This window comes from Rhipicephalus microplus, chromosome 2 (genome assembly GCF_043290135.1).
Source record: "Rhipicephalus microplus isolate Deutch F79 chromosome 2, USDA_Rmic, whole genome shotgun sequence".
NCBI classification, from domain to species: domain Eukaryota; kingdom Metazoa; phylum Arthropoda; class Arachnida; order Ixodida; family Ixodidae; genus Rhipicephalus; species Rhipicephalus microplus.
The window spans coordinates 94,851,383-94,995,561 of record NC_134701.1 but is presented as its reverse complement, the minus strand read 5'-3'; the positions used below and the strand labels follow the sequence as shown (position 1 = coordinate 94,995,561).

General features: G+C 46.7%; 2 protein-coding genes across 5 annotated transcripts; both read right to left on the bottom strand.

Annotated features, from left to right (window-relative positions):
- Positions 1-31,577: 31,577 nt before the first annotated feature.
- On the bottom strand, positions 31,578-35,857 carry LOC142785279 (uncharacterized). The gene is made up of 2 exons (XM_075883734.1): positions 35,624-35,857; positions 31,578-32,962 (listed from the first exon to the last, which is right to left on the bottom strand). The coding sequence occupies exons 1-2, from the start codon at positions 35,742-35,744 to the stop codon at positions 31,749-31,751; spliced, it is 1,335 nt and encodes a 444-aa protein (XP_075739849.1). The 5' UTR covers positions 35,745-35,857; the 3' UTR covers positions 31,578-31,748.
- Positions 35,858-70,218: 34,361 nt separating this feature from the next.
- LOC119170787 (L-lactate oxidase-like) lies at positions 70,219-129,973 on the bottom strand. Of its 4 annotated transcripts, none has more exons than XM_037422043.2 (9): positions 129,788-129,973; positions 95,248-95,448; positions 91,207-91,358; positions 89,157-89,418; positions 83,744-83,865; positions 82,965-83,056; positions 77,241-77,399; positions 73,040-73,109; positions 70,219-70,368 (listed from the first exon to the last, which is right to left on the bottom strand). In XM_037422043.2, the coding sequence occupies exons 2-9, from the start codon at positions 95,427-95,429 to the stop codon at positions 70,256-70,258; spliced, it is 1,152 nt and encodes a 383-aa protein (XP_037277940.2). In that variant the 5' UTR covers positions 95,430-95,448; positions 129,788-129,973; the 3' UTR covers positions 70,219-70,255. The 4 variants fall into 4 exon arrangements, with proteins under 4 accessions (XP_037277940.2, XP_075742785.1, XP_075742784.1 ...); XM_075886670.1 differs by having other exon boundaries at positions 129,814-129,969; XM_075886669.1 differs by lacking the exon at positions 129,788-129,973 and adding an exon at positions 101,725-101,985.
- Between the last annotated feature and the right edge of the window lie 14,206 nt (positions 129,974-144,179).

Sequence of the window (144,179 nt, the reverse complement as noted above, 5' to 3'; positions counted from 1 at the left end):
AAGATGACTTACGTAATCCCCATTTTTTTATCCGAAAGTAATGCAAGCAGCATTTTCAAACTGGACACGTTTTAAGGATATAATATGTTCATAAGGTGCATTAATTATTGATGCCGTAGGGCAGATGTAAATTTTTATATATTGCCTCAAAGTTCTAATATTGGCAAAAGTGTACTCCACTGAAATTTCAATAAGAAAATCCCATCTTCCACAATGCGAATGCAAAACTGAACTATAGTATGTTAAAATGAATTTCACAATGTCTTTGTCGATAAAATTACGGGAGACGTAATCTTTGTCCCTACTTTGAACCATATGATCTAAAGCATTGCCTCCGAGATGCGGTGCACAGCAATTCATCTGTAGAGCAGACGATGGATGACAACTTGCCTTAAAGCGTGTTATTCAGTCTAATGCGGCAGTCTTCGTGCCCCAAATGATAAAAATTTGTTATGAATCGTTTACGAACTCATTCAACATTCAATGCTTTTACCCAACATGTTGCAAACACATGGCCGTCACAGCAGCTCCATTTGTGTGTCAGTAATGGAGAGGCACCACATATTAGAAGTCTCAGTGCTCTACGAATAAGAGTGAATTCAGATACTGTAGAATATTGTGTTCAAAATAGTTACTCCTATCTGCTAAAACAGCCTTTCTTCACCAAATGCAGTCACGTTTACTCACGTTTGAAGCTTATTGCCGCTTGTCTGTTCCGATTTCTAGATTTCTCAACTTATCAGCGCATTCTCGAAAAGCTCTGATTTGTACCATGAATATTGTCGCTGAAAACAAAATAATGCAACATGTTTTTCTATATTACTGTAAGATGGCCTTCGGATGTCTATTTACGAGATTTTAAAAAAAATTGAAGTTGGGTTTTTTTATTATTCAAATTTCAGTGGATACACTTTTGCTAATATGAGAATTTTGAGGCAATATATAAAAAGGTACAATTGCTCTAAGGCAGCAAGAATAATGTACCTAATGAACACACTATATCCTTCAAACGTGTCAAGTTTGAAAACGCTGCTTGCATTACTTCTGGAGAAAAAAATGGGACTACGTAACTTATTTTAAACTGTCGCAAAATTAGACATTTTTAAATGCTATTTTCTTAAAATCTACAAACTTAAAATTGTATGAATTCGTTCTTCATTAGACATGAATTTCAGGTAAAAAATATCCTCCTTGAAACAAAAATATTTGTCTTTTTATAGCATCTGCAATTTTTGAAAATGAAAGGTGACGAAATTGGTGCCTCCGTGTTGGTGAAGTTTGATATTTTTTTTCTCGTAAGTGATGCCGTTAATCGTAAAACGAAGTTAACTTTCGGGCTACCTGGTGAGAGGTGCACGAAATATAGCATACTCAATGAAATCTAAAACATCTCAACTTTTGGACCCGCGTCGATCTCTCGTGGAATCACCCATAATAAAATACAAGTAATTCAAAAAGCCCTACAGAGAGAGATAGAGAGAGAGAACGAAGTGAACAAAAAAGTGAAATTCTCAGATTTTGAGATGACCGGAACCATTCAGAATATTTGTGTTAAAACACCTTCTGATGTTACAGAATTGTTCTTATTAGGGTGGATATTTACGATGGCATACGCTAGATAGCCTGAATAATAACGCAGACCACATTGAATGCGTCCCTGTGGCTATGTCTCAAAACAGAGGCACCAAAGTTCATCACAGTTTCCACCGACAACCTGACACCTATCTTTAAAAAGCGAACAATTATAAGCCTTCTTTTAAGCAAAAAGTATCGGCGACGTGATAAAAGGTAATGTTCAATTGATTATATTTGTTCGCAGAACGCACAGAGGCATGATATAACCTGACCAGCTCTGTGCAAATAGAGGGCAACACGACATCCAAATCTAATAATGATAACTTCCAGCTTTCTAGACTGACTCCGCTGAGATGGCCCTGGAAACTTTATGTGATTATATTGTTACGTTTGAAAGATACCAGTAGAGGTTAAAAGGGCCGTTTATTAGGTCGTGAGGGGCAGCTCAGAAGCGACTGAAAGGTTATAGATCCTCCTGGTCCTCCTCTTCCTTTCCAACTCCAGGCGACAAGTGCGTTCACCATATATGCTTCCTTGTCTTCGTGCATGCGCGCAACATTCCTCTCCGCACAGACGAAGGCCACCAGACTAGGCAGTCGAGTTGTCGTGGCATGTACAGTTTCAGGCGGGCAACATGAACCAGTTGCGTTTTGGCAGCTCGTCGACCACTCGCCGTGAGATGAGCTATTACCTAATTGACCTCTGAAAGTCTGTCGACAATAATAAAAGGTCCACCGTAAGTGGCCAAAAACTTGTGGCATAACCCGCGCTTGCGCATCGGAGTCCTCAACCACATCACATCACCACAGCAATAAGTCACTTGTCTATGGTGAATGTCACAGCGTGCTTTCACTTTGTCTTGCTATGCCAATGTGCGTAGTCGAGCTATGCGACGTGCCTTTTCGGCGAGGCAGAGAGTCTCGGTGACAGTGACGTTGTCGTGAAGACAGAAAGGTAAGATTGGGTCGATTGTGTGCCGGGGCGAACGTGCATAAAGCAAAAAGATAGGGCTATAACCTGTGATCTTATGCTTCGCAGTGTTGAATGTGTAAGTGATGAACGGGAGTACGTCATCCCAGTTCTTGTGGTCGCATGAAACATACATAGACAACATGTTGATAATGGTGTGGTTTGTACGCTCCGTCAGCCTATTAGTTTGGGGGTCGTATGGTGCCGAGTGACGCAGGCGGGATTCACACAAACGGACTAGCTCCTCCACGACATCCGCTGTGAATTGTCGTCCACGATCGCTGATAATCAGGCGAGGTGGGCCGTGTCGGCGGATGACGTACTATAGCGGAAACGAGGAGACTTCACTGGCAGTTGCGAAGGGGACGGCTACCGTCTCGCAGTAGCGTGTGTGGTAGTCGACGCAAACAATTATCCATCGGTTGCCCTTAGCCGATTTTGGAAAGGGGCCCAGAAAGTCAATCCCCACTTGTTCGAAAGGTGCGCTTGAAGTTGGCATCGGCTGTAGAAGGCCAGCTGGACCAGATGATCGACGTTTGTGACGCTGACATTGCATGCAGCTTGCCACTCAACTCCCAATGAACTTTTGCATACCAGGCCAATAAACGCGCTCTTTAGTCCGGTGCAGCGTCCGCGCCAAACCTAAATGTCCAGACGTAGGGTCGGGTCGTCGTGCATGACCCTCATATTAGAGAGTTTCAGTACAGCGTACGCTGCGTACGTGGCGGCGTTGCGTACGTAAGGACGCCACGTTCTGCGTAGTGCGCATGCGCAGACCGCAACGCGCACGTATCGTGTTACGTACGCAGCCGCTACGTACGCACGCATGAGATGCGTGCGTGCTTACGTATGAGCTGATCGCGCCGCTCTCGAACAAGTTCGCGACAGCGCGAGACTTCGTTTTGCAAAATGGCGGCATCGAAGGCAAGCACTGACCAGCTCTGTGGCTTAAAATATGGCCATAATCTGGCTATAACACTTGGATTGGCTCACATTGGCTGTCAACAACACGTGCTTCTATTTTGATCTACCAGATGGCGCAACACGCTTCACGCTCGTTACGCACGCGGGTACTACGGCGTACTAAAAGCCAATTAGTGGCAAACGATGCCACGTAACGCAAGGCGCTTGCGTGATGCGTACGTAGCACCATTCCGCAGCACTAAAACTATCTAATGACTGTTCGCAGGCTCTCCGGGACCACTAGAAGGAAACGTGCGCCACTGCTGGAGAGGTTCTTTTGAACAACAGTCCATCACGCATACAGAAACGGCGTGCAATAGTGGAAGCGGATGCAGCGGCGAATAGTGGTGCGAGTTTAGCTTCCTGCCGCTGTTCTGCTCTGAAACTGGGGTATTCAGGAAATGCAGGCGACGCAGACGCTACAAGCTGGTCAAGGTCATCGGATTCGCCGTTCGTTGTGCTAAGTGGCATACGTAAAATACAGTCCACGGCAGCATGTCGACAACCCCTTTTGTAAGCGACGGTAAAACTGTATCCTTGTAGCCGGAGTGCCCAGCCCGCAAGGCGGCCGCAAGGGTCACGAAGGTTGACAAGCCAACACAACGAATGGTAGTCGGTTACGACTGTGAATGGGCGTACGTACAGGTAAGACCTAAACCACTGAATTGAAAATATTACCGCCAGGCATTCTTGTTCTGTGACAGTGTAATTTCGCTTCGCCCTGCTTAGGGAACGGCTTGCGTATGCGATGATGTGTTCGTGGTGACCGTAACGTTGTACTAGGACGGCTCCAATACCTATGCCACTAGCATTCGTATGAAGCTCTGTCGGAGCCGAAGGGCTGAAGTGCTGAAGGACGGGTCGTGACGTCAGCAAAAACTTCAATTGACTGAATGAAGAATCGCACTCCGGAGTCCACTCAAAGGAATTGACCTTTCGTAAGAGGCATGTGAGAGAATACGCAATGTCGGAAAACTTCGGAATAAAGCGGCGGAAGTACGAACAAAGCCCCAGGAAACTACGAAGCTCCTTGACGGAACGCGGTTCATTGAACGCGTCAACTGCTGCTGTCTTTTGGGGGTCAGGGTGGATGCCATCCTTGTCAACGAGATGCCTGAGCACAGGAGTCTGGTGGTCTCCGAAGTGGCATTTCTTCGGGTTTAAAACTAGACCAGCGTTTCGGATGCAGTTCAAAACAGTATCCAAACGAGAGTTGTGTTCACTGAACGTGTGGCCAAATATGACGACGTTGTCGAGATAGCACATGCAGATGTTCCACTTCAAGCCACGCAGAATGGTGTCCATAAACCTCTCGAACGTTGCCGGTGCATTTCATAGTCCAAATGGCATCCCGTTGAATTCAAAGAGCCTATCAGGGGTTACAAAGGGAGTCTTTTTCTTGCCCTCTGGGTGCATTGGACTTTGCCATTAGCCGGATCGTAAGTCTACGGAGGACAAATAAGAGGCCGAATGTAAGTAGTCTATTGCGTGCTCCGTACGGGGCAGCGGGTATACGTCCTTTTTAGTCACGGAATTCAGTCGGCGAAAGTCAACCCGAAATCTCCAAGATCCATCTTTCTTCTTAGCCAGGATTACCGGTGCTGCCCACGGACTGGCTGATTCTTGTACCACTCTCTTTTGCATCATTGCCCGCACTTGGTCGTTCATAATTTCTCTTTCTGACGGGGAAACACGATATGGTTTTTGGTGACTCGGACTTGCCACGCCAGTGTTGATGGTATGGCGCGTTCGAGACAGCGGGATAGGCATTACCTTGTCCTTCTGCGCAAACTCAAATACCGAAACGTGCTTCAACAGCACATTCATTAAGGTTCGGCGCTCGTTTGAGCTAAGCGACCTATTTATCGTTGCCTTAAACGCCCCATCCAAATTGTGACAACCAGTTCCGGCACGTTCTTCCGGCACGTCTGTGAGCTCGACCAGTGATAAGGTCGTGTGTTCTTTGCTGACCGAAGGTAATTACAAACCACTGGTAGTGTCATGGGCCAAGAAGAATAGTTTACAGTCCATAGGCCAGTTCGTCCACCATCGATCGACACCACACAATGGGTAACCAACACATTCTTCTTCACGCAGTTTGTGTGCGTTGGTTGTACGCTCGCATCGAAGCTGTCAGAATTCGCGCCGCGACAAACAACAGGAACACGTACGGTAGACAACGCAGGTATGAACGTATCGCCACAAACACACAGCGTAGTTTGCTCATCCGCTCTAGTTTCCAGAATTTCTACGGCATCTGGCCGCTCACAAAGACTTTCCCCGTGCGACAGTCTACAGTGGCACCACATTTTCGCAAGAAGTCCATGCCGAGAATGACATCATGTGTCGACCGAGGAATAATTGAAAACTCTGTCGTTATGATAAGGCCTCCCAAAATACTTCAGCACTACACACACCCATAGGGTGCAACGGCTTTCCACTCACTCCACAGAACGTCGAAGTTTCATCCCAGGTAAAAACAACTTTCCGCCCTAACACGTCTTTAGAGGAAGCACTCATCACGGAAATCGTTGCACCTGTGTCCACCAAGTCCATAACAGGCACATAATCCACCAAAACGCGCATTTTGTTTTTAAACATGCACAAAGGAGGTATTTCTGTCAGTAGCAGGTTTACAGCTACCTCACCCCCATCGGCCGCGCTGGCTAGTTTTCCGGTGGCGAAGAAGGCGCTTTGCGACACAGCGGTGAAAGAGAACGATGAGCACGAGGTCGTGGTGGGGGCGTTAAACTCCTGTCAGATGCCGGGGAGTGATTGTGGAAGTTGCTCGGCCAATAGTTGTCATCAGGTGGTATGTGGGCCGTCCGCCGGGCACCGTGAGACAGTTTGAAGGGTGAAAAGTAGGATGATTGGTGATACCGAGGAGTCACCCAATGGTTGCAAACCGTGATATGTGGCCTGGCACACCGCAGGAATAGTCCACCGGCCGAGGTCGAAACATTGGTCACTCGTCGATGAATCAAGCGCCATCATTTGTTCTTGTGTAAGGGATGTATAGTCAGGTACGTCGTAACGAGACATAGGGTGTCGAGGAGACATGCGCTGAGGCCGTCGGTCATACCGCGACGCGGGAAATCGGGTTGTCATCCTTCACTGTGGGGCTGGACTATACTCCAGAGTTGCCGCACTCATTGTCGGTTGCCATGGCGTCAAAGGAGGCACACCCATAGCCTCACGTGGCAGACACAACTCGGGATGGTCAGCTGTCGAACACAACATTTCTCGGTGGGACAGTTCCTCGCGAACAATCTGTCGAATAGTAGAAAAGAGGTCGAGGCCAGGATTCGTGTCCACACTGGCAACAGTTGTAACGTTAGCCAGCCAACCAAACTTGGGCACAATTTGATGCATCTCGAACGTTTCAAACGTTCGGCAACGCTGAATGACGTCGGACACAGAACTGAGGCTTTCTTTTCCAATTAGAAAATTATACACGTCCTCATCAATTCCTTTGAGCAGATGACCAACTTTGTCCTCTTTCGACATGGTAGCACAGACCACCTTGCGTAGCCTTAACACTTCTTCTATGTAAGTGGTGCATGTCTCACCTGGTAGCTGTGCCTGTTGCGACAGTGCGCATGTTTCCTCGCCCACATCTTTCTAGCAACCCAGTTGCTGAAACACGCCCTGAGCTCTTCAACGAAAGGTCCCAAGTCGTGAGTGCGTCCTCGTGGTTCTCGTACCATACCAGTGCGGTGTCGGTCAGAGAGAACACTACGTTGGCTAGCATAGCGGCTGCATCCCAACCGTTGGACTTGCCCACACGTTTGTACTTGGGGAGCCAGGCGTCGACATCTTCTCTGGCTTTCCCTTCGAAGGGTGGTGGAACTCGGTAGTACGGAAGTGGACCAGATAGTGGTGTCCTGGGAACGCCTGCTTCTTCGGGCATGTCGAAGTCACTCACGGCAGATGGTGGGAGACCGGCAAATCGACGGCTTCGTCGAAGCTGTGGCAGTGATCGTTCCGTAGTTGAAGCGCTTACCCAGCTCCTTCACCACTCTGTTACGTATGAAAGTGACCGGTAGAGGTTGAAAGGGGCCGTTCATTAGGTCGTGAGGGGCAGCTCAGAAGCGGCCGACTGTTGTTGTTGTTGTTGTTGTTGTTGTTGTTGTTGTTGTTGTTGTTGTTGTTGTTGTTGTTGTTGTTGTTGTTGTTGTTGTTGTTGTTGTTGTTGTTGTTGTTGTTGTCGTTGTTGTTGTTGTCGTCGTCGTCGTCGTCGTCTGCAAATGGCTCGTACCCAAAGAAGGGGATTGGCCGATTATAAGGTGAATTTGCCCGATACTTTCAGCATTGCGTCACTCCAAAAAACTTTTGTTATTTAAATCTGATTTGAAGTACCAATTGCAAATTTGCAGAAAAAAAATAAAGAAAAAATTTTGAGACCGTAATTTAGCAAGAAAATCGTTTAGTCACAGTAATGCATTCCTGAACGGTGAATAAAACATCCCTGTGGCTGAAACCCAGTGTAGAGGCTCCAAGTGAAAGATCAGGTTGTGATAATTGCAAGCCTAGTTCTTAAAGAGGTGGTGCTAGTATGCTTTGCCTGAATAAATTGAAATGGTCAGAGATCCTCCTGATCCTCTTCTTCCTTTCTCACTCCGGGCGACAAGTGCGCTCACCGTATACGCTTCGTTGTCTTCGTGCACTGTGTGCGCAACAATATTATGTCTACGTAGTAATTGTTTCTCTCATACTTGTGCACGTTGCTGCAGTGATCAGGGCGTGTTCTTATTTCTTTTGGAGCCTCTACACCGAAGTACAGCCACAAAGATGCTTTGTTTGCTTACCAGGACTGTGACTAAACTATTTTTTTGCTAAATTTTGCATGCAATACTACATAAACTCAAACTGCCAATTAGCATTTAAAACTACAATTAACTAACTAGTGCTACTAAAAATGACGTATTGCTGAAAGTATAAACACAATCCATCTTTTACTCGGCGACTTCCCTCCATTGGGTGTGTGCCATGTCCAGAAAAAAAAAGAACAACAAACTGGCTTCTTTGTTTGTGGCCTGTCAAGTCTGGCACGTACCCGCTGTGGAGGATTGGCCAAGGAAACTTACTGAAGTCTATGTATGATAACTACACAATTATGATTCCTACTACTAAAATGTACAAAGAAAGAAGAAACCAGCATGCGCTCTCTTCGTTCTCATCTCCATCGTCCTCGTCGTCTTCATCCACAGCTCCACTCCCACAACAAGTGCGTCGTGGTCTACGGTTCGCGAGACAACGACATTGATATATGAGACAACGAGCAAAGAGAAAGAGAGAGGAAAAAGTGAAAATGATAAACAAAGATATTCACTGGGAAGAACTTCTTTGCGATGAGAGATCCGAACCAGCAATCCCAAGGTTAGTGTTTTAGTCACTCAGCCAACAAGGCCCGCTAGCAGAGCGTTGCATAACCTTCAGTAGTACAGTGCAGGAAGAAGGAGTGGGTGAGGAAGAGAAGTGAGGGTGACGATAAGGCAAAGGAAGGCGGGAGAGGGCAAACCATAGCGTAGAAAAAATGTTTTGCAAAAGGACTGCAAGCGGAACCAGTTAGTAATGGTACTTGAACATGTTTTAACACTTGCGTCCGCGTAGTCGTGCGCTAGGTTAAAATGTGTTCATATTGTGTAGAAAGAGAAAATAAGCAGAGAGAGAGAGAAAGTGCAAGCGAAAAATAGAGAGAGACGAGGAAATAATGGGAAGAGAAAGAAGGAGATAGAAACAAATACTGAAAGAGAGATAGGCGAAAAACAAGTAAGTAGAAACACCAGACAACAAAAAAGTACAAAAACGTAGAAAAGGGAAAGAATATTTGAAGCGAATTAACGAGAGAGCAACATCTAATACTACCTAGGTACTCATCAGCTCCGCACTGAGCCTTGTTTGCAAGCTACAGAATTTTACGGGAGTACACTCTAGGAGAACAGAATAAGTAGATCAACATTAGATAAAGAAAACTTTCTAGCATTTTCATTGAGTTTTTTTATGGCCAAGCTCTTTCGGCACTAAAACGTGCGTCTGCCTTAGTAGTAGTCGTAGCAGTAGTAGTAGGTAGCCGCCTGTCGTTTAGTCCTTGGAATGTCCGCTGGATGGCGGTACTTCCATATGATGAATAAGAAGCCTTCATGTACTTGCGTCTACGTTTTTTAGGTGGTGTCAGCCTTTGACCCACCACTTTCCGCCGCCTGCTAAAACACAATATTGCCAGCCTATGTTTTTGGGGCAACAAGCGCCATGTTTGCTCTCACAGCCAAGCGTTCCTGCTCCGCCGCACTGCACCAGCTGCATGTTGGCATGGCTGTGCAAGCTGCGGTATGATCTGCGTTTGACTACACTGTAGACGTAGCTTCCACAACCACGCCATCCTCGCGCTAACCACAGCTACAAGAACTTTGGAGTGTACATGCCAGGGTGCTGCGTGCCGCAATGCAAAGCCATCTGTAGACTGCTCCACTTCCCGACTTGCTCCGGCTGACGTAAATGCTGTCTGAACGGACAGGCAGACAGACAGACGTATGGATGGACAGACGCAAAAACGAACACACGAATGAACGGACGGACGGATGGATGGACGAATGGATGGATGGACGGATGGACAGACAGACAGACAGACAGACAGACAGACAGACAGACAGACAGACAGACAGACAGACAGACAGACAGACAGACAGACAGACAGAAGGAGAGACACAAGGGTGGAAGCATGGACGGACATACAGACAGACGGTTGCATTGACGGACGTATGCATGGACTGATGGACGCTTCACCCCACTCATGATCCTTCACTCCGTAGATATGTGGTGATTTTTTCCTGTTGTACAAAACGGTGGCTAACTCCAGGAAAAAATCCTCCAGCTTTCAGAGCTTGCTATATAATAAAACACCCCCTTTTCGTTTTAACCCACGCTACCTTCAATGCAAATGAGTAACCGCTGAGAACCAACATGGCGGCCCATCAAGCATGGCGACCGTTTCAGCCTGTTGTAAGCAACCATGATTGAACTTGCCATCACTCTAAAAACGGAGACGCACGCACATGGAGGCTCCCTAATGATGAATATATGATGAAAAGATGCGAGATGGCAGAACTTGGAGTTTTCACTAGATGGACGGATGGACGAACGGACAGACACACGGATAGATGGACAGATGCACGGATAGATGGACGGTCACACAGACGGACGCACGGGTTACCACCAGATAGATGCACGGACGAGGGGACGGACGGTCGCATGGACGCACGCACGGAAGGTTCCATAGACGGACGCACGGTCAGACACACTGATGGTCACAAGGACGGATGCACGGACGAACGCACGGACGGTCGCATGGACGGACGGAAACAAGAATAAGTGGACGGACTTACGGACGCTTCGCCCCGCTCATGATCATTGAGTCCCTGGATAGGCTGTGATTTTTTCATGTTATTGTTTTGCTCAGGACTAAGCAGTAGTTGGTAGCGCTCTATAGACGCCAGCATCTACTGCTTTTTAATGAGAAGCAAAAATAAATAACAGCATAATACAATGACGCAAAACTTGGCAATTACGGAAGTTCAACTATATCACTAGTACCCTAAAAAAGGTATAGCTAGACAGCTGAGGCGCCGGAATATTGCCACCTGCACTTTTTTTTTCTTTTTAAGCATTCGTTCTGTTGCACGTCTGACCGCTGCCTTTCGACGAACATACCCAGCTGTCTTGGAACCTTCCAGAAGATTCTGGAACCGAGTGGGTCTCTAACGAAATGCTATATTCTTCGATGTCATGGGTACAAAAAACTGGCGCGCTTTACTGCTCATCAGCATTCTCGACAGCTGACTACTTTTTTCGGTACTCTCAGTGTACAGTATCAATTGCTGCTAGAATCACTTCACATTTGTAGGGCACAAGTTCACACGATAAAGGAGTTACGTATCTTGAGGTGTTGCTGATGTGGGAAAGTGCAAAATTATTTTCTTCCTAAAATAAAAAATGTAATGTTAAGTCTTGGTTTATAAAAAAAGTTTGCAGATCCCACGTACAGTGGGAATTGATGATATGCGAAGCACGAATGAGAAATGTTGATATGTCACTTTAAAACCAGCCAACGTTATGAGGTGGAGGTAAAGAATGCCGTACTTGACTTCCGTGTCATGATTATTGTGTTTGGATGTGTCGTTTACCTTCATCATCTATTCCCGTCACGTGATACCCAATTTAGTACATGTGGAGCTAGCAAAATGGCCGCGAGCACGCTATGAGCGTGGTATGTTGTCAGGTTCCTACATGACACGCGTGTCAGAATTATCATGTTTGCATCAGTCATATATTTCATCATCCATGGACGTCACGTAACACCAAATTTGGTATATGTGGAGCTGGCAAACCGGCCACAAGCGCACCATGAAGGGCCCATTATACTCCAATGTAGCATTGACGCGCGCGCACGCTGGGTACAGCGACGCGCGCGCGTCAATGTAGCAATGTAACATTGTAGCAATGTTAGCGAAATGCGAGCACTTATAGTCTGACGCCAGGCGCGACCGGCGTCCGTCGGTGTGGCCCGACGGCAACCAGCGAGAAATTCAACATGTTGCACTTCGCGCCAATGCCTTACCAGACAACACAGCGTCTCCCTCTTTTCATGACAGAGGGACGCTGGACGCGCTGAAACACGCATGCATCAAAGCAACGCAGCGTGGCGCGCACCTGCGAGTATATGGCAGGACCGGCGCCTGGCACGGCAAAGTCAGCGTGACGCGACGAAATGAACACTGGTGAGCGCGCACACCGCGTCACGTCGAAATGTATTGCGTATCGACAGCGGCATGTAGTCATGTTTTCGCATGTCTCACATATTATGATTATTGTGTTTGTACCAGTCACATACCTTCGACATCGTTTCGCGGTGCGTAATACCAAGTTTTGGTACATGTGAAGCTCGCCAAACGGCTGCGATTGCATCACGAGCATAGCATGTAGTCATGTTGTTACATGACGCGCATGTCATGATTATAATGTTTGCACCGGTCAAGTACGTTCATCATCTCTTCAGTAACCGTAAGACCAAATTTGGTACATGTGACGCTAGCAAAACAGCCACGAGTGCATCAGGAGCGTGGAATGTAGCCATGTTGTTACCTGACACCCATGCCATGATTTTCATGTCATGTGTTCGCCATGCAATCATGACATACCAAACCACTTTTGGAACATGCCATGTGAACGAAATTACCACAAGAGCTGCAGGACCATGAAATTTAAATCATGACATTCTTGAAGTACAAGTCATGATTTTCATATTATGACTAGTCAAGTATGTTCGTCATACAGTCGTGTTATGCCATACCCAGTTTGGTATCGATGCCATTATTGAAACGGCCAGGAGAGCTAAAAGTCGTAGGCGGCTAGATAGATAGATAGATAGATAGATAGATAGATAGATAGATAGATAGATAGATAGATACATAGATAGATAGATAGATAGATAGATAGATTGATTGATTGATTGATTGATTGATTTATTTATTTATTTATTTATTTATTTATTTATTTATTGATTGATTGATTGATTGATTGATTGATTGATTGATTGATTGATTGATTGATAGTATGATAGATAGATAGATAGATAGATAGATAGATAGATATATAGATAGATAGATAGATAGATAGATAGATAGATAGATAGATAGATAGATAGATAGATAGATAGATAGATAGATAGATAGATAGATAGATAGATAGATAGATAGATGGATGGATGGATGGATGGATGGATGGATGGATGGATGGATGGGTGGATGGATGGATGGATGGATGGATGGAATTCCACTGCCAAATAATTAAGTTCCTTTTTCTGGGCTTCCCTATTTTCAGTTGGCTATCGAAGAGGGAGGAGGGTGAAAGTAGGCAGGCCTTATGAAATTAGTTGATATAGCCACTGATGTGGTGCCCTGAGATAAGTGTGAATTTCCTTCAGTGCTTATCGGATGGTTGGTAGCTGGAAGTACCGGAGGTGTCCTAGGGTTGAGATTGGCTACGTTAGCTTCGAGTTTATCTAGTCTATTTATGATCATGGATATTGCAAGCGAGAGGTTGTTGGTTGCCTCTGCCTGTTCCTTAACTGCTTTCTGTATTTCGAACAATGTTTGATTAATGTTCGAGGTTTGCGCCGTAGTTTGTCAATAGACGCCTGAGCTTTCCTTTTAAGAGGTGGCGGGGTACTGTCCTCGTCCATACAGTTATCTGGCATTTCTTCGAGGCGCTCTTGGGCCGCGGAACGCATTTGACTAGAAGTTCTATTTGCGCAGTTTTTAAGACTTTGAATTTCCCGAGTAAGTTGTGATATCAATTCTCTAAGCTTAGCGTTTTCTTTTTTCAGCTCCGCTATATCACTGACATTATGCGCAGTCTCCTCCGAAGGCTCAGGGCACGTCCCTTTAGCCACGTCTGACCAGCTCACCGTAGATGCCGGGTTCCCTTGATGGCCATTGCCACCCTTTGGCTTAGACCGGGATCTGGAACGGGATGTAGTGCGCCTTCTCGATCCCGGAGACTGGGAGGTGTGGCCGCGGGGCGTTGCGCAGGACCAGGACCTTGATCTGGACCCAGGCGTCGCCCTCGTCCGGAATTTGGACCTCCCGCGTTCGGTTGGCTTGGTGGTAGGGGGGTAGTTCTCCTCGAGCGTCTCTTGAAGTTGTCGGAACCACTGGCGTTGTTTTACGATGTAGGGTGTCTTGAACTTGGCCTTGCAGAGTTTGTCAGCCGTGGGATGATCCTTGCCGCACAGCTGACATCGTGGCTGACAGTGGTGGGCCTCGCTCGGATCAGGCGTTCCACAACCCGCACATAGCTTGTCATTTGGCCTCTAACACACGTCACTCCTGTACCCAAGTCTGTTGCATTGTTTGCAAAAGTCAACACTTTTCCTGTATAGTGAACAGCGTGTGAGCACTCCTCTGTACATAACGTGCGTCGGGACTCTGCTGCCGTCAAAAAGGACTATTACTGTCGTGGTATTGCCAAGACGTTTGGCTGCGATCGCTGTAGGATTTCGGGCTGTAATAACAGCTGCGGTGATGTCCCGTGGGGTTTCGTTCAAAGGAACTCCTTTGATTACACCGTTGGCAGTGAGTTCCGGGGCCGTCTCGTATGCTCCCACCTCATAAAACTTGTCGTTGGCTTTGATGTGCTTGATGCCTTGGTACTTGTCTGCATGGTCTTGGTTTGGGGATCTAACAACCAAGATGTTCTGAAAATTATTCGGACAAATCGTGTCCGTCTCTCTTTTTTCATAAGGGATCTTGGCCGCTTCATACACAGCTTTGTCTAGCTCCGTTAAGCTGAGCTTGGATAGCTGCAGTCCTCCTTTTGGCCTTCTAACTATCTTGAAGTCGCCTATCGTCAGTCTTGGCATTTTTCTGGCTCTGGTTATCCAGGATATCAGATTTTCACCGCGCGTTCTAGGTGTTCGGGTAGGGCTAGGGCTACCACGGCGTTCCTGGCTACCTTTCTTCGCACGTTTTCTGTTTCGAACTTCTGTCCACCCGTTGCCTGTGTCATCTTCCTGTTGGGTGACGTCTTCGTCTTCCCGTTGGGTGGCGTCTTCATTCTGCGGCGATACCTCCATTATTGATGATTACGGCCTGTATGGCGCGAACGCTGAGGCCTGGCTATCGCGAGGCCGCCCCAGTCGACGCGGAGCGCCGGTCGTAGGAATAGTAGAGGCTGCTTGGAGGGGGCTGGTTTTCGGTCCTAAAATCTTGAAAAAGGATCACCCACCTTAGAATATGGACTCTTCGTATTCTCGGTGACGAGAAGAATCAGATGGTATATAAATCCGAGCGGTGCCTGGCTGTATTCGCTGCAAAATCATTCTATGAGAACGGAGCCGACGTGAAGAGCGTCCATTCACCTCGGTGACCGCAGCGCCCACCATGTGAGACGCCGCTATACTAATCTAGAAAAAGAAAATAAAGAAATTCTTTTTCACTACAGACGCCACAAGGACGCCGCCGCTGATAAACTATGCCTTGATCCGCAATCAAAAAAAAACATGCGTCTATGCACCTTAATTTAGTAGTGTCCGTCGCCGTGACAGTGTGTAATCGGAGTTCTCCGGTTTGCTAACTCGGATATTTTACATGGCTCTCCAAGAAGCTGTAGTAAAACTCACCTCGCGTGTGTCCTTCCGGGCAGGTGCTCTTGAAGCTAGTCGAAGCGAAGGGCACGTCCGTTCGCCGTACTAAATGCATGTTGGTCACCCGCAGCAACTCTGCACACGTAGCCTGCAGGCCATCCTACAGGCAGGCTGCGTCCGCAGAGCTGTAGTAGACGCTCAACTAAATTGGTCTTCTACAGACGCAATGAAATGCTCACGAGTGCATGCAGCAACAGTAAGCAACAGCGATGAGAGCAACGAAGTCACTAGGGAAGGATTCAGTTGTGCCACATGAATTTTTCTGCGCCAAATGGCACGCCCGAACCATCCCGTTCGTACCACTAGGATGTTGGTTCTAGTTCACTATACACCAAGCCCTTGCCCTGCATGGCTACGAGTACCTTCAAGGACAGCGCCCTGGTCAAGCATGTTCTTCGGCTACGTTCGGCTCGACCCACAGCGCCGTTCCTCATACGCCTCGCTCTTTATCTTATTGTTTTCCTCTCGTGCAACCAGCGCGCGTGACACCTTCTATTTGACCGGTATATGGAGCCAGTACTTGTAAACATTCTTACATAATCACAATGTTAAGAACTTGCCTGAATGTGAGCTGCTGTCTTTGTACGTGGACGAAAAACTCCCTCAAGCTACTCGATTTGATTTTCCCTTGGCCTCCGATCATATTGTGTTGTGATAAAAACTAGCAATCGGTAACTGCAGTGCACTTCAACCTGATCGGGTTGTCAATCCAGTGAAGAGTGTGTGCATTGTGATTATCACTGACCTCGAAACACCGATCACACGAAGGCCTTCGTCGCGTTAATTGTTAGTTGAATCTTGTGTCATCTCTCTGCGGACGCGCAGTGGTGGTAAAGAGGGCTGCGTGACACGCGGCACCGCATTCTTCCCCTTTGAACTCACAAACAAGCCACGGATGTTGTCCGAACATGAAAACGACGTTCGTACCACTCACGAAGGTCTAAAAGTACTGCTGCCCAATCTGGAAGCTCACCACAATGTCGTAACTCAATGTACCACCTGACGTCTGTTCCTCCATAGCTACCAGCACTACCTCCGCCACCAGCACCACCAACGAACGCCCTACGCAGCAAAGCCGAAAATACATGTAAAAAAGTATGGTAAACAAATGCAACGAAAAGCAAGAAAAACTGATAACCATGGATTATACTGTCGAAAAAAATTGGCAGGTCTCACGTACACAGGGAATCGATCATATGCGAAGCACGAATGAGAAATGTTTATATGTCACTCTAAAATCAAAACAACGTTACGAGGTGACCTTAAACAATTACGTACATTACTTCTGTATCATGAGCATCATGTTTAATGTGTCGTTTACCTTCCTAATCTATTCACGCCACGTGATACCAAATTTTGTATATGTGGAGCTAGCGAAACGGCTGCGAGCGCATAATCAGTGTGGCATGTAACCATGTTGTTACAAGACACGCATGTCGTGATTATCATGTTTGGATGCGTCATTTACCTAAGTCGTCCGTTCGCGTCATGTAATACCAAGTTTGGTACATGTGAAGCTACCGAAACGGCCGCAAGCGCATCATGAGCGTAGCATCTAGTCATGTTGTTACATGACATGCATCTCATGTTTATCATATTTGCACCAGTATCATACCTTTGTCGTCCATTCACATCCGGTAATACCAAATTTGGTATAAGGGAAGCTACCGGAATGGCCGCCAGCGCATCATGAGCGTGGCATGTAGTCATGTTGTTACATGACACGCATTTCATGATTACCATGTTAAGATCTGTCACTTCTGTTTGTCATGTAATCATGCCATACCATACCCGTTTTGCAACGTGCCATGTGAACGAAACCACCGCAAGAGCTGAAGGACCATTAGATGCAAATCTTGGCATTCATAACATACATGTCATGATTTTCATATTATGACTAGTCAAACATGTTCTTCATACAGCCATGTTATGCCATAGCAAGTTTGGTATTGATAGCATTATCGAAACGGCCAGTAAAGCTAAATGTCGTAGGCGGTTAGATAGATAGATAGATAGATAGATAGATAGATAGATAGATAGATAGATAGATAGATAGATAGATAGATAGATAGATAGATAGATAGATAGATAGATAGATAGATAGATAGATAGATAGATAGATAGATAGATAGATAGATAGATAGATAGATAGATAGATAGATAGATAGATAGATAGATAGATAGATAGATAGATAGATAGATAGATAGATAGATAGATAGATAGATAGATAGATAGATAGATAGATAGATAGATAGATAGATAGATAGATAGATAGATAGATAGATAGATAGATAGATAGATAGATAGATAGATAGATAGATAGATAGATAGATAGATAGATAGATAGATAGATAGATAGATAGATAGATAGATAGATAGATAGATAGATAGATAGATAGATAGATAGATAGATAGATAGATAGATAGATAGATAGATAGATAGATAGATAGATAGATAGATAGATAGATAGATAGATAGATAGATAGATAGATAGATAGATAGATACGCTCAAAGTCGCCGAGGTTCGCTAAGAAATGCTTGCATTTAAAACTGATTTCTGTCTGCGACAACGCCACTGAAGGAGTGCTGATGCAAGTCAGACTTCTGAGTGGGTGCTGTAAGTGTCGACTGCTTGTCTTCTAGTTTGTGCTACATTAAATAATAAGGAACCATACCAACTAGCCGAGCTGTCGACATTGCTCAAAATGGGCTGTTATCACTTTTAAGCTGCCGTCAACGGCGTGAGCGCAACATCTCTGAGGTGCATTTATCGACAAGAGCTTGGTTATACCTGTAACAAGATGATAAAAAAGTTAGAGCACACACTTGTTGGCCAGAACGAAACCAAAACTCTGATGAGCGCAACTAGAAGACAACCAGCATGATGTCACTGTTCACGATGGTGATTTCAGCTGTCATAATTATTCAGCTTTTGACAGAATACAAGCGTCATGAGGGTGCTAGTCAGTACATAAAACAATCCGCATAACCAAGAAGCGAAGTGAATCGTTGGTTGGTGCAACGACCCTCACTGATTTTAGGCGCCTCCCAAGAGTATGGCAGCCGCGGTCTTGCAAATATTGCTTTTGGTTTCATCTGCGAAATATGTCAGATTTCATTCCTCGCTAATAAGTTATAGTGGCTGTCATTGTGAAATCTTAGGATCGACAAGAGCCTCCTCGCGAAATGAAAACAGAGCTCATGGAGGAGTGGTATCACAGTTGAAGGAATCACAAGCACTTGTTCGAGTAAAGTAAAAAAATGAACATGAATGCCGGTTCCTAATCAAAATAGGCAGTAGACGCAATGCATTCACTTACTTATAATTATTATACTCAAACGCACTCATGTACATAGAGCGAATCATAATCAGTAGTATTCAAAATGCATAATTCAATCGAAATTTATTTGTCGATTGTGAATCAGCTGAACTTTCAGCGACATTTCGAATTTTTTGTACATAGTATCGTTTAATATTCTTCGTGTAGTATAACGTACATATTATCCCTATAGAGTTATAAACATTAGAAAATGAACAAAAAAATACTCCAAGCGTATTAGCCTCGATTAGGATAAACTTGAAAATTTCCGCCTTTTTTGTTAGTTCCATTGTACAGACTGAGAAACGGCTTTTCAAAAAAGAAAACACTCGGAATAATTACGTGAAGACAAATTGAAGGCAATTATGGATTTCAGAATTTTCCAAGGAATAATAATTTTCCCTTTAATCCCCCGAAGTTGGTAGGCATGATATGGCAAGAATAATTGAAAGGAAGCAATTAATTTTTGGCCAATCCGCAACAAGGGGTATGAGCCACCAGAAGAGGGGAAGAACAACAAGAACAATCTTTGCGGTTTTGATTTATATAGTTATATATTTATTTTTATGTAGCTCCTTTAGCTTTCCTATAAATTTTATACCTGCATTTTTTCTCATGGAGCCCACGACACCTAACATACATATTTTTCAGTATTAGAAGGTCTCCCTGTCAGTTCCTGAAACTATGGGACTTCCGAATGTAATACTACAATAAATATGTTATGTTTCATCCAAAGAATCTGAATGAAAATGATTTATTTGTTGATTGATTGATTCATTCATTCATTATATCTATATGAAATTTCTTCTAATTATTTGCTTCACACGCAGAGTGGGTGTGAGCCACACATTTATGCCACCACCACCATCATCATCAATCCTTCTTCAACGAGTGTGTGCCACAGATTTCAGACTGTTCTTCTTCAGTTAAGCTCGAGGCAGCTCTTCGGCCGCCTTCTGCTTGCACTCGGCTGCAGACTGTGCCTGAGAGCGACCCGTCCGGCCCCTCGGATGTTACGCGGCTGTCCCACATGGTCCTGCTGGTCCAGTCGGGTGCTGATGACCGCTATATTATTGACGCCGGCATCGTGCAGTTAGGACTATCAAGGGCACTGCCGGTGGCCGCTGACGCGACGCCTTTCCGCGTTCGCGTCATGGACGCATTGAACACCTTCGAAGTCGCGCTACCCACGAGTGAAAGCGGCTGGAAGGCTATGTATGTCATCAAGCCATACGATCTTAACTAGCTCGACTACGACACGCTCAACTGGTACATGTCGACTCACGCCGACAGCTTGATGCCTCACCTTCTCTTGGTAGAATGGCGATTGCCCCACGGAGACGGCTTTTGGCTGTGGCTTATTAACTACCAGTTCGTGCGTTGGTCGCCGACAGGTGCTGTCGCTGAGAAAAGGATGACGAAAGACGAGAACGATACTCTCGCCATCCTGCGAGATGAGTTGTTGTTGTGTCCCTGTGCAAATGGCTCGTACCCAAAGGAGGAGATTAGCCGATTATAAGGTGAATTTGCCGGATACTTTAAGCATTGCGTCATTCCTAAAAAACTTTTGTGATTTAATTCTGATTTGAAATGCCCATTGCAAATTTGCAGAAAAAAATGGTGAAACGGTAATTTAGCAAGAAAATCGTTTAGTCGCAGTGATGTATTCCTGAACGGCGAATAAAACATCTCTGTGGCTGAAACCCAGTGTAGAGGCTCCAAATGAAAGAAGATCAGATTGTGTTAATTGCGAGCCCAGTTTTTGAAAAGGTGGTGCTAGTATGCTTTGCCTGAATAAATCGAAACAGCGACAGTGTAATAAAAAAATTGACTGATCGCTTCGTCTTCATTACAGTAAATGCACAGAGGCGAATTCAATATACTTGATCTATGCAAGTAAAAATTAAGGGAGGTAACGCGGCAACGAAATTTTGCGATTACAACTTCCATCATCCTTGAATGCCATGAAAATGCCAGGGAATTCCAGGGAAATGCCACGGAATGCCAGGTTTACTATGCCCAGGAAATAAGTAATTGCACTACGGAGAAGCCGTCAGTGCAGGGTCTGATAAGTTTTGCCTGATTTTAAGTGTGCGAAATCGCGCCACCGTAATGTGTACTGTATTAGGGACAATAGGAATGATGGGTGTCGAAAGCGATGCCTTCGCAAGAGAATCGGCTATTTCGTTTGACAACAAACCTTTGTGCCCTGGTGCCCAGGGTAAACGAATGCTTCGGAGATGACAGGGAGCCAATGATTTAAAAAAGTTTCAGTATGGGCGAGCAACCGGATGCGGACAGAGAAGAGCACACTGATAATGAATCAGTTATGACTGATACGACTGGAATGTAAGTATTTACTTTTCGCAAAGCTAATATTATTGCCATAAATTCAGCCAGAAAGACAGGAAGAAAATCTGTTAGGCGAAGTGAAATTGACCAATGAATTTCGGGGCAATATATTCCAGCGCCAGATTTTTCATCTGAGTTCGGGATGAGTGTGAGTGAAGTGGATGACGAGGCGCCACTGCGCATTTGCTTGCGAAAGCTCCTCGAGAGCTTCAGGCAGGGAGAGAACCTCTTCATCGAAAAATTGGCATGGCTCGACGGTTGTCTGTAGCGTTATTGCACTGCAAATTGAAACATACGGGAAGATCAAATATCACTTTACTTTGAGATAATATTACATGTATTATTCATTGAATGCACGTTACGCCAATGTGTCTGTCACCTCTTTTATATCGGCGCAGTGCCCGGCGTCTTCAAAATGGCTGATGTTCAAGCTGGCAATACATTTTGCACGATGACTGCCATTGCTACGAAAAGTTTGCCCGTCAAAACGGTGCTAAATTTTGCTATATTCAAGCTCACTCCTGCCGAGAATACACAATAATAGGTACATAAAAAGTGCTGATAGGGCGCAAATTTTCTCATATTCGTTAGTGGTTTCCTAAATGAAGATGGGTTTTAAAAGAGGGAACATTTGTGCCTGTTTGTTCATTGTTTATCGTAGAACAGAGGTGGCCGTAATGTCCTACACTCACAAACTGTCCCACAATTCAAAGAAGGTCAGGCAGCGTTCTGGAGTGAAGCTTGTGTTTTCAGAACTTAACAAGCTTTTAAGCTTGTGTAAGTTGATCCGTTCGACAAGGAAGCAGACACCTATTTGCTCCAGCAGACACAGAAATGCAGGGCACTGTTTTCTGTACAAGAGTCGTGGTGTGTAGAATTCCTCTTTTATGTGGCAGGTAATATTTATTTATTTATTTATTTATTTACCTATTTATTTATTTATGTTCCTTTTTTGCTTGAACAGAAAATGAAGCGAAGGATAAAGGCTAGAAGCCTGACAAAGGGCATTTGCTGCAAATGCAGTGAGGCACGGAAGTAGTCATAACCACTTAGTAAGATACAATTAATAGTTATGAGGACGGAGATGCGAAAATATTCACATGCAAAATATTGTAACTCATACAGCAGCAATAAAGCACTGTTGATTGTAAGAATATATATACAAGAGAATTGTAGTGTGAAACGTGCTAGGGCAGCATTAGCTGTAATGCGTACACAAAAAAGCTTGGGAAAAAAACAACAGATACAGTTAATAAATAGTCACGCGGTGGAATATTTACAGCAAATAAAATGTAAATAGATCATAGGTAAGCAGAAACAAACTAACGCTCAAGTAAATTGAATGTTGTTATGTAGGAGTGCCTTCTTGATCATTTGCCTAAAGATTGTACTATTTGTATCGAGAAGGCGGTCGATTTTTTTAAGGTGGTTAGCTGAAACGCTGTGTGCTGCCGTCCATAAATCGTTCGAATCCTTGAAGACCTTTTAGCGTAAGTACGAAAATCATACAATGCACCACGAGGATATTGCGAACTATATAGTCTATGGCGTTGTATATGCTGATATAAATACAAATAATAAACCTTACTGGCTTCAAACAGAAGGTATTTCGAAAATAGCGGTTCTGTCCGCAAGTCACGTATGGGGCCATGGAAATCCTCAAAAACTTGTAGGACTCTTTTTTTGCAAAATAAGCAGTTTAGCATAGTTTGTGCTGTAGTTTCCAGCACAAGCATGCAGTAAGACAGTCGTGAGTAGAAGAGAGTGTAATGAAGTGTGTTGCTCAGCCACAGTGGTATGAAAGAATTTAACTTGCATAGAGAGTTATTGGATGCGACACTGCCTCTGCGCAAAGCTTGCATAGACATTCGATACTTTTACTTAACTCTGGTACTAACTTGGCTGCGTGTTCATTCCAAAATAAGTATTCTTGAAACCACACACCTAAAGAATGGCAGGTCCCACGTATAGTGGGAATCACTAATATGCGAAGCACGAATGAGGAAGGTTGATATGTCACTTTAAAATCCGCACAATATTACAAGGCGGAGGTAAATTACGCCGTACATGACTTTCATATCTTGATTATCACGTTTGGACGCATCATTAACTTTAATCATCTATTCACGTCACTTGATACCAAGTTTGGTATATGTGCAGCTAGCGAAACGGCCGTGAGCACGCTATCAGCGTAGCATGTAGTCACGTTTTACGACACGAATATCATGATTATCATGTTTGGACTTCTCACATACCTTCGTCGTCCATTCGCGTCCCGTAATACCAAACTTGGTATGCGTGTAGCTAGCGAAACGGAGGTGAGCGCACTTAACGTGGACGCGTGCGCACGCCGGGCGCATCGACGCAACGCTAGGAAAACGCGAGCACTTTACCTGGCGCTAGGCGCGACCACCGTCTGTCGGTGAGCACCCGCGGCAACCATCGTGAAATGCGGCACGCTGCATTTTGCGCCGACGACGTTACCTAGACAGCACCGAGTCTGCTTAGCTTCATGAGGGAAGGACACCGGGCGCGCTCAAACGCGCATGCGTCAGACCAACGCAGCGAGGCGTGCGCCTGCGAGTATATGCCGAGCAGATCGGCGCCTGGCGTCGCAACGCCGGCGTGACGCGACGAAACGAACACCGGTGCGCACGCGCGCCTGGTCACGTCGAAGTGTATAGGCGCCTTCAGTGTGGCATGTAGTCATGTTGTTAAATAACATGCGTCTCATGATTATCATGTTTGCACCCTTCACATTTTTTCGCCATCCATTCACGTGACGTATTACCAAATTTGGCATATGTGAAACTAGCGAAACGGCCGAGAGCGCATCATGAGTGTGACATGTAGTCATGTTGTTACATGACACGCGTCTCATCATTATCATGTTGGCACCAGTCACATACCGTCGTCCTCTATTAACGTCACGTAACACCATATTTGGCATATGTGAAGCTAGTGAAACGACTGCGAGCATACCATGAGCGTGGCGCGTTGTTATGACTCATGACTCATGACTGACATGACATGCCTGTCATGATTTCTACGTTAGGGTTTGTCGCTTGTGTTCGGCATGCAGTCGTGTAATACTATGCCAATTTTGCAACATGTCATGTGAACGAAACCACCGCTAGAGCAGCATGACCATAAAATGTAAATCATCACATTCATGACATACATGTCATGATAGTCATGATATGACTAATCAAATATCTTCGCATACGCTCATGTTATGTCATACCAAATTTGGCATTGATACCATTAATGAAACGGCCAGGACAGCTAAAAGTCGTAGGCGGCTAGATAGATAGATAGATAGATAGATAGATAGATAGATAGATAGATAGATAGATAGATAGATAGATAGATAGATAGATAGATAGATAGATAGATAGATAGATAGATAGATAGATAGATAGATAGATAGATAGATAGATAGATAGATAGATAGATAGATAGATAGATAGATAGATAGATAGATAGATAGATAGATAGATAGATAGATAGATAGATAGATAGATAGATAGATAGATAGATACGCTCAAAGTCGCCGAAGCTCGCTAAGAAATGCTTCGTATTTAAAACTTTATTATTATTTAGCACTATTATTAACATTCCGTCACTGTGAAGTTCCGCCATTATTGGCGGAACATTGTCAATGCCGGTCCAACATCGATCGCCATTCTATTCGGCTGACACAGCCAGTATTGGCTGCACGTTGTCAATCATGGGCCGCGTTCTTGGGTCACGTACGGCCAATCTATCGCCAACATCGACCCAACCTTCAGCACTTTCCATGAATATCGGCTGTCCCAGCAAATTTTAACGGCCGCATTGGGCCGCGTTATACATGAAGTAGCCAATACAGGCAGAGTCATGCAATTAAGCCAGCATAAATGTCCCGTCGTTCGAACCTCATTGCCGACATGGGCTAAAGAGCCAGCTTCGTTGGCTCAACATTGGACCGGTATAAGCCCATTTCTGAGTCCGCTGCTTCTGACGTCGTTCTGGTCCCACTTCACGCACCGACTTTTCAAGTTTCAGAGAGTAATTTGCCGGTCACAACATGAAAAGTACATTTTGGTCATTCAATCATGCACAGCCCGTAGATATGCACGATCGTTGGTTGAAGTTGCACAAGGTAGACCATTTAACTCAGAAGCTTTTGCCGACTTTGTCGCCTGTCAGACGTCCTCTGCGGTACTTCTTAACGATTAAGCAAGCGCGAATACCGCTACCATACGCAATGCAACCGTAACGGCGCGTTGAACGTCAGATATCGGACGTGAATCGTATCGTATCGTGTATCCTTATACGCTATCGCTGTGACCAATCCGGTTCGTTCGCGTTCATAGCGCAGTACCAAATAACGGCACGCAGGTGATTGACGTGTGGGAAGTGGAGGTTGTCAGTTACTTTACGGTGATTGAATCGCACAAGACACGCAGTTGCGGAAACCTGACACACGTGCACATACCGACGCACGCACCCTGCATATTGAAGCAACAACCACATTAATTGTCTTCAACATCACAGCGAACGGTTGGTAAACTGTAGGGGAGTGCGTGGGCATCAGCGACCTTCTTCTTCGCGCCTGGTCGTCGCGAGTTTTTATTTCATTGTGAAACGTTTTTCTGTAATTATTTTTATAAGTAAATTGCCCTTCTACCCAAAACACCAGCCTACGCACCACGTCGCAAAATAAAAAAAAACGTTTCCGTGAGTTTATGTGCTGATGCATAAAACACAACGCGTAGGCCAAATCGCTATTAGCTAAACAATAACCACGCATCCTGACAAGTAGAAACTTTTATTTCACATCCGCTATTCTGTATTATTTTTTTTTCGTTTCGTGGGCGGCTAAGGCCAGCTGGCTGTCTTTCGAGAAATCAGTTCACGTATGTTATATACAATTCAAAGGATTTGTCAGAATTCACGGCAGTCTACCGAAAAGGAGGAGGAACATTTGTCAACTGGTATCTGGACTGGTCATCAAAACTGAAAGGCAATATTTATTTATGATTACGTCTTGACAGATATGTGAGGTTTTAACGTACCAAAACTATCATATGAATATGGGAGACGCCGCAGTGGAAATCTCTGGAAATTTTGACCACCTAGGGTTCTTTACCTTCCGTGCACCCTAATCTAAGCACGTGGGCCTACAGCAATTTTGTTTCCATTGAAAATGCAGCCTCCGCAGAGGGGATTCGATTTCGCCATCTGCGGGTCAGCTGCCGAGAACCTTAGCCACTTGACCTTTACGGCGGACATAATTAAATTTAAAAACCAACACTTTGAAGTGAGTGACTGCATGTAGTACTCAAGACTATTCCATGTGCTGTCAGAAGCCGTGCATTTGGACATGTGTGCAGTCTAAATTTCTTGCTCACAGTGTTGCTCAATCTACTTTAGTGGCATATTTCTAGTCTCTTTTCTGGAGACAGTGTAGAAGATCAAACATGATTGTTGTCGTCAGTATATAACGATAGAATCATACGCCGAATTTCGAAAAGAAGGCTTAGCAAGAATGACTCATAATAAAGACAGTAGATACCTGATGTCTTGTCCCCAGCTTGAGATGACACGAAGCGGCAGCTGATTTCACCATTTATGTAGTGCTGCCATGACAGCGGGCGAGCTGCAAGAGTGAGCTTGGATGTAAGCAGGGGCTTGCGTCGGCACGGTTGCTTCGTTGTTGGCTTCTAAACCCAGCTACCGGCGATTACGGCCGTGGCCGCTTCGCTTGCCCAATGCGTTCGCTTGGGCAACTGGCGGCGAGAAGGACAGTCTATGGTCACGTGATCAAACATGGCGGCACGCGGAAGCCGCTGCGGAAAATCTATACATTTCCCTGTGTTACCACTCTGGCGAAGCAGGCCACGTGTATCGCAACTGCCAGTACCACAAACTCGGTCTTCGCGGTTTTCACCTGGTTGTTCGATGCCCACGCTATGGTGGGCACCCCCACGAAACTAGGGCCTATCTCACCTGCCAGCGAATGCCTTCGACTGAGCAGCACCCCCAGTCGAGGTCACCATCGCCTTGCAGGTCCACGTCACCCAGCATGCCCTCATCATATTCCGCTCCTTTCTGGGGCCGTTAACCGATGCACCGAAGGGAAAACTAGGAACCACGGCTTCGGGAAATGAAGCCGCTGTCTGACTAACCTTCAAAGAGCCCCCCTCAATTCCACGATCCAACGAGGAGCATTACGGTTCTTCACTATTCTCCGACAGTAAAATGGCTGGCTTCTACATTTCTCCTAGATTAAGAAGATTTCATTTCTACAAAAAGAAACCTTCTACATTCACCTAATTCGAGGTGAAGCTCTTTCTCTCCATTAGTCACTCATCCTGTTGCGGACGAAGTGCATTCGGCAACAATCAGTACAGACGCATACGGCGGTATGGGCATGTTTGGTAGATGTATCAAGCTTTCCCACAAAAAAAGAAACATAGGAACCTTCTATCCCATGGGTGCCACACATCAATATTCCTTAGTATTGTTCCAGTGATTAACGGCGCAACGGAAGGAGCACGTGTGCCGACATCCATTTGGGTAGTGGAAGGCACTATGCTGCGAGTGCAGATTTGTAGAGTACGTCACAAGGCTTCTGTGTAGCTCAGTTGCACGCACTGACACTGTCGTGGTGTCTCGTAGTGTTGGCGAACTAATCAATACACGGAACCATGACGCTTCCATTACAGCAGATTCCTTTAGGCTTCCTATATTTTGATACAAAAATGTGTTATGTCGGGGTCAACCACGGCTCCGCTGGCCTATTTCCATCCTAGATATGACATTGTAAAATATAAACTAACAGAGTGCAAAGAAAAAAGAGAAGGAAACGTTTCGTGGCCGGTAGACGAACCTTCGCCCTCTCGCTACGCAGTGCGTGGTGCAAAACGGTCACAGAGCATACATTGACTTGGTAACGGTGAGTCATTTTGTAATAGCAATTTTATGAACACTCGTTTGATTTTTGCTGTCTCCGCAATGTCCCGGATGTATAATTCCAAGGTCCGATACCGCGTACTCGAACCATGCAGTGACACTTCGCTCCTCAGCACGCTGCAGTGTTAACCGGCGAGGCCACGCCACTCATGCAATCTTTCTGATTATGCAACACGTGACGCACATCGTGCAGGTGCACCGAATAGAGGCGTATTACCTGCAAAAAACGCCCGAAGGCGTGATTTGGGGGCTGGTAAAGATTGGGTACCGGGTTAGGTGCGTCGTCAGCAACAACAACTCTGTGAAAAGAAAAGCGATGTCACGTTTCGAATCACCTACACGTAACGGAATTGTGTAACAACATCCATCAGACCCTTCAAGGCCGCTAGATTATGCGCATATCCTAAAATGCACACGAAACAACTGGATCATTCAGAAGAATGGCCGAAATTGGTTTCTATTTTCTGGAGATTCAGGAAGACACGCCAGAATCAGAGCGAATACAAACAGCATCATTTGTGACAATCAGGGACCTTCACGGCAAAAAGTGTGACCAGCTGTTGAAATACGGCTGCGGGCTGTCAAGAAGAGCCCTCGACATTTCAAATCTTCAAAGGCAATACGTGAAGCTTGCTTTAGAAATCTTCAAAGATTACTTGCTAGAGGCATTACATGTTCTTGGAGCAAAGCACAGCCTATCTCTTTCGAGGCCACTGCTACAATCGTCGAGATCATGCTCAAGTGTTGGAAAAATGTAAACGTCAAAACTCCATGTAAGGGGGAAAAGCTGAGAGATCACTTCCAACAACCAGTGCTTTCCATTGATAACGATTCGAAATTGACTTCTTGCACATGCTTCTGAAGTGGCTGGATGAGTGGAAAAACAAAGCTATCGACAAGGGTACTCTGACAGAGGATGAATACTTCCGCTGCTCTCGAACACACCTATGTGCTTGTTGAGCTCGCTCAACAAGTACATAGGTACATAGGTGGTGTGTTCGACAACAATATGGCAAGTATAAGCGCTATATGTCAATTTAATATCAGCACAGCGTTACGAGGTGGACGTAAATTATGCCGCGCATGATTTCCATATCATGATTATCATGTTTGCCCCTGGAATTTGTGTTCGTCGGCCATTCATGTCATAAGCCCCGCCTCGATGTTCTAGTGGCTAAGCTACTCGGCTGCTTACCCGCAAGTCGCGGGTTCAAATCCTAGTTGCGGCGGCTGCATTTTCAAAGAAGGCGAAAGTGCTGTAGGCGCATGTGCTCAGATATGGATGCACATTAAAAACCCCAGGTGGTTAAAATTTCTGGGGCCCTCCACTACGGCGTCTCTTATAATCATATAGTGATTTTGGGACTTTAAACCCCACATAACGATCAATCAATCAATCACGTCACGTAATACCAAATTTGGTATGTGAATCTAGCGACGAAACGGCCGTGAGCACGCTATGAGCGTTGCATGTAGTCATGTTTTACATAAAACTCATATCATGATTACCATGTTCGCACGGATCACTTACCTTTTCCTTTCATTCAAGTCACGTAGTACCAAATTCGGTACATGTGAAGCTAGCGAAACGGCCGCGAGTGCGTCATGAGCGTGGTAGGTAGACATGTTCGCTTATAGGACACGCAATTCACATTGAATGATGCCTAGTTGTTTCCTTGCTGCTCTAAAACGCTTTAATACTCATATTAAAGCGATTCCTTTTCCGACATCAAGCCTGCCTAAGGCCAGTTCGCAACAGAGTTCTAAGCAGCAACGTGGCTCTGTGATGAATTACTCGGCTGGCACACAGGGGTCCCGCGTTCGAATCTTGTATTCTTGGTGTTTTGTTTTTATTTACTCTGTTCTTTTCACTTATTTTGTGCGATAGTGCTTACGGACACCGGCAGTTGTGGATAACTATGGCACAAGCGACCTTTGTTGCGATTTCATAACACCTTTCTTTGTAGAAATTCGGCAGGACCCACGAACGATGGCAGTCGATGTTATTCAAAGCATGCGGAAAGAACGTGTTACGGCCACTTCACAACGGTTGTTGGTATCAACTGGAGATCTTCAGGAAGCATATCCACGAATTCTACAACGTCCCTTCACTCAAAGCATCACCCTGACCTGAGAGAGCCGATGTAAGCGCCGCCTCTAAGCAGAGCAAGTCACTTTTACGTGACTGAAACTTTGCAGCGATTCTTGAGAAGTTCAGCGTCATCAGCCGAGAAGTGGCACAGTGCCCAACTGTGCCACTTCACTTCAAGTGTCAAGTGAAGGACAATATTCGAGCAGAGAAGCGTTTGTCAATACGAAAGATTGTGCCCTCCTGAATAACAAACATGGAACCACGAACAAAATAGTACATTTCGCACTCGAAGTGGTTTTGTATGTAATGTAAATATGCATTTAGTGCGACTTATTGTACGTGAAGCTTTTTCGTGGCTATGTTGGGCATGCAATAAATGACGGCATGAGACAATGCGCTGCTGTTGTAGGCAAATTATAAGAATACTTGCACTGGCAACTACACTTGTCATTCACTACATAAATATGTTTGTCTGTATAGTTACATTACTTCCAGTGCCTTAGAACTGACAGTAGGCAAGGCTCACTAAGCTCCTTAAGTGAGCAGATTTTCAGCCGTATTGCATAATAAACATCCCTAGAAAATCTCATGGACTGCTGTTCTTCTTAGTCGTACCACAGAATACGCCGTAAATATTTGTTAAAGTAAATCGAAACTTGAAAACCAGGACACACAGCTAAATTTATGGACAGGAATACTTTATACTCATACTAAGCACCAGTATTTGTGCTAAACATGCTCCGTATACCGGAGAACTTACATGTTTCATTTCAGCAACTATAATGAGCTAGAAGTCTATCAACTTTTTAGCAATACTGTCATATCACAAAAGCTAATTTTACCTTATCAAGGAACTGCTTACATAATAGCCGCCTAGTGATATTTCGCTATATAAACAAAACGATGATCTATCCGAAGTCACCTATTCATGCGTGCCGACGTCCAAAGTAAATTTTCTCGCAGCCAGAACGCTGCTCCTGAACCAGTACTTGCTGCTTCAGGTGACATGCAATTATTACATTATTGCCCAACCCACGTCTAAGAGCATCCTCCTAGCTGACATTTATGCATATAATAAGAGAGCACTCAGCGCGGATTTGCGGGGGATACGGCAAGGAAGCGTGAAGGGGGGGGGGGGGGGGCTTTTTTTATCTTGCGAATGTTCTGAGTTTGTAAGGGTTCTAATTTCTCTGTGCTCACAACGTAGCAAAATATTTTGGTAGCCATGTGTGGCTCCTATGGACTGATTTACACAGAGGCACACTACCGTACTTTATGGCGCACCATGACCGAATCGTCTGCTACTTCAAAATTCAACCTGAAGAACGTTCTTTCCTAGAAGCGTCTTTTTCGGTGAGTACTCCTGAACTCCCAGAATTTACGGTATCACCTGCTGAGGGAGCGTTCATCACCTGCGATTTCGGTGCTTCAAATCTGTGCCTCGCTGCTAATGGACCGTCGTATTCCGCTTGAACAGTCATCGGGTTTACACCGTCATGAGCAGACCGGCGACCGTTGACGGCAACGTTGAGTAAAGCATACAATCCCACGAAGGCCAGGAAGCCAGCGCACCCGAGGCCCAGTGCGAGCCAAGCGTTGTCCCTGACCTTTTTCGACCCGCCTGCGTCGTTTGACACCTCGCTGGAGCTTGTGGTGCTACTGGAGCTGCTCGTTTTTGTGTGAGTCTTAGCGCGCGCTTTTTCCTGCCACCGGCGGCTCCCATCGTTAGCTCGAGACACGTAATGGCGCAGAATGCCCGGTGGCATTCTGTCGTTCGGATAAGCACTCTGGCCCTGAGAAGGAAACGGGCTGTAGCCTGGCTCCAAGCGCTCCCTGTTCACCTGGTATCCGCCCATTGGGTCATACGAAAGCGTTGGTGCTGGTTGTAGAAGACCAGTCGTGTACTGCATCTGTGGCAGAGTACTTCCGTGCGTGAGAATGGGTGGGGGTAGCGGTTGCCCAGGAGTAGGCGAGAAATGTGTGTATTGGTGGTCGGGAACCTGGGGTGGCGGAACCGAGTCGAGGCCCCATGGTACTTCAGAAATTTTTGGAAACGCCTCGCAATTCTGATCGTGGCACGGGACATACATGGTACTCGGCAAGTGTGACTGCTGCTCCTGCTGAGGTAGAAGAGGAGGACCGATGAGTGGGGCCGTCATCTCGCTCGGAAGGAGCCAAGGAGGAGACGCCACGTTAAGTGGCGTAACTACAGGAGGCAATTCCGGCAGAATGTGGCGAGCAGGTGACGAGGCACCAGTTGTTCTACGCTTCCGGCTCTTTGGCGAACCGGTCTCGTCGGCTTTGCGAGCGAGAGCCCTCGGGGACTTCGCTGACTGCGAGATGCTCATTTTCTGTGATGTCCCTCCGTGATTGGGACCTTTCTCAAGCTTGGACGCGGCGCCACGCGTGGGTGACCGCGACGGAGAGACGCGCCGCCTCGAAGTGCGCGGCGACTTTGAGCCCCGACGCAGCGCTGCGTTCAACCCTCTCCGCTTGTCCCGTCGAGATTTCTCCTCCTTCGTTGTTCCTGTAAAAAAGGATGTGGAGATATGGAGGCGTCATCTTCTCTCACAGGTGGACATAAAAACGTGGAGCAGTGATAATGAAAGCATTTGGTTCGTCAAGTGTCTGCTTCCCTCCTTAGCAATACCGTTGAGGCACGTTCACCGTGAATTTAGTTCACCGTGAATTTTTCTATGCGACGTTTACAGGCGAAATTTTATTGAGCTTTTATTGAGCGAAAAATTATTGAGCTGTTCAAATACGGGTTATTGTAGTGTAATGTTTTCTCAAGACACTTTTGAATATAATGTGCACAAGAGTGCACATTATATTCAAAATTATGCGCATTGTAGTCCACTGCAACCTTCGAAAGTTCTGCAATGTCCTGGGGCACGCCCCAGGACATAAAGTTAATGTTTGATATGTGCAGTTTTTTTTTCTAAATTTGCAGGCTAGTGTCATATATTTTTATTCTGCAGACTAGCTCAAATTCTTGCCATTTTTGAATGATAGTATGTCTCTGATTTTATGATTGTTTACTCACCGGATACTCACTCGAAAGTATCTAACGGTACAATATACGTAGATTCTGCAAAGCAAAATGCCCGAACTGTGATCGAAGTCTCAAATGTGATCAAAGTTATTGAAAATATCTCTCTTAGATTAAAATTAAATTCCGATTGCTAGCTTCGGCGTAGCTCAATTATAGTGCTTTAGAAGACATCACACTGTTAACGTACAATAGCTTGTGGTGTTCATTTTGTTGTTTGTTTCCTTACATAATTTGTATCTTTAAAGAACCCAGGCGCACACCATCTCGCTTCACTTGGGCATTCACGCGGAACTTCACCGTAGATTTGAGCACTGCGCCGCGCCCGAACTGATGAGTTCGACCCATCACCGTAAAAGAACGTCGAGCCAGCACTCACAGCGAGGTGGACCTTAGGCGACACTGTCCAATCGGTCATTTGTGTATGGGCTTTTGATACAATCAGAACTGATTTAATGGGAACTAGATGTCAGCAATATAGGTACAAGTGAAGCTGTGAATAAGAGAGAGGCCGTGGCTCGTAGCCACTGATTTATTCTAATTCACGTGCAGTATTTCGGCGTGGGCTGCACTAGTCATGGCTTCATGCATCGCATATACAGTACAGGAGTTGCTAGCTCATATAACCAACAAAATATATAGATTATAGACCCCAAATCTTCTAGTAACGTTGCCACAAATAGCACACATGAAGGAGCAAAGGACATAATTTGGAGCACCGCTTCTCTTTTGTGCTAGAGCTTCCGTGATGGCGCATGGCTGAGAGGCATCGAAGAACATATAACAAGAAATTGCTGCCAGCCGGAGAAGCCAAGACGCATATGCACTCTTCTATGTTCTTAAGCGGTCACGTCAAACCAGATCTCGTATACACCAGCTTCACGGGTGAGTGCGAGCAAGGCCAATGTACCGCCAAAGTCAGACCAATGGGACACCCTGTTATATATTGCAGGATCTGAGCGACACCAAAGTGATGGTAAGTCTCGACAACCTGACAACTGGACGCGGTGGACGCGAGGATATCCCGAGAAAAAATGACATCGTGGTGCGGGCACCACGATTCCCACAAGCCAAGTATGGCCTTGCGCAATGCACGAGCGCCGAAATCGTTCCTCCATAAGCCACGAACGCCCATTCCTACGAAGTAAATCGACAATGTAACGAAGAAAGTGCCAATATGGTAAGGGTTGATAATTATCAAGGGCTGAATGTGGGTGCTAAGGCCGAAGCCAATGTATGCAGGGCATTTCTGTAATGCAAAACACAGACAATAATCACTGATTGTTTGATGTAATTGCTGGGGCAGCGATCGTGAACTAGTCATACCTGGGTCTCCTACCCCTATTTCGTATTGTCATGCGTGTTGATTTGGTTGTGTTCGTATTGCACCCACAACCAGTGCTAGCAACTTTCGGCTCCGGCTGACAAGCTTCGCAGTGAGACAGAGAACCTTCGTCCACCTGAAGGCCTTGTGACTACGTTAGTTTATCTTGGTAGAGTGAGCCCATTCTACTGAGCAACTTTATAAAAATTTCCGGCTGAGTAGCTAATGCAATTTCCTGGATGATTATAGGCTACCATCCCTAGTGTAAAAACACGTAACTTGCGGACAACTAACGCATGCAGCCAACAGTGTGTCTCCAATGGGCAAGCGCCGCTAGTTATATTACCTCAAGAATTCGACTCGTTACTCCTATGACCATAACCATGGGTGGAAGATGACCTCTTCGAAATATCTTTGTTGTTTTGCGCGTAAACTAAACTCTACATACAGCTTTCAGCATTCACCCCGTTTTAAACAGCAATAAACAATTAATTAAGGTCAACGATTCAAAACGAAATAAGCGTTGATTTGATCCGAAGTGAAGCTGTTATCACGTGGTTTTAAAGTAGGAACAGTTCACATTTTTTAGCTGGTGTAAGTTCCGCATCCAGAGTTCTCTCGCCCAGAAAGATAGGTATCCCTCAAGTATACTTATATTGCGCTTCATCGAAGAATGAGGCGCCACAAGCGAATTGTTCCCGTTCCATCATTCATCCTCTGTCACCCTTCTTTCCCCTAGTTTCTTTTATAAACAAGTTCTACTTCATCGCAGTATGATGAGACGTCAGGTGACGGGTACGTAAGAAACTCACCTGAAGGAGCTTCCATTGTCTTCATCGCGGTTGGCCGTGGTTGATCATAATGCAACATCGCCGGATATGAAGTGGCGTTATTGTTACAGCCTGCTGGCTCAATGAACCGAGGCTGGTACATAGCTGGCGGCGCGGCTCAGCGAAGGCTCGCGCCTCCATGCGTTGGAAGCCGAAGGCCTTGCAGCGTCACAGGTGTGCCGTACGAAGTGGACTGGTTGGCAGCGTTGATGATGATACGTGGGTACCTCAAAGAATGGCACGTACCCACAAACCAGATGTTCCAAAATCACGTTTCCTTAAATTTAAGGTAATAAAAACAAAGGCAGAAATGATAGACTTGCTCCACATGGAGCAGTAGAAAATATTGCCGGAAGTGCTCCGAATGTGCCAATGAATGACACCACAAGTGTACGAGCGTCAGCCATAGGACAAAATTTTCACCACCTGTGCTTCGCGGATTGCGAAGAAAGAACGAAGCTAGGGGTGTTCTCTTCACCAGGCTGACGCATTTTTATTCATAGCTGGTAGATGCAAACTTGCCCAGTTTTCGAATCTGCTCCGCCTTTCTGTGTTTTGCAAGACTTTCATAAGCGTTGGGTTTCTGCTATGCATTATACTCTTTGTTCAGCTTTCAGGAGGTAGTATATGCTTCCAAAGAAGCCCTTCGCTTAACCATTAACACATTTTGTTAATTTTTGTGTTGGTAGTGTAGCCACCAGCATTTATAGGAAGAAAATATTATGTTACAGTGGTGAGACCATGATGACGCGCAGGCCATTTTTGGGGGCACACTCTTGCCTTATTACAGATTTGTGGCACCAGTGGCGAGTAATGGGATTTCTTCAATTTCTGTGGCACATACGCGCTATGATGATTATGGTTCTCATATAAACCACACAGATTTTTGTGCTACATAATAAATTTGAGGGCTAATTGCTGCCTACATTTCAAGTGGACGAGCACTGCCTAAAGGGGATTTACCCAATGACTGGCAAATCTCCATTTATAATGTGCACAACAAACCAGTGAGTCGATGGATGAACATTATTTGGTCCTTCGGAACACGCTTTATCACGTTGCAGACCACTCTTACGTTGCAACAGAAAGACCAAGTCTCTCTGCTGCGCCGCACGCTCGTTGGACTGTCATAACTGTTGTTCGAGTCCGGAGCTTGTAATAGCATCCTCCCATTTGCACGGTGTGATGGCATCCCCAGAGAGTAACGCGGGGCACCGCCAGAGCATATGTTCCAAGTTACCTATATCATCGCATATGAAACATGTATTAGATGGCTGTATTTTGAGATAAATTTTGTCCAATATCGTGGGTACGCTCCAACCTCAAGAAGCCTGAGTGCCAGAAGCCAAAATTATTTTTTTTACTGATGTGAGAGCACACCTGTTGAAGGTTTTGAAAAATTCGTATTTTTGCTTTTTCATACTCGGTAAAACACCTCCTGTACCAGAATTTCGCGCAAGCGGGAGGGAAAGGTGCTGCATGGGCATATCTCTTCCCTGGCTGCGGGCCAGCTCACAAGCGTTAAAGCTGTACTGAGATGAGTTGAAGACATCAAGAAAGGGACATTTTGGTTTCCTTGGTATGCATTGTCGACAATCTGCACACACCGGAGTCAGTCAACACGTATATTATTTTGATATTAAAGATTTCATCGCGGGGCGAGCTCCACTGCACTGGGCATCATCCTGAAGAATGAAGACGGTTCGTCAATTATTGAGCTATGCGTCTTGGGTGCAGCCAAACTCGCAATAATCACTCTCATGGTCACTGGATGGCAATTCACTCATCGTTGTGTCGGCGCACCAAGAGCAGATGACAGATTTGCCGCTAATACGTCACCAGCTGATGTCTCCCCGTGACGTGAGGCTGCTCTGACACGTCACTGAAAATCCACGGCCGTGATATCGAAACCCAACAAGAATTTTTAAGCTCGCACTAATAAAAATGTATTCGATGCATTCCCAAACATCATACCACTCGTTTTTTGGTTTCTCGACGTGAGTACTTTTATGTGAAGCAACATTCCAAAAGTGTTTAACATTCATGTCACTACTACCTTAAAGGGGCCCTAAAACACTTTTTCAAGAAACGATGGAATGAATTCACTGGAAGAGCTTACTGCCTCACAAATTCAACGCCGCAAGAATTTTAAGAATCCATCCAGTGCGAGTGGAGTTACAAAGGTTAGTCGCGTGCTGCGATTGCATTCTCTCGTCCCGACGAAAGCGCTGGAAGCTAAGCAGGGAGGGATGACACGCGCAATCAAATTGCGTCACACGCGCCTAACGACCTTGAGCACTTTGTTGTTGTTTTTAGGGGCGAAGCTCCTTAAGGCGTGGGCTGTGCGTCCCCTGTATGTAGCCACCTCTCGTTTAGTTTCTGCAGTGTTCACTAGATGGCGGTACTTTTAGCTGATGATAAAAGATGCAAGATGTTGTAAACTAAACGGCGGTACTTGCAGTTGATGATGAAAGATGTGACATATATAAATTAAGAATGATGTCACATATGGCGCGTGTCATTGGTGTAAGGCACTCGTTCGATTTAGTGCGGCGACGTATGCTAAGGGGAGCGTTGTAATAAAATCGAGTGAGCGAAATGTACGGAGGATTCATGTTTTGCCAGGTTTACGTCCGGAGCTTTATCCACTCATCATCATTCTCTTCGTGGATATGGCGTCACTTTTTTTTTTTCTTCGAATGCGTGGCTTTTTTCGGTGGGATCGCGCGTGCACGCGTGGGCAAGTAGCGGCCTCCCACGGCAATCTCTGCAACGAGCGAGTGCGCCATGTTCAAATGAGCCAATGGCTGATAGTCGGGCTATGGTGGCTAGAAGAGGAAGGTGACGCCAAGGACCGGTCAAAAGCGATGCGCCGTTTCATGCCTGGCACACGGTGGCGCTGCTTGTCGTAGCTCGATGCCCGCTCGGCCGCTCGCTCTACGGCTGGGCGCGCGGCGAAAGCGCAAATTAGAAGTTCGCCGCACGCGCAAGTCTAATTTTACTAAGCACGCAAGTGGCCTTAAGTGGCATATACTTCGGAACTCGTACTGAGCACGTCGAAGTGTTCTGTTTCGATACGCATGACCGATGCAATCCCGAACGGCACTGATCCCTCGCTTCCGACTTCCATGCTCTACTCCACACTTCCCATTTTGCACTCGACGTTAGTTTCGATAAAATATAAGGAAGAGACCATACCCGCTGTTTGCAGGAGTACACAAAGCATAAAAAACGATTTATTTTTTCCAATCCGAACAACTGACAAGAAATCAATAACTGCACGTAAACAGAAAGCGTCTGTATCTGCGACTGCAGCACATCACTTTAACTAATAAAAGAAAGACTGTTCAGTTTTTAAGTACAGATTATTTTTTTTGCAAATTTAGAACACATTTTACTGAAAGCAGAATAAAAACATGAAGTCTGCAATTGGGGGAAAAGGTAAAAGCGCTTCACTTCATTGAAAACACGCACAAATACAATAAAAACGTTTGCATTTGAGTACGGCACCAATTCATCTTGACGACAAAAAAAACGTCAGTGATGTTCATACATTTTCAACTATGGTGATCCCTTTTGAACATATTTACACAACTCATACAAAGGTTGCATTGAAAGTAGAGTGAGGAAAAGCAACTAATCCACTCAATTCACAGCACTCTTCTTAATTTTAGCATCTTCATCTTCTTACGCTTGTCACCTTGGCTGGCATTCTGAGTTTTCACAAGAAAATGCAGCCTGGTGAGGACGTAGAATTTGATGACCTTGTTTGTGAGTTCCGTGTTGTGGTCGGGGCAGCCCACGACGGTCAACTTAGCCAACTGCAAAAATGAGATCAAGTCCAGGATACTGTCACTTTTGATCTCCTTGATGCTGAAGCAACGTGTGAATGCGTTCTCAAGCGAAGTCACCAGGTCATTCAGCTTGGCTGATGGATGCAGCAGGCCACCCCTGTTCACTGCATTGGTGAGGCATGCTGCGGCTGGCAGTGACCCATCGTTCTGTCGCAGGAGCTGTGCACAGCAGTCGGTGCACTTTGTGGTTGCGATGCTTTTCCTTGCCACACAGCCGCCATTGTAATAGTTGAGCCTTGAGTCACTGGCTTCCACTACCATGTCAGTGTGGTCAAGCCCACACCCGCTGAGGACTTCACGTGCTTCACAGAGGTTGCCTATGTCTAGCAGTTCATCGATCCTCCTATGAGACCTGGTGCCCATTGCACCCTCAGTGTCTATCAGGTTCCTTAGCACTACTGAAGACACATTGGCATGTGACGGTGACTTGGCAAGATTTTGGAAGCTCAGAGTATTAATGGAAATGAGGAACTGGCTCGGCGACGGGCGATCATTAGACCCAGACATTTGCCTAACAATTCCAAAGATCCTTTCCATCGGATCTTGGCACAACCGGCTTGTCATGAGGTACTTGTAATTCAATTTCGTTGTCACGTACTCCAGAAGGAGTAGGGTGCTTAAGAGCGTGACGCGAAGTCCTTCTGCAGTGGTTTGGCTAAGGAAGCCAGCTGACCCCTTTCTTTTCAGACTTTTTTTCACACTTTTTTTCCCACAGGTCTAAGTAAGCCAAGAAGCTTTCAATGCAGGCTTTGTGGGCATTACCGGGCCTGAGTGCACCTGAACTACACCTAGAAGTCATGGCCTCAATAAGATTTCGCATCCTTTCTACAAAGTTGACAGTGGGAGATTGGTCACCATGTTTCTCTTCAATATCTTCTCTGTAGATAAAAAGGCCACGGAGGACTTCATCACTGAACAGCAAAAATGCGTAGTTGACCCTCATAGCCTCAAAACCAGTAGGCCGAACCACGGACTTACTGACGTGTGGCATTGCCTTGAGCGTGGTGCTACGACTTTCATCAGAGTTTCGGGCACAGTTTATACCGTCCACATCAGCGTCCCCTTCTGGAAGCTCAAAGCCTGTGCGAACAAAGCTGTTCCTCACGCATTTGACGAGATGCGGGAAGTCTGATACAAAGTAAAGGAAACGCTCGGGGTCACTGGGGTGCTTTCTTCTGCACGCAGTTTTTTCCTTCGTTCCAACCACACCAAATGAATGCCACATGGCCCGATTCCATGAAGCTCCGTCACACGTTACGAAATCCACGTGGAGCCCAGCATTCTCGCACAGTATGACACACTCAAGGATTATTTTGGCTAGAGTCTCCGCTTTAACATTGCTATGCGAGGCAAATACTCCAATAATCTGATGCCACTTCCCACTGAAGGGCTGGAACATCACCACCAGTCCATGATCACATGTAAGTGGGCGCTCGGCTTCAGGTGTGAATTTCTCGAGGTCAACGAAGCCTTCAATGCTGCCATTCGAAGCAAGACTCAAGTTCTTCGATAGCTTCATTTCATCGATGAGTAAGCCGCCGTGGCACTGAAACGGGTACATCAACTATCTTTTTTCTTTTACAGCAGCAAAAACTTCGCTGCTGAGGCCAAAGCCACTTCTGAACTTCTTCAAGTAGCGCCGAAGAAACGTACGTGATGGAAGAACCATGATCTTATGCTTTCTTATGTGCTCATAGAGCCGTGGACTCTTCATGCACATGACTGCACACACAAGCACCCATTCAGAGTCATATTTCATTCATTTGGTGCTTTTGTGCTTCGCCGCTGCTAGGCATGCTCTTACCTGCTGCTGCTGTTTTGAGGGCAAGGATTTGATGGCATCCACAAACACCGAGGAATCTTCGCTTGAATTTTTCCTTTTTAGTTTCTCGATGTTCAACTTCACTCTCAGAATTTTCGATTTCGTCCTCTTCAGTTGCATGCTCCGAATCTTCAGCTTGTATGAAAGGGGCCGGGTGCAAGCATGTGCCTTCCTTCGTTTGTAGGAGGCCTGGTTGAGCAGTAGCTTCCTTAGGTATCTACACTGTGGGCAGGCTTTGCCTAGTTCCTGTGCCACTCCGGGACAAGACATGCTGAAAGTCTTCCCACCACAGGTCTTTTCTTGGCGTTTGGGATTAGCAGCGAACTCGCCCTTTTCGCCGAATCCTTTGCACGGTATCAGAGAATCCGCTTCCGCAAGCAGCTCTTGCGCCATTGCAGTGCTACTGACCTGTACGTTCTTCACTGCCGTGGCTTGAACGGAAACTTTCGCTTGAACGCTGCACTCGTTTGCAGTGAAGAGAACGACTTTTTCTAAGGCGAGGTTACCGTTATTCATGGCACAAACTGTGAATGCTTTAGCACTGTCCGCCCCAGCGATCCTGTGCTTCGCCCAATAGGCACTTGGTGGTTCACAACTCGCGATATCAAGCGCGGTTGGAGAGTTGGAAAAGCTTCCGTCTTCATGGGAGTCGGCAGCGTTGTCGTGCACAGAGTCGCTTCCTTCACACCGCGGAATCTTAGCAGGTAGGCCCCCCGTAGACGTCCTCGACGTTCTTTTCTGGGGCGGTTTCTTCGATAAATACGCAGGGACGTTCGGATAAACGGTGGGGATTGCATTATCCGTAAGCTTAGGTCGGTCACGAGGAATTCGCACTGTCTCACCGTTGACAGTGTGGGTGAAAAACCGCACGAGGTACTGTTCGTCGAAATGCAGCTCACAAAGAACTGAGGTTGCTTCCAGTGGTTTGTCCGCACGTGGCACTGCTCGCTGCCAGGCTTTGAAGCGTTCAGGGTCTTTGGGCACAGAAAACAACGACACTTGCCGACCGGACTTCCTCGCAGAGTCGTAGCCCGAAGAACAGCCGGGCGCGAAGCAGTGCGTCTGCGACGCTTTCCGTTTCACGCCAGAGCTCATTGCGCTTTAGATCACCGCACTCAGTACTGACTGGAAATAAGTTTGTGCGACATACTTGTCACACAAAAAGCGACGAACTCAGCCTGTAAGGCACAAAGAAACACGTGCGCGAAACGGTAAACAAACGACGGAAGAAACAGCGCCAACCCCCTCGCTTCGCTTTCCACAGGTGCGTCGGAGTGAGACGCTGTGCGGACGTGTTTCGCATGAGCTCCGGCCCGGTGACCGACTATCGGCGGACGCGCTTTTTTCTGGACTTGCTGTCAGTGGGCTCGTCTGCAGGAGGTTGCCCTGTACCTACGGACACCACTCGTTTAGGCAAGTTTGTCCCCGTTTTTGGAGTTTCCGAGATTTTTCTATCAACCCCGCGGTGGCAAGGCTAGGCCTATCTCCTAGGCCAAGTCTGGCCTGGGCCGCGTCGCCCGGCGTCTGACTTGCGCCCGGTGACCGTGGATCTTGTTGGGCTGAAGATGGAGTACTACGTCGAAGGGGAGACTATAACACCCGAAGATTTTGAAGCGGGAGAGTGGGCTCCAGTGCTGAAGGCACAGGACCGATTTAAGAAGACTCGGCATGGCGACAACGCCAAGAGTAAGCCTTGCGAGACGCAGGCCGGCAGCGACGGGCGCAAGACGCACGGAGCGCAGCAAGTCAAGCGTGGGAAAGCGCCGGTATGGAAGAAACGCGGACCGTTTCTCAAGTTGCCAGCCACGGATTTCAAGATTGTGTACAGGCCCCAGAACTGGGACTTGAGTGTTGTGACAGCGAGAGAACTCGGATGTGCATTGAGAGCAGCAGCGCGTCTAACGAGTGCGATTGCCGCGGAAGAAGACATTGTGCGGGTTAATGGCACAAACAATACGTTGACGGTGAGCACACCGTGCATAAATCGCAGTGGGGCATATGCGACTGTGAAGACGCTCAAGCTGGGTGATCGTGACCTGCCGGTTTCGGCGTTCGTGGCGCCGTTGGAGAACTCCGTGCGGGGAGTGATTTATAATGCTTATGATGGATGCCCAGTGGAAGAAGTTCGGGCGGGATTCCTGAAGAAGAATGAAGGCATAGACATTCTGGACGCGAGACCTCTGGGAAAGTCAAAGGCGATTCAGATTACGTTCGGGGGAAAACACATACCCCGGCAGATTACTTACTGGAACTGTCTGTACGCTGTGATCCCGTACAGAAATTTAGTCGACACCTGCTACAACTGCAGACGAGTTGGACATCGAGCGGACGTTTGCTATCGTCCGAAGAGCAACCTATGTCACCGTTGCGGGAAGGACCATCCTGCCCCGCCAGAAGGAGAGCCACCTACGTGCACGCCGGTCTGCATCGTGTGCCATGGTGCGCATCACACAGGGAGCCGTAACTGCAAGTTTCGCCTGGCTCGCAAGCCACCGACAGGCCGACAGCAGAGCATCGAAAGAGATAGCGAAGCTGGCAACGATAAGCGTTCCTCGAGGGCCACTGAGCGGTCACCGAGGGGTAAAGAAGGCAGAAGCAAAAGCAGGGACCGGTCGAGTTCCTTCCCGCCATTGCCAGGGCGCGGGGGCGGCCAAGATGGTGGACGAGCATCCAGTACCAACAGCTGCGCACGCGACACCAACAAAAAGGTGAGCTTGTCAGGCACGGCCTCCCAGAACGAAACCGCTCGAGAGAGGGAGTTAGCAGCGCTGGTTCAGCGACAGGGAGACTTGATTAAAAGAATGGAAAACAGAATTGCAGAGATGGAACGCGCACTTAGAAACGACCAACGGCAGGGGACACAGGCATCAGCAGTGCAAGGCCTACAGAAAGCGACGCAAGAGGCGTCTGCTCGCGTACAGGAGAGTGCAGCTATGGAAGTGGAGAATCGGGGGACAGTGAAGAGACCACTGCCGGGGGATGAGGTAGCTAACGCAAAACGATTAGCCGAAACGTCACCAGTAGACATGCCACAGCCTGTTTTTAAGGTCATTAGTCTTAAGTCGGATGTAACAACACTTGCGGATAAAGTAGGCAAACAAGGGAAAAGACAGGATAGGTTGGAGGCTCGAGTCGAAAAGATCGAAGCCAGATTAGACACAATAGAGGAGCGTCTCGGCATGCTCTCCACTGAATTTAAGGATTCCCAAACCCAGGTCATGGGCATGTTTCAGCAGCTTCATACTCTATTGGAGGCAAGACTGCCTCCCGTGGGTGGCCAAGTGCCATTAGTCAACCTGGTGCCTCATCATGGCGCCTCGCCAGCAAATTGAGGTTTGGCAGTGGAACTGCAGGGGCTTTCGTCAAAAGCGGGGTAACCTGCAGTTGCACGTACAAAATCTGGACAGTAAACCAGACATAATAGCCTTACAGGAGGCTAGTGGTTCAGTAAAATTACCTGGATTTAAGGCATTTACAGCGCCAGGAACTGATTCAAGGGGCGTATCACGCGTCTTCACAGCCGTGCTAGTCCATCGCAACATCACTGCCATTCAGCATTCCGTAGATAGCAGCAGGGAAGACTATGTCTTGCTTGAGATTTTGCCTAAACGAAAGTATGAGAAGAGTCTGTTTTTACTTAATGTGTATAGTTCTCCAAAAGATAAAGGATTGGGCTTGCCACAACTCCTGATTCAAACTCAACGGTTAGCAGCTCGCGCTCCGCTTATAGTGGTAGGAGATTTCAATGCGCCTCACCCGGAGTGGGGTTATATTCGAGCCAGCCCAAAGGGCAATCGGCTTTGGCAAGTTGCCCGGGATCTGCGATGGACGCTGTTAAACAATCCACAAGATCATACGAGGATAGGCAACAGCATAAGCATGGATACCTCCCCAGACCTTACGTTTTTTAGAGGCATCAGTAATACAAAGTGGATTAACACGGGACAAGCGCTAGGAAGTGATCACTATATCCTTTCCACGACGTTTAGCGCTGCGAAGCATAAAGACAAAGTGAGGGGGCATAGAATTACAGATTGGGACAGATTTAGGAAAAACAGAGCAGACACTGTAAACGGGAAAATTAATGACCTGGATGCATGGGTACAGGCGCTCAAGGAGGATGTAAGTAATACCACGGTAGAAGTGCCAGTCGAGCAGGAGGAGTTTACCGCTGACTCGAGACTATTACACATGTGGGAAGCGCACGCGAGTCTCTTGAGAAGGTGGAAGAAGCAACAACATAATGGCGTCCTTCGCAGAAGGACTGCCAAGTTAGAACGTAAAATCGAAAATTATGCAATTGAGTTGCAAGCCAAGCAGTGGGGCCAGATTTGTGATCGCATGAATGGACAGTTTGGATGCAAAAAGACATGGCAGCTGTTAAGGCATCTTTTGGATCCGGCAGCAACAAAATCGGCGCAACGGGGGCAAATGACTCGGTTAATGCATCAATATAAAGGCACAATTGGAGAGTTTATACAGGAACTCCGGAATCGGTACATAACTGATGGAGTAGACGGTTGCTTACCACACTACTCGGGGGTGGAAAACTCCGACCTAGATGAAGAGTTCACAATTGCGGAGGTGGAGTTTGCCATGGGGCAGCTGCGTACTACGTCTGCCGCAGGTCCGGATGGAGTTAATAATAAAATGCTGAGAAACCTAGATTTCAAATCAGTCGGGGCGATCACTGACTTGATAAATGAGTATTGGGTAGCCGGGGAGATCCCAGCACAATGGAAGCATGCTAGGATTATATTTATTCCGAAGACAGGCAAGAAACTCTGCTTGGAAAACCTGCGCCCCATATCGCTGACATCATGCGTGGGCAAATTGATGGAGCACGTGGTTCTCAACAGGCTTCAGAATTATGCAGAGGACAAGGCCATCTTTCCCCCAACTATGATAGGTTTCAGGGCCAATTTGTCCACACAGGATGTCATGATACAGTTAAAACATGATGTAGTCAATCCCGGGCATGGCACGGGCACCAAAGCTGTATTAGGGCTTGACCTGAATAAAGCTTTCGACAATGTTTCGCATGAGGCAATATTGAATAACCTATCGGAAATTGGCCCAGGGGTCAGGACATTTCGCTACATCAGATCATTCTTGGAGGGCCGAACCGCAGAAATTTCAATAGGAGATATCAAATCGGACTCATTCGCGTTGGGAGGCAAAGGGACGCCGCAGGGTTCAGTTTTGTCGCCGTTCCTGTTTAACATTGCCTTAATTAAAATACCGCCGAGGCTGGAGGAGATACCGGGACTCAAACACACATTTTATGCAGATGATATTACTCTATGGGTAACCAGGGGTAGTGACGCGCATCTGGAAGAAACACTGCAACAGGCAGTTAATATTGTCGAAGAGTTGGCAGGGGAGGCGGGACTTTCATGTTCTCAGCCAAAGTCCGAGCTCTTTGTGGTTCGGGACAAACCCAGAGGGCTACATGCAAGACACTATGTTCCGCCACCGCCGTTAGAGGTAAAGGTAGGGGGTAGGCCGGTAGCTGAAGCTCAAACGATTAGAATTCTTGGCCTATATCTGCAAACTAACAGGAAGAATAGGGTGGCCCTTGAAAAACTTAAGACCACGGTCAATGCTACTGTCAGGCTAATCAGAAGAATCGCTAACCGTAAAAGCGGGGTTAAAGAAAAAGAACTCTGTAAGCTGGTACAGGCGTTTGTGCTCAGCAGGATTACTTACGCGACACCTTATATGAAGTTGGATGCCGCAGAAAAAGGTAAGGTCGAGGCTATGATCCGGCAAGCTTACAAGGCAGCGCTTGGGTTGCCTAACAACGCGCCTACAGAAAGGCTGTTAAAACTAGGGGTACACAACACCCTGGATGAATTATGGGAGGCGCATCTGGTGATGCAGCACGCTAGGCTTTCGACAACCACAGCGGGCAGGATTATATTGGAAAGGATTGGCATCGGAGCAGAGGCTCCCACTGGGGACACTAAAATTCAGGTGCGGCGAGAGTTACATAAAGCCCTGTACATAAAACCTTTGCCCAAAAATATGCATCCGATTCACCATACGCAGCGCAGGCAGGCAAGAGCCAGAGCTTTACACGTTGAGTACGGCAAGTACAAAGCGGCAGTCTATACAGATGTTGCGGAATATAAGGACAAAGACGCTTTTGTGATTGTGGTGGTGGACAGGCAGGGGCGCTTGATCGCTTCTGGATCGGTCAAAACCCGCTCCTCGGAAACTGCAGAGGAAGCGGCAATAGCGCTAGCTATAACTAATTCGCAGTCAGATTTGATTTTCAGTGATTCAAAGACAGCCATCCGAAATCTGGCGAGGGGCAGAATATCGGCGACCGCTGCACGATTTCTGCATAGGGCCACGGGACGAGAAATGAGAGAAATAGAAATTGTCTGGGTACCAGCACACTCTGGGAACCCTGGGAACGAGGCGGCTCACCTGAATGCTCGAGGTTTCGTCAGCCGGGTAGGTGAGCCGCCAGTTCCGGGGAGGTCCGCGAGAGATGGGCTGGTGTCTTTTCATGACATAACGAATCATTATAAACTAGAGCGGAGGTTTTATCCGCCCCCGCACAAGCGGTTGACTAAGGCGCAGGAATGCGTCTGGAGAAAACTGCAGACGCGATCTTTTCCCAACCCTTACGTGTTGAACAAAATGTACCCGGAGGAGATTAAGCCGCAATGCAAATGGTGTCAGGCTGTGGCAACATATGATCACATACTTTGGAAATGTAGCATAGTGCCGCCGCCGGTGGATATTATGCGTGATCCCTCTCTTGAGCACTGGGAGGCCGTGTTGACCAGCTCAGACCCAGTCGTCCAGTTAAGGGTCGTGGAGTGGGCCACACAGGTCGCCGCCAACCTTGGGTTGATGGCCATCTAACACGGAATCATCCTCAGTTGCTTTCTGACGAAATAAAGTTTTTCCATCCATCCATCGCTTTCCACAGGCATCGAAGAGCTGGCCGGAGCGCCACCCCGGCTACCGCGGCCGTGTCATGAAACGACGAATCGCTTTCCCTGCGGCGGCGCATGGGCGCTGACGCCACCTCCCCTTCTAGCCACCATAGTCGGGCTAACTACGTGTGATTTTTTGGGGATATTGCGTGATTTGCCGAGAGAAGAAAAATCAATTTTAGCTGACATTGACAACTTATTGTGAATTCCAGGCTGCGTGCTGCGCTATATTATTTGGCTCGCGTGATTCGTGCCGTCGTCGTACGGGACATAAGTGCATTTTATTTCCCACTGGCGAAAAATGGTCAAAGTGCCCCACCATTTTAAAGCAGCAGTTTGTGTTAGGTTGTGCTGTCTGCAGCCATAATGATTCTGTTTATATGTTTGCTCTTCAAGTTTGCAATCCTGCAAAAAAACACGCTCGGATGCCTGTGTCGTACAAAATTGCGTGAAAGGTTTCACAACCATCTCATGAAGTAGGGGAGATATGACTCAGCTCCACTGCACGGCTATTATGTTGTGAGGTGAGGCTAATTGAATATTAGAAGAGGCTGCTGTCACAAGAAAAAAAATGGCAGCATATCCACGGAGTGAATGATGGGGAGTGGGGCGAAGCATTTGTCCGTCCATTCGTTCTTGCTTCCGTCCGTTCCTGCGTACGTCTGTGTAACCGTCCATGCGTCCATCCACCCATCCGTGCGTGCGTCTGTTCGTGCGTCCGTCCCTGCGTTCGTCCATGCATCCGCGCCTGCGTCCGTTCATGCGTTCATCCATGCATCTGTCTGTGTGTCCGTTCGTCCATCTATTCAGCACTCCAAGTACCACTATCTCGCATCTTTTCATCATATATTGGATGGATGGATGCTATGAGCGTCCCCTTTATAACGGGGTGGTGACAAGTATGCCACCAGGCTCGAAAAAAAAACCTTTTTTTCTTTTTTTATGTTGGCCTAATGCCTCTACTTCGATAAATTCTATCTTAATGGAAAAAAGGTAAATTTTCAGCTTAAGTTCTCTGCCATTTACGGCACACTGTCCATATTTTATTTTTCCAATATTTATTTTTGTCCTTTCTCTCTAATTTTCTGCCACCAATACTCTAACCGTCTCTTACTTATTTCAATCGCGGGTGTGTTCCGCTTTCCATTGCTGTCCCTAAAACCCAAGGCTTCCTGTAGGCTCGTGCCCAAACGTACACCTGGGTGGATATCTCCACATTCAATCAGAACATGCTCTGCCCTTTCCTTATCTTTCCCGCAGCATGTGCATTGTTCTTCTTCTCTACTGAATCTTGCTTTATAACTACGCGTTCTAAGGCAACCCGATCTCGCTTCAAACAGTAAAGCGCTTCCCCTTGAATTATCGTAAAATGCCTCCCTCCTTATTTCATTTTTGCCCTTTCGGTAGTTACTCAAAGCCGGTTTTTTCTCCATAGCTGCCATCCAGTACATCCTCTCCGCCTCCCTGACTTTTCCCTTAACGCTCTTTGTTGACATATGGCTTACAATACCAGCCGTATACTTACTAGTGAGTCTTCTAGTTCTTTTTCTCCACTGTGTGTCCACGCTCTTCCTATACAAATAACGGAACACCTTCTCTGCCCATCTACTCTCCTTCATATTTCTTAGCCTTTCTTCGAACCTTATTTTGCTCTGCGCTTCCCTCGCCTCAAAACCTGCCCACCCCATATCGCCCTTTACAGCCTCGTTTGTCGTCTTCCCGTGAGCACCCAACGCGAGGCGTCCCACAGTCCTTTGATTTACATCCATTCCCGATTGCACCTCTGCCCTCATGCACACCACTGAGTTCCCAAAAGTAAGCCCTGGAACCATTACACCCTTCCACAGACCTCGAAGCACCTCATACCTATTGTATCCCCACAACGCTCTGTGCTTCATTATTGCCGCATTCCTCTTTCCTTTTGCTGCCGAGGCTTTTTCCTGTACCTCCATGTATCTATCACTCTCATTTACCCATACTCCAAGGTAGTTGTATTCACTTACCCTCGGTATTTCTTGGCCTTGTATGGACACCGTCTGATCACAGGGATCATTGAATACCATCAATCCACACTTCGTTACACTGAATCCTAGTCCAAGAGCTTCACCTTCCCTTCCGCATATATTCGCCAGCTGCTGTATATCATCTCGACTGTCCGCAAATAAGACGATATCGTCCGCATAAAATAAACCTGGAAGCTTCTGCTCAATCATCATGCCGCCCTGTTTGTGTGACAGATTAAAACCAATGTTGCTACCTTCTAGCGCTTTTTCCATACTCACCATGTACAGCATGAATAACAGCGGGGACAAAGGACATCCCTGTCTCAGACCCCTGCTAACCTCAACGTTCTCTTTGCTACGCATTCCTTCCCACTCTATGCAAACTGTATTTTCTCGGTATATCTCCCTCAAAAGCTGTATACAGTCGTCGCCCATGCCCATTCCTTTCAATATATCCCACAAAATTTCCTGATTAACGTTGTCGTATGCCCCAGTGATGTCTAGAAAAGCCACGTACAAGGGCCTATTCTCTATTTTAGATATTTCTATACACTGAGTGAGAACAAACAGGTTATCGTCTAACCGCCTGTCGACTCGAAATCCGTTCTGAAGTTCTCCCAAAATATCGTTATGTTCGGCCCACGTTTCTATTTTCATTTTTACTGCTTGCATCGCCATCCTGTATAGTACCGATGTAATGGTTAGTGGTCTATACGAGCGAATCTTGTCCTTTTCTCCCTTGCCTTTATAGATTAAGTTCATTCTACTTTGTCGCCAACTGTCCGGTATTTGTCCGTCCTTTAAGCTTTTTTCTACTGCTTTTAACAATGCTTCTTTAGTGTTATGTCCTAGTTCGTTAATGAGGCTAACGGGAATCCCATCTAAACCCGCGGCAGTGCGCTTTGGAATTTTTTCTTCGGCCTTTTTCCAGTTGAAATTATCAAGTACTAGCTCTTCCTCTGTTGCTTTCTCCGCCACACTTTTACTCACCGGGGAGATCCCCTGGACGCTCTTTTGAAACGAATCGGCTGTTACCTTTTGGATGTAACCTAGCGCTTCGTACCCTTCCAATTGATTTCCTCCTTCATCTAGAATATGTTGTTGCGTTGTGACAGACTTCCTACCTAGCGCCTTTATGTGGCTCCAAAAAATCCTAGGCGCGGCCTCCTTTTTTTCGTGTATCTCTGTCATCCAGCGTTCACTTTCACCTTTAATTTTTGCCTCTACCAATTTCTGTACAAGGGATTTTTTTCTCTAAATATATTTCCCATATTTTTTTGACTTCGTCCTGCGGCCGCTTCTCCTTTTTTGCCTTTCTATGCTCCCGTGATGCTTCGCGTCGCTTCTCGATCGCCTCCCGGATTTCCTTGTTCCACCAACTTTTTGGCTTCCTTTTTCCTTTCCAGCAAACAGTTTTCTTCTCTTTCCCTATCTCCTTCGTCATTAGATGTAACAGCTCACTATACTCCCAGTCCTTGCCTGGTATTTCGCCTACTTCTTCCTCGACTCTTGCGGCTATATTTATTATTTGTTTGTCATTTAAATACGAGCTGCCAGACTTTGATTCCATGCTCATATTTTCAGTTTCGTATCCCATTTATAATGTTATTCGTTTATGATCACTACCCAAGCTGTTAATGCCTTCGTCGTCTATTCTCATTTCTGTCAGTTTGTGGTAAATTCCTTCAGTCATGAGACAATAATCAATACTTGATTGCTTGTTTCCGACTTCCCATGTGATCTGGCCGTCACATTTAGGCCCCGTGTTAACTATCTTCAGACTATGTTGCTCGCAAAGATCTAGTAATAACTTCCCATTGGTGTCTGAATATCCGTCAAGGTCATGTATGTGGGCATTCATGTCCCCTAGAAGGATGATTTCGGCCCCATTACCAAATTCCTTAATATCCGCACTCATGCAATCCACTATCTCCTGATTCTTTTCTCTGCAGTTATTCCCCATCCACAAGTAGGCTACCCCTAGCCACGTTTCCTTTCCACCTACTGTGCCCAGAACCCAGAGGTGCTCTGAACACGTCTGTTTCACTCTAACCCATTTGGCTCCGCGGTGAATTAGCATTCCTACACCCCCACCTTTCCTTTCCGATATGGTCCTGTTACACCCTTCCCAAACATAATTTTTAATATGTGGTGGCTCTTCCAAGTCTCTAAGGTGTGTTTCTGTAACCGCATACACGCCTATCTGTTCTTTGTTTAACTTCTCCTCAATCTCTAACCATTTTGCCTTCTTTCTGCCACCCTGCATGTTTATGTAACTAATTGCAACACGCGCCTTTTTCCTTTTTCTTTTACCTTTTTTCTGGTTTTTCGCAATTCTACCTGTCAAAGCGTCCTCCTGGTTGTTTTCCCTGTTACGAGCTACCCCGGACTCCGAAGGGCCCGTGAGCCCCCCAAAAAAGCTACTGCGCGTCCTGCCAGTCGCCAGCCCACCTCATGTCCAAGCCTCTTATCGAAATGAACCTTGTCTCTTTGGAATCCACCCCACCTGTGCACTTCCCTGTTTAAATCCACTACCTCGAAACCCTTCTCTCGACTAATTCGCCATATCTCTTTGTTTGCGTCGACAACCGCTCTTTGCAGGTTGACGTTGCGTACTGGTACTTCCGGTACTGTGCATACTACAATTTGCACCTGGGGGGACACGGTGCGCATGTCATCCACCCCTTTCGCCAAGGTCGTCGCTAGTCCTGACGATTCTTTTTTCAGGACGTCATTTAACCCTCCCGCAATTACAACGAGGTTACGATTGTTAGCTTTAGCTGCGAGTTGTTCACCCGCTTGACTCATTACTGTCCCCAGCGTTTGTCCTGGGAACGTCCCTATCGCAACTCTCTTGTTGCCTTTCACCCTTTCTTTGATTGCTGCTGCGCATCGGACTAAATTTGAGTCACCGGCGATGATGACCTGTTCAGACATTCCTTCTGAAACCTGCACCTGGCTGCTGACTAGGTGACTAGCGTGAGTCACGGCTGCTGGTTTGCTCCCACCCTCCCTCAAAACTACTTCCCGGTAGCTGGGCCCTGTGGCCAATGTATCTGCCTTTGTCATGCCTGTTTCCTTCATCTCTCCCGCACGGGGGGTCGTCGCCATAATGCTTCCGCCGTCACCTGCGTCTTCGTTCCCTTTCACGACCTTCGCTAGGCCCTTCTCGGCTGCCCGGAGCCTTTCTTCCATGGCTGACGTTTTCTCTCGCTCCTTCGCCAGTGCATTCTCCAGCTCTGCGATTTTCTCCATGAGCCCACTCTGGACCGCCATCATATTTTTCATTTTCTTCTCGAACTCGCACTGTCTACACTTGGCGTCATCTTCTGCTTTCTCCTCCGCACTAATTTCCACCTTCCACCCTACCCCGCACTCTGAACACTTTACGGTCTTTTTGACCATGGCTAGCTCAGTTTACCGATGCCCACGTGTTAGAAAACTGTACTATAATACACTGGTCTAAGCCAAAAAGAACCACAATAATAAATAAATACGCTACACTTCACAGCACCTGCGCATGCACGTGGTCGGTCTACGCGCAGGCTTCAGCCACGTGGTGGCTGGAGAAAAAAGACACAGTACAAAATACTAATAAAAAAAACGTACACCGTACTAGACCTAATCAAGCTTTACGCTAGCGCCTTACGTTCTCATAACGCTACATATAGAGGCAAGCTGGAAACATGCAAAAACACTTATCTGTAGCTGTCATTCCGGAGCTCTCCAAAAACACGTCCGACCTCTACCGCCGACCGCGCGCGTCCTATTCTCCATATAGAAGCACCGCCATCCAGCGGACATTTCAAGGACTAAACGGGAGGTGGCACATGCACACTTTCTTACGGCTTGCGCTTCGGGTTTACTTCCCACCTTTAACCCCCTCGAGTTCATGGTATATACTAGTTCACTGTATTCATGGCTATGCGACCCAACGTTCGCTAAACCTTTCTAAAACCAAGGAGGTTACACCCAGCTATTATGACGCAGCAACCCTTTCTTGTCAGATCTTGCTCAATGTACATGTCAATAGCTGCTATTCGACATCGCAGCGTGCGCGTTACCTAAAGGCCGAATGCTCCTGTCTCTCATTCCCCCTTAGCAGCCATTAACATGTGCATTGAGCACTATCTTTTATTGTTCAACAACGCACAGAAGAAATATCTCACCAGAACCACCTTGGAGGTCAAAATCGTAAGGACCGCTATTTCGGGTATGAGTCACTTGTGGTTACGTACAACGAGGGACGCACAAGCCACGCCATAAGGAGCTTCGCCCCTAAAACTGTACCTCTAAATAACACGTTTTTTTTTTAACGCAAGAGCGTTAAAGAGCTTTTTTCACGGAATATCCGGCACCGCCATGGGTGTTGACATGGGCTTGGTTGGGTGAAAAATCATCGTCTTGTCCGCCACCTAAAAATTCACAAGATGAAAATAAAACCAATGTTAAAACATTCTGTGTTCAAGTGAGGATCGAACCCAAACAAAGTCGTCTTCTTTCTCTTCCCACACTTCACTTTTTTTCACAAATAGTGACACTTCGTATCGTTTCTCCTCTTTTAGACGAAACCCTCTGGGAAAGTCATTTTTGTGGTTTTTGTGTAAGCGGCTTCAGATGGGCAACATACGTCACCTCTGTCTTGCATGAACGTTGGCCACTAGTGGTCATACGTGCGATTTCATAGTTTACACTACTCAGACGATGGAGGATCACGAATGGACTGGCAGAGTGTGCGAGTAGCTTTTGGCTCTAGTGACGTCTGCGTATTGAAGTCCACGCCCACACTAGATCATCGGGAACATAGGTTACATGCCAGTGTTGACTGTCGTAGCGAGTTTGGGAGGAATTTCGCGCTGCCAATGTTGGTAAGCATGCACGCCTACAGGCCTCTTCTGCACGACACCTACTAGTCTCCGGAACTGCCAAGTTGTCATGGATGACAAGAGGAAAGATACTGTCTAGCATATGTCGAGGTGAACGGGCGAAGATCAGATAGTAAAGGTTGCATCCTGTCGTTTCGTGTGTCGTATAGTTCACGGCGTACATCACGAATGGTGATACATACTTTATCACAGTTGTGGTTGGAGGCGACGTACACTGACAGCACGTTGACGAACGCTCGTTTTGTGCGCTCGATCAGGTCATTAGTTTGTGGATGATGCGCAATTGAGTGTAGAGCTAAAAATAAAGTAATGATTTCGTAGAGACACAATATTTCTGAAATTGCTGTGGAAAAAAACACTATATGAATGCCATGTGTAGGAGAAGTTTTCTTAACGCATCGTATATTGCGTGGCCAAACATGGAATCGCGCTAGGCGTGAAAAGATGTGAATTGGGCAACGATGCGAATGGGTTTTTTAAAAGCGCTCCCAATATTACGAAGCATCAGCAGCAGTAGAACCACCAACAATGTGAGCATATACGTAGGTTCACGTGTTCACCTACAGACGCAATGTGGGCCCTTCGCTAATTCGTAAAAGGAATAGTTACTGCGTAGTGGGCACTCAACAACTACACTTGTAATTTGTTCAATGATATTTTGAAAAGACACAGTCATCCGTTTCCTTACGGTATGTTTGAGGCATGAATCGAAAGCCAAATCAGGCTAGCTGTTCTGAAAGCGTTGCGCATGAGGTGCTATTACGCTACGTGATCTACTCTTGAAGTTGAATCTGAAGCGTCCTTCAATACTTTGTTGTTGTTTTGAGCACGGGTTTCGTGGACCCCCAAAAAAAGACTTAGAGGACGCCCTGACGTGCGCGGACCCCGATTCAGAACCCCTGGCGCACGTGGTGGGGCAGCTACAGAGTATAGGTTCAGTCTTAAGACCCAGCATCGCCATTGGTAACCTATAGAGCGTGAGTTATCGAACTTACCCGCATTCATAGTGTATACTATCTAGGTTACCCCTGCGTTACTACTGCTTTCGAGTCCGCCTCGGTAGGTCAGTGGAAAGGGCGCTCAACTGCTGATTCGAAGGTCACTGGTTTGATCCAGGCCGTGGCGATCGCATTTCGATGGAGGCGAAATGGAAGAGGCCAATGCATTCAGCAATTTCAGTGCACGTTAAAGAACACCAGATGATCATAATTTCCGGAGCTCTCCACTACGGCGTCTCTCAAAATGAGATCAAGTTTTCGAAACGTAAAACCCCACGTATTATTATTAACACTTATTTCGAGTATATAACAGCAATAATCTGTGCTCACAGAGAAAAAATCTGATAACGGGGCATCAAGCGAATGTACCTATGGGAGATTCACTTGGCGCCGCATAGCACGCATGCAAAAAAAATGATGATTTATTCGATGTGCTCCATTGTTTGTCGCTGTTTGTGTACTTATATTACTTAAATATCTGTTCAATGAAACGGAGTATTAGTCGACGTGCGCAGTTCAGCGAGTTTTCTGCGCTTGCTCATCGTCGACAGATCTCGCATATCCCGCGCTTAGCGCTGCCGTGATATCGTTAAAAAATTGGAACGGTGTACACACGAGAATGCATGTGATTTACAGCTACAATTTGGTTAAAAGATCGTGTAAAAGAAACGCCAGGCCTGCGCGCAACACGCAGCCCACTCGCAGCGAAAGCAGGAGGAGCAGTCTTTCTAGAGACCATTGAAAATTCTCTTTGCTAAACTAGACAGATTTAGTTTAGCGTCCACCACAGCTCTGGGGACGCAGGCATACATAGCAAATGGCTGGCAAGCTACGTACGCCGGGCTGCGGTGGTCACTAACTAAATCTGTCCACTAATACAAGTGACCAAAAAAAATGGCAGCATATCCACGGAGTGAATGATGGATAGTGGGGCGAAGCGTCCGTCCATCCATTCGTTCTTGCTTCCGTCCATCCATGCGTGCGTCTGTGTGGCCACCCGCGCGTCCATCCGCCCGTCCGTGCGTGCGTCTGTTCGTGCGTCCGCCCGTTCATCTGTGCGTCCGTCCCTGCTTTCATCCATGCATCCGCCCCTGCGTCCGTCCATGCGTCAATTCGTCCGTGCAGCCATCCGTGCGTCCGTCTATGCATCTGTCTGTGCGTCCGTTCGTCCACCTATTAAACACTCCAAGTACCACCATCTCGCATCTTTTCATTATATATTCCTCATATAGAAGCACCGCCATCCAGCGGACATACCAAGGACTGAACGAGAGGAGGCACACGCACACTTTCTGACGGCTTGCCCTTCGTGTCTACTTCCCACCTTTAATCACCTCGAGTTCAAGGTATATGCTAGTTCACTGTATTCATGGCACTGCGGCCCAACGCTCGCTAGACCTTTCTAATACCTAGGAGGTTACGCCCAGCGAGTGTAACGTAGCAACCCTTTCTTGTCTTCTGTGCGCTGTTGAACAATGAAAGAAAAATTCGCAGCATGCGCATTACCTAAAAGTTGAATGCTCCTGTCTCTCATTCCCCCTTAGCATTCATCGGCATGAGCATTGAGCACTATCTTTTATTGTTCAACAAAGCACATAAATCTCTCACTGGCACTATCTTGGAGGTCAAAATGTGATACTTGTTACACCCTACTACGACGGCCACGAGGGACGAACGGGTGCCGCTTTAAGGAGCTTCACGTCGGCTGCTGACTCCGGTTTGCAAGTGCTAAGGACGTCCCTGATCGTTCTACGTCAGGGGCGTCCGTCAGTACGAGTCATGGTGCCCGTCGCGTATTGGACGCCTTCGAAGGCGCTTGTCTTCGACGTTGTTGCCCTACGGGGACTAGTGCCGAGATCGTCGTTGATGCGACGGCCTCAATAGTCGGCCTCTCAGAGGTATACTGCGTACAGCATCAGGGAGCTCGAAACTTCCAAGTGACCGTGAAGAGCATGGCCTCCATGTCTCTAATCGTCAGTGCTGGCTGCCTGGTGATTGGCGGCGAGCGTGTTCAAGTTGGTCCCGTTGGCCCACAAGTGACCAACGTCGCCTGCCTGTTCCAGCCATCGTTCGTCTCAAACGAAGCTTTCGTCCAAGCGTTATCCCCATATGGCAAGGTGCTCACAGTCACCAGTGGTTTGATGAGCAGGCGACGCGGCTCACTCACTGGAACGCGGTATGTTCGAATGGAGATGAACGTCGCTAATCCTGTGCCGAACTACCTGCGCATCTCCGGTCACCGTGCTACGTTTGACTAACGCGGTCTCCAGCGTGTATGTCGAAGATGCGGCTCAGGGGACCATCTACGAGCCCAGTGCAGAACACCGTATTGTGGTCACTGTGGTGTGCACGGTCACGTTAGTGAAGGATGTGACCACCCGTGTCGATGCTGCTGGGACGGCCACCCAACTGTGGTTTGCCCTGTCCGCCGCTCTTACTCAGACGCTGCCGCTGGTGCCTTTCCACCTCTGACACCAGCAACGGAACCAACTACCGATTCGGGGGACGCAGAGGAGGTCACCGACGCTGTGCTGGCCTCACCCCTACAAGTTCCTTCAAACAAAGCGCACAACAAAAGTGCGATTTTCGATGCGACGCTTGGCACGTCGGCCTCCCCGATGGTGCAGGAACCGTGCGCTTCGAAAGACGCAACGCACTGCCCTGAAAACGGCGTCGGCGTCTCTTCTCTGACGCCACTTGATATTCAGCGCACAAATGACCCCAGTTCTCAGGCTGCTGCTGTTGAAGTTGACCCTACGAGCCCTGTTATTTCGGAAAACAGTGGCGAAAATACCCCAGACTCTTCTGTTGCGGCCACTCCGACCATTTCGACATCGCGTCGTACACGTAAAAAATCGCCCACACAAAGGATGCCTACGCCGGCCTGCCCAGACGTGGACAGTGCTGCCAGCATCAAGGATGTGGATCCAAGCTTGCCGGCAGCTCAGTCCCTACCTCCTCAGGACATGTCTTCGGAAGACGGCTTCAGCCTGGGATTGGATAGTAGCATCGGACTGTCTAGCCTTGCCGATTTTGACGTCGAAATAGGAGCTCCACGTGAAACAAGGCGAGGGCACACTTCCAGCTCTTGCTCCGATGAACGCAGTGATGGCCGTGGTAAATCCCAACGGTCCAAAACACCTCGACCCTCTTATGAAGGGCCGAAAAGTGCGTTGTAATTTGGTTGAGAAAGTGTCCCCTGGACACTTTTCAGGACACCGTCTAGAACTATGCGTCCAGGTTAGTTTTTACTTTTTATTATGGCTACTACACTGCATATTATTTCATTGAACGTTCAGGGTTTTCGCAGTTTGGTAAAGCAAGCTGAAGTGATTAGTGTCGCCCGCGCTGCAAATTGTGATGTTTTGTGCCTCCAGGAAACAAAGTTCTTCTCGCTATCCGACGTGCTTGCTTTTAAACGAAAGTTCAACATAGAATGTTATTTCTCTTTTGCTACATCTCGTTTTACGGGAGTAGGTATTAATTTTAATCGAGCTCTATTACGGGATCATTATGCTTTTTACGATGGCGTGGGCAGGGTTTTGGCTTTAGACTGTAGCCACTTTTCTTTCAGATTAAGGATACTGTGTGTCTATGGGCCAGCGCAAACTGGACAGTCTAATGACTTTTTTAGAGACCTGGATGTGTTTTTTTTTGATGGTCGTGATGTCATTCTGATTGGCGACTTCAACTGCGTTCTAAATACGCGAACTGATGTACAAGGTCCTGGCTGGGGCCGGTCTGCTTGGAATTCACGCGAGCTGCATCGCCTTGTCCACCCCTTTTCATTACTAGACGCGCACAATGTAGTGCACGGAAATACCTTTGTTTGGACATGGCGACGGGGACGATCCTCCAGCAGGTTCGACCGGGCTTATATCCCACGAGCGTTAGAGGCGTTTGTCTCCGATTTATGCGTTCCGTCCTTCCCACCTCCTCCTGTGTACGTATCTGATCATCGGTCTTGAAGCTCGAAGTTCCATTTTCTTTTACGGAAAAGCCATGGCGTCTTGATGTTCGCGTCCTGCAGGACGCGCGCTCAAGATCAGTTTTGTCACGCGCATTACGTGTGTCGCTCACGGCGTCTGGTCCTGAAGATTGGGATGCGCTTAAAACACAGTGGCGCCTGCGCTGCGCAGTAGAGGGGCGTTCGCTTCGTCGACACGTTTCTGAAGAGCTTGCTGATACTGCGATGAAGTTACGCATTGCTTTGCGCGCCCAGACGCCTTCTCCTCTGATGCGAGCGTGGCAGCGTGAACTGCGTGAACGCTTTCAACGCTTAACTGCTGCTTCGTCCCTGGCGGCAGCAGCATGGCGCTGTAGACACAACCCATGTGCACATCCCGAGGTGCTGCGCTACGCGAGACATTCGTTTTTTGGGCAATCAGAGCCATCTGTCTCTATGACAGCGCACATACCACCTGCGCAGCGGCTTCCTACGCGTGAGCGATCTGTTTTCTTGGCGCATTTTGAAGCAATGTCATGTTCGGCCATGCGGACTAACTGTGATGAAACACCGCCAATGCTTAGAAGTTTGCCCCGTATTCCTCAAGAAGCTGCGGATTGCCTGCACATCCCTCCGTCGGCTGAAGAGGTAAAGCCGGCACTGAAATCTATGAAACGTGGAACGGCCCCTGGGCCAGGCGGTTTTCCTGTTGAGTTTTGCTTGACATTTTGGAATGAGATTGGTGCTACCTTTACCACGGTTATCTGACGACGCTACGAGAACGGTGTCTTTCCATCCAGTTTTCGAGAGGAACGCATTGTGCTTATTCCAAAGGGCGATGCTTCCTCAGTTAATCCTGAAGATTGGAGACCTATCACGCTCCTCAACGTTGACTATAACATATTCGCGGCGTTAGCCGTTCAACGTTTGAGGGGTCTGTTGAACACCCTGGTAGGTCATCACCAGACTTCATCAGTGCTTGGACGAGAAATGCACAGCTTGTCATTTACCACATGGGATAACATAGCCTATACTCTGTCGCGATCTGCGCGTGGTATCCTTGTGTCTTTGGACCAGTAAAAAGCGTTTGACCGACTAGAGCACGCGTATATCCTTAATGTGCTCACAGCCTTCGGCTTTTCTCCTTCGTTTGTGGAAATGATTAAAAATACGTACACTGGTATGAAAAGCACACTAGTTCTAGATGGCTGGGAAAGTGACGCCTTTTCCATAACACGTGGGGTTCGTCAGGGATGTCCATTTACTCCTGTGCTATTTGTCCACAGCCTTGAGCCATACTTGCGTGCTCTTGACGCGGATTCACGTGTCCGGAGTCTTGCGCTTCCTGGTAGTGGTGTCGTGAAAGTCACAGCTTTCCCTGATTATATTACCTTGTACCTTTCAGATGAAGATAGCTTTTCACGCAGCCTGCGTGTATTTTCCCAGTATGGCGACATTTCAGGTGCAGCGTTGAACATCTCCAAATCTCGGTATTTCTTCATTGGCTCTCCAAACTCCAGGCTTAGCGCCGGTTTTCCCATTCAGCCGGCCGCGTCCCTTCGTATTTTAGGTATTTTATACAACCACTATGGATTTTTCGAATCTGTTTGGTTAAACGCTCTCAAAGAAGTAAGATTGAAAATTCAGGATGCTTGGTATTTTGGTTTCCTGCTTCTTGAGCGGAGCTACCTAGCTCAGACTGTATTTTGCGGTCGCATTTGGTACCTTTCTCACGTCGTGCAACCACCTTTTACGTATCGCGCAATCACTGCAGTCTGCTTTGTGTTCCCTTTTTTTGGTCAGGCGGCACTGAGTTGGTCTCTCGCGCGGCACTGGGACAGCAGCGTTCTCAAGGAGGCTTTGCTTTCCCTTCAGTGTCCATACGCTGTCGGCTGCTGGCACTGCGCTTTTTTTTTGCGCCTAGTGCAAGGGGAGGAATCTCCCGCACGAACGCTTGCATATTACTTTCTGGGTACTCACCTTCGGCATTTGATGCCTAATGTGCAACTTAACAGGGGGCCGCAGTCAACAACACTTCCACGTAAAGTTGTAACGCGTAAGCACCTAGGTAGCTAGTAGCTGATTCTAAAAAAAAAAGACTTGAAAACCGCAAGGAGAGGTGGTGAGAGAGAGAGAGAGAGAGAGATTAATGAAAGAGGAAGAGACAAAAAGGACGCTATTTTCTGCCTCCCGTCGCGGGGGCACGGCTCAGCGCCTTTAGGGATCGGGGAAGGGGAAGTAAAGATGATAGGAAGAAGAGAGGAAGGAAAGAAAAAGTGAATGTCATGGCAAGAGAACGTCTTGTCAGTACAGTCAGTAGTGCGAGTGAAAAGAGTCCGTCTATAAGGCGGCGAGGTCCGCGCAAGCACAGAACTCGAGGAAGGCTCGAAGGGCTTTCGTCTTCGAGCGCGCGGGAAAAAGTATGTCTTCCATTGTTTCGGCAGGTAGTCCAAGCAGACGATAGCGGCTTACCAGTGCGCAACGCTCAGTGGCCAGGTCAGGGCAGGAGCAAACAATATGCTGCAGCGTTTCGTCATCACCGCACCTTCGGCACGCTGGCGATGAAGAGCGACCCGCGGAATACATGCGTGCCGCAGGCCAGACGCTGCCAGTACGCAGGCGAAGCAACAACCGCCGCTCGCATCTGTCCAGGCCGGTCTCCGGAAGGGATGGTGGAGGTTTGCCGCTTGCCACCCGTGTGTCAGGGTGGGCCGTTGGTAAGAGCTTCCGCAGTCGCTGCCGTGAGTAATCCGACTGGGTTACCGCCTTAGTGACTGGCGTGTCGCAGTGGTGTGCTGCCTTAGCGGCGGCGTCAGCCTCCTCGTTGCCAGCTATTCCAACGTGCGAGGGAAGCCAGTGGAGGGACAGGCGCACACCACTCTCTTTGATGGCGGTCAGTTTTGCGTGCAGCAACGCCACAGTTATGCCTGCTTGGTCTGGTTGGAGCAGCGCTTGTAGGGCTGGTCGGGAGTCGCACAGAATCGCCACAGGCAACTGGGGTAACGTGGCAGCAAGGTGGTCGGCTGCCAAGTGAAGGCCGGCCAATTCAGCTGCAGTGGAGCTGGCGTGAAAGGGAAGTCGGCAGCGGATGGTTGTCCCAGTCGATGGTATGACGCAGGCAGCCGCGGCCGAATGGGGGCTGTCCCGAACGGACCCGTCCGTGAATACCAGGAGCTGCCCCTTAAGTCTTTCATGAAGTTTCGCCACGGCTGCCTGATGGAGCTCGCATGCCGGTGTGCGCCTTTTTCTGAGGTTGTCCAGAGTTAATTGTACGTCCAGAGGCTGCTGGTGTGGTGGAGGGGGTTGGATTGGACTGGGGGGATCGGGGACCAGCTCTTCATAGAGAGCGCAGATCTGTGCCATCCGTGACGCTGGTCGGCTCCGCAGTCTCCGAAGGAGGGCAGCGCCCCCGAGGGCCCTGTGAAGGCGATCCACGTGATGCAGCGCCTGTCGTAGCATCAAGAGTGACAGAGGCCAGGTCTGGGCCTCCGCCAGGGTTGCAGCTATGGGTGACTGACGGGGAAGTCCCATGAAGCGCCGAATTGCCATGCGATGTTGCCGCTCCAGTTGCTCCTTGCGGTGTGGCGCTAGCTGCACCAAGGGCAGTGCATAAGTTTGCGCTGTCGTTGCAGCCCCTTCGTAGAGTCTTAGAGCCAGCCGTGAGGTGCACCCTTGGCCCCTGCTGAGCAGTTTGCTTACGGCAGTCTCGACCCTGGTGGCCTTGAGGACGGCGAGCTTAACGGCTGGTATCCAGGTAAGGCGGTGGTCGATCCTTAGCCCCAGGTACGTCACTGCATCGCTCCACGGGATAGGTCGGTCACCTAGCACAAGCCTTCGGACGGCCCTCCGCGCAGTGGCTCTGGGGTGAACCAGCAGTGCCTCCGTCTTCGTGGGCGAAACGTTCAGTCCGATTGCCTTGAAGAAAGAGACGACGGCATCCAAGGAGCGCTGCAGGGAACGCCTTATGGCCGTGAAGTTTTGCCTAGGCCCCTTAACCCACAGTGCCACATCGTCTGCGTACAAGGAGCACTGCGTGGGGTAACGCTTGTCTGCGGGCATCGCGGTCGGCAGCCCCGCTAGCACCAGGTTGAACAGAAAGGGGCTCAGGACGGAACCTTGTGGAACGCCTGCTGTCACTGGCCGTGGATCGCTGAGCGCGCGTCGTACTCTAACCCGGAGGGTGCGTTTTGCCAGAAAGGCACTGATAAAGGTACGTAGGCAGCTCACGATGCCGAGTGTGTCCAAAGCACTCTCTATCGCTATGTGAGGCAAGCTGTCAAAAGCGCTCTGTACATCCAGCAGGACGAGGAGGGCCACTTCGCCGTTGCGCTTGGCCTCCTCCAAGGTAGAGACGACGTCCGCGATCGAGTCTGCTGTGCATCGGTGGCGTCGGAAGCCCGTCTGCTGTTCTGGTAGGAAATCCTTTGCCCCCGCAATCCAATTTAGGCGTGCCAGTGCTATGGCTTCCATGAGCTTGCAGGCAGCAGAGGTGAGAGAAACGGGTCTGTAGGACGTAATGGCGGCACAAGGGCGGCGAGGTTTCCGGATCGGCACCACAACAGCGGTCAGCCAGGCTTCAGGTAGGTTGCCGCTCTGCCATATTTCATTAAAAGTCCTCAACAGGTGTCGTCGTGAGGCCATATCCAGGTTGCGCAGCATCTGGTATGTGATGCCGTCGGCACCAGGGGAACTGCGGCGCTTGGTTCTGGCTAGAGCAACGTTCAGTTCGTGTTCGAAAATAGGGTCCTGACACAGAGATGCGATCTGGCTGGCCGTCCAGGCAGGGTGAAGACCTTGCGGTGGCTTGGGAGCAGGCGTGGCGATGAGGGCTGAAGGATTGGCTGGTGGGAGTTCTGTGAAGCGATCGGCCAGTCGCTCTGCCAGTTCTTTTTCACTAATGCCTAAGTAGATGGCCACCGCAATGACGGGTTGCCGCACCATTGGTCCAGTGACGAGGGATCGTAGAAGTCGCCATGCTTTTGCGCCACCTCTTGCCTGACTCAGGGAGAGGCAGATGCCTTGCCAGCTTTGCCGCCTGCGACGGTTGGCATGTCGCCGACATACCGCATCCACACGATTGAAGAGTGTACGTTGAGCTGGGTCATGGGATTTTAGGTACCTTCTCTCAGCCCTGCGCCTCGCAGCCCGTAAGTTCAAGTGATGGAGGTCTGGCACAGGGTGGTGCTCTGGCACCCTGGTCTGGATAGTTGCCGCCTGCGCTGCCACTGCTACCAGATTCAGGAAATCCTGATCCTCTGGGACGTCTCGAAGCTGCCTTCGAAAAGCCCGCCAATCGATCGTACTACACAGCCTCCTCCTTGGGATCTTTCCGCCCACAGGTGAGATGACGATCGGCAGGTGGTCTGAACCCCAGGAGTCAGGCTCCACTGCCCAATCGTACCGGTCCCCTTCACTGGCCAAGGTGACGTCAATGGCGGAGCATGACGGTCGTGCTGTTCTGCGGACGAAAGTGAAGGATCCGGTGTTCAAAACTTGTAGGCCCAGTTGATGGATAACGTCCACCAGATCCCTTCCTCGAGAGGAGCAGGTGTTACTCCCCCACATGGTGTGATGAGCATTCATGTCCCCACATATGAGGTAGTCTCTTCCGAATTTAGCCGTGAGCTGTAACAGCATGGAGGCGTCCCACCGCTGTCCAGGTCGCACATACACAGAGGCCACTGTCGTGTCCACACCGCGAAGCCGCACCGTCACGGCACAACACTCAAGAGCCCCTCCAGTGACATCAGCCACGTTTATGTGCACATGTGGTAGTTCTCGTCGCACGTACACTGCACAACGTGGTCGACCCTGGGGATGTGCACTCGCTATGCACGGCGCGTCCTGGCACGTGTCTAGAGTACACGACGTGATACTTTGGTAACCGATGTATCCGGGAAGTCGCAAGTCGGTCGCTGCTACGTACACTTCCTGCAAAGCAAGCACATCATACTCGCTCTGCAGGAGATGTGAGGAGAGGTCTGCATGCCGCCGCCGCAACGAGTGAGCGTTCCATTGAAGCACACACGGGCGGCGGCGGCGGTGGTTCTCTGCAGCATGCGGATGAGTGTCAGCCATGGTGGCTACTATGAGGGTGCGCGCCACCTGCCTGAAGGCAGATGGAGCGCAGCTGGTTTTCAGGAGGCAGCAGGTCCGCAACTGCTCTTAACAGGAGCCTCAGGTTTGCATTTTCCTGGTCCACACGAGGCTGGGAAGGTACCTTCGCGGGTGGACGAGTCGTGGTAGAGTCTGGGTGCTTGAGACCAGCCGAAGGGCCCCGTTGTTGTACGCCTGTCTGGCCTGGATGGGTCGAGCTGACCGTCATCTTGGATGGTGATCCCACTGCGGCAGCATAGCTCTTGCCCGTGGTCTGCTTCAGCTGAGGACTATCAGTTACACTAGGGCTTGCCCGCAAGACTGCTTGAGCCTCGCGGTGAGGCAGGTAGGTGGGAGCTGATGCCTTGATGGTGGCCAGGCGCCGCTCTCTTTGCCAGAGCTGACAGTCTGCGGAATCAGCTGAATGTGGCCTGCCGCAGTGCAGGCATCTTAATTTGTTGGTGCAGTTGGCGTCTTTCCCATGGTGGCCACCACATCGCAGGCACCGCTCTGGTCCTCGGCAAGTGACGGCGATATGCCCATAGCGTCCGCACCGCCGGCACTGAAGCGGGCGAGGTCGGGATGGCCTCACTTCGAACACCATGCGAAAAAGGCGGACCCGGGTGGGAGGCACGGGAGAGGCGAACCGCAAGACTAGTGATGTCCCTTGTCGCCTGGCTGCAATCACCGGCACATCGGACGACACGGCGGCCAGGAGGGCTTCGTCGGTATAGTCGCCATCGACGCCTTGCACCACGCCACTGCTTTGTGAACGGTCAGCAGGGAGGCGGGCAGTCACGGGTATTCCTGCGAGCTCCGATGTTGCTAGTAGGCGATTCATCCATTCTGGTGTAGATGCGTCTGCTGCCACGATGTTCTTTTTCGTGTTTACTCTCACCTCCTTGACTCCGGGCAGCGCAGAGAGAGCTTGCGCAATGGCAAGACGAGAGGTGCGGTGAAAGGAGGCGCTGGCGTTTGCTGGTCGAAAAAGAATAGTGCCCGAGTCTAGCGACGATGAAGCAGAAGCCGGCATGGTGTGTTCAGTGGCGCGTACCCCTGCAGGAGCGGTCTGAGTCGCAGTGGGCGCATTAGAAGTCCCTGGAGCAACGTGGGCAAGCATAGCCGTCGATTCAGTGGCGGGACGAGGACCAGTGTGGGCAGCGGGTCCTTGAGATGTCGAGGCTCGCTGTCGGCGCTTCTTAGACTTGGAGAGGACGGTCTGAAAATCAGACTGACTGATTTCGTCAGTTGCGTGTGTGACGGCGTCTTCGTGGGCAACCGCATCATTTGACGTTGGGGTAAGACACGCAACTGTGGCACGTTCAGGCGCTACTGCGTGCATCTTCCGCGAGCCACCCTCATCGTCGCTGCCCGACTCGCTAGGACGCGAGCGCTTACGCGTTGACGTAGTATCCATGTCTGCAATATCAGGTTCCTCGTCTAACGGCAGTGGTACGTTCTGCGGAACGGTGACGTTCACGCACAGAATTGACCCGGCATCTTCGAGTTGGGCTGTATGATGCGCCGCTACAGCGGTCGAAGATGCTGTGGTGCTAGTGGTAGGGCTGGAGGCCGCCGAGGACGTCAGGCCCCTTGCAGTTGTCTCGACGTCGGCAGCAAGCACCGGTAGGCGAAGTGATGTCGGTTTCTCGCTGACGACTCTGCACAGTTTCTGTGCCTGTTCATGATGCAACCGCACCGCTTTGGCACTGGAGATGAGGTTCCACAGCACGCGGGTGCACGCGACGCTCGCTGAGCGTCTGTGTGACGATGTGGGAACCAGGGAACGCGACGGGCGTTCCAATGGCGTAGCCGAGAATGGAGGGGACTGCTCTGCCATGGTAGTCGGGATGACAGCTGCCCCAGCGACGCGCAGGAGCAGAGGACGCTGTCACAGGGCTCAGGTCACCGAAAGCGGTGGCAGGGATCCAAGGGCATAATCTGTAAAGATTACTCTCCTTGACAAGACTCGAACGGGTATGAGAGTCCGAGGTGGTGACCTTTGAGTTACGCATGCCACTCTACTTTCACAAGTTTTGTTACCGCCCCTTCAAACGTGCAAGTGCTGCGTTGCGCAAGTCCGCCTATTGACTGAGAACCATCGAGGTAGACGTAGACCATTCAGATGCGATTACGCACACAGCAAAAACGCTACAGATTCTTCTGAAACTAGAGATAAAGCTACAATATTGGACGGCACGCGTATAAATGCCGACACGCGTCACCGCTTGTCAATTGATAAACGGCCGACGCTCTCTTCGCTGTTATCAGTGCCAGTGTGTAGCCGTAGTCTGACAGCCAGTTTGCCGGCCACAAGTTCGGTCACATAGTTTCTTTCGCACGCCAATAGTTGCCTTCGCCGGCTCACGACCACGTGACACACATATATCTTTGTAAGTCTATTATCTGGAATTCAGTTTCTTAAGTTCTAGTTTCATTAATGACCGGTGTTTAGAAACCCTTCAGATTTTTGGAGGGAAGTGTCTGGCCATGAGACATGTGACCGTGCTATTGGCCGAAGCGTCCTTCATGTTATACAATGTCATTAAACACTATCGCTATTTTCTCGAAAAGACGTCGTTTAAGCTTGTTCACCACCCATGAACTACTTACCTTTGTGCCTAACTCTGGGGGAATAAACTAAAAATAAGCCAACGAAGACCAATTAGCACATGATGAATATTAAAGTAGATTCACTTGACTGAATTGAGAGCACAAAATGTACGCCACTAACGGATGAACAGCTTGCATCGTAACAGCTCGATGGCAAGGAACAGCAGCGATTACGTACAACATCCACGGTTTTGCATTTAGATCTTGTTCCACCTGGCGATATCATAGCCATGATGAGCGACATGCCAACCGGCTCTCCAAGACCTTTTAACGTGATAGCGTTAAACAGCTCGTTTCGCAGAAATTTCGACGCTGGCGTTAATATTGTTGGTTGTGAGTGAAAAATCATCACCTTATGCGTGACCTAAAAATACAGAACGACGCAAATATTGATTTGATGGAAAATCCTGCAGCAGAGTTGGGACAGCACAAGTATTGTTTGAGCTCAAGTTGGGATCGAATCCTAATTGTTTGTGTAGCAAGCGGATGTTCTACCACAGGGCCACACCTCTCCTTCTAAGAACAGCAAACAGAACTTACTCTGCTTGGAAATGCAGTGCAACTAGCTTTCATGCACAAACACACGAGTCCTGTATACATGCTTCCCAATGCAATATGAAATATTGTAGTAATAATACCTGGTACAAGCGTCCTTTGCGAACGGGCGTCAGAATAAGTGATTACCATAATGGATTCGTGGTTGAAAGCAGGTACCCCGCTACAAAAGGCACACACGCTACTGCGCCTATTCTCTTAAGGCCACGTAGTGGATGCATAGTAAATTCGAAGAGGTTTCATGCACTAAGTGTTTAAAGTACGCACTAGGAACAAGATGTCGCTGTCGCGTTCAGCTCCTGAAGGCGAAGCTTTAGGGTACCCTAACTTTTTGTACCACACTCACCACTACAAAAGATACTTGTAGCATTTTCATTCTTTTTCCACGTCAGCATAAAAGCCACACAAAAAGTAGTCTCTGAACACTGTATGTGGGACCTGCAGTGAACTTTGACCTTTCGAATTGGGCACACCTATGTTTCGCTTATCAGCTGAGCAAAAAAATCCGGCAGATCTTATGCACAGTGGGGATCACGTTTTATGCGCAACATTCAGCCAGTAGCAGCCGATGCCGGATTTCTTGCTTTGAGCCACGCGCTGTGAAATACGTAGACGCGTTTCCGTGAATGAACATTCGCGCGCATGTCGTGGTTTTACCAGGCACGCCGAGTACACTGGCGTTTGAAGGGTACCTCGTGCGCTGATCTCACGTCGGCACTCACGTTAGAGCAAAGTCGTCAGTTTTGTCACAAGAAGCGGTCATCGGCACTTGTACTTTACACCCGCCTTAAGCATTGCGTATTGAGAGCACTAGAATAAGTACCCCTGCAAACCAAGCATGAAAACACGAGTTTCAAAACACACGTAAATGCTCCCAAGATTTTTTTTTCATAAATTAAGGCTCCTAGCAAAGTCCGTTGGTGTGACGCCGTTGTACTCGTGGATCAAAGCAGTATGGCGCCTAAGGTATCCAGGGTGTAGATTTCCCACATCTGAACACCCTGCAATGAAAATTAGGATATTAGGCCAAAGGCTTCGCAAGTGTGAGAACATCTTAGCATTGTGAGTACAACTAGGAAGTACGCAACACAAAAACAGTCAAATTAACAACCGGGCTTTTTTGGCTCGAACGCAGCAAGCTCGCCTTGTCCATTGCCTTATGAAGTAAACACAGAATATGTAGCTATAGCGTTTTGCAGCTCATTCTAATATAGGTCCTGCGCAAAGACTCCTGTTTATACTCGCTACGCCGCTTTGCACTTTCAAGAGGTTTTACAGAGTGTATAACAACCTCACATATCACATAAAAGGAAACTTGCGATTATAAAATTAACCAAGATGAAAAGATTTTTTTACTAGTCTACCCATTCTGCGCACTTCAATGTGAAAGCTACTACATTTAAGGAACATACAGTTACATCAGCATCGAGGGACAGAAGATCGCAGGTACAGACGCAACAGGTACTTGTAAGGATTATATACATAAAAACACAGCAAATTCAAACACGCCATTGGCAGACGCCTGGCGCTACACTGGGATATACCGACCAACTAGTATACACAGCACTCATATCTTAGTCTGCCTTTACGTTTTTGGCCTGCTTTTCAGAATATTCACGTTCTGCGAGATGAAACAATGAACATTGACATAATAAGCTTATATTCAGGATCGGCTTGTCAGTAGCCCAAATTCACGGAGATCTGTTCATCTAATACCAATAAATATTAACAGGTTTAGCGAATTCCAGTTATCAGATTGTAATATGAGCCCCGGTTTTTGTTTAATCATGATTGCGAAACCTAAGCGCAGCATGAAAGTTAAAACGTTACGCTGATTAAAAAGACCGCAAATTATTAGAAGGAAGGCTGAAGACGCACTACTTTTTCTTTGTGTATCTGCCTGTTGCATGGAAACAGCGCAAAAAACGAGAGACCGGGCAAAGTGAGACACATGCAAGAGAGCTGTTCTATGTGTTGTTCTTTGCGTGGTCTCTCGTGTGTCGTGCTGTTTCTCTCTAATGTGTCGTAACAACATCCCCAAGCAACGCCTCCTTTATTTCTTCCAATGCCAGTGCAAACGTGCGCTCCTCAACGGGAGCCGTCGGTCCACCTTAGTCCACTAAAGAAATATACTATATAAAGAGCGGCCACTGGGGCCTTTCCGTGGCTCATCAAGAAAGGGTATGACCAACCGTTAAATGGCGTACCCATACTCGCGTTTACTTTTTTGTTAATAAATCTAACAGCCTCCTCAGGAGGACATTGAATACCCACGTTTGACATCAATTTTTTGCAAAGAAGAAATTTCATTAACTTGTGCACTTTTTTATATATCCGCCCTACATAATGTTCCGCTTAGAACATTTAATGCCTTACAACAGAAAACAGTGAAGTATAACTAGAAAGTGTCTTTCTGCATTTGTTTTGCACAAAGAGGCACATTCATGTGGTTTAGATGTAATGTACATGTATTTCCTTTGTGGACGCATGGGTGTGTAGCCTAGTGGTAAAGACACTCTCCTTCGGAGCTCAGAGGTACGGGTTCAAATCCCAGCGTGTGGGCGAAAATAAATTATCTTATTTATGCGTAAGGCATTACATGGGAGAGGCCTTTGTCCTGCAGTGGACGTAGTCAGGCTGATAATGGTGATGAAGACATTACCAGGTCTGACCTACCGCCCATGGCGCTGAAAGCAGCGCAGTAGCTGGGCCGCAGGGCCTTAAGGGAGTGTCCGCCCTTTATGTAAGTATGTTTCTCTGTTTGTCCAAAGAGTGGTCGTGATGCGATGCTGCGTGACGGATAGCGCTGCTTGCGTCACACGTGCTTCCAAGCGCTTTCCCTCGGAGATGTGACAGACGTGTTTCCCTCTCCAATATCATAGGTCTGTCAGATTGGTCCCTTCATGCTCCTCTTTTGTGGCTCGAAGCAATGCCGCCCCCACCACACAGTGCATGCAGTGGCGTTGCAGTAACGCTTCCCCATTGGATGCCCACATAGAGCCACTATGTATATCTCAAAACACTTCAACTTCTACAGAGCAAGCGAGACCGCTAATATTTTAAAAAAGAAGAGTGTAAGACGCCACCCCGTGTATCTGTACACAACTGAACAAAAAATCGCTTCATATGACTTTCATCGTGAGGCACTGCATGCGGTGTTCTCTCCCCCATTACCGCAAAGCACACGCAACGGCTAGGCTATGAGCGAGAGCAGGAAATGAATAAAGGAGGGAGTGGTGAACAGCTGAATTGGGCGCATCTGGCTGGCATTGATAAAATAGACGAGGCCTTTGCCCAAGCAACCACTTTAGCTATATCTACCTAATCACATAGATTAAAGAGCACTACATAAAACGTTTATACGTATTGCCTGAAGTGTAATAATAATGTTAATAAAATATTACTCTCTGTGTGATGTCTTTCTGCGGAACAGGGAATTTGATAGGGAGTATGCGGGCCATGGCTGTCTTTTCAATTTGGCAAGTCAGAACATCGATGACATCGAACTATAATGCTTCATTTATTTTTACACTAATCGGCTCACCCATATTCGCATGTGATCGCAGCTAAATGTCGTACAGTTCCTCAAAATGTTGTAATATTTTCTGACCAAAACATCTGGCGTTTAATTTGCCATGAAAATGCAACAACAACAACAAAAAAAACAATCACCTAGCAATGCGAGGCAGTTGTCGAGCTCTCTGCGGATGCACTCGAGGACCTCGGTGACTCCCTCCTGGCCCTGTACAGCAAACACGTCCATGCGTTTATTATGACAGCTGTTCAAATGACACACTTCGATGGCAATCTAGGAAACACAGTTGTCGCAAGTATACTTACTCTGTCGCCTTCAAAATATCAGGGACGTATGTTCTTTGGACACTATACATAAAAACGTGACCGGCAAGCTCCTGAGTACTTCCAGAACGTGTGTAACGTTTATTTAATCACGCGATAATATATTTTACTTCGTTACCCATCTGGCCGAGAGGAAGCGCAAATTTCGGTCGATGCTAAAACCATAAATTGCACTGATCTCTTTCTAACTAGAAATGGCGGAAACAAAAGAGCCGGTACCTGGAAGGGGTTCCGCGGCACTTTTTCTTCATGGTCAGAAAAAACCGCCATCGGTAGACGAGGCACTCGAGAACACACTAACCAAGCATTTTAAAGTGACACCCCACTTATAATTTACATTTAATCCTTCAAATCCGCCAAAAATCCCTCCCTCCTCTCTCTACAAACGATGTCATATAGTCAGCTGGCCACGCCTTAAACACCCAAATTCACGGTCATTGACTGATTTGAGCCTTGCGGGCTTCATAATTAGCCCGACTGTTGCTTGAGGCCGCCACGTGCGCGGCCGCTAGCGCTCTTGATCATTTTTAGGGTAAAGCCAGCTAAGGTTCCACGGCGGGCTTGTTGGTTATTCATATTGTTCGAGGTATAGCGCATCCAGGACGGGACAGAGAAGAAGACACAGAACACATACACGGCGCTAACTTTCAACAATGCGGTTTAATCCGAGAAACAGCAATACTTATACCCAAACATGGCGCGTCACAATCACGTGCTAGAACCAGTAAATTGTGACCTACTGCAACGTATGCGACATTCAAATAACGCAATTCGATCAATGATAATGATACCGATGGCTTGCTTATACATGCGTGTCCAAACTTAGCAATGAATTTCGCCTCTGTAATGAGCCTTGTCATTTGGTTAGTGCTTCTTCCGATTATGCTGGTGCGATTAAAGAGGGGTTAGAACGTGGTTGTGACGCACCATGTTTGGGTATAAGTATTGCTGTTTCTCAGTTTAAACCGCATTGTTGAAAGTTAGCGCCGTGTATGTGTTTTGTGTCTTGTTCTCTGTCCCGTCCTGGATGCGCTATACCTTGAGTAAAGCCAGCGTTCGTAGAAAAACAAAAGGTCCTTAAGGTCATGGAGCACGCGACGTTTGTTTTCTGTAATTCCGCTCGCATTTTACGGATTCTGAAAATGTTTGTCGCATTTGATTTGTGAGGCAATGGACTCCTTTAGTGAAGTCATTTATTGACTACGTAGAAAGGTATTGCAGTATCCCTTTAATAAGAAGTTGTTGCTGTGCGATTTGATGCATGCTTGATATCTTCATTTTAGCGCAAAAAAAGGCAAGTTCATCAGAGATATTCTTAAGTAAGTCAACCTTACTATGTTCTATATAACAATATCGCTCCCACCTATTCCAGACTTAGTCATTTCTGAGAATGGCATTTTAAACTTACTGCTGAATCTGGATGTTAAAAAATCAACCGGGCCAGATGGCATTCCAAATGCCTTCTTGAAGCGCTACGCAGAATGGTGTTCTCGCTATTTGTTTATTTTGTATACCCATTCGTTGAATGAGGGCCAACTGCCAGATGACTGGAAGATCGCCAAAATTAACCCTTTACACAAAGCGGGAGACAAGTCATCTATTCCGAATTTCCGACCGATTTCCCTTATATCAACATCATGTAAAATTCTAGAACACATTATTCATAAACATATAAATACCTTCCTTAATTCTCATAAAGTATTAACAAATGTTCAACATGGGTTCAGGCGGGGCTTTTCAACGAATACTCAATTAGTGGAAATTACGCATGACTTTGCTCAAGCAATTAACGAAGGGAAGCAGACGGATGCCATATTTATGGATTTTCAAAAAGCCTTCGATAAAGTTTCGCATGATAAATTACTTCACAAATTAACTTGTATTCTACAAAACAAAAAGATCCTTGACTGGATAACAGCATATCTAACAAATAGGCGTCAATTTGTTACGGTAAAAAAATACATCTTCTAAACACACTCCTGTAAACTCAGGCGTTCCTCAAGGATCCGTCTTTGGGCCTCTTTTTTTTCTGTTATATATAAATGATATCGTCACTGACCTTTCTGTTCACATTAGGTTGTACGCCGACGACTGTGTCTTATATGAAAAGATCACCTCAGTTGACGATCAAATTAAACTAAGTCGGAACTTTCTAAAAGTAGTTTCGTGGTGTGACAAATGGCAGATGCCTGTTAATTTCGCTTAAACAGTTTATGAGAATTACCCTTAAAAAAGACCCTCTTTTGTTCCAGTACTCCACCAACAATACAATTCTGTCAGAAGTAACTCAATATAAGTACCTTGGTCTCTGGATTACAAAAAATCTATCCTGATCAAAGCACATAGATTTTGTAGTAGCTAAATCTCTCCGTAAACTTTTTTTCCTAAGGCGTTCTTTAAGATCAACCACACCAAGTATTCGTCTCCTCGCTTACAATGCCATTATCCGTCCTATACTGGAGTATGCTGTGGTCATATGGGACCCGTTCACTCAGACTGATATCCAAAAACTTGAAAGGGTGCAAAAAAAGGTTGTTAGGTTCATTTATAACTCGTACGGTCCTACTTCAATTACAAAACTTCTCTTGAAAAGCAAATTTCCAAACATTCCGGACCAAAATCGAATATGGCGCTTAAAATTTCTTTTCCAGTTAATAAAAGGTCACTATGCAGTTGACACATCACATATCGTTCACTTTTCATTGGGTTACGGAACAAGACAGAGACACAATCTTACTATCTCTCCATTGATGCAACGAACAAATTGTTTCAAATTCAAATATTCTTTTTTTCCGAGGACTATCGTGGATTGGAACAATCTACATAACGATGTTGTTACCCTAAATACATTGTCTGCATTTGAAGAGTCACTGCAGAAATGATTGTTATCTATGTTTGTACCTTGCTTTTTTGTTGATTCTCTTGTCTCGAAGAATCACTGCAGCTATCAGTTACATAAGTTTGTATTACATTTGTTTTTGATTGTTTGTTTGCCTGTTTCCACTGATGTTTATGTTTATGTTTTGTACCACCCCTGCTATGATCTTGTAAAAGATCGCAGTATCAATAAATAAAATAAATGAATAAATAAAAAATTCAGTTTGCCATTCAGCACTGTAAATGGTGGCCCTTCGGTGGAGAAGGCAAAAAAGTTTATTCAAATTTTGACACTCGCTCATCATGGTAAACGGTGGTCTTCCGTAACAGAGCGACCGTTTGTACTGCTTGCCCAGCTAGAGCACGTGTTTTCATTGTCGCCGTTGTAAATGGCTGACGGATATTTCTAATTATGTCCAAAATCTTTATTGATTATGCTGATGCCCTGTGTCTTGCACATAACATGCCCTCGAGTCAGCAATAAATGGATAGTTTACACAATTTTGTTTACATTTTCGTTTTATCAATGCAACATTAGTGGAGCAAGAGCTTTCCGCCTCGGTGCATAGTTCGGGTGCGCAGATTATGAACGCAGCACTGTCGTAACATTTTAAATGCGAAGCGTCTTGCTTGGGCCTATGTCCAACGGCGTCGACGTTGGCGTCCGCACTCACACTACTCATTCGCAACTTTTTCCGTCTCTTACGTCAATAGGTAGTGGATCTTGACCTTCAAAGTAGTGCCAGTGGGATATTTTTCCTGTGGGTTGTTGAACAATAAAAATGCGCAGGGTGCACGTTAACCAAAGGCGAAATGCGGGTTTCTGCGTCCAATCGGAGTCTTCTATCTCTCACTGCACATTAGCAGCGATTGTCGTGTTACAATAGGAAACACCAGAACATCACGGCGTGCTTTGAGCCTCTGCAGGTTTCTCTCCTGCGCAACGCCCTGATGAGCGCCAGCGTCGACGCCACCGCTAGTGTAAGCGTTAGCGCCCGCCGCTTCACATCTACACACACATTTTTTTGTGTGTGGGAGGTGCGTAATTTTAAAACATTCTATGGAATAAAAAAACGTCTTGTACATTCTACACAAGCGCACAATTTGTGGCAATGAGCAATGTGTACCGCACGCTCACCTTGTATCCCAGACCGTAGAAGACGGGCCTGCCAATGAACACTGCTTTGGCGCCAAAAGCCAGCGCCTTGACCACATCACCACCGCACCGAACGCCGCCATCCATGTAGACCTCACAGCGTCCACTCACGGCGCGCACCACCTCCGGCAGCATGTCCAGCTACAATAATACCGCCAAATATCGAACACTGGTGACGCCACGAGCACAGCTACATTGTAATATAAATCGTAATCATAAGCGTGCGCACGGTTCCTTTTCATAGGGGACACAGGTTGATCGCAATGCCCTCCCCCCCCCCCCTTTAAGTCAACGTATGGCACCGACTTAGTGACCCCTGCTGGGTGGTTGGTGCCACGCAACTGCCCCCCTCAGGTGATAATAATGCCAGTCTATATGATTAGTAAAAACATTCACGTTTCAAAAAAATATGCACGCGTTTGCAAAACGTTCGCTGCAGCTCCAAATTTTTACTTCTTTTTCTTCAGTCAATACCGCAGTCGTTGGTTAGTGGCTGGCTGACTAACAGAACAAGTAGCAATGACAGAACAACAGCAATGCAGGCTGAAAATTGTTACTTTGCAGTTTTATCACATGTACCAATAAGGCTAATTCACTAATTATTCACTAATCCACTAACATTCACTAATTGTATTCAAAAACATGGAAACAGCGAAGCGCGTTGGTGTTTTCCCACTCTACCTTTCGTTTTTCATTGTTCTCGTTGTCGAGTTCTAATGTCGGCTGGGCTTCATTATTGCTTGGATCATTAAATCGGCGCAATCAATGCTTCAAACGGAAAAAGCAAAATCGCGAATATCTCTGGAACTCTCTATCCCTGAGACGGTTCACACGCGAAAGCCGTAGTGGTGGTGAAACTGAAAACTCAAACGTCGCACCAAAATCTGACGAGACGTTCGGTCCGTCGTGCCTCGTCTCGTGCCGGCCTATCGAGCTTGCCCAGATGTTGCATATTTCGTGGTCTACCAAACAATCCACTTGGTAGACTCGGCGTCTTCCATTTGCACCGTTGCCGTGTAACTCCATAGTCGTCAGTATTATCTTTATCACTAGCTAAACGGCGCCAAGGTTGCGATTCCAAAGATTTCGCCCCGATCAGCTTTCGCCCAAGTTTTGACGCGTGCATGCATCCGACCAGTACCACCTGCACGTTGTCCTACAGGGCGTGGGTACCCGTGTAGATATCCCGTGAGTGGGGTGGTTTTACTCCCTGTACTTTCACCGCAAAGTTTGTGTTGAAGCTGCAGAGCGCATGATCACTTTGCTCACTGCAGTGGCCATGTTTTCAAAAGCAGTGAGCTGCTAGCCAGAAGAGCGAAGTTCAAATGTCACGCAAAGAACGGCAAGCACCTTGGAACTTGCAACGCACAACTGATACACAAAGAACGCAATAAAAGAACATACACAGGACAAGCGCGAACTGACAATGGTTGTGCGTAGACGACACTTCCAATGCGTTGCTCAAACGTCAAGAACTGTCACATTAGTTAGTGCGCGCTATAGCTGTGTATGCCTGTACATTTGTTTCGTGCGGTCTTCTTTGTATTGTAGCAGCGTACTGCAAGTTGCGAGCTGTCACAGTTGTCAATTCGCACTCGTTCTGTGTGTTACTTTCAGGCATTTTTCGTGCTTGAGTAGCGCTTTGGAAGTTTCGAGATACTTGCCGTTGTTCGCGTGGCATTCCAACTTGTTGCTATTGTAGTCATTGCTACGCCTTCGTAGGCAAAACAGTCCCTTATTTTTAAGCGAAGCTTTTGTGGCTTGTTCCCAACTGCCATTAGCACCGGTCGCACGACGAAGTTAATCGCAAAGCGACTGATCACAAGGAGCCGCGTTTTTCGAAAAATATTCCGCTCAATTGGTCGCTGCCCGCTTTTTTAGGCGCGCGACTGCAGTGGCAAACCTTTTAACCAATCAAATTTGCAGAAACAAAAGGTCATCTTTTTTCACGGTCAACGCAATTCAAGCAGACGAGAAATGTGTGAGACGACGGGTACAGGTTGCACACAGGCGTGAACAGAGATTGCGTAAAACCGCTTTTTGATGACCAGTCACTGATAGAAACAGAGCGGTGTTATTAGGCGTGAACGACTTGTATCATATTTCAGTAAGCCGGCGTCGTACCATAGAGAAAGAAGAAGACAAGAGAGGACACTCCGCGAAACCTGGCCTCAGGAAGTGCGTCACGATTACGTAACCAGCTAGTGCTCTCATCAAACGTCAGAGGGCGCAAGCGCAAAAAAAAACAGTTATAATCAATGAAACAAAATTGTTTTCACAAAATAATAATTATACGCCCGAATTAGGTATGTTCTTTATACATAAAAACAATTTATTCAACACACCTTACGTGATTATTTTTCTTCAGTCGTACTGTCATAAACACCATCCACCCAGCGACAAGCCCATGCATGACTGGCAGCGAGAAGCTTTCGTCGCTTTCGACAACGTCGGCTGCGTCGGTGTTTTCGTGCGTGAGATAACAGGTGAGGCACGTTTTCAAGCGAAGCTTGTTGAATGACATGTTGTTGGTCTTGTTCGGTCATTTTTTTTTTCAGAAAACGGTTACACCTGTGCGAATAAGACACCATGAAACAAACATAGAAAGATGCACACACACACGTTGCGCTTCGTGTGTGCGAGTTTGTTTCTTACGTGGCGTCTCATTCAAGCAGTTGTAACCTTTTTCTGAAGCTTGTAAGGACTGGGAGGTTCGCTAAAAAGAAAGTTTGTGGCTCTATGCGGCGGCTAGACGGGAACATTGTGCAACGTATGCAGTATAGCAAAGGCGGCACGGCGTCAAGCCGAGGCGACGCGTGCTGCGTCTGCCACGGACGCGACCGTCTGTAGGCTGAGCATAGCTGGGCAGCTAGGTCATAGGCTCGGTGGCTCGGTGCAAAATATTGAGAAGCGTTCGCTGGGCCTCGCATGCTTCACGACACGTTTCCCGAAGGCTCGCAACACGAATAATTCTTGGTGTGCCGGAGGCAAATCTGGACTAGCCAAGTGGCCATTATCTTCGTTTCTTCGCTAGCCTTGTGCCACTAGTGCAAGCTGCCCACAAATTTTTTTGACGTTTCCAATATACTTTTACCGCACAAATTTTAACTACGATTTTTCTTCCCAATGTACTGTGCCGATACTGCGTACGCACGAAGGTGTTCTAAAGTTCCCAGGCCGCGATACCATTGCATTACAAGGGATAGCGGCCTGGAAACTTCTGAAGATCTTTGTACGTGGTCTTGACGTATATCTTTGTAAGTCAGAGTTTTATGGGTCAGAGATGTATCACTGGTTTTGTATTGTGCATCGATTAGCTAATCATTCAAAGGGGTTTGTTGGTTCCGCAGGCCGCTCGCAAGATTGTTCCGACAGCACTGTCTAAGGCACCGAACAAGCTTCACAAGACCCTCCAGAAGATGTCTCCGCCAACAGCTCCACGTCTGAGTGCCCTAGGGAAAATGGTGACTATGCTTTTATTGCAGCTGTTTTTAATGTGCTATTTTATGTTTAGGACATTCTGAGGAAACTATCCTCAAAAGGACACTACGTGTGCACTTACAAAATGTAAGGGTGGGCTCTCAGTGATTTTCATTTTTTTTGTGCATTGTCAACATTGTGAATGGTTTGTTTTTAGGTAGTGGAATCGAAAACTTTGCACCACAGAAAGTTGTGCACCTTGGGTCTGAAAGAGCGAGGAAAGTGCTCGTATGGGATTAGTTGTTCTTCGCTTTTACATCCATTTTTTTGTTTATTGCAGTGCGTTCCTGTGTGCCAGCGACAATGTCTCCATCAATGAAGTACAAGCAAACCATTAAACATCTGCAAGCCAAAGTAGCAGCACAGCGGAAAACTATCAAAAGACTGCGGAGACAGCCTCACCAAACTAACCACTCATTCGTTGCATACATTGTTTTGGTTACCCGCTATGAGGAGTAGGGACACTGTGTATTCGCTCGAAGTGATTTGCATAACCTTAAAAAGAGTGTTGGGTATCCTGTCTGTATTTTTGTAGCAAATGCGGGCGAACTGTACACTTTACTGTGGGTCGCTTGGTCAATGTGTATGCTTTATCTCTCCAGCTCAAGTAATATATCGATAACAAAACCGCTTGTTGAAATGTCTTCGAGCGGGTAAGGAACACAGTATGAAGTGGGCACAGTTCACGTTATCACGCTTTTTGTATTTTAGCTTCTCCTCAACCTCCTCATCTCGCCCACCAAAATTTTCAAAAGAATACCCAAACTTGTAGCGTTTGACGGGGCTGCGGATGCTGCCATTTTATTTTTATATAGCTTGTGAGTGATAACGTACGATGTAGAGCCTTTGTGAAAAATAATGAGCCAAAGTGGTTTCCTTCTGCTGTTTATTAGCCCTGTAATACCGCTCTCGTAACAACAATTAAGGTCCACAATTCTGGATAAGTGATGACTACAATCTATTTTAGCTCGCAAGCGTCACAGCAACACCCAGACGCAAATCACTTGGGATCTTAAGTTTTTGATGATAAGAAGAGCCACAAGACCTGCCAGTGTTTAGCATAAAGTCTGTCTTTCACGTAGTGAGCAAGCTGCAAAGCCCTACCTTTCTGAGGACAAGCAGGCATCAAGTCTGCTTTTTTTTTCATTTTGGGCTAGCTGTTCTTAAGCACAGCCAGCACACTGCAGCTTTGCCTTTCTGCTATATTGTGTCGTGTGGTTTCTGTGCACTCTTTTTTTCTATGCATTATTTTGGTTAACCCCAGGCGTGATTCGCGACTTCACTGCTGTGTATATGTCACTTCTTCCTTCTTCTTCAGCATTGTGCGCTGTGTTTTTTGCCATAGATCCTTACTTACCCACGGGCCCGGTGTGTCATACTTCACCAGCTTCTCGGCTTCTGCCAACTCTAGCAATGTGTGCGTTGTCTGTGTTCTCTCTGTATTTGTTACAATATTTGTTACAATTTATTTGTAAGGCGAGATGCATTTGTTGTCTACCTTTGTCATATTGTGCTTTTTATATTCTCAGACTCTACCTTGCCTTTGAATAAAACATTGCGGATACTCTGTCTCTTTGACTGATATATACATTGATCACTTGTTCCAAAAGAACAAGTGAACAAAAGAACAAGAACAAGCGCCATGAATAAAATCGTAGTGAGTTATCACTACCTGCATCTCTCTTTTTAATAACTTAATCGAAATAAAAATAAAAAAAATAAAAATTCAAAATTTGCGCCAGTGAAACCGAAACAGGAAGTGCACGCCACTTGCTCTCACCAACCACCAGGTGTGTTAGGGTCGATTGGGCCGCTGGGGTCTACGGGAGTGTCCGCTCTTCACCTTTTATTTCTCTATGGTCGTACGCAGCAAACGTGCAGCCGTCGAAAGTGCGCCATTCAAATGCGTATTTTCGTAGGTGCTGGTTTGCAGTAATTGACGCTCCCACAATCATGAAGTTGTCATCGAAAAGTCATTTCCGACATGCAAATCTGATACTTCAGCTGGATGACCTGTAGTGTCCCGCTGCAAATTTTCCCCTGGGTAAGAAAGCATGACCATTGTTTTTGTCTGTACTGGCTGCAGCGTTGCGCCCGTAAACACGCGGATGAATGTCCCTTTACCAGCATGGAAGAAGGACGCAGTTAGAAGGAATAATTTCTCAATTCGAAAGAAATGCAGTCTTATTGGTGCGAATTCGAAGACACACTTTACAGATACCGTACCGCTGCAGGAACGCCATCCATGTAAAGGCCACCGTGGTTGGACACGACGATTGCAGAGGCACCGTGATCGACAGCTTCTATCGCGTCTTCAGCTGCAAATTGATGAAGCAATGCATTTACAGGGTCACCGGCTGCGGAAGCTGTACAGGCTTTTAAGAATCCGTATCCATTTTTCAAACCATCGTGCCACGTGATGGCAAATTAACTAGTATTTCGTAGTTAACCAATTCCTCGCACATATCCAATTTATGAATTGTTGCCGTGAGCCTGCAAGGCATATGTCAACTTGGAATAGAATTTGGGGGAAGAGCCGATTTCCTGACAAGCCCCCAAAAGGTCAAAGCTCGCGAAACACGTGAAATACGAAGCTGACGAATGCTAACGGGCCTGAAAGCGAGATTGGGTGTATACAGACCAGCTTTCCTTAGTAACTGCATTGCACAGAGTTTAACGCTTTGTGATTGTCGGAACATGAAAATTCGCCGCTGACGCATTGAAAAGCGTAGTGCAGTCAACCGTGATGATAGGGACTGGAAGGCGGCGATTCACAAGCACGCAACTAGTCGCTGCACCCTTCTATCAATTTACACTGCGTTCTCGATATTTTTGTATACCGGATCCTCTGGAAAGTTAGAGTCACGCTCACTGCTGCAAGACATGCGTCATAAACTTCCGACGCCTATCTAAAGGCCGGTTACATCGCGAAGACCATCCAACGCCCTCACTTGCTTCATCACAAATAGAAAAAAAAGAAATAACAGATACTTCAAGCGTGTTACCTCTGAGAATACCCTTGATGACTATGGGCAGGTTGACTTTAGCGCGCAGCCAGTCGATGTCGGCCCAGCTCTGGCAGGCATCCCACTCATGACCGGGCGTGTCACCGCGAAGACGTTGGAAGCTGCATTGAGTAATTGAGTATTTTGGAGGTTGAATCCACTTGTCAACGGCCAGCCTGACTTTTATTGAATTAATTTATTCTTTAAAGGGGTCACCCGACGTCCCTGTAGCTTACCGCCCAATCACATTTCAACTAAATTACGTTGCCTCACAAATATGCTGTCTAAAACTGTTTCCAATACATCAGGTGTATACCTAGGTATACACCTGATGCATGTACAAGCTGATGCATGTACAAGTTGCATTATCGCACGAGAGAAGTGCAACTCACTCATTTGCCACATGCACATTGCAAGATAAACGCGAGGCAGCAGTGAGAAAATATTGGCTATGTGGTGCCTAAACGTTTTGTAATGGACGCGGCAAAGCAATAAGTATTTTTTTTTTCATTTGTCCTTTACCATAGTGTCTACACTTCATGGCACAGCCAGACTGTTGCGCCCATAGAGTTTCCTAAATTTAACTAGAGGGGACTCTGTCACTGCGATCGTTCAGCGACCATAGGAATGGTGGGTAGTACACACATTTGCCTAGTCTTCGTACTTGCGGGTGGCAAATCGTACTTGCGGCTATATTTATTGCTGCGTTTCGGTTTTGTTTTGAAAGAAGGATTCAACCCTTTTGAACTTCGTGAACCGATTTGGTTCGAAAGGTAGGTCTAAAAAGTAAGGTGGTGAGGCGCAAGCGCTGAACGTTTGCTGACTTTTGTTTCATGAGAAAACAGCTCCAAGCCACACGAACACACACGGAGCCAAAACCAGGCCAGAAGTACGAAGATTAGACAAATGTGTGTACTACGCATTATTCTCATGCTCGCTGAAGCGCCGTGCGTTGCAGCTCCCATAGACACTAGCGTTCCCTTTAGTGTATATTAGGAAACTATATGGTTGCGCCAGCATATCATAGCTGCTATATGCGGCCACAGCATATCCACTGCGCCAGCATATAGTAGCGACCAGCAGCGACCTGCGCGATGCGGCACATATGGTGGTCATAAGACACAGTAATATAATAACGGCCCGCTTACTGCGTAGTTGGCCGCAACATCCCGTCGAATAACAAGAGATTTTCTGCTGCTGTGGGTACGTGAATTTCATTTTCAAGCTGCGTGCATTCCCATAATATTTGACCCACAATTTTCAAGGGAGCCTCGACTGCCAATTCGTAATATTTTCTGACTATGCTCGAAAATCATTGCGGGGCCCATTTAAGTAGTTGCATTATGCTTGGACACCAAGAATGAGATCCACAATGCAGACGGTGTCATGTCTTTCCCAGGCCTTGTTTCTGTAAGCGGTGATGAAGATGAATACGCAACAAGCTTAAGTCCAAACTGTATATACCCTTATGTCCAAGCTTAGGTAAATATGCAGCCTTTCATACAACTCATGCGTAACAAAACTATAGGGATTCTCGCCCATACGACATATTCATTGTGCGTGGTCAGTTCAGCTATATTAGACACCTTGAGCTGGGAGTGGGCAAATATACTTTAGAATTGTTCCCGATGCAATACCTCGTGCTGCGGCAAAAAGTATTCGGAAAATAGATACCTATACGATCGCAAATATTGTATTCAGTACGATATTACCCATAATTTATCGTAACACGCTTCGATACATAGGCCTATTTGTTCTTATATAATGCGGGAAGGTAGGCTACGTTAGAGCCGGCTATCTGAACATCATGGCAGTAATGTACAGCATAAACACACAAACAAGAAAAGTCAAGAATAAAATATGGAAAAAGCTTACCAGAGGCACTACGTACATAGTATAAGTATACATTATAACACTTATGATGCATGAATGAGCACATTATGTATGGTCATAGTCCAGTTCATATATCGGGATAACATTGCGGATAGAGCCCGTACAAAATAGCGGCCACATACCGAAATTGCATAGGGGGACGCAAGCACATGACTTATGACGACAGTGACTATTATTTCCATACACAGATACACAAGGACACAGAGGAAAGAGGGAGAGAGCAAGCTGGCAACTGCCACCTGGAGGGGCACAACGCCTGCTCACTATTTCGGAGGCACTGCGCCATGTCGCCTGTAGGCAGACAGAAATAAGGTGCCTTATTCATTTTCCTCATGAACCACTAACAACAACACTATTTTGGGAGGAGGGAAGAAACAGAGGAAACAAAGATTAGAGGGGAGAAAGAGGAAAGAAGATGAGGAAGAGAAAAAAATGACGAAGAGTTCGACAAGTATGACTAAAAACACAAATAAATATCATAATAAAAAAGACCGTCTATAAACGGGTGGCTAGGTCCGTTTGGTTCATAAATGTAAGGAGAGCTCGGTGGGCCTGGTCGCGTCGGGAAGCACTACCACTCAGAAAGAGGTAGTCGTCTAGAGTCGAACACTTGAGTCCTGGGAATTTATATTCCCTAATCAGCAAAGACAGCTGCGTAGCAAATGTGGAACAGTGCACTACGAGATGCTCGAGTGTTTCGCAGGAGCCACAAGCTGCGGCCAACGGGCTGTCCACACGACCTTGACGGTGTAATCGTTCACGCACCAGCACAGAGCCCACTCTTAGTTTGTACAACAGCGCTCGGGAACTACGAGGCAAGCAGGTCATGACACAAAAAGCATGACACAGTTGTCACGTATGTCATCGAACTCTTTCGCTAACTCACTTGCGATGCATGACGACATGCCACTTGAGGCTTGGAGGTGCCATTTTGAATTCCTACTCACTGAAAATCCGAATTGTCAACCGCCCGATACATAATAACTTTAGCTGCAAGGAGATCACCAATAACATCCTTTCTGTGAGTGAACTTGCCTCAGTGAGTCAAGAAGAGAGCTTTTAAGGGCGATAAATAGGCATCAAAACCGCTCATAGTGAGAAAAAATAGATTTTCGAGACACTGGCCGGGATGGAATGGGGTTATGACTTTTAAATAAATAAAAAAAACGCCAGGCCTGCGCGGAAGGCGCAGCACAGTCATAGCGAAAGCTAGAAGAGCGGCCTTCCAGAGCCTTTTCTAAACACTCATTGGATAACTACTGCAAGCACGCTTGCTTGACACCCACTAGGGAATTAATAATACAGTTTTTGGGGTAGTAGGTCGGCATTCGCCATGTTATTTTTTGTCATTTTTCTGAGAAGCGTGGTATCTGCTAAACACTTGCAAGGAATTATGTGCCAATTGTCCATGCAGTGGCTCACGACGATGAGGAATTGTGGCTGAAGTCAATATGCGCCACAGTTAATAGGGGAACAAGAACAAGCTTTTGTAATGGGCTGGAGCATTGGACGGCCCACTCGTTACGCTATTCGCATTGTGCGACGACTGGTTGTTCTTTCGCTGTTTTAAAACGTTTTATAAGTCGTATTAATGCGATTGCTTTCCCGACACCAAGCCTGCTTAAGGGAAGTTTGCCCCCAAATCCCAAGATAGACACGCCGAGCCACCACGGTCGACGAGATCTGTCTTCCGAGAAGCAGCTGCTCAAGTGTGCAGTGTTGTCGAGACTTTTGACCCCGTTCCGGAGTGGCTTCCCGTTCTTGACGCTTGTGTGTGTTTGCCTGACTTCTGATGAAGTATGTTCTGTGTACTTTACTGGTGATAATTTCATTCACTAAAGAAAAAAATTACCGGTGTGGCTCAGTGTATTTATTAAAGTACTTGGGCAATCTTGATTTTGTCTTTATTGCCCAAGTACTTTAATAAATACCGTGAAAAAAAAACCGGTGTCGCTCAGTGGTAGAGTACTGGGCTGGCACCCAGAGGACTGGGGTTCGAAACCCGCTGTGCAATTGGTGTTGGGTTTTTTTTTTTTTTGCGTGAAGTGGTTACGGACACCGGAGGTGGCGGCGGACAACTGCGCGTGACCCTAGTTGTGATCTCATAGCAGCTTTTGCTGTAAACATGAAAAGTGAGCCGAGCAACCGTCTGCATCAGAGTGCGACATCTCAGAAGTAGCTCAGGAGGAAAATTACATAAAGAGGAAGTAAAAAGTACAGATAGGGAAGCAAAGCTTGAAAGAAAAGCAAGCGATTCAGGGACGGTTAGAGAAGTCCGTGGACGGGGCCCCGATTGGTGAGTGGTCGTCAAGTAGAGGACATCCTGGACAAGACAACCATCGGTCACGAAATCCGCCAAGCGACTGACACTGGCCGAGACCGTCCTCGGCACTTAAGGCTTCAAAAGTGTTCTCGCGTACTTTGCGGAACACCGGTTTCCACAGATCTTGGGCAGTGCCATATATTGCATTCGTCTTTCCTTTCTCTTGTCATTATTGCTGTGCTTTTACTGGTATATATATATATATATATATATATATATATATATATATATATATATATATATATATATATATATATATATATATATTATGTATTTTATATCATTTTTCACTTCCCTTACCCTTACCCTCAGCACAGGGCGTCCAGGTGGTGGGGGGGCGGGGGGTCTCAGAACTGGCTAATCTCCCCTTCTTTCCACATGTTCCTTCCTCTCCCTTAGCATGGGCTTGCAATGCGGGCGCACGACACGTGGTCTGTGTCATCTAAGGAACAGCAGATTAATTTTTGGACGCCTTAATGCGATATAGTTAGCTTCGTACGCAGAAAACTTTGTGAGTGTTATTGAGTACAATAATTTTCTCTAGTTGTGTCTTTATATGCGAAGCTGTTTAGAAGATGGTTTTTTATTGAATCGAAAAAAAGCTATCATCATTATAAACGGGTATGTGCTACCAAAATCGGGTAAATCCGACTACTCGCCGCAGGTCCACGAAAGATGAAGAAGGCTGCAGCTAGCCCAACAACAGGTGGCTGCGAAGTTACTGGGGCTGACCGAAGACCTCCAATCTGTACAACGAGAGAACACTAGGTAACGGAAAAGGTGACGGCATCTGCGAGGGGTCCCCGAAGCGATGTAAAGCCTGCTCCAACGATGATGTGTCCGTTGTCTATGAGAGATACGAACGCTTGGTTTCAGCCAAGCGTAACAACGACATATAGAATGAACCTATAGAACGAGCCAGCATCACTTGCGTTAAGCTCAGTTGAAAGAGTTAGAAGGAACTATATTAGTCTTCAAAATTGTCCAGTTTCACTGTTTCAAGCCTTTTGTGGCTAAGGGCAAGCTTCGTTAACTTTTTTTTTCGTGAAAGTGCGGCTCGTATTATGTACATGGGATGTGCTATACAGGCATTGAAACGAAGCTGTACAGGTTAGGAGCTAGCTGTTTCCGTATATTGTGGCAACAAATTTGAGTTGCTCTTCAATATTTGAATGAATATATGTTTATATCTCTCACACATCTCCGAAGGCTTCTGTGACCGGATCAATCACTCCGGGCGCTGCCTTGCGTCCGACAAGGGGGGCGTCAAGCGTCACGACCAGTGCCGCGAAGCCGCAACACTGGGCACGCAGAGCCTCGTCCAGAGTTATGGAGCGGTCTTTGCGGATGTCCAGCTGGGCCCAGAGGACGGCGTCGGGACCTGCTGCGGCCGCCATGTCTTCCAGTGAAGCGGAGTGCACCACGCTGACAGCCATCACTGTTCTTGCTTCTCGAGCAGCTGTCAAGTGAATATTAAAAAACGCGGTATTCACAACGAAAGCATTGCCCGCCCTGTTGTGGCCTGTATTCAGTGCTTATTTGTGAGCGTGATCACGCCACCTTAAATGGACGTATAGGCGGCGCACTTAAAAGCCCCGGATTTAAAAGTTTCTCGCCGCCATAATAACAACACATAAGAAGTAAACGAAAGAGTTCACAAATATATTTAGCAATTATTTCACCGCAATTTGTCTGTCGAAGATTTATCTTGTGGTACACCTTAACCCCAAAAACAGCAATCAATGAATACGGCTGATAAAAGAATGACAATCAAACCATTACACCACACTTACAATTCAAGTTATGGTTCATAGATGTATCCAGCTATCATTTCAACTGAGATGTCAATAAACAAGCCTCATTTGAGTCCTAAATACCCAATTGCATCGCTGCACCATGAATGATTACCCAAGTGCCTACGACAACCCGGTAAATTGAAAACATACAAATAATTTAATAATATGCTGACGAGCACAAAATGCTTTTCTGACCAGGGTTAAATAAACACGCTATCTCATACTCTGCCTGATATTATTGCAACAACGTGTCGGAAACAGAATCAGATTTTAAGGTCGTAAATATGGCACATGTCACTCTCGTCTGCGTGATGAAGCGCAAACGCCATAACGAAATATTCAGATGTTGACATCGTTGGCTTTCTTCTTTACTAGAGATAACAGTAACGAAATGCGGTAATTATTTATTTTTTATTAATTATTACGGTAATGAGTAACACGAAGGAAGCAATTTCAAGAAAAATGATTCTTTACTTTCTCGATTACTTTGCACTAAAATATCGCAAGCCTTCATCCCCTACAGCTTAAAAACTGACCTAAAAAGCAAATCAAAATAAGACACATGAATTAATGTGAGCGCCAATCTTCATGAATCAGGAGTCTTGCACGTTCGGTTTAACATCCCAAGACCACCATATGATTATGAGAGACGCCATAGTGGAGGGCTCCGGAAATTTCGACCACCTGGGGTTCTTTAACGTGCACGCAAATCTGAGCACACAGGCCTACAGAATTTCTGCATCCATCAGAAATGCAGCCACCGCAGCCGGCATTCGATCCCGCTACCTGCGGGTCAGCAGCCGAGTACTTTAGCCACTAGACCACCGCGGCGGGGGAAGTATCAGAAGTCAAACAATATTATCTGCCATCTTAATAAACGCACCTGTGTATAGAATGTACTTAAGATATGCATAAAAGGTACGTTGAAGTAACTTCAAAGCATTTTATTTGCTTTTCTAAAGTAATAAAAATGAAGTGTCATTGCACTCGTGTGGCTCTAATTTGAGATATTGTATTCTAACTATATTTCTCAAATTTACAAAGTCCATTTATCACACAATTTGATTACGTTGCCTGAGAGGTTTTGCAAACACTTCTGTTTACGATGAACAAGCCTAAAAATTCATATTAAAAAAGGTATAATAACAACAAATATGAGACATGTGAAACAGGACTAGCGCTGTATTTATCTGTCTCGTCTTTGTTGTTTGCGGGCTGTTTATTTACAATAAATGTGCCCCCCATGCTCAAGTTCACACGCTTTTTAAGCCTTAGAGTTATTCTAGTAAATGGAGTGTCCTATGGGTATATCATAAATGATCCGAAAGGTCACAAGGGTATACATGCCAAGATGGAGTTTTTTTATATATTATCTCCTTGTTTCCCACGTAAACACAACGCGAGTAAGCAAGCATGCTTCTTTGTGGAAGTAACGCTACTTGTCCGAATACCTCTCGCTACGGCAAGCTCGGCGTCAGGGTGCACGATGCAGTGGGCCGCCGTCGGAGCGATCCCAACAGGCATGGACACCACCCTGCCAAGCAGCGTCGTCTGCGTGTTCCTCTGCGAGGATCCCGAGAGAACCTTTGGTAGGAAGTGCCACCTGCAAAACGCATCAGCAGATTGAGCTACCGTAAGTGTCCTACACTGATCAATCTCCAGTCCTTTCGGTATAATTGCCCGTGATTTACTATGAGTTATTTTTTGACAGCATGTGCTCCGCTGCATGGTGCAGTGAGTGATGCCGTCGTGGATACGCTGGGGGTGGAATCTTGGCTGGTCATATAGCTTGCCGTTTGTGTGATTCCTTGTTGGGTTTTGTTCCTGGGTGTTCTCGTAAACCGGACAAGGTGGGCAGATGAATTCTCATCCTTTGCCATCATATAATGCTAATTTTTCTGCTATAATAAATGGGCGTTTCACCCTTGTTTAGTACCTTAGTCCAACCTCTCCTATACGAGAAATCGAACTCCTGGTGTTGTACCAGCAGCACGGGGTCCATCGAACCATAGAAATGGGTGGGGGTAAGTCTAATTATATGGTGAAGTGCTCAATTATTCTCGCAACATCTTCCCATTCCCTTATATTTTAGCATTTTTTGCCACTGAGACATCACTGTGACTGCTTAGAGTGTGGTAGACACGACTTTATGACGCACCCGCTCCCTTCTGATATCATTCACAAACTATTCTCACGTGAATACGTTCCCGTATTTCCTTACACAGATGTTTCAAAGAAGTATTCACCCGTGCTGCAGGCTACCATCACCTCTGAAATCGGTCAAGCTCGTACTCAGAGTGACCAGCTTTGGTGCCTGTGACCAACATACAATATCTAGGGATGACACAAGCGCTCATGACAAGCGTACGGTTTCATCCCCTGTTGAAATTCTGTGTTGTAGACAACGAACCATACTTGTGTTAAGATATCTGCTCGCCCGCTACCACATACATTATTTTTTATTTGTGCTAGGTTGGGGCGATACGAACGCGGCTATAGAGCAAAGGAAAACAAGTATCCGCGGAAGGAATCTAAACTGCTTGTACATATAAATGCTACTGAAATGGTTAAAAATAGACTAGTAATTATAGCTGTGTATTGCTTCTGGAGCCCACGCTGCAAGTGCTCTTGGCAAGCTGTGACGGAGCTTTCCTGCGTGCTAACGAAGCCACAAGTACGGCAAAAAAAAAAGTCATGAGTACCTCGCTGACGCCTGTCATACGTTCTTGTGAGGCCTGCGTTCTTAACTTCGTAGCTGGCGACTTCTAATGGCTTAACCTTTTAGTTCGAATGGCTGAAACCTTTAAAGCAGTTCTCTTTTTCTATGTAGACGTCGTGCGTGTTTGCTAGTAATATGGAAACATACTTTGATTCCAACCTAAAGGATATGATATGTGGGGTTTAACGTCCCAAAACCACTATATGATTATAAGAGACGCCATAGTGGAGGGCTCCGGAAATTTAGACCACCTGGGGTTCTTTAACGTGCACCCAAATCTGAGCACACGGGCCTACAACATTTCCGCCTCCATCGGAAATGCAGCCGCCGCAGCCGGGATTTGAACCCGCGCCCTGCGGGTCAGCAGCCGAGTACCTTAGCCACTAGACCATCGCGGCGGGGCCAACCTAAAAGGAATCGCGGCCTGTGTTGTTGTTGGAGTTTATAGTGTAAGAACCTTCGAAACTTGGTGCATCTTGTCGGACTCGAAGGGAGATTTTCAATATCTCATGTCACCCTTTTTCCATGAACCTAGTGAACAGTTAGTAGCTGAAATAAGGCATCTTCAACAACAAGCAATCGAGAAACAACACAGCATAGCGTATCAGTGGATACCAAGTCATCGCAGTATGTATGGCAACGACTGCGCTGATGAGGCTGCTAGATCTGCTCACGACGGTACTAAATACACTGCCATCCCGTTCTCAAGAACCGACGCACTTACAGACTTCGTTCGCTTGCACGTGATCTCAGACAAATACAACGGAACTCGACGATGCAGCGATGTTTTTTTTTTGTTCTTTATAAGATGGAATGATAACCAACAATTTGTATCGACGCAGTTTTTTTTTATCGATCGACAGAAAACTCACCCTTCGTAGTGTTTCTAGCTTCAGCAGTTCACCTAAAAAACACCAAGTTATTTTATAAGCAGTATTTTTCTATCTAAAAGGCTCTAAACGTGGATGTACGTGCCTTTACTCCAGAAGCACTGAGAACTGACAAAAATGCCGCTAGCCTTTCTTGCGATTAGCTGTCATCGTTCTGCTTTCGCGGGAGCTCTTGTAACCATGCTTAACCACCTCCATTTTGGGCCCTTCAATCATTTTTAGCATAACAAGCTGTTGCAATGAGATGACGTAACTTTATACACTTTCTCGGTATTTTTACTACGACCATCATGATTTCGACCACGATGTGTGCGCCTTGCCCAAGGTTGTCTGCGCCTGTGTCATGGGTGGCTCGTGCAGGCGTCGTTACTCTCTGGATACACGAGCCAACATAGTTTATCGAAAACGCCCTTAGGAGCATCATTTCTGAGACGAAGTGTAGGTATAGCAAAACTGTGTCGCTCCAAAATTTCATAATGACCTGTAAATTACATGCGCAGTTGCGTGAGCACGCTGAAGTTGCTCAAGACTCGCTGATGAACATGAGATCATTACGTCATGCGAAGGCAGCGCCACTTTAGTGCCTACTACTAACTACTGGCCTATGTGTACCTTTTCATGAAGTAATATCTTTTATAACATCTTTTTTGAAAAGAAATGAACAATATTTTAATATTAACAATGTCCACCACGTACAGCAATTAACTGTCACGTGACCAGACCAATGAAATCGCTTATGTCTTTCCGACCAGAGGCGTCGAAGGTGATTTTTCGCGACATTCAATGAAGAAATATGAATCCACGCCTTACGAAAAAAAGCAGGGTTGGCCTGAGTCAACACGTACAAACATCTTTCTATCAGTGACGTCTTCTCATTCTTGTTCTGGGTGGTTGTCAGTCCCCTTAAACAACTGTGACTGCCAAGAAATTTCATGCCGGTTTGACAATGCTCGTGTGCTGATTTACCAACGTCTTGTAGAGCAGCATCCCGACCAGCGTGTCGCAAGCGCATTGTTTCTTTCTGGTAATCGTGGTCGTAGACCAGCCCTGTTATACAAGCTAACAGTTGGTTCTGTGCCAGTGCACGAACGGTTATACCGTCAAGAACGTGCTGACAATCCGATATGTTCGTCATGTGGCTTCTGTGAGACACTACAGCACGTTATTTTAGAGTGTCCTACATTCGTTGTGTAGCGATCACTACTCAAAAAGGACTATGGACTGATTGGACTTAAGCGCGACTGCTTGACGACTGCTTGTTCTCAGGAAGATGTGCTTCGGGGCGTGACTAGGCTCATTGAGCCCTTTAAACTTCTTTTTAAAAACTAGGCATGGCGTTACGTTTATAGACATTTTTGATGTGACTATTTGAGTTTGCGTGTGTGTGATTTTTTTCTCACTTTACTCTTTTTTTCCTTTTTTTTGTTGTTGCCGCCTGCCTTCATTTCCTCTATGCCCCCCCCCCCTTCCCGAAGAAGCAAGCAGGCTTTGTGCCCCTATAGGTCGCAGTTGTCAGCCTGTTCCCTCCCTATTTCCTCTTTGTATTCGTGTTTTCTATGTGCACAAACCATATGATCAAAACGTGTGTATAGATAAGCCTATTTAGACTCAACTTCCCCAAAATCAATGTGCACTGTTAAAGCTTAATTGAACAGGATTTTAATCACGGCCCCAATCAAGCCACCATGTCGGTTGTTCGCACTAAGTCCTGTCTGAAGCACTGTTCATTCACACCATCCTAACCTACCCACTCCAGCTCACATGTTCAAATACAATGCTCACAAAATAATAGGTAAACGACAAAAAAAGATAAAGATAAAAGCAGATTCAACCAGCAGTGGCCGGGCAAGCAACATCCAGCGACACTTCTCGTTCTCACCCACCTCTCGAAGGCTCTGCGATTTTCACGCACTGTCAGGCCCCGGCCATATCCCGTCTGTACGAAGGTCTGCACCACGGGCTTTAGATTGGCCATGGCCAGCTTTTCAATGTCGTCGATGTCGGCAGGTGGTGGATTGGCATCATGCGGCATCGCACAGGAAGACATGCTCTCACCGTCGGCCATGATCCCTTGTGATTCAGTTCTGTGGGAAAACAAAATCGTTGCAACGGACAAACAGCTGTTTATCTTTCTGGTCTGATAGAGCCTTGGAGAAGCCCCGTGTAGATCATGCATGTGATAGCCCCATCTCTTCTCTGATTCACGCGAGATACAAGAAGTGTTATCTATGCTAGAGTGCATCAACAACGTGCAGCGATAAACTGTAAAGTGCTGCGAAGAGCGAGGCTGCGGTTACTTTTGCCAACCTTGAGTGTTCTTTGGAAACATTTTGTCGGCGAGGTCTCCTTGAATAAGTTTGTACGTCAAGAACAAGTAACGACAACAACTCTTCAATTATGTCTATTTAGGTCCTTTTACATAGCTTTGAGTTTCATTCATTGCCGATTAGATAAAGGCATACGTTGTTCATTTGCCTGCTGGAAGTGACACTGCTGAAGCAGATCTTCTGAATGGGTAAGAGAAAACGGTAGTTAATCCACACTATGTATGCCTTAAGAGTAATGTACACAAAATGGACGTGTCACTCTTGGGATCAAAATTTAAAGTTTGTGCAAGGTTGATTACAGCATTACACTACATGTATGGAACATTATACAGCCACTGATTCTGGATGCTGAAGTATACTGAAGAAGAACGTACAGCGCGAACACAAGACGGGAATACTAAAGATGGGACACAGACAAGCGCTGACTAGCAACTGAATTTTTATTAACACAGAAGCGGAAAATATATACGGAAAAAACAACAGAAACAAGAAAACTGAAAAAATTACAGCATGACAAAGATTCTTCCATGTTATTGTTACACGCGCTCTTCTAGAAAAGATAATTCTTTGGCCGATAACCCGATGGAAGCCATGCTGATGCATAGCGACCCTTCTTTTGCGATATGAGCGGCTTCAATGATTTCACGAGTACGCATGTCCTGATGTCTGCCGATGATTGTTGTTTCTTCAAACAGGGGTGTGCAACCACAGGAACTGCAATGAATGGCCAAAAAACCTTCTTTGGCGTTGCGCACATTATTTTTGTGCTCTCGGAGGCGGTCATTTAGACACCTTCCAGTTTGGCCTATATAACAACACCCGCATGAAAGTGGAATGCGATAAATGACATTATGTGAACAATCTAGAAATTTCTTACGATGCTTGGTAGTGCACTGGCGTTTCCTTTTTTTGACAGGACAGGTGACACGTGAAAGATATGACAATTTGTGAGGTGCTGAAAAAACCACTCGAACGCCGCACTGTTGCCCTATTTTCCTGAGACGATGTGAAATGTTATGCATGTATGGTATGACCGAAATCTTCTTGCCTCGACCGGTTTCCATGCTTGCCTGCTGAACATTTTCCTGGCAGCTTTTCTTCTTTTTTCTGTAAATTACTTCCGCTACCGATGTGAGCAGCTTATGTGGATAACCTGCTGCTTCGAGCCGACGAATCTGCGCCAAGAAACTTCTAGTGACAACGTGGTGACATGATTTATCTAATGCGTTAGAAAGACATGTTTGAACAATGCTTCGCTTGACTAATTTTGTGTGTGACGATGTGTACGGCAACAACGGTTTTTGTGCTCGTGGTTCGTACATCCAACATGAATGTTGATTGGCAAATGTTAGTCTGAGATCTAAAAAACGAATGCTGTTGTCTTCTGGCATTTCATGTGTGATACACAGCGGCGACAGGCACTCTTTAAATAATGATATGAGGTGACTTGTTGCAACTTGAAAGTTATCTGCATTGCGCTTGAGAATCACTAGATAATCATCTACAAAACGGAAGGTTTTCAGAACGCTGCTACCATTGAGCCGTGCGTTAAGAGCTCTGTCTAACTTTGCTAGATAGAGGTCACTCAACAGTGGGGCAATGCATGAGCCTATAGACACACCATTCTTTTGAAGAAAAATTTCATTGTTCCATTCAACATAGGTAGATTTAAGGTAAAACGAGACAAGGTCAAGGAAAGCACCGCCACTAATACAAGTCGTGTTCTGGAATGCTACGGATCCAAATTCATCGATGCATTCTTCGATACATGAAATTAGTTCTTTGGATGGCAGAGAATAATACAAGTCTTTCACATCGATTGAAAAGGCGGTGAGCTGTTCGTTCGGGTTTTTGTTGATGAAGCTTATGACCTCTTGCGAATTACGGATGAGGAAAGGATCATCAATTTTGAGCAGCTTCAAATTTTGTTGAATGAAACTCGCTAGTGCTTTCTGCCACGTTCCTTTTTCTGAAATTATTACGCGAAAAGGCCACATTTGCCAATCAACATTCATGTTGGATGTACGAACCACGAGCACAAAAACCGTTGTTGCCGTACACATCGTCACACACAAAATTAGTCAAGCGAAGCATTGTTCAAACATGTCTTTCTAACGCATTAGATAAATCATGTCACCACGTTGTCACTAGAAGTTTCTTGGCGCAGATTCGTCGGCTCGAAGCAGCAGGTTATCCACATAAGCTGCTCACATCGGTAGCGGAAGTAATTTACAGAAAAAAGAAGAAAAGCTGCCAGGAAAATGTTCAGCAGGCAAGCATGGAAACCGGTCGAGGCAAGAAGATTTCGGTCATACCATACATGCATAACATTTCACATCGTCTCAGGAAAATAGGGCAACAGTGCGGCGTTCGAGTGGTTTTTTCAGCACCTCACAAATTGTCATATCTTTCACGTGTCACCTGTCCTGTCAAAAAAAGGAAACGCCAGTGCACTACCAAGCATCGTAAGAAATTTCTAGATTGTTCACATAATGTCATTTATCGCATTCCACTTTCATGCGGGTGTTGTTATATAGGCCAAACTGGAAGGTGTCTAAATGACCGCCTCCGAGAGCACAAAAATAATGTGCGCAACGCCAAAGAAGGTTTTTTGGCCATTCATTGCAGTTCCTGTGGTTGCACACCCCTGTTTGAAGAAACAACAATCATCGGCAGACATCAGGACATGCGTACTCGTGAAATCATTGAAGCCGCTCATATCGCAAAAGAAGGGTCGCTATGCATCAGCATGGCTTCCATCGGGTTATCGGCCAAAGAATTATCTTTTCTAGAAGAGCGCGTGTAACAATAACATGGAAGAATCTTTGTCATGCTGTAATTTTTTCAGTTTTCTTGTTTCTGTTGTTTTTTCCGTATATATTTTCCGCTTCTGTGTTAATAAAAATTCAGTTGCTAGTCAGCGCTTGTCTGTGTCCCATCTTTAGTATTCCCGTCTTGTGTTCGCGCTGTACGTTCTTCATCATGCAATACCAACTAGCCCAAAGTTTCACTCTTCTAAGCTGAAGTATACGGTCCACATAGGAGAGGAACAAGGACCTATTAATATGAATAGGTTGCAGTTGAAACAACCTTCGGAAAGGGGCCAGCTGACCATAGTGCTGCATTTTCCCCCTAACTCATACTAAAGCACATTTCGAAGGGCTTAATAAAGGTCATCTATCCATTCAATAATGGAGTCACCGAACAGATGTTCGGCGACTCCATGAAAGGCTTCATTTTTTTTCATTAAAAAACACTTGCTCGTGGAGACTAAAAAAAGGCGTCAGAAGTTTGCAAGTGACCTGAAAGTTTCAACATTATTCAATATAGTTCAGTGCATTTTTTTTCGCGAAAGGCATATGTGCAACAATGTGCACAATGGCGTCGTGTGCAAGCAAATCTTGGCCTTTCCCGGCTGCGGCGGCTGCATTTCTGATAGAGGCGGATATGTTGTAGGCCCGTGTGCTCAGATTTGGGTGCACGTTAAAGAACCCCAGGTGGTCGAAATTTCCGGAGCCCTCCACTACGGTGTCTTTCATAATCATATGGTAGTTTTGGGACGTTAAACCCCACATATCAATCAATCAAATCTTGGCCTTTGCTAATTCACTGCTTTTCGCCACCTATGCGGCTGGTTATTGTGTGATGCCAATCATGCTTGTGTTGGGAGAAGCAAACTTCATATTTATAACTACACGTGTCGCTCGAAGAAACGTATGCATACATCTCTTGAGACATGTCTATGAATTTATTTGAGCCAAGCTCAGATTGCAGGATTAACCATATGGGACTTGGACGTTTCAGCAAACTTCGCTGCGGTAAAAAATCAACAATTTCAGCTTTCAAACCTACAGATGCAACAACACCCCTGTTGCTTATGTGAGGTGTGTGTGGGTATTGTTTGGAAACAAGAAAAAACGCCAGGTCTGTGTGGAAGGCGCAGCACAGTCACAGCAAAAGCTAGAAAAGCGGCCGTTCTGAATGGAATGGAATGGAATGGAATGGAATGAGAACACTTTATTTGAGTCCTGCAGGACGCGCTTAGCGCGTAGCGGGCGTCTCTTTTTTTTTCAAAACACTCATTGGGCAAGTACAATTGCTATACTGCAACACTATACTGCAAGCACACTTGCTTGATACCCACTAGGGCATTAATAATAATTTTTGGGGTAGTAGGCCCGCTTTCGCTATGCCATTTTTCATCATTCTTCTGAGAAGCGTGGTATCCGCTTAACGCTTGAAGGGAATTTCGTGCCAATCGTTCACGCAGTGGCTGACGACGATAAGAAATTATGGCTGAAGTGGGTATGCACCACAGTTATTAGGGGAGCAAGAACAAGCTTTTGCATAGGGTTCGGGCATCGTATGGCCCATTCATTATGCTATTCGCATTGTGCGACGACTGGTTGTTCTTTTGCTGTTTTAAAATGGTTTTTAGGTCATATTAACGCCATTGCTTTCCCGACATCAAGCCTGCCCAGAGAAAGTTTGCCAACAAGTCACAAGCACCGGCGTAGCTTAGTCAGAATTCGTTTTTTATTGTCTTCCACATTACATCCCAAAAATACGCTCCCTCCCAGCAATGCGAAAAAAATTGTGGTCAGTAGTTTCTGGCTTCCTACAAATCAGACAGTCTGGCCCCCAAGGTATAAATACATCCCGCTCTTCTAGAAATACCTTGACGAGCAAAGTGCTGGTGTGAAGACTAGAAAAGAAGGACTTTGTGGCAGCAGCCACTTGCATTATTTTAACCCTTTTTAGCACATCCTGTCCTTGACCTTCACTATATATGGCCCTGTAGATTGGAACGGGTAAAATTGTATCACAAACATCTCTGTACAGCTTTTTCCGTGACACTGAAAATAAGTACTCATTGTAAAATGTGACAGACAAAAAGCGGATACTTAAGATCACCTCCTTGGGATATCCGCGGACAGGGCCATTCATGTGATCTGTGTCCCCTACATATCCAGGTAAAGTTCTTGTGAGCCTCCGTTGGCACACCGTACGCAGGAATGAATTATTCACGTTGCGAAAAAATAAGAACCTGTTTAAGAGTTGCCTTATGAAAAGGTGTGGTAGTCCCACACCACCTTTTTTTACACGCCTAAATAAATTAGTTCGACTGCATCGTTCCCAACTTGAAGCCACCATGAATATCGCGAAGACGCGCTGGAATTTCTGCACATTGGCCCGTGAAGAATGCAACACTTGCATCACGTACCACAGTTTCCAGAGAAAGAACGAATTGCTAACCGTAGCTCTCGATTCCCCTGTGACCCGATAGGTGACTCTTCTACGACCTACTCACCCTCAACTGAATTTATCGTGCCTGTTCTTGCCAATAGTCCTCATTGTCTTTGTAGTGTTCTAGTGACAGCCCTAAGTATTTGGCAGGCGACGTCCCCCACTTCACATTGGCGAAAAATTACGGGTGTGGATGACCACTCTCCGTGCCAAAAACTCAAGGACTTTCTCCAGTTCACCCGGCTACCATTGGCATTGCTGAAACTCTTCCCTACAGTGATAACCTCTACCACACTTTCTTTGTCTGTGCAACAAACTACGACATCATCCGCATATACCAGAATTTTACCTTCTTGTGTCTGCAACCTAAAACCATGAATGCTGCTATTTTCACTTATAGCTAAGCATTACGTTTCTATATAGATAAAAAGAGCAAAAGAGGACTAAGCAGGCATCCCTGACGGACGGAACGCCTAATGCTAAGGGGGGCCCCTTAACGTATTATAAACTACTAAACGTGTCAGGGGATTCCGATATGCCAAAGCCACACCATTTCTGATTACCAAACCAACATTCACATGGTCTAGTATGGCAAGAAGCAGGACATGAGAGAAACAGTCAAACGCTTTTCGAGATCGAGCTGCAGAATCGCTACACAAACTACCCTGGCATCGCAACACTCGAGAACGCATGGCGGGCCCGTATGACAGGATTTCACTGTGATACAGATGCACGACCCGCAAGAATGTACTTTCGAGAGTGTATGGTGCAATTCGTGGAACTTACGAAAACACGGGAGTCAGTTCCTGTGTGTTTGTCGAAGGTGGAACCTCTGACAGCTCTTAAAAAATTTTGAAGCTAGTTTCTACTCAGTAGGACCACCACCACTTCTTTTCGCGACCTTTACGGCATTGTTCATGTACATAGTGTCTGGAAACAGGCAATAATGCAAAAGGCAAAAAAACGGCTTAGCTCAGTGGTAGAATACTGTCACGGGGTCGTGACGTGGCCGAATACAGGAGACTTCTTGTTGGGATTAAACTGTTTATTTGGGCGAACCTGTGCCCGGTAAACAGAAAGTCCAATTACAGCAGCAGTCTCGCACAGATAGCAGTCTCAGACTGATAGCGGCGAACGGAGCGTCGGCCTTCGATCAACAACTGACAAGCGGCGAAGCGCGTCGGCATCTATACTCCCGCTGTCGAATGTTCTGGCGCTATCGCTGGCGGCGGCGTACGTTCCAGAACAATCTGTAGCGTTCGCACAGTGGGTGTGATCTTATCGAAATGATCTACTACAGCCCGGAACCCTCTCGAAAACTGCAGGCGCGGTTTGCGCTGAGAATCGTGTGGTGTTTTGGGACGATAACAAAAACTTGGGAAATGGAACGTGGCATTGCCCCCCTCTGAAAAAGACATCGTCTCGATGCTTTAACTAAAGATGAAGGTACAATAATAATGCAAGAAGGTACAATGAGTAAATTACGATACAACAACAATACAAAAAAACACTGTTTCAGTTTGTTAACGCCCATGAAACGGCTTGAGGCGTGCGACATGGACAACTTCAGGTCGCGATCGGCGTCGTTGAGAGTTCGTGATGCCGTCGGGGAAAACCTCGTAATCAAGTGGGCCGAGACGTAGAACCACCCTGTACGGTCCGAAGTACCGTCGCAGAAGCTTTTCACTTAGTCCACGTCGGCGTATCGGCGTCCACACCCAAACACGTTCACCGGGCTGGTATTCCACGAAGCGTCGTCGAAGGTTGTAACGGTGGCTGTCGGTCGTCTGTTGATTCTTGATACGGAGCCGCGCAAGCTGTCGGGCTTCTTCGGCGCGATGAAGGTACTCGCTCACATCGAGGTTTTCTTCGTCGGTGACGTTGGGTAACATGGCATCGAGCGTCGTTGCCGGGCTCCTTCCGTAGACCAATTTGTATGGAGACATCTGCGTCGTCTCCTGCACCGCCGTGTTGTATGCGAAGGTCACATACGGAAGAATGGCATCCCACGTCTTGTGTTCGACATCGACGTACATTGACAGCATGTCGGCGATCGTCTTGTTAAGCCGCTCGGTGAGGCCGTTGGTCTGTGGGTGGTACGCTGTCGTCCGGCGGTGGTTTGTTTGGCTGTATGCCAAGATCGCTTGAGTTAAGTCGGCAGTGAATGCCGTTCCTCTGTCGGTGATAAGGACCTCCGGGGCGCCGTGACGTAGGACGATATTTTCGACGAAGAACTTAGCTACCTCGGATGCACTGCCTTTTGGCAGGGCTTTTGTCTCGGCGTAGCGGGTGAGGTAGTCGGTAGCTACCACGATCCACTTGTTTCCGAAAGCCGACGTCGGGAACGGCCCCAGTAGGTCCATACCAATCTGCTGGAAAGGTCGGCAAGGTGGATCAATTGGCTGCAGAAGTCCCGCTGGCCTTGTCGGCGGTGTCTTGCGTCGCTGACAGTCCCGGCATGTCCTCACATAACGAGTGACGTCGGTGGTAAGACGCGGCCAGTAGTACCTTTCTTGTATCCTCGCGAGCGTGCGAGAAACACCGAGGTGCCCTGCCGTCGGATCGTCGTGCAGGGCCTGCAGGAGTTCTGGTCGCAGAGCTGAAGGCACCACAAGGAGATACTTAGCCCGAAGCGGTGAAAAGTTTTTCTTTTGTAGAAGACCGTTTCGTAGAAAAAACGACGCAAGTGCGCGCTTGAATGCCTTCGGGACTTCGGCGGTCCTGCCTTCGAGGTATTCTATTAGGGCCTTAAGTTCCGGGTCGGCCCGCTGTCGTTCAGCGAAGTCGTCGGTAGTAATCGTTCCCAAGAAGTAGTCGTCATCTGGGTCGTCGGGTAGCGGTTGGTCGACAGGCGCACGAGAGAGACAGTCGGCGTCGGGGTGTTTTTTGCCGGACTTGTAAATGACAGTGATGTCATATTCTTGAAGTCTCAGGCTCCATCGTGCGAGGCGACCTGAAGGGTCCTTCAAAGTGGCTAGCCAACACAAGGCGTGGTGGTCGCTCACAACTTTGAAGGGCCTGCCGTAGAGGTATGGGCGAAATTTCGACGTAGCCCAGATGATGGCGAGGCACTCCTTTTCTGTTGTGGAATAATTTGCTTCTGCTTTGGATAGCGATCGGCTGGCGTAACTAATAACCCTTTCAAGTCCGTCAGCCCTCTGCACAAGAACGGCGCCAAGACCTACGCTGCTTGCGTCAGTATGTATTTCTGTCTCGGCGAATTCGTCGAAATGGGCAAGTAACGGAGGCGTCTGGAGGCGATGTTTAAGCTCCTGGAAAGCGTGTTCCTGTGGCGTTTCCCACTTGAACTCCACGTCGGCCTTGGTAAGGTTAGTGAGAGGATCGGCGATGTGGGCGAAGTTTTTCACGAACCGCCTATAATAGGCGCACAGGCCCAGAAATCGGCGCACGGCTTTCTTGTCAGTGGGCGGCGGGAATTCGGCGATGGCGGCTGTTTTCCGTGGATCAGGACGAACTCCAGACTTGCTGATAACGTGCCCCAGAAACAACAGCTCTTCATACGCAAATCTGCACTCTTCTGGCTTCAGTGTGAGTCCGGAAGTCTTGATGGCTTGAAGTACAGCTTCAAGGCGCCGAAGATGCTCGTCGAAACTCGAGGAAAACACGATGACGTCGTCCAAGTACGCAAGGCAAGTCTGCCACTTCAATCCTGCCAGTACTGTATCCATAACGCGTTGAAAAGTTGCAGGCGCTGAGCAAAGGCCGAAGGGCATCACCTTAAACTCGAAGAGGCCGTCCGGTGTTATAAACGCCGTCTTCTCTCGGTCTCTTTCGTCAACTTCGATTTGCCAATTGCCAGTCTTGAGGTCCATTGACGAAAAGTACTTGGCGTTATGGAGCCGATCAAGTGCGTCGTCTATTCGTGGGAGAGGATACACGTCCTTTCTTGTGATTTTGTTCAGGCGGCGATAATCGACGCAGAAACGTAGGGTCCCATCCCACGATGGTCATGCATCAACCCAGGGAACCACCAATTTTCCATGGGTCATCGTTCGAAGACCCGGAGTCCTGGCTAGAAACATACGACCGTGTGGCCGCCCTCAACCACTGGGACCATGACGCAAAGCTGCGTCGTGTGTTCTTCTATTTAGAAGACACCACAAGGACCTGGCTCGAAAATCGGGAGTCCACGCTCCGAACGTGGGATGTTTTCTGCGGCGCATTCCCGCAAACGTTCGCGAGCGTCGCTCGAAAAGAGAGGGCCGCTGCTTTATTAGAGACCCGGGTTCAGCTACCAAATGAAAATGTCGCCATTTTCACAGAAGAAATGACCCGACTATTCCGTCACGCGGAGCCAGACATGCCTGAGGAGAAAAAAGTTCGTTTCCTCATGCGAGGGGTCAAACAGGAGCTCTTCGCGGGGCTGATGAGAAACCCACCGAAAACCGTCCAAGAATTTGTAGCCGAAGCGACCACTATTGAAAAGACCCTGGACATGCGCACCAGACAGTATAATCGTCGCCTGACTGCAGACTGCGCTGCTGCCCAGCACCTCCACCAAATGTCACGGGGTCGTGACGTGGCCGAACACAGGAGACTTCTTGTTGGGATTTAACTGTTTATTTGGGCGAACCTGTGCCCGGTAAACAGAAAGTCCAATTACAGCAGCAGTCTTGCACAGATAGCAGTCTCAGACTGATAGCGGCAAACGGAGCGTCGGCCTTTGATCAACAACTGACAAGCGGCGAAGCGCGTCGGCATTTATACTCCCGCCGTCGAATGTTCTAGCGCTATCGCTGGCGGCGGCGTAGGTGGTGGTGAAAACATTTAATAACCATTAAATGGTTACAGAGAGGTGATTGGGTTGGGGCCTTATTGGCCTCCTACCCTCACAGCACTAGGTGGAACCCCTATTCCGGGGCTCCATTGGCAAGCAACGCCGCCCGCGCACGTTGAACCAGAGCCTCTTGGGCCTTCAGGTCTTGACAGCCGAGCAGGGCCGCCTCCCAGTCCTCTTTCGTGGGATTGGGGTTGGGGGGGATAGATGGATTAGACTGGCACGCCCAGACGATGTGAAAGGTGTCAGCCACCTCACCACAGAACTGGCACGTGCCATCAAAGGATGAATTGAAATGTTTTAGCACCGCCGGGCACAGTACCGTATTGGTAAACAGTTTTAAAAGGAGGCGCTCGTCGGCGCGATGCAGTCCCTTACAAGGGTCTGGATAGCGCCGGTGCTCCTCCTTGTAGTAATTGGTAATATCTTTGAATGAAAGGGCCGAATTGTCTGATTGCGAGTAGGCTTCCAAAGACAGGGAGATAGCCCGGGAAGAGAGTGCGCGGGCGGCCTGATCGGCCTGTTCGTTACCCCTGAGTCCTTGGTGACCGGGTGCCCAAACCAGATTTCGCGGAGTTGGATTAACGTATCGGCAGCTAGGTTCCAGTATGCGCTGAGCAAGCGGTGAAGCCCACCCTAGCTGATAGTTCCGACAGGCCCCTCGTGAGTCGGTGATGATATGTTTAGAAGAGGGATAGGTGAGAGCCAGAGCGATGGCAACCTCCTCCGCGTGTGTTGCGCTGTAGGCTTTGAAAGTGAGCCCGTTTACGGTGTTTGCGTTGTGTATGACTGCGGCGGTATACCACCCCCCATGGTGCGGGCCGGCAACGTCCACGTAGCACACGTGTTCCTCTTGACCAAAGTGTCGCTGCAACGCTTCCGCGCGCGCCTGGCGGCGACCACTGTGGTTTTCTTTGGACATGTTGCGGGGAAGGGGTCGGACCCGGAGGGCGCGTCTCCAAGGTTCTGGCACTCTCACCCTTTCCTCAATATAGTAATCGTGTTTGATGTGTATTCGGTCCAAGAGGCGGCGACCGGAATGGGTCTGTGCAAGGCACGTGTATTGGTTAACGAGGTGGGCTTCTCGAAGTTCCCGGTAGGTATTCACCACGCCTAGGGCCAGAAGTCTCTGGTTGGACGTGGTGATAGGGAGGTCGAGAGCCCGCTTGATAACTTTACGGTGGATGACCTCGAGTTGATCATCCTCGTGTTTGCGTAGGTGCAAGTAGGGAGTCGAGTAGAGTATTCTACTCGTTACGAAAGCATGGGCAAGCCGCATTGCATCCCTGCTTCGTAATCCGCCCCGCTTGTTGGAGACCCGGCGGACCATACGGCCCACCTGGTCTCCCACCGTGCGAAGTTTGGCTATTGTGGTGTCGGCCTTGCGTTGGTGGTGTATGAAGAGGCCAAGGACGCGGATCTCCTTGGCCTCACGGATCGGTCCCGAGGGAAGACTGATATGGAGCTGAGTTGTGTCCTGAGGGGAGGGACGTACGTGCACAAATTCTGACTTAGCCGGGGCACACTGGAGTCCGCAGTAGGTTGCGTAGTCGTCGACTACAGTCGCTGCTGCTTGCAGGCATGACTCCATGTGACCCAGGTTACCTTGCGTGGCCCAGATCGTGATATCATCCGCGTAAAGAGCGTGATGTATCCCTGGTAAAGAAGCCAATTTGGGGGGAAGATGAAGCATGGCTATATTAAATAGGAGGGGAGAGAGGACGTACGTTCCAGAACAATCTGTACCATTCGCACAGTGGGCGTGATCTTATCGAAATGATCTACTACAGTCCGGAACCCTCTCGAAAACTGCAGGCGCGGTTTGCGCTGAGAATCGTGTGGTGTTTTGGGATGATAACAAAAACTTGGGAAATGGAACGTGGCAATACTGGGCTGCCACCCAGTGGACTCGGGTTTGAGCCCCACTGTGTCATTGGTACTAAGTATTTCTTTCTTTCTAATTTAGCGCGATGTGATTACGGACACCGGCGGCAGCGGCGGTGGCGGCGGACAACTGCGCGTGACCCGAGTTGTGATCTCATAGCAGCTTTTGCTGTAAAATGTGACGCTATCTTCCACAGCCCACAAGGGGTTACGACGTGGTGTCGCAAGAACGATGTTAGCGTAAAAAAGAGGACAGAGGCTACCGCTCAGTTCTAGTTAGGTATTTACCAAAAATATGACAGCTACACTGAAGGCGAAAGTCCCAATGGCTAACCACAACTAAAACCTTTACAGTGCATATAGTCGAATGTAAACATTAGACGGAAATCTGTCCTCTTGGGTAAAGGTGAACTGAGAAAAACTATTTAAACTTCAACCAAAGTAAATACGTGAAACAACGTAGGAACCTGACGTTCCGGAAACGACTTCATTCCTTCTTTAGTGGGAACTGTGATGAGGTTGCAGCGGTGTCTTGAAGGCACTCGCACGTCGGTTAATGACCCTGCGTTTTCCCACGGCACGTAGTCCGTGTGCATGCACTGAGAGATTTGTTCTAAGGGAAAGATTGACATTTTGGGCTGTTCACTGTATATTCCACGATTCGAGTAGTAGCCTTCTCCTCCACTTAGTCTCCCTTTCCAGGATGGTCCTTCCGTTGAAATTTATCTCGTGGTCAAACGTATCTCAATGTTAGGCGGCAGCGCTGCACTCTTTGTTCAGCTTCCAAGCGTCGTTGACGCGTTGTTTGAGTCTTTCTGGCAGGTTTTTGTCTCAGCAATATACGAAGAAGTGTACTCGGCACACGAGATTCTGTAAATGATGCCGGCAGTCTTGTCAATTGGCTGGTCTTTGGGATGGGGGAGGAGGTGGTCCAGCGTGCGTGAAGGCACGCGCGCAATGCGCACCCGTTCTATTTTGAAGATCCGGGCCAACGGCTCACTCGTTCCTCTGACGTATGGGACCGGTACGCGTTTCGGAGGGTGGCCAAGTGATGCTGGCTGATGTTTGCGTAGCCTCTTTTGCTCTGCGCGGTTTCTCATGGATTGAATAAATTTTCCGTGTATCCGTTTTTTTAATGTCCGCCATTAAGCTAGCCCCATCTTTCCTACACTCCATTTCACTGGACCTTATCGTCTTGGCTCTCGAGTAACGTGGGAACAACCGAAGCCTTGTCGCTGGCGGGATGAGCAGAATCACATCGAAGGTAACGGCAGCCATGTGTCGGCTTCTCGTGGATGGAGTCTAAACCATTGCCCCTTCTTGCCACCTGGACATTGAGAAAGGGCAGACTGTGGCCGCATTCACACTCTTTCGGGAATTGTATGGCTGGGGGGCACGAAATTTAAGGGACGCTAACGAGAGAAAATTTCTCTTAGATTGATAAAGTGCGCTCTGAGAACTCAAACATCATAAGTGTCACTGTCATAAGTTCATTATTAGCAGAGAAAATCAAGGTTGAAGGTTCACTTTTAAATTTCGCTCCGAAGCCTCTGCACGTGACGTAAGAAATTCCACGATGTATTTTTATGTATTTTTGCAATATTGGCTCGATGAAATTGTCTGAAACTCCACATGCTAAGTCCTTGAGACTTATACCGATGCCAATGTACTTCAATTTTATCGGTTAGAAGGTACGTAGGACTCAGTAGACGCCTTCAAGACGTATGACGTCACAGTGTCCGGTGCGGGAATCTCAAGGTGGCGTCTCCACCCTCAGTTCCTTTCGCACGCTTTGTTGCTTACCAAGTGTTGGGTCGCGGTAAGGGTGATGTCTTCGGGATTGTGAAATTGTACTTCTACTAATAAGCGATAAGGCTTTTTTGCTTTTTAGTGTCTCTTTATTCAGTAATGACGGACGTTAGTCATCGGGATGAAGAACTGTGACTGAGCAGCAACGTTAATGCATTGAAGCAGTGCTATAGCTGTCAAACACCAATACACATTGTGTAAGCTCTTTCATATCAATGTACAGTAATCATCACACCACTTCTGTACGGGCATCAGTGGCACCTGTTCGACCTGCGAGGTTCTGACCGACATCTACCACGACGTCACTGCGTGCCTCACCAACCCTCTTCCTTTTTCATCTCCTTTACCCACCCCTACTAGAGAGGCTTGGGAGGAGTACCTGCTCGCCTGCTCGACCTTGGATGCTAAAGGCACGGCGCCGTGCTCCCGACCGGGCTGCACAAACTAGGTGTCTTTCTCCTCTTCTAACCACTACCACCTCTGGAAGTAAGCGCTCGTATTCATTCATTGTTGATGATTTCCCTCTGTTGCATTGCGATACGCCAAATTAGCAAAACTGGAAAACCAATTATCCCAAGGTCTGCTAAGTAGAAACAAGAATGGGCCATTCCCTTTTTATTTAGTCATAAACACGTGCTCCATGCTGTGTTAGGCGTGCGTGTTAGCAAGGATGCCAAGAATGGCTCCTTTGCACCAATTTGGCTACTTTTCAGGCTGATAAGGGGGGTAAACAACCTTGGCTTCTTGGCTCCCTTGATTTTACCTTAACTGCTCGTATCTGTACCTGATGTTGTCACAGTCGCAGACGTTAAAAGGTGCGATGCCAAAGCAGGGCAAGCAAGGTGTTTAACCTAGCATTTCTACTGCGCGGGTACTCGAGCAAAACTGTTGCATGAAACATCAATTTTTGATTGATTGATATGTGAGGTTTAACGTCCCGTAACCACCATATAATTATGAGAGACGCCGTTGTGGGGGGCTCCGGAAATTGCAACCGCCTGGGGTTCTTTAACGTGCGCCCAAATCTGAGCACACGGGCCTATACATTTCCGCCTCCATAAATGCAGCCGCCGCAGCCGGAATTCGATCCCGTGGCCTGCGGGCCAGCAGCCGAGTACCTTAGCCACTAGACCACCACGGCGGGGCGAAACATCAATTTTTAGACGATCGATATTGCTGAACGGGAATTTAGACTGTGATTGCATATGAATATCACAATCGAAAGTGCTCTATATATCTGGGGCGCAGGGGACCCATTTTCAACATAAGTCGCATACGCAACGAACTTCTCGTGTCATTTCCAACAATTGGGTACTGATTACCATACAGGAATATGAACTTTTCACCATTCGACACCAAGACCTGTTTCGAAAATGACTATCATTTATGCTTCCAACCTCACTACTGCGATTTCAAGCACGTGTACTGATGCGTATGTAACGGCACTCAGATATAGAAATTCTTGTTTGGGCATGGAAATAGACAAATTATCATTCAATAAAGTCAAAGACTTCGTACATCAAAGATTTCGCTAGACTAAACAGTGGTGTGTATCTCGGCAGTTAGAAATTACAATCCCCAGATTACGCTGCAGAGTTCTGCACCTGGATTATTACCTACATAAAGCTGGACTCACAGCATCTCCGTTATGTCTCTATTGCAAGGATATAGAAACAATCGATCATTTATTCTTATTCTGTCACCGATGTGCTTATCAAAGAAAAATATACCTTTTCGACCCGTTTGAGAACCTAGGTTTAAAAATAAACGTGGCAGTAATTTTATCCTTTGGAGGGATAAAACAGTATCAAAAACGTACATAACGGTATCAAAAAGATTATGTTGTTGGTTTATTGTTATAAACATTTTCGGCTCCAAGACTATGTGACCGCTAGCTCGTGTAGCATTCTCATACATTTTCACGTTTTTTAAACTGAAATTCTATTGAAGGATTATAAATGCAAAACTAACTATAAGATCCTGCCACCCGGTTCTTGGCTGATCCCCCTTTGTGGGCGAATGCCAGAAAAACAAGAGGTTCATCATCATCATCATCATTATCATCATCATCACTATCATCATCATCATCATCATCATATCGGAGTCATGTGCTGAGTACTACCAGGTTTCAACCATTATAACAATGCCAATAGAGAACACGACAAGCAATCGTTTAAGTATATCGGACTTGTTCACTATAGTTCGTGCTTTAAGAAACATCAACGACAATGAACACACTCTTGCACTTTGTCAAGTACGTTTACTGTTGCATTTCCTGGCACCTTTAAAACTAGGTCTATCAAACAGTGCCTTCGAATTTTCAGCTTTATTCCAAACATATGGCGGATCATTTACATTCAGTTTTTGAAAGACATGAGTGACCTTATCACCCCATTCCCTTTCAGCACAGAATCCACCCCCGAGCTTTCAATGCAAAGCGCCAAGAGGTGCCTAGAAGTCTTCAAAAATATATGTGACTGCTTTCGGCGTCAAAGTTTTGCACAACAGCCTCGTTCCCACTGAAGTCAAAGAATCGCAAAATAAAGAGAAGAACTGGGCTGTCTGTTTTCTTGCCGCTACGGTGAACACACTAGACCTAACGATTGTACACCGAGCATGTCTTAAATTATATCTGTAGCATCGGCCTCACGCACATTCACCACAGTTTAATTAACTACATTTCGGAGGCCATAAGTAACAGCATTTTACGGTAGCTTTGATTTTCTATATCTCGTCTAGTTTGGCAGTCCTTGTTTCGCCATGTTTACAGTCAGTGCTCACTTTCTGTTCACAGTGTTCTATTGAATGGGAAGCATTTCTCGAAAGACTGCAGATAATTTCAGCATTTCTGTCTACGTATCTACATCTAGCTGCCTAAGTATGGGTGCTCTCGTGATTACCTCATGAACTCGGGGTAGACCAATGAGTGAGAATTTATTAGAAGGCAGAGAAGTCGGCCTGAGCTAGTTCGCTCTAGCCTGCTACTCTACACTGGGGATAAGGGAAAGGGGAAGGAAAGAGGGATGAAGGGTGATGATGGGGACAAGAAGAGGAGGTGCGTATGTACAGTAACCAGTTAGCATAGTACCCTACAGTCTAGTTTCTAGTCCAGTGCTCTTTATAAAGTCTAGAACAGCCTTTGTAGCAGCTTTTGACACTGTTTGGTCGTTCATTGCTGACAATATGTCGCTTTCACTTAATGGTGTTCGTCCAATGCTTGCCAACGTTGCAGTTAGCATTTTTCTTTGCGCCACGTATAATGCACAGTCACAAAATATGTGAGCTATCGTTTCGCGCACTTGGCAGCGTTCACAATTCGGGCTGTCCGCACGGCCGATTAGGTGGGTGTAGTGGCGAGTGAAGGCGACGCCCAGGCGAATCCGGTGCAGTATATTAGCATTACTGCATATTAGCAGCATATTAGTATATTAGTCTTCGGCTGATTTTATCTGGAAGACGAAAAGTCATACCGGGGTCTGTTTCCCGCAGGCGCTTGTTCCGGTGATCTGGTAGCGACCAGTAAGTGGCAGCGCATTCGCGCATGAGTGATCTCAACAATGTGTTGACGTCACCTCGCGAGTAGGGTACTTTGACGTACATAGGAGCGTTGTATATTGCCGCTCTTGCTTCGTTATCGGCTATTTCGTTGCCAACCAGGCCACAGTGTCCAGGAATTCATTGTAGTGTAATCAAGTGACCGCTCCTGTGTGTTTGGTCAAATGCTTGGACGATTCCTAACATTAACTCGTAAAAATGGCCTCTTCTTGAGCAAGAATGGATAGCTTGAAGCGCTGATTTTGAATCAGACAGAATCGTCCATTTACGTGGTGCTTGGTCGTTCACAAGTTTTATGGCTTCTTGTATAGCAACAAGTTCTGCTGCTGTCAAAGATGACCTATGATCTAATTTGTACTGTCGGGAAATACCGAGTTGAGGGATCACGAAGGCTGCAGCTGAGGCAGATGGAGTTACGGATCCATCGGTGTAAATGTGCACAGAGTCGCTGTATCGGTCATCTAAATGTGCCGAGGTGAGTTGCTTGAGAGCAATATAATAAACATGCGACTTATACGAAATTCCACGTATGTGAAGGCACACCAGCAGTTTAGTCAATGTCCATGGAGGCACTTCAGGGATTACGGCAGGTGCAAAGCCTGAAGGGATATGCGTATCGAGGCATCGTGAATAGGTACAGCCTGGTCGGTCCACTTGTAGCGAAGACAACGGGTGCTGTGCATGTCTGCATATGGGTATCTGGAGCAACGCGACCACAACTGCGAGCAAGGCTACAACAAGGCACATTAATAACATCTAAGTACTTACGTCGTCATGGCCTAGAACTTTCAATAGCAAAATGTGCTGCATTGGCATTTACGAAGAAATCAATGTCGTGGTACCCAATCTTCGCTCACGGAGCTGTGATTCCCATGGTCAAGCACCACCGCTATTTAGGGGTCGTCATTGATCGCAGCCTGTCCTGGTCAAAGCATGTGACTGTGCTGCGAAACAAACTAATCAGTTTTGTGTATGTTCTTCGTGTTATAGCAGAACTGAGATGGGGCCCTTCGGAGAAAAGTCTTCTGCAGTTATACAAAGCATTGTTTGTGGGCTATATAAGGTACAGCTCACCTGTGCTTTCCAGCATGCGGGCAACGTGCCTTCGTACTTTAGAGAGCCTTCAGGCACGAGCAGTGAGAATATGCCTTGGCCTGCCACGGTGCACATCTACCTCTGGCACTATAGAGGAGTCACGCACCTACCCTATACAGGTTTACACGTCCTGTGAGCCTCTTCGAGCGCACCTTCGTCTGCTGACCCGGGGTAGACCAAAATTAGTACGGGAGGATAAGATGGTCTGAGCCCTGCCGCAGTGCATGATCTAGTGGCTAAGGTACTTGGCTGCTGACCCGCAGTTCGCCGGATCTAATCCCGCTTGAGGCGGCTGTGATTTGGATGGATGCGAAAATGCTGTAGGCCCGTGTGCTCAGATTTGGGTGCACGGTAAAGAACCCCAAGTGATTGAAATTCCCAGAGCCCTTCACTAAGGCGTCTCTAATAACCACATCGTAGTTTTAGGACGTTAAACTTTACATATCAATCAATAAGACGGTTTGAGGAATATGCCTGGCTGGTCATGCCATGAATATTGTGAGAACCCCGTTGCGTACGCTGTGAAACCCTTTCCTCCAGAAAGTGTGTCTTTAACACCTTCTATCTCCCCAGGAACCGTGAGAACACACATACGTAATTTGAATGCGAAAGCGCTAGGGAAAATCCTGCTGTTGGATTGAAAAACACAATGGAATGAGTGGGACGCCTGCCAGGATTACATAGCAGAAATAATTTTTCGAAAAGCTAAAGTAGGACCGGATATACAGTGATCGCACTATTTGTCTTAGCCTTTCCCCTCACCTCGCTTCATTCCGCAACAGAGAGCAGCACCGTTCACGGCACCCTGCCCAGTGCATCACGTAACCTGACTTCAAGGCTGCGTCGTTTCTTTCCCGCTTTACATGGCGGGGCTCATGGCTGCTGCTGGCAACTCCTAATTCCGGTCAGCTGCTTCTCGCTGCACTGTACGCGCGGTAGCTGTGCAGTGTGGCGCGCTGTATTTACTGGCGAGCTTTAGTTTACTGCGTACGTAGCCTCCGTAACAATATTGCGTACGCAAGAACGCTAGGCTACGCATAGTGCACTTGAGCAGAAATTCTTCGCACGTGCGAGGGACCGCTCGCTTTGCTGTTGGCAAGCCAGAGTTTCTATTTTTATATTGCAATAGCAATTATAAGAAAAGTCTCGGCTGGTTTTTACCGTTGTCAAAGCTGCCGTCATTCACCGTATATGGATACGTATCTATACACAGGAAGAAAACTCAAGAAAGAAAGAAAAGCCGCCCGCGATCGGCACTCTGCTCGTCATGATGCTCCAACGCGCGCTTATCTCCCACGGGTACTTTGTCCATCCTACCGTGAGGAAAATCGTGTGACTTGGCCTTTCACCGGAATGATTGCATTAGTTGCCTGGACCACAAAGGTCAACTTCGCTCGCTGGGCAAGCCCCGTTTGCGAAAAGAGCACGCTTTTCAAACACGGCGAAGTAACAACTCGGACACTCGTTAGTTCGCAATCATACCTGTACCTGTGATTACTTTTCGTACGTCGTTCTTGTTTAAACAGCGCCTTAATCGCCGAGTTGCAGATGTTGTTAGTTAGCTCTCGTCATGTGTGTGTTTTTTCGTGCGTCATTTGTACGTGAGAAGCGCGCTGCACGTTTCGATCTGCTAGCCGTTATCACCGTTACACTTCAAGCTGCTGCTATCGCATTGATTGTTTCGCTCTTGCGACGAAACTGTGAGTTTTTGTTTAAAAAAATGGCTGCCTGTGGCGCTGTAAACTGCTAAATCTGACAAGGAAGGTAGTTAAGCAAGAGATTTTATGAGAATGCATCCCAAAATCATTGCAAGCTTCACTCGTTTTACTAAGAAATGAGCAATGAGGTGTAATTGGTAATCGACTACATTTTCGTGAAGTTCCCTACAAAATAAACTAAACGGCCAGGCTGAGCGTAATCCTCTGCTGTCACCATATGTTTGCAATATACCTGGCTACATTTTAGGCTTTCTGTGTCCAATTCTGCGGAGGTGGAGCCCCTGTGCTCTGTGCAGCGTAGCATAAACCGTATCAATGTCGCATAAATCGGCGGATACGTTCCCTTCTCCTCACGGACGAAGGTGCCACAATGCACGCTCTTATTGCGGGCTACTCTAATGTGAAATCCAGTGGCGCTGTCCCAGGGCCATACACACTTATTTGACCAATGTGATGCGGGGTACTGAGAGGATGGCACACTTGCTGACGCACGCTCGGCGCTGACACGTGGAACACCCGTTTTGGGTGGAAAAAGGGATAACAAATTGCTTAAAAATTGTGTTCATGTTCAGATCGTATTTCTGACTACGACACAAGCACTGTTACAAAAAATGGGAAAAAAAGTAATAAAGTGAATACCGATGTTCGAACTCACCCCGCCGGCTCACAGCGCAACGTGAAGCTTACACACTACCACTATGCTACACCTTGAAGATGGTGTGTGGTGTTTTTACTTTGTACCTGATCCCAGTGGCCTGTCTTTTCATGACTCTCTATAGGTCCATATTTCTGTATACCAGTGCTCGCGGCAAGCTAACAGATTATAGTTCATTCGTATGTTGCCCCGGATCAAAACGTCCATCCGGCACGTTTTATCAAAAAGCATGTTAACGAAGCCACAGATGTCAGCTGTATTCAACTTCAGAGCGAACTTCTATGTTCGCACGCTGGATGCGATGAGCTTAGCAGACGACAGTTGGCCTCTACCGGAAGTGAGTCACCTTTTTGAAAACTCGCAACGGAGATTTTCCATATTTCAGTCTATTTATTTAACTAAAACAGCTGTTATACACAGGGTAAACGGGAGCAAGCGCATCTGATCCAAACACCGCTCTCGATTTATGTCGGCTATTGATTAATGATCTCTTGGGACGTCGTACGACAAAAAAAAAGTGACTTCCGGTAAAAGACCCCCGCTCACCGATGAGGCTAAAAACTGGCCTCTGTTTGAAAAGAGGATATGGTGGTACAGAAAACTTCATTCCTTTCTTCAACAGGCTAGATATCCGTTCAGGTAGCTCCCCGTTGCCTGGCAAATGAAATTCGGCTGGACCAGCAGATACTCTCCTGGGTTTCTTCGGCAAAAAGTTTAGTGTGCTACGCCACTAAAACTCCGTTGTCTGGGCGATTACTCGGTGATAACTTTTAAATGCGAAGCATTTCTTAGCGAACTTCGGCGACTTTGAGCGTATCTATCTATCTATCTATCTATCTATCTATCTATCTATCTATCTATCTATCTATCTATCCGCTTATGTTTGGGTGCTCTTGTGATCATCCCCTTAAAGGTCAACTCCGGCGATTTTCAGAGATTCATGTATCTCAATGAAAATGACTGGGTAGGTTGCTTTGTACATTTCCGTCATTTATGCCAAACTACAGGCTTGAGAGATGCACTAATTCTCTGCTAATGAATTATAAAATTGCCTCAAAAACCTCATTTCGCTTGCCAGAATTACTGGCAACACTGTCTGTGTGGTGTCATATTTGGCATGTAAACGGAAGTGACGCAGCCAATGGCATCGCTACTTTGGCCGCTACAGCGTTTATTGTGCTAGCCAAAAGGCTACAATAGTGGTGTTTGGCACGTTTATAACACGGGAAAGTTTTCTTCCTTCCTTTTTAGTGTTTGGCCAGCGCTTCTCCGGTCTGGCTTTCCCATTTTTATTACTGCGCGCCGGCGGAACCAGTATACAACCTCCAGTTCTTACCAAATAGTACGTCATACGCAGACAGTGCGCCCAGTTGGGTTTCGGTTCCGGTATCGCACCTTTTTGGTTATTATATTTTTTTTAAAATTTCCTGACTATTCCAGCTATTGGGCTTGTGACAAAAGTATCTGTGGAACATAGAAACACTATTACCTTGACATGGTCGAAAAATCACTGGAGTTGGCCTTTAACTTGACGAGAACCAGAATTATCATGGGAAGGTAAGGAGATTTGACGAATATGACACACTGATCAAGACATAAATATGTCACAATACCGTCGCGTACCTTGTCAAACACTTCCTGCCAAACAGTGGCACATACCCACGGGTGGGTATGCTTCGCTTTTATGTGGCTATGTGCCGTTGGTATGCGGGTATGTGCCACAGGTGATAGACACTAGGTATGTGGCCAGGAACGACGAAAACGCACATGGACAATATTAACGCGTTAGCGTTAAGCAATACCCGACATCTGTAGCGTCGTCCCAACGAAGGCCTAGAATAAATGGCAATGTTAAGAAAAACCTTACATAAGGAGCGTTGACCCCCAGGCGAATTTAAATAATAAATTTCATAATGCCAGCTGGAATCGAACCCAAGCATTCTGCGTGGCAGTCAAGCATTCTACCACAGAGCTACGCCATGTCTCGGAACTACGTTTCAAAAAGACACTAATCTTTGTGAAACATAAATAGTGGTTGCAATGCTGGCTACCCAATTTTATGAACATTACATAGGTCCTCCTTTGATAGAGCCGTCACGTCCGGTTGTCGTCAATTGTGGTTCGGCGCCATGCGCTGAAGTTGATTTCGAATGCGAAGCATTTCTTAGCGAACTTCGGAGACTTTGAGCGTATCTATCTATCTATCTATCTATCTATCTATCTATCTATCTATCTATCTATCTATCTATCTATCTATCTATCTATCTATCTATCTATCTATCCGCTTACGTTTGGGTTCTCTCATGGTGACCCTTCAACTTGGCGTGAATCAAAATTAGCATGGGAGGGTAAGATGGTTTGACGAATATGACGCGCTTGGTCATTACACGAATAATGTCACAATTCCGTCGCGTACGTCGTCAAACACTTTCCGCCAGACAGTGGCGCATATCCACCGGCGGGTATGTGCCGCTGGTATGCGGGTATGTGACACAAGTAATTGACACTTAGTATCTACCCAGGAACGACGAAAACAAACATTGGCAATTTAAACACGCGTGCTTCAATGAGATATCCGATATCGCTAGCATCGACCCGACGAATGCAGAGAATGACAGGGTCCCAGCTAGAGTCAAACCCAAGCATTCTGCGTGGCAATGAAGCATTTTACCACAGAGCTACGTCACGTCTCAGAACTATAGCCGTCACGTCAGGTTAACGCCAATTGTGGTTAGCTGTCATGCGCTGAAATTCATTATGTAGCAGTGTCTGTGGCCAGCATCCTCGCGAGCATCAGCGCTTCGTATCAGATATCAGCTTCTGGTGTTCCTATTACGCATGTTCCAGTTGGCATCGTAGCGCAATTGCAAACAACCGGTTGTATACACCTCTGCAGATATTCAACATATGTTTGTGCGTGCAACATTTGTACATGTATTTAGCGTCATTTCATGACGTGTCGCTAAATAAAAATATTGCTACATGGTCACCTTCCCTCTGCATGCTTCGCATAACGTCGATTCCCAGATACGTGATCTGCCGAATATTTTTTAACTTGTGATCAGCGTACCACCTCGTGTCCATCTGGAAGCACTTTGCTCGTAGACAGTCTCGCAGAAATGTGATTTGCCTCCAAACTTCAGATTTCCAGATCCTGCATACCCTCTTCCAATGACCCATTGAATGCTTGACAGGTCCAAACAAGGCCAGCACTTCAAGCGGCACTATTCCATTGTTGATGTAGAAAGCCAAATATTTTGCGTGACACGTAGCAGAGGCGATATGTGCGACTAGTAGACGCGGCTCCGTGTTTGAAAGATGGTAACACAACTGAATTTCGAGTTCTAGGTGGTCTATAGAGCCGCTTTAACGAACAGCCCTTTTTTGTGGCGTATTCGGTTCGTCACTTCGGTTCTCCGGCTCGGAATCGCGAAATGTCAAGACAGCTTTCAATCAGAGCGCGAGAGGCAACGTACCAACCGAATAAATAAGCGATTTCGGAGCAGTTCGCCTGTAGCGCCGCCGTGAAGCCAGCGCGGGAGGCTGCCGGGCAAACAATCGTGCGCCGCATCGACAAATGGCGCCGATCAGTTCAGTGAACATCTCCAACATGTCTGGACGCAGCGACAGGCTTCTGAGCTCAGCCCATAAATATGGCGATCTTCATCGTCCAAGCTCTTATCTTCAAGTGAAGTCACGTGGCCGTCTACGAGCTGATATCTTCAAGGCAAATCACGAGGCTGTTTGCGAGCTGCTGTAACGACGGCATTGACATTTACTCCGCCTCTACTAGCCGGTTTCTTATTGATATGATGCATTTATGACTTCGTAGATGTGTACTCGCCGCAAGCACGCTCAAAAACGCCACCGCACGCGCACGAAGTAATCCGCATCCTATGATGTCCCCTTCCGACATGTGCACTCGCGCTGTTGGCGCTGTTCTGCTGGTTCAAACACCAGCCGGGTGATTTGACGGCGTGTGTCATCAGATCGCGTCACGTTCTCACTTCCTATTCATCTTGGTCTGGATCTATCTGACTCGGAGGCTGACGCTCCGAAAGCACCAACCGAAGGTAGTCCGAGCGCTCGAATTCTACCGACCAATGCCCAGCCACTTTTTAAAACGCTCCGGAGTGCTCGTAAATGCCCAACCGAATACGCTATTAACAACCTGTATTACAATGAAGTGGTTACTTGTGACACCTGTGACAGTGCCGCCAAGTTCACTAACGTGAGCTTCTGGTCACTGGGCGCTTTTATAGATTTCCTCTGACGCCACTGCCATCGTTGGTCCACCGAATCGCTTATGCGCTTAGCTGTCGCTGTTTCGCTTGTCACTTCGCCTTCATCTGCGTTCATTTTCGTGGTCGAAGTAAGTCTTAACCCGGGGACGTTTTGCCTGCTGACCCGAGGTATAAGCGGTGCCGCCAAGTGCTGTTGCTAATTAGGTTGATTAGTGAGCGACCGCACAGAGCCATCGTCTATTCTACCCAGTCCCAGGAGAACTGGAGGCCTCCTGTCCTGCTGGGAATACGATTAGTGGAGGCCGGTACATTTGTTCAAAATCTTGTTGTTAAATTGATTAGGTTGCTGCTGAAGAATGCACTAGACCACACCTTGAAGCGCTGCGAGCTCTGCTGCTGTCGACATCGTGGTGTGAGATAACTCATGCTGTGTCTCATGAGTTTGGGCGTAGCATTTACAAATGCGTATTCTTGTCTCCTTGGAATGGCAAGCAGTTCGGCATGCAACATTTGTGCCTGTGAGGAGACACTTGAGCACATTCTATGCTTCTGCCCAGCATACCAGTCTGAACGACGTGTTATGGAAACCAAGCTCCATCAGCTGGATTAACGATCACTTGCAGGAAAAAAGATCTTGTGACCTACCCCGAGAGCAGTCAACCGGACCAAGCTTGGCTAACCCCACTGCCCTTTCTCTCGCTCTCTCTTGTTAAATCAGTATTTCAGGTAAATTCGTTGTTTTGCCTAGAAGTTTAGTGACACAAAATGCGGCTATGGCTGCTCTAGCTCCAACATGATCGCGCTGCCAGCAGGCGCCAGAGCACGCAGGCCACGCGCTCCCATGTTCCTTTTCAAAAAAATCGGCACTGTACATGGGCAAGTGTGAAATAAAAGCCGCATTTGAAGAATATTACAAAAGCTTCAGGAAAATTTGAAGACGTTGCAGCCACTTTATTGCCTGTGTGCCCCACTTACAAGAAGATGACCGATTTACTGTTGATGGGCAATAACCAAGGAAGAAATTAGGTTTGCAAGAACTGCGTAGCAGAAAAACGAAACTAATAGCCCAGATGGCCTTAGTTGAGAATCTTACATAGCATGTCAGGAACTTCTGATACCTTTCCTCGAGCAGCTTGAGGAATGAACGCGGGGAATTTTTTTTCTTTCTATCAGTGTCATGCAAAATTAATCCAAATAGGCTCTGACCCCGAACCATTAAGGAGAATAAAACTATATATGCCCTTATCGTCATGTAACGTTGAACACAAAATATTTGCCAAATTGCTGACAAATCACCCACTGGTGGTGATCACTAAAGTGTAGGTAACCAGCAGTGTAAAATTCGAGGTCGCTCTATACAAATATCCATATAGCACGGTCCGTCCTTGAGTCTATTGATGGTATTATGAACCAAGTAACAAATAGATTTCCTACCAAGATAGATTTCACTAAAGCATTTGATAAGGTAAGACATGCTTTACTTTTCAGGCTCAAGACACCTGCAGTCTGGTGATGTGCTGTACAATGGTATTTCACTCGGTTATAAAAAGTGCACAACAAGGCTAAGCTCCACCACGATGTTCTAGTGGCTAAGGTACTCGGCTGCTTATCCACAGGTCACCGGATTGAATCCTGACTGCAGCGGCTGCATTTTCGATGGAGGTGAAAATGTGCATGTATGTGTGCTCAGAGTTGAATGCACGTTAAAGAACCGCCGATGATCAAAATTTCCGCAGCCCTCCACAACGGCGTCTCTCATAATCATACAGTAGTTTTGTAACGTTAAACCTCAAATATCAATCAAATCAACAAAAAGGCTCATTGTAAATCGCGCACTTTCCAAAATAAGAGAGCTGAATTCATCTGTACGTGTGGGATGTCTGCTCTCGCCTTTGCTCTCTGTAATATATTTGTAACCATCATGTTTAAGTGTTGTTATAAATTTTAACATAAGAGGATACCGATGTGATGCTGAGGAAGTTAAAGTTGTAGCTTAAGCGACTTACGATGCCTTCTTTGGTCGCTGGTGCTGTCGCATACATTTAATAAAAGCAGATCATTCTGGCTAAGCGTGTGGGCCTAAGATCTCTCGGTCTTCTCAAGCATCTATTCAAATGTGATTTCTATCCGTAATCTTGGTGTGCCTCACTATAACTATCATAACAGCGGCCTACATGTACCTCTGCGATAACTACGATCCACCGAGAGGTGGCAACATGGCACGGACAAGACCTTTCCATTTTTGCGAGAGCGAAAGCAATGGGATGAACAGCCATAGCTGGCTACCGCTGACTGGTATTTAGTAAAAGGGCAGCTATTGTAATTTTTAATAATGCCTTCAACCCGTTGTCAGATTAAATGACTTACGCAACTGCCACTGCCCATCGGGAAGGAGCTTCGTACCAGTGCTGGCTGTCTTGCATGCGTAATCATTGATTGATTGATGTGTGGGGTTTAACGTCCCAAAACCACCATATGATTATGAGAGACGCCCTAGTGGAGGTCTCTGGAAATTTCGACCACCTGGGGTTTTTTAACGTGCACCCAAATCTGAGCACATGGGCCAACAACATTTCCGCCTGCATTGGAAATCTAGCCGCCGAGGCCGGGATTCGATCCCGCGACCTGCGGATCAGTAGCCGAGTGCCTTAGCCACTAGACCACCGCGGCGGAGCGTGCGTAATCATTCAAAGCACAACTAAAATTTGTCGCGGGATATCTCTTAGCACAGACATGCTAGAAGAATTGTTCCAACCAAGTGAAACTGTGTAGAAACGCAACTGCCTGAAACTTTTCAGTACAAATGTGCACGCTTGCTGCAGTCACTGAAAAGGTAATCATTGAATCTTAGTTGATTGGGTTACTGACAGCCAGCAGCCAGAGTTATATCCTCACTTTCTGTCTCCCTGGAATATAAATTGGCTGCAAATGTGGTATATATATATATATATATATATATATATATTACTAGCTTTTTGATTTATACTTGTTCAACGAGCCATAATTACCTTAAGAATATTTGTCTTACTATTTGATTGAAGTCCTACGCTACGTTACCTTCGGCACCTAATACGATTGCACACTGTGGTAAACAAACAGGGAAGTTAAAAATATTTATCCTAAAGCATTCGTGCCCACCCGCACCAGTTCCCCAAACGTAGGACAATACCTAGAAGCACGTTCGAGCTGAACGCGTTGCCTGGACTTATCGTTGTGTGCGAGACTGGGTTTCAAGAGTCATTTTGTGGGTATTCATCAACTCTTCTACTTCCCGGTTATATGTGAGGCCCACGGGACGGCTCTAAGCTATCCCATAGTAGAGTACCAAGTGCTCGTACTCTTAATTGTTACCTACTCTGTCTAATCTCCCTCCCCCCCCCCCCCTCAGAGTCATCATAGTCTAGGAATTCAAGCTGACGCTTTGTGGTGATGCGAACACGATATTGCTTTAGTACGAAATTTTTTTTTCCTTTCGCAGCTTTCTAGAACTACAAATATTTCGCTTCTTACCTTTCCTGCTTTGTTTTACGTTATTAGGCTAACCGTTAATTTAATTACTAATACGTAAAGCTGACTCCCGTCTGAGGGCCACTGTCTTCTCCTATGTCTATTTAGCAAAGCGTTTTTTTTTTATTTCGCGTTTAATTTTCACGCACTCCAACCGCCTGCGACATATACACTCAGCATAAAAATCACATGGAAGTAGACGATTAGTCGGAAAACAGGTGCGCGCAACTATTCAGTTTAGTAGCAACGTCACAGTAGGAGTGCTACCACTCGAAATCATCAAAACTTCAACATTGCGTACACTTTGAAACCTACAATGTCAATATCAAGCGTAACAGGAAGAAGTTGGGAAAGATCAAACGCGTGAGAAGGAGTGTCCTTAAGGCACTGATCCGGCATAAGCTCGCAAGGTCAGAAGTTCGAAACCACACAGGGTGTTTTTTTTTTTAATAGGAACAGTAGATTTTGAGACAAAATTAGAAAAAAAAGGTGGAGCGAGCTACGAGCTAGGTAAAGTTGGGAGCTGATAGGTGGACAGGTGGTTTTCTACATTGCTAATAAATTGAAACAGACGAGATAGCGCAGCTTCCAAGCAGGCCATGACGAAATTCGGTTCAAATAGAGATGTCGAACCATTCCCAACTGTATATCTACTTAAAATGCGTGAGGAAAGAATCATTAAAAAGAAGAAAAAAGTGGTCTGAGGTGCGGCCTCACTGGCGACCATCTGCCGGTAATGCACTCCCTCACCAGAGCAGGATTGGCCACCCTTGTGCAGTACCTTGCCATAACCTCCGGTGAACACAGCAATTAACCCTTGGCCCTCAGTCTTCAGGAGCTGCGAAGCACCTGTTCAAGGCGGTGGTCAGACCTGTGACGCACCGGAGGGTGCTAAGAATTTTTCAGTACGGACAGGCCGCCATTGGAATCTGAACATGGCTACCTTCAACACTAGAACGCTATCTAGTGAGGCTAGCCTAGCTGTGCTATTCGAGAAATTAGTGGGTGTTAAATGGGATGTAATAGGGCTCAGCGAAGTTAGGAGGACACGGGAGGCTTATACAGTGCTGAAGAAAGGACACGTCCTATGCTACAGTGAATTAGTTGACAGAAAAGAACTCCGATCGGGGTTTCTCATACACAATAATATCGCTAGCAACATAGCAGAATATTATAGCAGCAGTGAGAGGGTTGCAAGTATCATAATTATGTTTAACAAAAGGTACACGATGAAGGTGGTACAGGCCTACACACCTACGCTAAACCATAATGATAATTTGGTTGAACACTTTTATGAAGACGTAGAGTCAGCCATTAATAAAGTAAAGGCACAGTATATTATTCTTAGGGGCTACTTTAATGCCAAAGTAGGCAGGAAAGAAGCCGGAGACCATTCAGTGGGGGAATATGGCATCGGCTTTAGAAATTCCAGAGGGGAGTTCGCAGAACGTAATAATTTACGGATTATGAATACCTTCTTCAGAAAACGGGCTAACCGTAAATGTACGTGGCGAAGCCCTAATGGCGAAACTAAATATGAAATTAACTTCATTCTGTGTGCACACTCAGACATTGTACAGGATGTAGAAGTAGTTGGCAAGATTATATTCAGTGACTATAGAATGATAAGAACTCGTATTCAAAAAGCGAAGACAAAAGCTGAATATGCAAGAAGCCAATTAATGAACTGGTGGTGAGAGGAAAAATACAGGAATTCAGCGTTTTGCTCCAGAATCGAATAAGGGCACTAAATGAGATAACCGACGTTAGCGTTGACACGATGAACAATTTTCTTACTAGTATCATCAAAGAGTGCGCAGTTGAAGTTGGAGGTTCAGTCACTAGACAGGAAACAGGCAAACTATCTCAGGAGACGAAAAATCTTGATAAGAGATGACAAACAATAAATTCCTCAAATGCAAGCACCAAATTAGAGGTAGTGGAGCTTTCGAAGTTAATCAATAGGCGTAAGGTAGCCGACGTCAAGAGGTATAACGTGGAGAGTATTGAGCAGGCTGTAAAAAGCGGGAGAAGCCCAATAGCTGCGAAGGCAGGCTTGTGCATAGGCAAAAATCGGATGTATGCATTGAGAAACAAAGAAGGCAAGGTCATAACCAATATGGATAGGATAGTCACGATGGCGGAGGAGCTCTACAGAAAGCTGTACAGAAGTCAAAAGAACCAGGATGGTATTGTGAGAAACTATAATAGTCCAAGAGAATTCGAAATACTACCAGTAACGACAGGGGAAGCAAGAAAAATTTTAGAAGGAATGGAAAGAGGCAATGCCGCTGGTGAGAATAAAGTAACAACAGACCTCCTCAAAGATGGCGGAGAAATTGGGTTTTAAAAATTAGCCATCTTATATACAAAGTGTCCCTTGACGGTAAGGATACCAGAATCTTGTAAGAATGCCAACATCATCTTAATTCATAAGAAAGGAGACGTCAAGGACTTAAAAAATTACATGCCGATCTAGCCTATTCTCCGTTCTCTACAAACTATTTACAAAAGTAATAGCTAATAGAATAAAAAAATATTGGAGTTCCATCTGCCAAAGAATCAAGCAGGATTTTCCTCTGGCTACTCTGCAATAGACCATATTTACACTATCAATCAGATAATAGAGAAATGCACTGAACACAACCAACACCTATGCATATATGTATAGATGTTGGTTGTGTTCAGCACATTTCTCTTAATCTATGAAAGCTATAGCTTTCATAGATTACGAGAAGACGTTTGGCTCAGTCAAGACATCAGCAGATTCCGTAGGCACTACGGAAGATTCCGTAGGCACTACGGAATCAGGACATCGAAGAATCCTACATAAACATACTGGAAGAAATCTACGGAGGATCCACAGTCACCATAGTTCCCCATGAAGAAAGCGAAATAATTCTAATAAAGAAGGGTGTAAGGAAGCTAGGGAGACACAATCTCTTCAATGCTATTCACCGCATATTTACAAGAGGTATTCAGGATCATAGACTGGGAAGAGTTGGGGATAAGAGTTAATGGAGAGTGCCTTAGTAACCTGTGATTCGCTGATAACATTGCATTGATGAGTAACTCAGGGGGTGAATTGCAGTTCATGGTTATTGAACTGGACATGGAAAGCAGAAAAGAAGGTCTGAAAATTAATATGCACAAAACTAAAGTAATGTGCAACAATTCTGGCAGAAAACAGCACTCTGTGATACGTGGAGAGACGCTGGAAGTTGTGAAGAAATATGTCTACTTAGGACAGGTAATAACCGTGAAGCGGAACCACGAGATTGAAGTAACGAGAAGGATGAGAAAGGGGTGGAGGCCACTTTGCCAGCACTCTCAAATCATGATTGGTAGATTGCCACTATCCCTCAAGAGGAAAGTATACAGGGTGCCCCACATAACCTGAGCCAAGAATTTAAAGACGAAAGACACTTCAGTGGTGAATTGAACCAAACGCGTACTACTCGCTTGTAGGTACTCAGGCTATTTTCATTTCATTCATAGTAACTTTCATTTACCTATTTTTTCAAGTATGGGATGGAATCCAAAATATGAACACTTGAGATGTGGAGCACTTTCAGAAACCACCGACAAAATTGTTTCCTGTACAATACGTCTTGCGCTGTTATTTTTTCGGCGTTGTAAAAAAAAGCCTATAGCAGCACTATAGCAGTGCGATCGCGGTTCGTAACACGGCTTCTTTTCACGTTTCGCGGAATTCCTTTACAACGTGAAAAAATTAACAGCACGAGACGTATCGTACAGGAAACAATTTTGTCAGTGGTTTCTGAAAGTGCTCTACATCTCAGTGTTCATATTTTGGGTTTCCAGCCCATAAAAAAATAGGTAATTAAGAATTCTTAAATAATTAGAATGAAGAGAAAAGGAAAAATAGCCTGAGTACCTACAGGCTAGTGCGAGTAGTATGCGTTTGGTTCCATTCGCCTCCTAAGGGCCTTTCACATTCAAATTCTTGGCTCAGTTATGTGGGACACCCTGTAGAACAGCTGCATCCTGCCAGTATACTTACCTTCGGAGCAGAAAACTGAAGGCTTAAAAAGAGGGTTCATCTTGAATTGAGGACGACGCCGCGAGCGATGGAAAGGAAAATGATAGGTGTAAACATAAGAGACAAGAAAAGAGCAGAGTGGGTCAGGGATATCATATTTGAAATCAAGAAAAATTGGCAGATCCCACGTACGGTAGGAATCGATGGTATGCGAAGCACGAATGAGAAATGTTGATATGACACTTTAAAATCAGTACAACGTTACGAGGTGGAGGTAGGTAATGTCGTACATGACTTCCGTGTCATGATTATCATGTTTGGATATATTGTTTACCTTCGTCGTCTATTCACGTCCCGTGACAGCAAATTTGGTATATGTGGAGCTAGCGAAACGGCCGCGAGTAGGCTATGAGCGTGGTATGTTGTCATGTTCTTACATGCTCTTACATGACACGCGTGTCAGGATTATCATGTTTGCACCAGTCATATCCTTCGTCATCCATTGACGTCACGTAACACCAAATTTGGTATATGTGGAGCTAGCAAAACGGCCACAAGCACATCATGAAACGCCCAATATACTCCAATGTAGCGTTTACGCGCGCGCACGCTGGGCACGGCGATGCTACGTTAGCAAAACGCGAGATAGATAGATAGATAGATAGATAGATAGATAGATAGATAGATAGATAGATAGATAGATAGATAGATAGATAGATAGATAGATAGATAGATAGATAGATAGATAGATAGATAGATAGATAGATAGATAGACAGATAGACAGACAGACAGACAGACAGACAGACAGACAGATAGATAGATAGATAGATAGATAGATAGATAGATAGATAGATAGATAGATAGATAGATAGATAGATAGATAGATAGATAGATAGATAGATAGATAGATAGATAGATAGATAGATAGATAGATAGATAGATAGACAGACAGACAGACAGACAGACAGACAGATAGATAGATAGATAGATAGATAGATAGATAGATAGATAGATAGATAGATAGATAGATAGATAGATAGATAGATAGATAGATAGATAGATAGATAGATAGATAGATAGATAGATAGATAGATAGATAGATAGATAGATAGATAGATAGATAGATAGATATCGAGGGAAGCTTTGTAGGTGTCCCACCATCGCTTAGTCAACAGCTTCGACTGACTAGTAATACACACTTTGTTTTCACACTTGCCTAAGCTCCCGTGTCATGTTTTTTGACGCTGTGATTGTATCCTCGACCGCTGTAGTTGCGCTCTTTAAAAGACAGAGTGAACAACTGTGGTTTTCTAAAGGAGTCCCAACGCCCGCATTTATAGAAGCAACGCAAAAACAATGAATACGCAGCTGCAGATGGAGAGCGCCTTGCTACGTGTTTTGAAAGAATAAAAAAGCCATACATCTCGACCCTCTCCCTCACAGACGTCACCGGAGCGCCGTTCGCAGCGCCAGCCGGCACGAAGCCAGCTGCATAGCGCTGAGGGCAGAGGCCTGATAGCGGACGGAGGCATTGCGTAAATGGCAGGACATTTTGTGGCGACAAAGCAGACAACACTCACTCTTCGTGGCGTCTTTGGTGGGTTACCTGCTTGCAATCACAGGGTTCCGCCCTTCTGCAATGTAGCCGACGAAAGAAGCAACAGGCTCACGCAGCTACCTGGCACAAAATGCTTGTGCGCAACGCAATTATCAGAGGGAGGCGAGGCCCTGGTGTTTCCGGCTCGGCAGCGTCGCTGCATCGGCGCCGCGGTCGCCCCCGGCGAAGGAAAGTGATACGCTTGAGCTGCCAGCGTGCGGTCGATTTGACGAACGCGTGAGCCACGCGCAGAAAGTAAAGGGACGAGGCGTACGTCGTGTCCTAGCAGGACGCCTCATTTGATGTTTGTTATAAATGAAATGGCGTATCTAATTCTCTCCTGTGCTCTCTGTCCTCTGCACTCAAACTACATGGTGAGTGCAGTACTGATATGAAAAAATGGCAGCATATCCACGGAGTGATTGATGGAGAGTGGGGCGAAACATCCGTCTGTCCATTCGTTCTTGCTTCCGTCCGTCCATGCGTGCGTCTGTGTGGCCGTTCGTGCGTCCATCCACCCATCCGTGCATGCATCTGTCCGTGCGTCCGCACGTCCATCTGTACGTCCGTCCCAGTGCTCGTCCATGCATCCACCCCTGCGTCCGTCCATGCGTCCATCCGACCATGCAGCCTTCCGTGCATCCGTCCATGCATCTGTCTGTGTGTCCGTTCGTCCATCTATTCAACACTCCAAGTACCACCATCTCGCATCTTTTCATCATATATTCCCGATATAGAAGCACCGCCATCCAGCAGACATTCCAAGGACTAAACGAGAGGTGGCACACGCACACTTCTTTACGGCTTGCGCTTCGTGTCTACTTCCCACCTTTAACCACCTCGACTTCATTGTATATACTAGTTCACTGTATTCATGGCACTGCGGCTCAACGCTCGCTAAACCTTTCTAAAACGAAGGAGGTTACGCCCAGCTAATATAACGTAGCAACCCTTTCTTGTCAGATAGGGCTCAATGTTCATGCCAATGACTGCTAATGGGGAATGAGAGACAGGAGAATTCGGCTTTTAGTTAACGCGCACCCCTGCGAATATTTTATTGTTCAACAACGCACAGGAGAAATCTCCCACCGGCACCACCTTGCAGGTCAAAATGTAAGACTGGTTAAACACTACGACTACGAGGAAAGAACGAGTGCCGCTATAAGGAGCTTCGGCCCTAAAAGGATGGATTCATCGGTCACTCACGACAGTGAGAATAGGAGCACAAAGTTGTCAAAGCATGCAAATCCATTTTCCTCGAGAGATAGACAAATTGACTACTCCTGAATGCGTAAAAGAAAAAATGCGTAGCGCAAGACCATGGCTTGAAACACACCATTCAAAAGAACTAAAATTAAATGAAGTGTTAAATTTTATTCCGCAACAAGAGCACGTTACGACGAGGGCACGTTAAAGATAGAAGAACAGATGGAACGCGTTGCTGGGCGTTCTGGGCGTATATATATATATATATATATATATATATATATATATATATATATATATATATATATATATATATATATATATATATATATATATATATATATATATATATATATATATATGTATATATATATATATATATATATATATATATGTGTGTGTGTGTGTGTGTGTGTGTGTGTGTGTGTGTGTGTGTGTGTGTGTGTGTGTGTCGATCTATCTATTTATCTATCTATCTATCTAAACAAATTCTGCGTAACCCTTGTTTATTGCTCTGTGAGCGGTGGGCTTGCTCTCTAATCGCTCCTTATAACGCTGTCTTCGAGCCTATATTTTTCTCTTTTTTCAAGGATGTGATTGTCACACAGGTCCCGTTGATTCGCGAGGCGATCGCCGGGCTAATTCCAAGGGCCGAAGTATCGGCCCCCCGAACCGCACCACAAAAGCGTGGACAATTTGGAAGTGGTCCTTTTTGGCGCGCCAGCGGACGCCGGCTGTGGCCCAAAGAACAAGTTAGAGCCGAGAGTTGATAAACCAAACAGAATTATATTCTCAGTAACGGCAGATCAAAAACAATACACAAGTATGCACACTCCACAATAGTTGAATACAATATGTCACCCACCAAACAACGTACTACACAGTACAATCAGCCACACTCGAAACAATGGACACAGACAACAATACGCACTACAATGCAGTCGCATGCATTGAACAACCAAGACACTTAAAGACTAAAGAGATAAAAAACCTATTCAGTCCAAAGTTCTTGGAACCAAAGTCTAGATGATACTCTTCCGAGAATCACTCACTCAAAGTCCAGCGTTGTTGTCGTTCCTCGGCCCCCGAGGTTTCTCTTCCAGGAAACCTCACGTCTTCAATGGGCCACTCTCCAAGCTTCAAACTTCTTCGCCGGAAACACGGCGGCTTCACACACGCAACTGTTGCCACGCGTCTTCACTCGATAGCGGTAAACACACAATCTTGCCTGTAGCTCGAGTCGTCACCCCTCAGGTGGAAATCATCTGCTTCTCTTGCTTTTTCTCCACGGACAAAACCTTCGCCGACTACACGGCGGAATCCCTACGCACTCTGGCGCTAACTTCCGTCTTCTCCTCCGAAGTTTCTCCTCCAGGAAACCTCACGTCTTCTCCTGATTTGTCCCTACGGACAAAACCTTCGCCGACTACATGGCGGGATACCCTACGCACTCTGGCGCTAACTTCCGTCTTCTCCTGATCTTTCGTCTCGACTGCTCGATTAAATACATTCGGCGCGAGATTCCAGAAAGTTCTCATCATTTCGTCGGCGCGATGCGCAGCGAAGGCTGGGAGAATGGTCGAGACGATACGAGGGCCGTCCGCGACGTATGACTCAACCCGGCGTCACCACGCCCCTTTCCATCTAGAAATTTTGAGTGCTTGCTCGGCCGCCGATGTGGGGTGATGTGGGGTGAGGAGGTTCGTCGGCGAGCCCACGCTTCCAAGGGAGAGAGTCGCGCGCCCGGGAGTCTTTGAATGTTTGTTTTCTTTTCTCCTTTTTTTCATCGTTGACTTCGCGGTGTCACTCCGGCGTTTCGACGCGAGAATTTGGCGGCGCGCCCTTTTTTAGCGCTCGTTTTGTGACACTGCCCCCCACTTTAAGAATATTATCTCATAATATTCAAAACCACACAAACGAGCGCGAACCGTCACCACACACTCTCACAGGCTGTAACACAATTCGTCGCTCAAGACACTTCACATTCACAGTAGATCACTCAATACAATTGTACATTGTAATTCAATTCAGCAACACATGAAATATAGCCACAGGTACATGAATGCAACACTCTATCACATATTCCAAACAATACAAATGTACAAAGTTCTCTCATTACAACAATTGTACAATACTATACAGCGCATCACTGCAACAAACATTTTGATTCACTCGACATACAGTTGTGACACAGGATAACAAGAACATTAACACAACATATGGCACTCAGCCCTGCCAAACACATTCCGATTTGACCTCAGCACCTATCCTGTGCATTTCGAGCGGTGCTTGCGCCCTTTCTTGCGGTGCTCGCTCGATCTCTTCTTGTGTTTCCACGTTCTTTTTCGGCGAGCCCTTTCCAACGACGGTATCTGAGACGGCGTCTCAGCCATCGTTGTCACTTCCGACATTGTTAACGGGTCATGACGCTCAACCGATCCTGACCGGTTAGTCACCCGCTTGTTCATGTCCCGACATTTGGCCTGGCTGGCCGACTCCGTCACCTCTGCACTGTCGGTCGGTTGAGGTCGAGATGACGTAAGTCCAGCTGCCCAGCGCGTAAACTCGTTCAACACGATCATCTTCTCATTCACTGTCTCTTGTACCGCGGCTTCACCTTGGGCTCTAGTGAGATCTGTCACGGGCTGTTCCTCCTCTGTATCTCGCGGTCGCTGGGTTGGCGAGGGCTCTATCTTAGGGTCTTCTCCCAAACAATCCGGATCATTCGGTCCTCGCGCCCCGTCGATGTTTCCGATGACAAGGTCATACAGAGGGGTCGTCATGCATAAAGCGGTAACCTTCCCGCTGAAGTACGGGGTTTCAACCTCAATTTCTGCTTCGGGAAGTATCCGAACCGTACGGTCAATTAGGCAAACCGGTTTTGTTTCGCCTGTTAACTCACTTTCCCGTACCAAATTTTTCCGCACGATAAGCGTGGAGCTACCGGTGTCTCTTAACACCGTAACCTTTTTGCCCGCAACTTTTCCAGGCAGCGTTGGCATTCCCTTCGTAACACCGGTTGGCTGTTTTGCCATTACAGCACCCACAATAGGAATTTTCTCCCCATTTTTCAACTCTACGAATCCATCTGTGACGGCATTATTACCGGATTTTGGTGCCGCTTGCACACAGGATACCTGGTGAGTTTGACTCGCTCCGTTTCGACATGCGTCTGCTTTGTGCCCAGTCTGTCCACACTTAAAACATTTTACTACCGTAGGGCTCGTAAAGTTAGTACGACAGTTGCTCGCGCGATGTCCCACTCGGTTACACAGAAAACATCGCGGAACACTCTCCGTTGCACGCTTCTTTTGTTCGGGTGCCGAATTTTTCGAATCCTCGGGACACTCCTTCTTGACCTTGGCCAAATTAGTTCCACCTTTCGCTTCCAGGAATTGATCAGCCAATTCAAGCATGTCTTCAAGTGACTTAGCTTTCCTCTCTTTCAAGTACAGAGACAGGCTTGGGTGGCAACTAGTAAGAAATTGTTCTCTAATTAGGAGCTCTCTAAGCTCATCGTACTGCTGCGCTGTCCCTGAAAGTTCAGTCCATCTGTCGAAATAATGGCAAAGTCAGGCGGCATACTGCGTAGCCGTCTCACCATCAGCTGGCTTTCCTGTCCGAAATCTGTCCCGGAATCCTTCCACAGTAAATCTAAATCGCTTCAGCAAAGCAGCTTTCACCTTTGCGTAGTTGGCTGCATCGGTCGGCGTCAGCCTGCCGTACACACTGAGCGCTTCACCACTCAAGCAAGTACTCAAAGCAGTTGCCCATTGATGTTTCGGCCAATTCTGGCTCCTCGCAATCGTCTCAAATCGGTGAAGGTACGCGTCAAGGTCGCCCTTCCTTTCATCAAACGCCACGAGCAGCTTGTTTGGGTTAAAGCGGAAGCCGTGGTCCTCCCATTCGCTGCTTTCAACTCTAGCTTGGACCGGAGTTTCACTTCGCTGTTGCAAACAGAGCCGCTCGAGTTCTATCTCGTGCTGTCGCTGCTGTTCTCTTTCCTCTCTTTCTTCTTTCGCCCTCTCAGCCACCAGTCTTTCTCTCTCCAGCTCTAACTTCAATTGCTGCTCTCTTTCTTCTCTCGCCCTTTCGGCTGCCAACTTTTCTCTCTCCAGCTCCAACTTCAATTGCTGCTCTCTTTCCTCTTTCAGCTGTCGCTCCTTTGCCTCTCTTTCTTCTTTCAGCTGTCGCTCCTTTGCTTCTCTTTCTTCTCTCGCCATTTCAGCGGCCAGCCTTTCTCTCTCCAACTCAGCTGCTTTTTCTTCCTTGGCCCTCTCAGCTGCCAACCTCCCTCGTTCCAACTCGGCTGCTTTTTCTTCCTTGGCCCTTTCAGCTGCCAACCTCTCTCGTTCCAACTCAGCTGCTTTTTCTTCCTTGGCTCTCTCAGCTGCCAACCTATCTCTCTCCACCGCCTCTTTCTCCTTCTGGCTTACTTCCGTAGTTCGGTGCTAGAAAGACCCATCTTCTCACCAAGAGCTACTAACTTTTCCTGATCCATTTTGTCTCGCAAATAAAACCTTGCCGCGTGTAAAAAGTATCTGCCTAAATCACTCTATCGGAACGCTCCCCTGCACTCGTTAACGAGAACACTGAACAACACACAAAATCATTCCGATAGCAGTATCAACAACTCGAGGCTCTTTCTCACTACTTTGGACACATTGTGCACCAAAAAGGTCCTGTCGCGAACGCCAGAATAATTGTCACACAGGTCCCGTTAATTCGGGAGGTGATCGCCGGGCTAATTCCAAGGGCCGAAGTATCGGCCCCCCGAACCGCACCACGAAAGCGTGGACAATTTAGAAGTGGTCCTTTTTGGCGCGCCAGCGGAGGCCGGCTGTGGCCCAAAGAACAAGTCAGGGCCGAGAGTTGATAAACAAAACAGAATTATATTCTCAGTAACGGCAGATCAAAAACAATACACAAGTATGCACACTCCACAATAGTTGAATACAATATGTCACTAATCAAACATCGTATTACACATTACAATCAGCCACACTCGAAACAACGGACACAGACAACAATACGCACTACAATGCAGTCGCATGCATTGAACAACCAAGACACTTAAAGACTAAAGAGATAGAAAACCTATTCAGTCCAAAGTTCTTGGAACCAAAGTCTAGATGATACTCTTCCGAGAATCACTCACTCAAAGTCCAGCGTTGTTGTCGTTCCGCGGCCCCCGAAGTTTCTCTTCCAGGAAACCTCACGTCTTCAATAGGCCACTCTCCAAGCTTCAAACTTCTTCGCCGGAAACACGTCGGCTTCACACACGCAACTGTTGCCACGCGTCTTCGCTCGATAGCGGTAAACACACACTCTTGCCTGTAGCTCGAGTCGTCACCCCTCAGGTGGAACTCATCTTCTTCTCCTGCTTTGTCTCCACGGACAAAAACTTCACCGACTACACGGCGGAATCCCTACGCGCTCTGGCGCTAACTTCCGTCTTCTCCTTCGAAGTTTCTCTTCCAGGCAACCTCACGTCTTCTTCTGCTTTGTCCCTACGGACAAAACCTTCGCCGACTACACGGCGGGATACCCTATGTGCTCTGGCGCTAACTTCCGTCTTCTCCCGATCTTTCGTCTCGACTGCTCGATTAAATACCTTCCGCGCGAGATTCTAGAAAGTTCTCATCATTTCGTCGGCGCGATGCGCAGCGAAGGCTGGGGGAAAGGTCGAGACGATACGAGGGCCGTCCGCGACGTATGACTCAACCCGGCGTCACCACGCCCCTTTCCATCTAGAAATTTCGAGCGCTTGCTCGGCCGTCGATGTGGGGTGAGGAGGTTCGTCGGCGAACTCACGCTTCCGAAGGAGAGAGTCGCGCGCCCGGGAGTCTTTGAATGTTTGTTTTCTTTTCTCCTTTTTTTATCGTTGACTTCGCGGCGCCACTCCGGCGTTTCGACGCGAGAATTTGGCGGCGCGCCCTTTTTGAGCGCTCGTTTTGTGACAGTGATATTTCGAAAAAGTATGGATTGCGTGGATCACTGTCTTTGAAATTACTGGGGCAGTATTCTGCAGGAAGGCCCTTAACCACCCTGGCATTGTATTCATCTCGCTCCTCACACTTCCAATAGTGCTTAGAACTAACTGTCTTGTGAAACACATAAACTATCTCTGTAGATAAGGTCAGCGTTTCTCTTCTGAGAGCACACCGCAGTGCTTCTTCGTCAGCTTTCCTCTGAATAGATGAAATTTCACGTGGTTTTGGATATGGTTAAGGTGACTTTCGCCGTTATGTCTATTCAGCATTTTGTTTTTGTTTTTCGCATTTGAAGTTTTCGGCATTCTGACGTTTGGCCTTTGCATTATTCGGCCTTTTAATTTTCAGCGTTTTGATGGAGACCTCTGTCCGTCACCTTCCTGAAGCGCAAACTTCTCATCAACGACGCCCACCATATATTGCCTCGTCTGCATTCTCCGGAAAGTGATAGAACGATACGTTGCAATTTTCCACCACGATGGCACGCATAGCGGCATCTTGGGTCATCAATATATCTTCTTTTTCGGGCTCGCGCGTGTGCAATGGTGAGAATAAAATAACTATGTGGCCGTTTGTCAACGCGCGCAACGCGGTATAACATATATCTTTTGAAGGATGACCCTGCAGGTTAGCACAATTTCCAGGCGTGGCCGCTAGGGAACGAGCGCGCATTAGGAACCACGAGTTGCGAACGCCTCGAGTACGTAAAACTAGGGCGGCTACAACAGCCACCCTAGTACAGCAAGATAATACCCGGCAACGGGTATTCTGCGAAAATAAGACTCCAAAGTCATCGAAGGACTAAGCAGTGGTGTAACTATAAGGGAGGGGAAAGGGGGTACAAGGAGGGGGCGCTTAGCCGAGTCCTCTCAACATGCGCTCAGTGACTTCCTGAGAACGTAAACGTTGAGTTGGCTCCAGCGCCTAGTGCGACGGTCGCCCCTGAAGGTTCAAAACCAGTGACGGCATGCCGCTGTGCTATATCAACACTGATTGATGATGATTCATATGTGAAGTTCAACGTCCCAAAACCACAATATGATTATGAGAGACGCCATGGGGCTAGGGAAATTTTGACCAACTGGGGTTCTTTAACGTGCACCCAAATCTGCAGCACATAGGCCTACAGCCTTTTCGCCTCCATATAAAGTGCAGCCGCCGCAGCTGGGATTCGATCCCGTGACATGCCAGTCAGCAGACGAGTACCTCAGACACTAGACCACCACGGCGAGTGTTTGACCACTCAATCCCTTCCTCGCCATCTTCTGGTACCTCCCGTGTGACTCTTTTGACTAGTTAAATGGCGCTCCTTTCCTTCAAGAAACAAAACCCAATCTTCTGCGAGACTGTGGCGTATCGTAACCTGTGGCTAATATGAGCAAGGCACTTATGTCTCCTTCTCATAGACAAGCACATAAAAAGCAATAAGATAATAGGTTGGTGTAAGCCTGCTTCCACATGAGCATGATTTTAATTATGAAAGTACATATCCTGGGTAGTAGACACAAACTTTTCTCTGGGGTTATTACTTCTCTATATTGGTGATCTGGCATAAGTTTGTATGTGTGCACATGTATATACATATACAAATGTAATAATATCTGCACGGTTGGAGTGGTGGAACCTCCCTAACCTCCTCCTAGCTTCGCCACTGAACTGTTCCGTTGAAATGTTCGTTTTCTTCTAGTTTGGCCCAAACATCTTTTGTTCTTCCACACGTACTTAACCCTGAAAATGGAAAGTGCTGCCCATGGTCTTGTTGAAGAGTTGCAATCGAAAAGCTATTTACCTACTCATCAAATTGTCAGCCTCCAGTCTTATAAAGCGAGTTTTTATGGGCAGATGTCGGGTGAAATGACGAAAGGATAAAACTATGGGTGGGCTTCCTTGAAAGGTCTCATTCTTATCCTTTTCAAGTCACAAACTCGTTCACATACTGATTTCTTCCGTTTGATTGCGTCGACCCTCCTCGTTTTTCTATTTCTATCGGTACAGAGCTGCGTGAGGAGCCGTCGACCACGTAGCTACTGAACGGCGTGGCAATGAGGTTGTCGACAACAAAGCTCCCCCAACGACGTATAATGAACTTACTAAGAACTTTTATATGAGGAGACGAAAGTATCCGCCATAGCACAGTATAACTGTACAGGCCTCAAGCATTGATGCTTAGATTCCCGCTGGTCGGGAAATATCCATGTCTCGCACTCTTGCACAAAATTTATCCAGAAACAACGTCGTCGAACACATGCACGCTTTGCTCAGACTTAGCCAGCTTAGATCATATGGTCGCGGGGTCATGACGTGGACAAAGGGAGCAGACTGTAGGTGAAATATTAAACTTTATATTGAAGCTGAACTTGTGGTCACGCAAAAAAAAAGTCAGATTGCAGCAAGGCACTGGCACTGATAGCTGCGAGCAGTGCATTGGCCGTCGATCAACTGACAAGCGGCGAAGCGTGTCCGCATGTATGCACTTGCCATGGAATATTCTAGCGTGGGAGATGATTTGGACTCCAACAAATAATTTTGAAGAAACCCGACGTTTCGAAACCGACTTAGTTCCTTTTTCAGGGGTGAATGCAGGACTACGTAGCAGCGGCGTCTTTGGCACTCGCTTGCTGCATTTCGTGCCGACCGGTTGCGGCCTCGCGATCTCCGATGACAGTGCAGCTCTGACCGACTGGACTCGCCCTACGCCATCTCCTGACGCCGACAAGAGCTCTCGTCGAGTGGTGCCCCGTCCTCATATTCCTGCGACCGTGTCCATCTTTCCTATCTTCTCTTTACTTCCGTCGCTCGCGGTCCCTGTGCCTCGCTCTCTTCTTCCTCTCTCTCTATATAACTCTTAATCCCTGCTTACCCCCCTCCCTGTGAGCTACTCTGAGGTGTCGCACTCGATGCAGGCAGTTACGGGGCTCACTTTTCTCTTCTTTTCTCTTTAAGAACCACATCGTGTGTGTGTGTGTGTGTGTGTGTGTGTGTGTGTGCGCGTGTGCGTGTGAGTGTGTGTGTGTGTGCGCGTTTGCGTGTGAGTGTGTGTGTGTGTGTGTGTGTGTGTGTGTGTGTGTGTGTGTGTGTGTGTGCGTGTTTGTGTGTGTGTGTGTGTGTGTGTGTTAATTTGCTCAATTCGACTCGCGATACCACTCACTGTAATTTCAATGGGCAGCATGTACAATGGCAGCAGTCGTATTCAGTGACATATGGTAAGTCGGAATGATCTTCCCGGCTGAATACAGATGAAAAATTTATTAAAATTGGCAGAACATTCGTAATATGAAATTAGAAGGTTGTGTTCATCAAGTAATGACAACTGGTTAGAGCCAGGCTCAGGGGATATGAGGCACCAGAATTTCTACAAATGTTTTTTGCAAAAAAGAGGGTAAGTCGATTTTGAAATATTTGCCTTTGGCACTGTATATTGCTGTAGAGTATTCGCTCAAACACTGCCTGGTGGAAGTCGTAACAGGGCATTTGGCAGTATAGTACAGGCGTTGTTTCTTGTTTCTTTGCTTACTGAGAAAATTGGCGAACCAGAGATTAGATTTGTTGTTTTAAATTTTGATAATTGCTATATATCGGCTGATCAGCAAGGGCTTTTTCTCTCTGACAAGAACCCACTTTTCATTTACAGATGGATTGTGGAATGACGAAAACAACACCTGCTTTAAATATTCTTCTAGGTCTGTGTTTGTTTCGCGAAAGTTGGCTTTGCTGAAGTCACAAGTTGTTTTTTTAGTTAATCCTGTTAATAGCAATGGTAAGTTCAACGTCACTTCACTTAAGTTATGATCATTAAACCTTTGGTCTAAACCTGAATCGTTTGCCAGCAACAGATCTACGTAATTAAACCATGGGTGGGTTCATCAATGACTTGTGAGAAATTTGCGTCCAATGCTAAATTAACAAATTCTGTTCTAAGGTAACATGGGGATGATAAATTTGCTTAATGAATTAGTGAAAGTTAAAATCACCCAAGAGATAAATAAAATTGGTAGGGCAAAGATTCTTAGCATTCTCCATATTATCACGAAATACACGTACAAACGTATGTCTAGAATCGGGTGGACAGTAGCAACTTCAAATTTGTATTTCGGCATGTTTCGTCACGCATAATATGCAAATAGTTTCAATGCTGGAGTCAAAATTGAGCGCGTAAGAAGTGAGCGTTTGTTAGGGGCGAAGCTCTTTTAAGCGGCACCCGTTCGTCCCTCGTATTATTGCGTAACATGTCTTACGCTTTGACCTGCAAGGTGGTGCCAGTGGGAGATTTCTCCTGTGCGCTGTGGAACAATAAAACATTCGCAGCGTGCGCGTAATTAAAAGCCTGATTTTCTTGTCTCTCATTCCCCATAAGCAGCCATTGGCATGTACATTGAGTACTATCTGCCAAGAAAGAGTTGCTACGTTATACTCGCTGGGCGTAACCTCCTTGGTTTTAGAAATGTTTAGCGAGCATTTGGCCGCAGTGCCATAAATACTGTGAACTAGTATATACCAGGAACTCGAGGTGGTTAAAGGTGGGAAGTAGACACGAAGCGCAAGCCGCAAGAAAGTGTGCTTGTGCCACCTCTCGTTTAGTCCTTGGAATGTCCGCTGGATGGCGGTGCTTCTATATTGGGAATATATGATGAAAAGATGCGAGATGGTGGTACTTGGAGTGTTGAATAGATGGATGAACGGACACACGGACAGATGCATGGATGGACGCGCGGATGGCTGCACGGACGGATGGACGCATGGATGGATGCATGGACGGATGCAGGGGCGGATGCATGGACGAACGCAAGGATGGACGTGCGGACGCCCGAAGAGAAGCAAGCACGGACGAGCGGATGGACGCACGGACAGTCACACAGACGGACGCATAGACGGATGGAAGGACGAACGAATGGACGGACAGATGCTTCGCCCCACTCTCCATGATTCACCCCGTGGATATGCTGCCATTTTTTTTTTTTCAGACTAATAAGTACACCACCGTGTCTCCTGTCGATACGAGCTTTGTGGCAAGTGTTGAGGTGTTCACTACCAGTAAAAAGAGGTGTGTTTGTGTGTGTGTGTGTGTGTGTGTGTGTGTGTGTGTGTGTGTGTGTGTGTGTGTGTGTGTGTGTGTGTGTGTGTGTGTGTGTGTGTGTGTGTGTGTGTGTGTGTGTGTGTGTGTGTCCGTTCAAACAGGCTTCGTGCCTGTTCAATTCGCAAAGCGGCGGCACTTCGAAAATCTTTCCATAAACATTCGGCAGATCCCTCGTGCCTTGGGAATCTGCGTTATGCGAAGCATGCGGAGGGAAGGGGACCACGTTGTAATTTGTTAATTGAGTGATAAATTATCAAATGACGCTTAATGTATGTGCGGATATTGCACGCACCGACATATGTTGAATAGTTTCAGATGGTCATATAACCAGTTGTTTGCACTTGCGCAACGATGCCAACGCGAGCATGATTATACAGCTGAAGCGATAAGCTGATATAAAGCGCTGTGGTTGGCGAGTATAGTAGCCCTGGACACTGGTACATAAAACAAGTTCAGCTCATGGCCCAAAACAGCAATTGACGATAACTCGACCTGGCTGCTGTATCATATGAGTGCGTATATGATGTTTATAAAATTTGATAGCTGCAATCACAGTTAACGTTTAACGAACATTAGGGTCTATTTGAAAAGTAGTTATGAAACGAGGCGTGGCTCTGTGGAATGCTTGACTGCCACGCAGAATGTTGGGGTTCGATTCCTGGTGGCACACTGGTACACAATGTAACATCTTTGCATAGAAATTAACATCGTTAGTGATAAGTATTGCATTCAGAGTTCCCATAGCTGCGAGAATAGATGGGGGAACCTCCTAGTACTGGAACATATGTACTCGATAAACGTCATGGGCAACATGAGAAAAAACAATACAAGTATTAAATTAACAAGAAAGCTAAAGGAGCTACATACAAAAATGAAAAGAAGAAATGAATGCCAGCTCCATCCACTTTCCCAAGATGTGCAGCAGGCCACAAGGGATGCCTACCCCGCCAGTGACAAATGTTCTTCGCCACGTGACTCCCTGCTTCCGGTCGATCAGCTGGGCTCGTAGGCGATCGTCCAGCTCTCACCTTGATGAGAGAGACTGGAGCGGCTTGGGACATCGCGCTCACTCGGCTTCCGAATCGGCCAAGATCATGTGCCGTCATCCCACCGGCGACTGCCATGGATTCGAACTCAGGTGAGAATCTGGTGGATGCGCTCGGTACGTACCTACCAGACACTGACGCTCCCATCAGTGTTCGAACCCGCCGCCTGTCAGGGTATGAGATTGAGCGCTTCGAGGCACACGGCCACCACCCTGGGTATTACGATATGGTTAAGGCTAATTTATATCTTTGCTGGGACTTGATAAAGCAGAGATAAGTTGGGACTTGTGGGTGACCATGCATCCACAGATGCTGCATATACGTTCACTGTTGATAGGGGACATCAGTGGTAGGAATGCAGCAGTATGAGCCGTGGTCCCACCGCGAACAATGTAGCAGATGACGAAAATTATGGTTTTTGCAATTGGAATACGTATTTATCAATAAAATACACTGACCTTATAAACCCTTGTTTTCTTGGTAATTTTGATGATTCGGTTAATTCGGTCAGCTTTTACGGTCGTGTTAAATCCTAATCAACAAGCTAGTTGTCCTTTTAATGTTTTAAAGTTATTACTTGTCGATAAACAAGCCCCTAAGGAATTTATGTGCTTGTTGGCAAAAAAGAAAAGAAATATTATTTGTCACCATGTAGTCAAGAGATAACACACAGTGGATGAATGGTAAAACTTTAGTTCGCCAGAAAGCAACTGCGGACGATTCTATGTTAGATGGCCATCAACCCATGGTCGACGGCAACCTGTGTGGTCCACTCCACGACCCTTGTCTGGACGACTGGGTCTGAGCTGGTCAACACGGCCTCCCAGTGCACTGCTCAAGAGAGGGATCCCGCATTATATCCGTCCGTGGTGGCACCATGCTACATTCACAAAGTATGTCATCACATGCCAGGCACTGCGCCGTGTCGCCCAAGAGGCAGACAAAAATTAGGTGTTTTCTGCCCTCCTTTTCAAGAATTATTCAATAATATGTTGCCACTGCCTGGCACCATTTTCATTGCGGCTTTATCTCCTCTAGGTATATTTTGTTCAACAC

Bases quoted from the DNA above. Each gene is read 5' to 3' on its own strand.
- LOC142785279 (XM_075883734.1), bottom strand. From the start codon at position 35,744: ATGTACCAGCCTCGGTTCATTGAGCCAGCAGGCTGTAACAATAACGCC. The intron at 32,963-35,623 runs GTGAGTTTCTTA...CCTTTTTTACAG, and splicing joins GACAATGGAAGCTCCTTCAG to GAACAACGAAGGAGGAGAAA.
- LOC119170787 (XM_037422043.2), bottom strand. From the start codon at position 95,429: ATGGCCGACGGTGAGAGCATGTCTTCCTGTGCGATGCCGCATGATGCC. The intron at 91,359-95,247 runs GTGGGTGAGAAC...TGCGTTTTGCAG, and splicing joins AATCGCAGAGCCTTCGAGAG to GTGGCACTTCCTACCAAAGG. The intron at 83,866-89,156 runs GTGAGAGATATA...TACTCAATGCAG, and splicing joins ACAGAAGCCTTCGGAGATGT to CTTCCAACGTCTTCGCGGTG.